Below are 144,179 nucleotides of genomic sequence, written 5' to 3'. Positions count from 1 at the left end.
TTAAATAATTTCTTATTTAATTAATTAACTTGAGACCATTTTTAGGTGTATACATTTTGTCCCTCTTTTAAGCGAGGTGTGATGACACGTTGATTAAAAGAATAATCTCATTTTGATGATGATATTGGTTCGATAGGATGCAAGTATTGATTGATAAATTCTGATATGATGATGCCCCCTCAGGAGATCAATTGAGATAATTGATCTTTGGAGTGTTTGGATCTTTTGCGAAATTGATATCCCGATTAGAAATGATTTGATGTCTGCAACTGTGGTTGATGAAAATGTGAGTTCTGTAATACCCTGAAAATGGTCATCTAAACCATGGGCCCCTAATCTCGACAACATCACCAAGGTCCTAACCAAAGGCAATTAAATAAATCTTGAGCACACAATTAATTCTTTAATCATCAAATGTCACATGGCAAATTAATAACTCAATATTAATTAAATATTTATTTAATTAATTAAATCATTCCAAGTAAATCATTTTAAACAATTATCTTATTTATTTTAATTAAATATCTTTTGCATATTTAATTAAATAAATCAATTTGCCACTAAATCATCAAAAAGAGGAATTAATTTAATTAAATAAATCAATTTTCCACAAGTCTTCAAAAAAGGAAACAAATCAAGAAAGAGGAATTGGAAATTATGAGCAGAAATCTTCAAAAAAGGAAATAAAACAAAAAAGGAATTAATTGACAAAAAAGAATTAAAAATTGAGAAAAGAAATCAATTGGAGATAATCTTGAAAAAAACAAATTAAAAATTGATAGGTAATCTCAAAGAAAGCAATTAAAACAATTAAATCTTAAAATTGAATGAAATAGAGAATAAATCAGTTTTTCTTGATTTTATCTTCATTTTAGTTCAATTTCCTTTAAAACTGAGAAAAGCATCCAATCACATCAATTCACTTGAATTGTGTTTCCTCTTGGAAAATCTTGACCGCTCATCATCATTTGATCTCAGCCTTTGGTTTCTTTATGAATTTTCTATAAATTCAAGCTCTCATCTCTCAATAAAAAATGCTGGAGAATATATTGTTATTATGATGTTTTTGCTCTAGGTTCATTGAGAATATTGCATATTAATTATTTCATATTGATTAAATCATTTAGCTTAATATTGCTTAAATCTTGTTAGATTAATCTTGCATCCATCTAGCTTAATATCATGCTCATATAGATTAAATCCTTCATCTTGGTGTTGTCTAGTCACTGGATTGCTTATGCAAATTTGAGAGCAATCTTATACTCACATCTTTTAGAAGGCAATGGGTTGATTTGTTATGGTTTTCATATTCATGCTTATATCTATCTAACCATACATGTAATGACTTAATTGAAGTGTTGTGTATTCCAGATACAAATACAGGTCCACTTTACACAAACACATTTTTGGCACCCACCGTGGGGCAGAAAACTACTTTTTCGGCCTCAGAATCATTCTTTTTATCCTATAGGTTTCATCCGTACAGTCTCTGCAAAATATCATACGAGCAGTTTCACTGCATCGTATGACATTATATTGAAGCCTGTAGTTTATTGTATGACACAATATTATATCCTGTAAATTGTCATACAAATCATAATATGGACTCGTATGACATACTACTTCTGTTATCTTCTGTTGTTCTTTATTGATTTCTGACTCGTACGATAAAAGTTTTCTATCATTCCATTTTATGAGAATTGTCATACCATTCTGTTCTCTGTCAGATTAAAAGAAAGTTTCACTTTTCAGGGTTTTTTCTTGAATTAAATTTTGATTATGCTGACACTAAACCCTAAATTGTCTTTTGTCTATCTGGTATTTTCACAGCCTGACCAATTTCTTGCAGGACACTTGTCAAAGAATTTATCAATCAAATATACACCTATCAAAGAATAAAAACAACATGACTACTGATGCGTTGTTTTTGTAGGTTGCCTAAAGAGAAATCAATCAAACATCGTGTATTCTTTAAATTTTTTAAGGCACCTAACTTGCTATCTGGGTAATGAACAAATCTGTCTTTTGTGTTTTTTTGGAAAATTCTGAGAGGTAGGAGAGTATGCTCTTGTCTTTCTAAGACAATTAGAAATCTAGACCCTTGAGGCTTTTTCTTTGTTTGAGATTTTTACATCTTTAGCAGGCCTGCCCTCTTGAGGGGTTGAAAAACTCTTAAAGTCGTTACGGCCGGTGTGAGGGGAATGACCTAAGTGGGAACGACTAAACACCAAGTACTCCAACCCACTATAAAATAAACATGATTTGATGAAAATCAAGTTAACGGTAGTGCTCAGGAATAGCTCTCCTCAGTACCTTTGGGTATATTAAACCTTGGTTTTCAAGGCTGGGAAACCTCTTAATTGAGTTTATACCTCAACACGCTGAATGGAACCCTTACTAGATCCAATTAAAATTAGAAGCTACCCAATTCACCTCTGAAAGGTTGATAATCTTTGTGCAAGAGAGATAGTAACTCTCTCAAGACACTTGCCATATCATGCCCCTATTAGCGTTTGGAGTCGGCTAATACGGCATTGAGAATCCATTGTGTGAGACTCAGCGGCTGTATTCTGATTAGCTATTGGGTGTGTACCTAAGTCATCAAGCAAAGGTTTTCTTCTCTAATCCACCTTCCATAGAGTTTGCATGCTGTGATTGGAGTTACTATTCATACTACGTGTTTTCTGTGTTTTCATCCCTCAAACTAAAATTGGAATACTAATACTGGAGAAAACGAATCAACAAATCAGTGATAAACTCTGTCCGCATCACAAACTGGTCTATCTTGGTCAAAAATTAGTTCATTTTAGAACTGGTCATACTCAGTTGTCATACCCAGCCATTGAAAAACTCAGAATTTTTGTCTTTGTCCTTTTAACAGTCGTACAAGCCTGATCATTTGTCGTCTTGCACCATATTTTGTGTCGTACAAGTCTGCTAATTTGTTGCATGAAGCTAATCCTATATCATATGAGATCTAAAATTCTGTCGTTCTAAGTTAAATCCTATGTCGTATGAGACAGAACTGCAAAGAATCATTTGTTGTTCGGGACCTACCCATTTGTCATACGGTACTAGGCAGCAACTCGTATGAAACAGAACTGTTGTCGTCCTAAAGTTGTTATACTGTTGTACGGTCTCAGAAATTCTGTCATACAAGTCTCTGATTTCACCAGTCCAAAATAGTCAAACCTATCCAAAACAGTCTACAGCAAGCCTAAAACTAGTTATCACCCTCCTGAGCATAAACAACCTTGATAGTGTACCTCTGTTGTTGTGTTGCACAATTTTGTCGATCATCTTTAAGATAGTTCAAAAAAATATCTTATCAAACCTAAGTTAACTTAGATAATGTCTTACACAGGATAGATCATTCCTAAAACCAGACTAGATCTTAGTTACTTCTCTTAATCACTATGTTAAATGAACTACTAGCTACAATTTGATCTTGACTTCTACAAAACATTTGGCTCTCAGTCCTATCGGTTACAAATGCCTGTTCAAACCAGAAATTCGCGCAGCAAAAGAGACAAAGAAAAAGAAATGCCCTTTTTGTCAAAAGACAATCCATTCTTTGTGGAAAACCCCTTTTACAATAAACCGTCCTCGTCACAGATACTAGTTTATGACATACCAATCTTTGGTCAGCCCCTATCTCCCACCATGTCTGAGGAAAGACAAGAAAGAGAAGCTAATAAATGAGACACTCACAACGACTTTAGCAATCATGCCACTGATAGTGATTCCTCATCAACTGAATCTAAGCTTCCTGAACCTCCTGAAGCTGAAGTACATAGATGTCAGAATGAAACAATTTCAAAAAATGATGGTGGTCATCATGGCTAGGGAAAAAGAAGACTATTTCCTAGAATTAGCAAAGCAAGGTGCCAAACTCCCTATTGGTTATAATGTGGAGGCCCTCGTTGCTAAAGAGGAAGAGACACCATGGGGAAAAATAAGAAAACAAATCCAAGCATTACAAACTATGGTCACAAGACTAGAAGACAAAGATAAAACGCCAAAACAATATTCTCTGGACACAATATGCCCATTCCCATTTGACAAAAACCTTTACATGTCTCCATTTCCTTCACGAGTTGAGATCCCAAAATTTGAAAAATATGATGGTACCTCAGATCCTCAAGATCATGTTAGAGAGTTTTGTGCCACTTGTATGGAGTTCATGCACGATCAAACGTACCTCATACGCCTTTTCCCAAGGAGTTTAGGGGGTCAAGCAATGGAATGGTTTGCAAGCCTACCCAAAGGGATAAAAACGTTTGAAGAACTAATCCAACTATTTTTACAAAAATACTCTTACAACATTCGTCACCCAATCACTATGATAGAGCTTTGCAATACCAAACAAAAGACAGGAGAACCCTTTCTCACCTTCCTCCAACGATGGAGAAAGATGTTCTCTAGATATTCATGGACTATCCCAGATCTTGAGAAAATGGATATCTTTGTCAACAACTTAGTCCCTGAATTGAAGTATAGTGTCCAGATGCAAGTACACCCTTCATTCAACAAAATGGTAGATAACGCCCTTAGAATGGAAGACGTGCTTATCAAAAAGGGAGATATATCACTTTGGAAAGAAACATCGCAAGGTTCTAGCTCTAAAGAAAAGAGTAAATACTAGAAATATGGCAAAGATAGCAATAAGAACATCATTAATGATGGAGTGGTAGATACTGTCCAAGCAAAAATAAAATCCACAATATTTAACTTGGCCAGTGGCACGCAAGCACTCAAGGCAGCTGAAACTATAACAGAGAATCCCCCAAAGAAAACAAGAGAATGGTTTAAAGAAAAACCTTGGCTTTCAAAGCCTAAGCATGATTTTACTCCTCTAGATGAATCATATGAATCAGCTTTTAAAACTTTATTGGCAAATAATCTGATAACATTGCCAAACAATTCTAGACCATATGACCCAGAAATTAGACCCAAATGGTGGAGAGAAAACAAATACTGTGACTACCATCGGAACAAGGGACATAACATAAACAACTGCATGAAACTCCGACATGAAATCCAAGATCTCATTGACGCAGGCAAGATTGTTGTTGGAAATCACATGACTAGTGCTGATCATAAGGCCTTTAAAGATCCCTTACCCACTTATGAACAAGGAGATTCCTCAAAATCCAAGGGAGGAGCTAGAGTCAATTATACTTACACTAACAATGATAATGTGATCAACATGATTGAATATGCTCAAACTGAATATTGCAATGTGATCATAGTCCCAGATCACCAAAATCAAACACAAACTGCTAATGTCATGACTCGTGCTCAAAGGAAGATTACTCTCCCAGGAGCTAGTTCCTCAACTTTCTATCAAACAACATCAAATCTACCAAATAGACAAATAGACACAATCATGGATAAATCAAAACAACTGGCTTCATCGTCTTCTCCTGGTTATAGTATTGTCGAACAATTGAAGAGAACCAATGCTTAAATCTCCATTTTGGAACTGCTTAAGATCTCTTCTGCTCATAGAGAGGTCCTAGACAAGGCTCTACTTACCACCAGTGTCCGTAAAGATTTAGACGTAGATCGGTTTCAATCTATGGTGGGTCACCTGACCTCACCTCATTACCTCACTTTCTCTAAAGAAGATGATAACTCACTAAGTCACCCACATAACCAACCATTACACATTGAAGCCATGATCCATAAACACCGCGTTAAACATGTTTTGATAGAGGCACTGGGTTGAATATTTGTACCTACAATCTACTGACACAGCTGGGATTTTCTGAAAATGTTATTGATCCAACAAAGAAGATAACAATTAAGGCTTATGATGAAGAAGAAAGAACTTCTAAGGGTCTGGTACTATTACCAATCAGAGTAGGACCTGTGGAAAGAGATGTCATTTTTCAAGTCCTGGATCTTCATCTTTCATACATCATCTTACTGGGTAGGCCATGGATTCATGAAATGAAAGTAGTACCATCTACGTATCATCAATGCTTGAAATTTCCTTATAATGGAGTTGAAGTCAGTATTCCTGATGATACAAGTTATACCTACAATGCATTAACACAAAGTGTTGATGCTTTTGTTCCTCATAATAGAGAAACCTCCACAGCTGAAAGTTCAAAATCTTTGCTGAAAGATTTACAAAAGAAATTGAAAATCACAAACACTAGCATAGATGGCTATAAGATAGAGCCTATACTCTCACTGATGTCTCTTCCTCCATCACCAAGATAGTCAGGAAAACCATCAAAGGTTATGAAGCCACAAGCTTCAACTCCAAAATTCATGTATGATGGTCTCTTTATACAGTCCTCTACTTCTCTTGCAGGTGAAATAGAAGAGGATGATGTTCTCAAATCACTTTTCAAAGAAGACAGTGCAAACAAAGAAATATGACATTGTGATATTTCACTGACACAATATGGTCCAGGCTATAAGATGCTTCAACGCATGGGATATTCAGATACTGGTCCTTCAGGCAAACATAAAAAAGGTATAGTTGAACCTATTCAGTTATAAACTACGTCTGTCAATGATAAAGCTCAACTGGGATATGATCCAAGAAAGCAATCAGATCAGAAGCACACGTCCCACCATCAACGTAAGTGGAAGAAAAAGGTACTACCTTTAACAACACAAGAAATTAATACTCAACAAACTCAAGAAGAGTGTGACGATGAACAAAAAGAATTGCCCACCCAGAGAGAGGAAATAGATGGTAATCAAGTTCCAGTTATATCAGTTATAATACCATAGGAAGTAGAAGTCCCAAAGGATATGAGAGATGAAGTATATAGAATCAGATAATTGTTTGCACTGCTAAACATTCCAGTCACATATACTGGCAAACAACAAGTAGATGATTCAGAAACTGATTCAAATGAGTATGAATGGGGTCCAGACCACATCTCAGATACATCTACTATAAAAACCCTTGAAGAATCCAGTGATATCACAGATGATGTACAAGAGTTGATACACCTAAAAATGCAAAAGGAAATAGAAGAAATTAGACTAAAAAGACAAGAAGACTATGAGCAACAGCTGGAGGAAGAAAGGACACAAGTAATTTCTTCACCTACTAACTCCCCCTCTAATGAGGTAGGACAAATTAGGTATGGAACTATAAAGGAAGAATTAGAATCTACAGAAATGGAACCAGTCATCAGTCTAGAGGAAGCTGAATGGAAGAGACAACAGGGATTAACAAAACCATCAAAGTCATGTCCACAAGTGTGTCAAATACAAGCAATCAATGAACCAAATCATGAAGGAACTTGCAGCATCAAAGATGTGGGTGCTGATACTATATATACCTTTACTAAGCCACTTGAAGATGAGTCAGCCACTGCATCCTATGACTATGATGACTCAGACAGAAACTCTATTTATAACAACTATTCAATAATGCATTATGAATACTCTGTCATGAATGATGAGATACTGTCTACTATCACACCACAGTATGTAGTCCAGTCTGAAGTAGGTGACGATGCTAGAAGTAGGTCGGTTGGGTTAGGTCCAATAAATACTAACATGAATTTTGATAATCATGTCGTAACTCTTCCTGGTCTCGAGACACATACGCAAGGTAGTCTTTTGGAACTCGACTAGTTAGTCCGAAGCCATGATGATAGTACCATGAACTCCCTTGAGCCTGTTCCAACCTTATACTTAATGCATCTGGAACTGATTGATTGTACTCTTTATAACCAACCCTTGAATGTGCCTACTTTTGCCAATGACTATACATTATCCTATTATCTCAATGTAATTGAACCCATGTACTCTTCCACCTGCGAACAAAATGAAAACATGACTGAAGCGGATATCAAGTATCTTAGTCGAAAAACAAGAAAAATAAAAATAAAAGATCTGATGGCGAAAACCACATTGTGGCGGTGTCAGAATCTAAAAAAGAGAAAATACAAGGACATACCTAAAGGTGAAAACCTCTCTGAGGTGCTTGAAGGTGAGATACTTGATATACTGCCAAGTCACTTCCAGGAGAGATCTTCCATATTGATCGAGCCAACTCAACCAATGAACATTGGGAGTCAAGAGACACCACACATCATTCATTTAGCTCAATCACTATCAGTAGAAGAGTTAAAAGATTTCAACAACCTTTTTTTAGAAAAGAAGATCAACTTTGCATGGACATACTCAAATATGCCAGGATGAGATCCTGATCTCATCATGCATCATCTCTCTATTACACCAGGAGTTAAACCAGTTAAGCAAAAACTCCATAAGATGCATCCTCATGTGGCACTACTAGTCAAGGCTAAACTAGAGAAGTTGCTAAACATTGTATTTATCAGAGCTATAGACTACGCAGAATGGATATCAAATATAGTACCTGTATCAAAAGCAGACAAATCTATTAGAGTTTGCACAGACTTCAGGGATCTCAATAAGGAATGTCCAAAAGATGATTTTCCATTGCCCAACATTGACATGATAGTAGATATTACTACTGGATATGAGATGTATTCATTAATGGATGGATTCTCTGGTTACAATCAGATCAAGATAGCACCTGAAGATCAAAAAAAGATAGCTTTCACATGTGCATGGGGAACCTTCTACTGGAATGTTATGTCATTTGGTCTAAAGAACACGGGAGCAACTTACCAAAGAGCAGTAACCACTATCTTCCATGATATGATGCATAAAAACATGGAAGATTATGTTGATGACACCCTAGTAAAGACTATGAAGAGATCTACGCATATTCAAGAGCTAGGCCTCATACTAGATAGAATGGAAAGATTCAAGATCCCATTAAATCCTAAAAAGTGTGCATTCGGAGTAACATCAGGAAAATTGCTTGGTTACATAATTTCAAAAAAAGGAATTGAGGTTGACCATGAAAAGGTCCAAACTATAATGAAAATTCCTCCACCCAAGAATATCAGTCAAATGAGAAGTTTACAGGGCCATCTTCAGTCAATAAGGTGTTTTATATCTCACCTAGCTGACAAAGCTCAACCCTTTATGAAGGTATTAAGGAAAGGGATTCAATACAACTAAGATAAAGATTGTGAACAACATTTACAACAAATCAAATAATATCTTTCTAATCCACCCATATTAATGCCATTGATTCAAGGTAAGCCATTGATCTTGTACATATTAGCTACAGATACTTCACTAGGGGCACTTCTGGCACAACAAGATGACAATAAAAAGGAACAAGCTATCTATTACATCAGCAGAACATTGGTGTCATATGAAATGAACTACACTATAATAGAGAAAGCATGCTTAGCATTGGTCTTTGCATCACAAAAAATTAAGGTACTATATGTTGGCACACTATATTAAGCTAGTAGCTAAGATTGATCCACCCAAATATCTTCTCAGTAAAGCAACGCTTACAGGGAGATTGGCCAAATGGGTCATGGTTCTTATGGAATTTGATATTGAATATGTGGATCGTAAAGCCATCAAAGGGTAGGTTATTGCAGACCAACTTGTTGATGCTCCACTTGAAGACAGTCAACCTCTACATATAGAATTCCCAGATGATTCAATCTTGTGTTGGCATTTGGCATTATAATAGACAAGGAGAGATTGTTGGAATTTCAATTAGGATATTGAGAAGGTTGTTGATGATTATGGATATAACTGATTAAGGATGTTTTATTGTCTTAATATTATTATTTTGTCATTGATGTCAAGAAATTGATTTTCTAATTCAATATGATATTGCCATATCTTTAGAAGTATGATTTGATGAGTATAAAGATGTCGGTAAAAGACATAGAAAGAATATGATGAATAAGGGGAGGAATAAGTTATTCAATGGGCAACTATTACCAAGTTAGACAATGATGAGATCATGATGTTTAGATTGTTTTGATATCATACATATGTTATTGATTGTAAGGTTAGTACTAGACTATGTTACCGAGCAAAGAACCTAATCGGTAAACCCTAAGGAACCTAGTCGGTAAACCCTAAGGTTATCGCTATTGGTTAATGAGGGCAGAATGTCTACCGAGTGAAGTTTAGTATTTACCGAGTTGCAACCAAGTAATAATAGAATGCATTAAATGATTACATGCATTATTTAATGAAGGAAGATGATGAGTTGGCTATGATTAAATGATTGGTATGCCGTGAATGAAGTTTGTTAAAGAATCTATGGCAAAGGAAAATCGGTAGGAAGATCTACAACTCAGATTGAACCGCAATACCCTAGCACAAGTTCCAAGAAATGTATGCAAGTTCCAAGGCGGGGTAAAACATTTTCAGATCGAAGGATACATTGAACCTGGTCAAATTTTGAAGATCTGATGGCTATGATTGATCATGGGAAATGTGATCAAGGAGATTAAGCAGTTAGCTATTGTTTATAAATAAGAAACTGTTGATAAACAATGTATGCAGGCAAGTGTATGTATAGGGATGCTACATAGTGATTACCGAGCATAAAAGCTTGAAGACCTATTTTGAATAACAGAGTATAGAGCCTAGTAGATGGACAAGATTAGTTCTATGTCTATATTGTATTGAGCAAATAAGAATCTGCTTTAGCATTTTAGATGTGAAGTTGCAGATAGATTTTTATTACTGTTATTTTGTGAAGTGACAGAAAATCTCTTAACCAAGTGGACTTAACAGTCTTATTTGTAAAACCCTCTAGCAAGGTGACATTCTGATTGAGTGTTTGAAATCCTTTAACAAGGTCACTTCTAACAAGGTGAAGATCCTAACAGATCTAAGGGAAATCCCTTAACCGGGTCACATCTAGAAATGTGTTTGTAATCTTTAACAAGATTTGGTTTTAACCGAGCATACTCTAGAAGAGTATATTTCTTAGTGGGTCTGAAATCCCACAGTGGTTTCTCCCTATTTGGGTTTCCACATTAAATCTGGTGTTATGAGTATTATGATGTTTATATGCTTTTGAGTTTGCATGTTTAGCACTTTTGGTTACATTACTGAAGCATATGTTACTGAGGTTGAATCTAATGTTTTTATGGAAGATTAAGATTGTATGATTAACCCCCCCCTCTCATCTTATTAGCTTGGCATCTATACTTATCTTTAAGTATCAAAACTATCAATTGGTATCAGAGCTTTGGACTTTGAAAGAAAAAGTTTAAAGGTACTTGAGGAACAGATCCAAAGATGTATAAGAGGGATGCACCAAAGCTGAACAAGTCAAGTTTCTCTACATGGCAGAAAAGGATGAAGGTGCACCTATCAGGAGTTGGAGAATATGTTGTATATTCTCTGGAGAATGATTTCATCACATCGAGCACCTATCCATTGACAATGGAAGAGATAAAGGTAAATCAAGAACATATCCAATCAATGATTGAAATAACATCTGCATTGACCGATTCAGAATTTAATGATCTAGAAGGCTGCAATGATGCAAAGGCAATGTGGGACAAGCTCATATCTATGTATGGTGGAGATGAACATGTTCAAAGAGAAAAAGTGGATAGTCTAAGAGGACAACTTGAATCTATGAGGATGAATGAAGGTGAGAACATAACCTAGTATAGTACAAGACTAAAGGAGATTGTCAATCAAATCAAAGGAGCAGGTGGAACTATTGAAGAAAATGATATAACAAGTAAGTTGTTAAGAACCCTTCTACCAGCTTATGCAATCTGAGTCTTTGCAATCAATGAGTTGAGGTCTGTACCTAATATGCCAGTTTCTTTAGATGCTACTATTGGTAAGCTACATGCATTTGAGTTAAGTAATTTTGATAACAGTGGGTCATCGGTAAATAAAGTTGAATCTGCATTTAGTTCTTTTCATCTTGATGAATCCAATGATTACAATAAAAGAAAGTATAAGTACTCTGAAGGAGATCACAATGGAGCAAGTGAAAGATTTCGCAAGAACATGGAGGAAGTACACAAACTATATGAGGAAATCAGAAAGCAAGAAGAGTTTGAAGCACTATTAGCCAGAAGGTTACCGAGAGGCAAAGGTAAGTATAAAGAAAAACTACCTTTGAAATGTTTCAATTGTGATAAGATAGGACATATGGCTTCTAACTATCCTGACAAAGATTCTGCTGAAAAGAGAGATTACCGAGATGATAGATAGAAAGATAATCATTACAGAGGACACCGAGACTTCAGAAGAAGAGATAGAAAGACATGCTTAATAGCCGATGAGGAATCCAATGATGATAAATCAGATAAAACTGATACAGAGGAAGTAGTTTATGTGGCCATAAAAAATGGATCAGATGAAGAAAGGTATGAAGAAAAAGCCCTAATATCTCACATAAATACTAATGATTCTTGGATCATAGATAGTGGATGTTCACATCACATGACAAGTGATAAACACAAGTTTGTTATTTTAGAAGACTATGATGGAGGCTATGTAAGATTTGGTAATGATGCACCATATCCAGTAAAAGGTAAAGGATCTATAACACTTCTTGATAATGCAAGATGCAATGATGTTCATTGGGTTGAAGGATTGAAATACAATTTGTTGAGTGTAGCACAACTAAACAATATAGGATACCAAATAGAATTTCAGAAAGGAATTGTCAAAGTTCATGACAAGCATGGAAAGTTAGCTGCTACTAGAACACAAACAAAAGGTAACACATTTCACCTTGACTCAACTCGGAATAAATGTTTGTATGCAAAGATAGATGATACCTGGTTTATGGCATAAAAGGTTTTGTCATGTAAATTTTGATAATCTGATCAAAATAAGCAAGAAGCACCGAGTAAGAGGTCTACCAAGTGTTGAAAAACCTGATAATTCTATGTGTTGAGGATGCCAGATGGGAAAAATGACAAGATCAAGCTTTACAAATAAGTCTTACACTTCTAAGGGAATTTTAGATCTTGTGCACGCTGATATTTGTGGTCCTATGAAAGTTCAAAGTTATTATGGTGATAAATATTTCATATTATTTATGGATGATTACTCAAGGATGATATCAGCAATGTTTTTAAAAGAAAAATCAGAAGCTTTTCAAATGTTTAAATGGTACAAGGCAAGAGTTGAAAATGAAACAGGAAGACAACTGAAATGTCTTAGAACAAATAGAGGAGGAGAGTTCACATCTGATGAGTTCAACTTATTCTGCATTGATCATGGTATAAAAAGACAAGTCTCTGCACTGAGAACTCCATAGCAAAATGGAATAGCTAAGAGAAGAAATAGATCTATTGTGGATTGTGCCAGAACCCTGATGATTGAAAAGAAAGTGCCACAAACATTTTGGAGAGAAGCAATAAGCACAATAGTTTACACCCTGAACCAAGTACAACTGAAGAAAGGAACTTTGAAGACACCTTATGAAATCTAGTATGACAAGAAACCTAATGTGAGTTATTTTAAAATCTTTGGAAGTAGATGCTATGTACACAAGGACAATAGAAATGGAAAGTTTGATCAAAAAAGTGAAGAAGGAACATTTCTTGGTTATTCTTCTAGAAGTAAAGCATTTAAATGTCTGATCAAATCATCTAACAAAATAGTAGAAAGTGCAAATATGAAAATTGATGAATTTTTAGAAAGAAATGATGAAGGAAATTCTAAAGAACCAAAAGATTATGATGAATTTGTCTATGTTCAACTGACAAGTCCTACTGAGAAAACTGCAGAAGCAAATGAAGAAAATATTCAGTTACTAAGTGATGAAGAGGATCATACAGAGCCTACCGAGCCTGTATTAGCCAACTATGTCAGAAGACATCATGCACCAAGTCAGATTATAGGAGATAAGGATGATCTAGTGATGACAAGGAACAAACTGAGACATAACACATGTCTGATATCTGAATTTGAACCGAGAATAGTGAAAGAGGCATTTAACAGTGAAGATTGGATAAATGCTATGACAAAAGAGATTGATCAAATCAAGAAGAATGACACATGGACACTAATCCCAAGATCGAAGGGCAAAAATGTAATCGATACAAAGTGGATTTTCAGAAACAAGCTGAATGAAAAAGGATAGGTCATTCAAAATAAAGCAAGACTAGTTTGCAGAAGTTATGCCCAAGAAGAAGGAATCGATTATGGTGAGACTTTTGCACCTATGGCTAGACTAGAAGGAGTAAGAACATTGTTGGCATATGTTGCTTACAAGAATTTCAAGGTATATCAAATGGATGTCAAATCTGCATTTCTGAATGGTATATTAGAAGAAGAAGTTTTTATTGAACAACCTGAAGGATTTGTTGAAGACAAGAATAAAGATTAGGTATGTAAATTGAACAAAGCTTTATATGGTCTGAAACAAGCACCTAGAGCATGGTATGAAAGATTGCACTCTTATTTAATCAAGATTGGTTTTATAAGAACAAGTGAAAACAACAATATGTACATGAAGAATGATGAAAATGGAATACTGATCTTAGCCATATTTGTTGATGACATTATATTTTGTGGAAATGACTCTTTATGTAAGAACTTTGGAAATGAAATGAGCAAAGAATTTGAGATGTCATTAATCAATGAGATAAAGTATTTTATAGGTTTACAGATACTACAAATGAAAGATAAGATTTTCATTACTCAATCTAAGTACATAAAGGAAATCTTGAAGAAATTTGGAATGGAGGATTCAAAACCAATAAGTACTCCTATGACAACCAACTGTAAACTATCAAAGAATGATGAATCTGCATCTATTGATGAGACACTTTACCGATCCATGATTGGAAAGTTCCAATATGTTGTTCACAGCAGGCCAGACATAGCACATGCAATAGGTATAGTTGCAAGATTCTCTGCAGATCCTAGGGAAACACACATGACAGAAATCAAGAGAATTTTCAGATACTTGAAAGGCACTAAAGATTATGGCTTAGTATATCAGAAAAGAAATGATTTTGATTTAAAAGTTTATACTGATGCTGATTGGGTAGGCAACATTGATGACAGAAAAAGCACAAGTGGAGGAGCTTTCTTTTTAGGAGAAAGACTAGTGAGTTGGCTTAGCAAGAAACAAGGATCTGTTTCACAGTCAACAGCAGAAGCTGAATACGTTGCTGCAGCATTGAATTGTACCAACATAGCATGGATCAAACAACTATTGGAAGGTATAAATGAGAAAGTTACCGAGCCAGTAACTATATTCTGTGACAATACTAGTGCCATTAACATTTCAAATAATCTTGTTATGCACTCTAAGACAAAGCACATCTCTATCAAATATCATTATCTTAGAGAAGAAGCTCAAGAGAAGGAAGTGGTCTTGGAGTATGTTAGCACAAAGGAACAAATAGTAGATATCTTCACCAAGCCACTGCCAAGGACACTTCTGAGTATCTCAGAAGTAAGTTAGGGGTCCTACCCTTATCTTCTACTCACTGACTGGGTTCAGTGAAGGCATCAATTCGATGACTCTACAGAATATCTTTTAGGAGTTGATGCTGATTTACACACTTTAGGATGTTTTATAAAGGTGTGCAGGAAACAATACAGGGAAAAGGAATTAAAGACATAAATGCTTTGACTGAGACCAAGTTGATACATAACAACAGGAAATCACTTCATACAGGAAGAAATTATGTTTTAGTTCTTTACTTTTTGGCATTGTTGTCAAAGGGGGAGAAGATTGAAGAAAAAGCAAGACTGAAGAGAAAAGAAGAGAAGACTAATGTATGGGGGAGAATTCTGATGACAGAAGGAGAGCATTTTAGCATTTCAGAATCTCATAGCAATCCAAATCAATTAGGTCAAATCAATTGGTTTTTCCATCAATGCGAAAGGGGGAGATTGTTGACATTTGGCATTATAACAGACAAGGAGAGATTATTGGAATTTCAATAAGGATATTGAGAAGGTTGTTGATGATTATGGATATAACTAATTAAGGATGTTTTACTGTCTTAATATTATTATTTTGTCATTGATGTCAAGAAATTGATTTTCTAATTCAGTATGATGTTGCCATATTTTGAGAAGTATGATTTGATGAGTATAAAGATGTCGGTAAAAGACATAGAAAGAATATGATGAATAAGGGGAGGAATAAGTTATTCAATGGGCAACTATTACCGAGTTAGACAATGATGAGATCATGATGTTTAGATTGTTTTGATATCATACATATGTTATTGATTGTAAGGTTAGTACTATACAATGTGTAGCGTCCTAGAATTGCGACACTTGCAATTTCGACTGCATTTGGGTCTTCACGATGGTGATGCAACACGGAACCTGAATGGAGACCCCGAAACTTGTTCATGACATCAAAAACTGCATTTCTCAGCACCCTGGCCTGATCCTCCTTGCACCCTGCTGCCCCTGGAGGTGGGACCATGGCGCCCAGCGCCTTGGTCCTCCAGGACTAGGGCGCCCAGTGCCCTGGTCCCCCAAGACCATGGCGCTTAGCGCCCTGGTCCCTGGCCCTATTTTGGGCCCGGTTTCTTTTGGGCATCGGGTCTTTAAAGTTTGCAAATTGGAAAATAATGTTTCCTAGTCGGCCTAAGGTCGGGAAAATCAGTCTATCAGCCCTAATTGACAAGTATATAAACTACATTTCCTCTCTCAAAAAGAGAGGAGGACATAGATGGAAAAAAGGTGAAAGCGATATTCAAACATTCAAACATTCAAGCATTCAAGCATTCCTTCAAGCAATTGAGCATTCTAAGTCTCCATTCAAGGCTAAGTGTTGCATTCAAGACAAGGATTCAACCATTGAAGGGGAGATCACATACAACACATTACATGCTACATACATTACACCTTCGCATGTAAGAATACAAACATTCTTACAATAAGGTTGCAGGTACGTGGCTGTAATTGAAGATCTGGAATCCTTGTGCAGAGACGAACAGATCCACCTTCGTTTCACGGATTTTTCGGAGGACCGTGTGCACGCCGGGCGCCATCGTCCCGTCAACTTTCGCTCAAATTTGCAGAAAAGCACCGTCTTGACATTTTACTGCTAATTCCAGGTCCGCAACTTCATCCCATATCCCTATCTCTGTTTATAAGAGAATATTTCCCACTTTACATGCATTCCTAGTTCAATCTTTCTATCTACATTTCTTTACAAAAGAGGGTATCCTTGATGTCTTAACCCTTGAAACTCATCTAGAATCCAATCTTGCATTGTGTGGGATTGGATCTTGTGGGTTTCAACCCCTCTTTTGAATGTAAAGTCTCTTCCAAGTGAAAACCATCAACCCTAGTGACTCTCCCTTCTCTCTCCTTGGAGTTGGGGAGGGGAGAACGACTAGGGTTCAATTTTTTTCCGCTTTACATTTTGGTGAACCCGACGTGAACATCCTCATTCTGATTATTCATGGTTAGATCTGAAAATTTTGCTTTCCTAATTATATTTCCATGTTTGATCTTTTGCAAAGTTTAGAGGTTGATTGCATAAAAACCCTAAAATTTTCTTTTTAAGTAATTAAACTTGTGAAATGTTTAAATTGTTAATGCTTGTTTCAGATCTACCCTTCTAGTGCAAATTGTCAATTCATATTTGTGCTTTAATTCTAAAAATTAAGTGGCTAAGTGTCAAAACCCTAATTTTTAAAACCTTCTTGATTCAACCTTTGACTGATAATTTCACTAATCAAAACACTTCCAAATCGGCTGTAACTTTGGATTCCGCAATAAAATCACAATATCTTTCATCCCTGAAAATTTGGAAAAAAGTTGCGAGGACCGTGTGCACCCCAAGCGCCATCATCCCCGACATTTTTTCCGAAATTTCGGGAGCTAGATCTTACTGTATTTTTCTGCTAAAATCCAGAATTTTGGCTGATTTTATCAATTTTAACACCTTCAAAATTAAAGTCAAAGTTGGTCTAGAGATTGCTCAGATAAAGGCTTATAATCATTCAAAAATTGTTGAAATTGAAATTCATATCAAAATTGTGTTTCTTGCAGTCCTAAATCTGAAAAGTGTGTTAGCATTCATTCGAAATTTCAGTGTTTTATTCAAATTTTTGCAGTTTGTGACTTTTGAAATTAAGTGTTTAATTGCAACAACTTTGATTTCCACTTCAAATTTGAATTTTGCATGAAATCGAGTCAACTTTTAAATTTCAAAACTTGCATTGCTTTCAGCATTCCCTCTAAAATCATAAAATTCAAAATTTCAGTTTCCCTCTCTTTTTCAAAATTCAAATTTTACATTTTTCAACAATCTTGGTAGGGTTCAATTTTGAGATTACAACTTTATTTTGGCCTACCTACAGATCGTAAAATCACTCGATTTTTTCAGATTAGCTTTAAAATCATCATAACTTTCATCCCTGAAAATTTCAAAAAAAGTTGCAAGGACCGTGTGCACTCCGAGCGCCACGGTCCCGGACATTTTTTTTGAAATTTCGGGAGATTGTCCTGATTGTATTTAATAGCTTAAATCTAGGAGATTGGCTGATTTTATTGAAATTTGCTACCTCTAAAATTCAAAATCTTCTCTCTCTCTTTAGTGCATGAGTTTTAAAACAATAAGCCCTACTTACACTATTCCCGTTAGACGAAGCCTTAGAATTAAGTCTTTCCAAGGTTTAATTACTGAGGAGATGGAACCTAATTTGAATGGCCTTTTTAATGAGGACATGGGTAATTCCTCTAATCCTCTTAATGATGAAGAAGCTCTCCATGAGGTTTCTGTAGAACAACTTTCAAAATTGGATAACCAATTTGATGATTTTCGACAATGGATGTGTCAAGAATACCCCGATAGTGAAGCTCTTTCATTAATTGAGGGTCTAAAACGTATGGTTCAAAGTGATAAGAATGGAATTGATATTTTGCGTGGTATTGCACACATTGTGGATTCGAATGTGATGCCTATGAAAAGTTGTGCCAAAACTTTAGGTTATACACAACCTCCTACACAAGTTAATCATTCTATTCCTTTGACAACTCCTATTGCTAGTATACCTACTTTTACATCAAACATAATGACTACTTCAACACAAGACATTCCTCCTATGATCACCAGTCATGGGGGCAATCCCTCTTCTTCAATCAACCCTCTTCCTTCATTCAATCCAACTTCTTCATTCATTCCTTCAATAAGTGTTCCTATTATATCTCTGCAAATGAACATGACACAAGGGGGCAATTCATTCAACCATTCCATTCCTCCTTGTAGTGTTCCTCCTTTCCAATCATCTCCTATGACTAACTATCATAGTGTCCCACCACCTTACTCTCAATCAATACCTTCTTTCAATAACATAATACCTCCATCACAATCTAACACATCTAATATGAACTCTTCGACTGAAGCGACCATTAACAATCTTGCACAAACTGTCTCTTCTTTGCAGCAACAAATTGCCTCTATGAATCAATCTAAGTTTAGTGTGCCCCCATTTGATGTCGCGAGCCCACTTTCTCTTGACATTGTTCGAGCTATTCCCCCTAAACATGTTGAAATCCCGCATTTGGAGCTTTATAATGGTAAGGGTGATCCTCTAACACATGTTAAGACCTTTCAAACAATATGTACTGATTTTGCTTATGACCAAAGGTTGCTTGCAAAACTATTTACTAGAACATTAAGAGATAAAGCCCTACAATGGTATTTCTCGTTGCCTTCCTATTCTATTACTTCTTTTGATCAACTTGCCAATGCTTTTATTCAACAATTTCAAAACAATATAAGTGCTAAAGTTACTTTGATTGATTTAATGCACTGTAAACAAGGTGTTAAAGAAAAAGTGACTGATTTCAATGGTAGATATAAGCATTTGTATGCTCAAATTTCCTTTCCAGTGCCTAACAATGATATTCAAGGAATCTTTATTTCTAATTTACAAAAAGATATTAGAGAAAAACTCCTGTTTTCTGAGTTTACTTCTTTCCAACAGTTGTGCGCAACTCTTCACAATTATCAACTGACTGTGAGTCAAATGGAACAAGCAAATCCTATGGCTCTGAGTGATAAGGGTGATAGTAGTCAACAACCATTTGGGAAGTTTAAACCGAATAGAGAGTCCATTAAATTCAATGAAAACATCATCAACAACAATGTGAATGCAGCATCAGGTGTGCCTCCTATTTCTAAGTTTTTCAAGAAAGAAAGAAAGTTTACTCCTTTGAGTGAATCATTGCATAGTATTATGAATAAGTTATTGGAACAAAATGTGCTTACCCTTCCTCCTATAAGGTAAATAGATCCTGCAAAGATTAATTCACCCTATTTTGATAACAAATCTTTTTGTCAATTTCATCGTCATCCTGGGCATGATACTAAAAAATGTTTTGCTTTAAAGGGGAAAATTCAAGATTTGATTGATAATAATACTATCTTTGTTTCTGGTGTGAATGATAAAGGCAACACATCTGTAGCTCCTCCTAACCAAAATCTTCAGATTTTTACTGATCCATTGCCTTCTCATACCTCTAATGCGATTGATACTACTGATTCCTCTGTCTCACCTGATGATCTTGTGTCTATGACTCCTAATGTGATTAACTTTGTGGAGCAGCAGAAAATCCCTAAAGAACCTTCCATCACCTTTGATTCTAGTGAAACTATCAGGGCACCTAATGGTCCTTTATATATAGTTGCAAAAGTCAAGAACACACCTTGCCGTGGAGTGCTTGTTGATCCTTCTTGTATGGTTAATGTCATTACTGAAGAATTCCTTTTTACTTTGCAATTGAATCAAGTGATCTATGACGAAACAAATGTGGTTGTGAAATTATTTGATGCATTTTCTTCTCCTGCAATTGGTTCTATTACATTACCTATTGAGGTCCATAACAAATCCCTTGATGCGGACTTTTCTATTATTCCATCATCTGAACAATTTCGTGTGAAGCTAGGCTATCCTTGGCTATCTTCCATGAAAGCTATTGCTTCTCCTATTCACAAGTGCTTGAATTTACCCATAATGGTGAAGTTGTCACTGTCAATCATAGTCTCTTTAAACCAGCTGAAATAACTTCTAGCGTTCCTCTTGATTACTTTTGGCCTAAACAATTCCAATCTCTTCCTCCGCGAAGTGATCATCTTTTTAAATCTTATCAAAAGTGGAAGAAAGATATGATCCTATCTCTAAGTGAACCTAGAACACCCAAACTTGACATTCCTATCATTCTTGAGAAGGAAGTTCTTCCTTTGAAAGACAAAACCAATGTCTTTCCCCAAGAAGATTCCCAACCCATCCCTATGGATGTGACTATGCCTATATCTAATAAACTTCCTAAAAGTAGACCTATACCTCCTCATCATGATGGGCTTGGTCTCCTTCCTAAACCAAATATTCCTCCCTTATATGGAGCAGTTCCTCCTCCTTCCTCTTATGGAGAGAAGAGACCTTCCTCTTCTCCTATTGCTCAACCTAAGCACCCAAGTGATAAGGATGAGAACATTCCTCCTCCTCAATCTTCTCAACTCCCTACTAAGACTAGATGAAATCGTTCTACACGTGAACGCCGATGAAAGCATCATCTTAGAGCTCAGGCAGCTGCTTCTCAAACTTTGCAATCCCCAAAAACACCTTCAGCTAGTATTATTCCATTTTCTCCTCAGCCGACGATTGAGCCGAAATCTCCTAAACATAAGATGCATGATGGTCTTGATCCTGTGCGAGTTAAAGATCCTATTTTTATAAATCTTGATGATGATATAGATGAAAATGTTATTCATGATGAAAATGTTACTCCTATTCATTCTAATAGTGAATATGAATATGTTGATGTTGATAACCATTTATCTAACGCATTTTCTAAAGCACTTATCCTAGCTCCTAGACAAGAACACCGCGGCTTGGGATATGAACATAGCCCTTGTTTGGATCTTGTGATAGCTTCATCTGCTATGTTGGATGTTCCTCCTCTAGCGTGTTTCCTACCTTCCCGAAATATTTATCAGCAAGATCGGGGGGTAGATGACGTGCTAGACTAGTTTCATTAGCATAGCAGATTCTCCCCTCCTCTCTTTCGTTACTTCTTCTATGTGTTATTCTCATTCTTCTATTTGTTGTCCTTAGTGTTGTCTACTTGAGGACGATGCAAAGCATTGAGATCTCTTGGTCTCTCTCATGTTGACTCAAAAGACACATGTGTTCCCTTCTTCTAGGTGACCTTCCTTGATTGGGGAATGAAAAACAATTATGCATACATACATATGATATACATGAATTATCATACAGCATACTGACCCCGAGGAAAGCAAAGTCACCTTGTGCTATGTGTTTTGTGTCTATTAACCTTGGGCTTATCTCATACTTGGGGGCTAAATCCTTGTGATAACGTGCTCCTCTCCTTTCTCATTTCTTATATGTATCACTACCTTAAAGCAATCACCCCCGGTGAGGCATGTGAGATCGCTTTAACATAGGGGGGCATACATCCCGTCTATATCTTTTCAAGATACTTGAAAATTTCTTGACAAACTTAGCTTTGCCTCAAAAATTTTTGATATCTTTCTTGCATGACTCATAGTGAGGGAACCTTACTACTGACAGTCATGGTTCTCCCTCGTGATCTTCCCTTTTACTTTGTCAATCGAAGTCGTAAGATCCTTAGTCCACTGGGGGCTTGGTGTATCTTGCCTCCTTGACGTGGTGAAAATCTTTCAATGTTGTTTCCTTGTACTTTTCCGGAAGTATTGGCATACGCTTATACTCCCGCTAAAGTGGGGGCTAAATGTAGCATCCTAAAATTGTGACACTTGCAATTTCGACTGCATTTGGGTCTTCATGATGGCGATGCAACACGGAACCTGAATGGAGACCCCAAAACTTGTTCATGACATCAAAAACTGCATTTCTCAGCACCCTGGCCTGATCCTCCTTGCACCCTGCTACCCTTGGAGGTGGGACCATGGCGCCCAGCGCCCTGGTCCTGCAGGACTAGGGCGCCCAATGCCTTGGTCCCCCAAGACCATGGCGCTCAGCGCCCTGGTCCCTGGCCCTATTTTGGGCCCGGTCTCTTTTGGGCATCAGGTCTTTAAAGTTTGCAAATTGGAAAATAATGTTTCCTGGTCGGCCTAAGGTCGGGAAAATTAGTCTATCAGCCCTAATTGACAAGTATATAAACTACATTTCCTCTCTCAAAAAGAGAGGAGGACATAGATGGAAAAAAGGTGAAAGCGATATTCAAACATTCAAACATTCAAGCATTCAAGCATTCCTTCAAGCAATTGAGCATTCTAAGTCTCCATTCAAGGCTAAGTGTTGCATTCAAGACAAGGATTCAACCATTGAAGGGGAGATCACATACAACACATTACATGCTACATACATTACACCTTCGCATGTAAGAATACAAACATTCTTACAACAAGGTTGCAGGTACGCGGCTGTAATTGAAGATCTGGAATCCTTGTGCAGAGACGAACAGATCCACCTTCATTTCGCAGATTTTTCGGAGGACCGTGTGCACGCCGGGCCCCATCGTCTCGTCAACTTTCGCTCAAATTTGTAGAAAAGCACCATCTCGACATTTTACTGCTAATTCCAGGTCCGCAGCTTCATCCCATATCCCTATCTCTGTTTATAAGCAAATATTTCCCACTTTACATGCATTCCTAGTTCAATCTTTCTATCTACATTTCTTTACAAAAGAGGGTATCCTTGATGTCTTAACCCTTGAAACTCATCTAGAATCCAATCTTGCATTGTGTGGGATTGGATCTTGTGGGTTTCAACCCCTCTTTTGAATGTAAAGTCTCTCCCAAGTGAAAACCATCAACCCTAGTGACTCTCCCTTCTCTCTCCTTGGAGTTGGGGAGGGGAGAACGACTAGGGTTCGATTTTTTTCCGCTTTACACTATGTTACCGAGCAAAGAACCTAGTCGGTAAACCCTAAGGAACCTAGTCTGTAAACCCTAAGGTTATCACTATCGGTTAATGAAGGCAGAATGTCTACCGAGTGAAGTTTAGTATTTATCGAGTTGCAATCGAGTAATAACAGAATGCATTAAATGATTACATGCATTATTTATTGAAGGAAGCTGATGAGCTGACTATGATTAAATGATTGGTATGCCATGAATGAAGTTTTTTAAAGAATCTATGGCAAAGGAAAATCGGCAGGAAGATCTACAACTCAGAATGAACCGCAATACCCTAGCACAAGTTCCAAGAAATGTATGCAAGTTCCAAGATGGGGTAAAACATTTTCAGATCGAAGGATACATTGAACCTGGTCAAAGTTTGAAGATCTAATGGCTATGATTGATCATGGGAAATATGATCAAGGAGATTAAGCAGTTAGTTATTGTTTATAAATAAAGAATTGTTGATAAACAATGTATGCAGGCAAGTGTATGCATAGGGATGCTACATAGTGATTACCGAGCACATAAGCTTGAAGACCTATTTTGAATAACAGAGTATAGAGCCCAGTAGATGGACAAGATTAGTTTTATGTCTATATTGTATTGAGCAAATAAGAATCTGCTTTAGCATTTTAGATGTGAAGTTGTAGATAGATTTTTATTACTGTTATTTTGTGAAGTGACAGAAAATCTCTTAATCGAGTGGACTTAACAATCTTATTTGTAAAACCCTCTAGCAAGGTGACATTCTGATTGAGTGTTTGAAATCCTTTAACAAGGTCACTTCTAACAAGGTGAAGATCCTAACAGATCTGAGGGAAATCCCTTAACTGGGTCACATCTAGCAATGTGTTTGTAATATTTAACAGGATTTACTTTTAATCGAGCATACTCTAGAGAGTATATTTCTTAGTGGGTTTGAAATCCCACAGTGGTTTTTCCCTATCTGGATTTCCACGTTAAATATGGTGTTATGAGTATTATGATGTTTATATGCTTTTGAGTTTGCATGTTTAGCAGTTTTGGTTATATTACTAAAGCATATGTTACTGAGGTTGAATCTGATGTTTTTATGGAAGATTAAGATTGTATGATTCACCCCCCCCCTCTCATCTTATTAGGTTGGCATCTGTACTTATCTTTATGTATCAGAACTATCATCATGCACCTTACTGAAAAATCATGGAAGATGTTCTTTGATGGGTCTTTCACTCAACATGGTTCTAGTGCTGGAATACTTTTTATTACTCCTCAGAAATATTCAATTCCAAAAGCTTACAAGATTATCTTCCCTTGTACAAACAACATTGCAGAATATGAAGCTTTGGTAAATGGGATCAAGCTGGCATCGAGTGGAAGATAGTTGAATTATACATCTATGGAGATTCTCAACTCATTATCAACCAAATCAATGATCTATATCAGACAAGAGATGAGAAATTGATGCCTTATAAGAGAATGGTGGATGATCTCAAGAAATACTTTACCTTCGTATCATTTCAGCAGATCCCCAGACAGCAAATAGAGCAGCGGATGCAATTGCCACTTTGGCATCTATACCACAGCTACAGGAGTCTAATTTTCACTTTGAATTCCTGGTGGAAGAGTTACATTACCTTGCCTATGATTCTCCCGAGTCCCAGGTAGTCTGTTCTATTATTGGACATGAGTCATCTTGTTATAGCCACATTTACTCTTACTTGCGTGACCAAGTTGTCCCTGTTAATCTTTCCTGAAATGAAAAAATGAACCTAATCCAAAATACGTCACTGTACGTCATCATTGCTAACGACCTATTAAGGTGAGGTTTAGATAATACTTTGCTTAGATGTCTACAAACTGAAGAGTCCCAATGCACATTATACGAGGTTCATGAAGGTGTTTGTGGATCCCATTTGAACGGTCTAACTTTAGCACAAAAACTACTAAGGGTTGGCTACTATTGGCCAGACATGGAGAAAGAAGCTATAAAATTTGCTAAAACCTATGAAAAGTGCCAACTACATGGGCACCTTATCCATGCTCTAGCAAGGGATCTCATACCCTTTGTGACACACTGGCCCTTCCAATAGTGGGCATTTGATCTGATTGGCCAAATATATCCTACATCATCTAATGGACACAAATTTATTATCACTACCACTGAGTACTTCACTAAGTGGGTAGAAGCGGTTCCGCTCATCAAGGCAACTAACAAACAAGTAGCTCTCTTTATTCTTAATTATATCATCTACAGGTATGGTATACCTTCATCCATTATAACTGACAATGGAGGACAATTCAAGAACAAAGATCTAGACGAACTCTGTGAGAAATTCAAAATAAAACAACACTGGTCATCAGTATATTACCCTCAAGGTAATGGACAAGCAGAGACATCTAACAAAAACCTATTGACTATCTTGCATAGAACAATGAACAAATCTAGGAAGGATTGGCATCTACAGCTCAATCCTAGACTATGGGCTTATAGAACAAGTTTCAAAACACCTATTGGAGATACACCTTTCTCTTTGGTGTATGGGTCCGAAGCAATATTACCTATTGAAGTAGAAATACCATCTCTAAGAGTTTCCTTACAAGGCCTTGTTATTGATGAAGACTATAGAATATCTAGATTGCAAGAGCTCAAATTACTGGATGAGCATCGACAAGTGGCATTTGATCATCTCAGAGTGTATCAAAAGAGAATGTCTAGAGGATATAACAAAAAAGTTCAACACCGAGAATTGCAGGTTGGTGACTTAGTTCTAAGAGAAAATCCTAAAAATCAACAGTTTTGAAACAACAAAGGGAAGTTTGAACCCAACTGGTTGGGTCCCTATATCGTTACCACAGCTTTTGGCTCTAGTGCTTATCAACTCTCAACATCGGAAGGAGAACAACTCCGTGAACCGATCAACACTATCCATTTGAAGAAATTCTTCACTTGAATATTCTCTACTCCAGCAACTTATGTAGCTAAAAAGTCTTGAAGAAATCATAAAAATTAGAAAAAGTCCTGAAAAAATCCTAAAAATCAAAAAAAGTCCTGAAAAAAATCCTAAAAATAAGAAAAAGTCCCGAAGAAATCATAAAAATAAGAAAAAGTCTTGAAGAAATTCAAAAAAAGAAAAAGAAAAACAGAAGAAAAAAAAGGAAAAAAGAGAAAAAATGCCTTGGTGAAAACCTAGTAAACAGGCACCTTGGTAAAAACATATATGCATCTTTGCCAAGCAGGTGAAAACTTGGCAAATAGGCACCTCTTGTACTCAAGCGCTCCATCTATCAACGCAACATTAGCATTCCCACTTTCATGCATCTTTGCTTTCATGTGTACATAACTTTCAGTCACTTTTGTGGCATCCTGGTTCGTTGGAACCCTCATGGCTTGAAACTGATCAATGTCCTAGTCTTAGGTAATCGACAAAAGCACATTACATGTCCTGAGCAATGTCAACCAAGTCATATTTCCATCACTGAAACCTGGACGTCCACTCCGAGTTAGTTACCTATCTCCTGACTACTGAAGAGTTTTATCACTGAGTTAACAAACAAAACAACATATCAAAAAAAAATCACTAAATAGTTTGAGCTATGCAGGAAAATTTTCTTTGTGTGTTGTCTTTTATTGGTTTTCGATTATTATCCCTTTGAGTAACTCGAGGAAGTCTATCTTGACTAAGAGGAGCAAGGATTGGGGGCATAATATTTTCTTGTTTTTTGCTTGTAGGAATGATCCCAATGATCTAGAAACATCTAAATTAGCTGGGTGTCTGTGATAAGAGCCTTCACATCAAGGTGGAATCACCTCACATACCTCAACTCCGCTTATTTGAATGCTACAGGGAGGTCCATATTATTTCTTTGTCTGGTTTGAGGGAATTTCTTTATTGTGTAGTCCGGGTCCATGTGTAATCTGTCCAAGGATATGAACGAAAAAAAAAAGGTCATTGCGGATGTGTGAGCTTGAATTTCATCCTTAGAATATTACTTGTAATAAGTTAGTTTCACAAAATACAATGGAAATGCCTACAGGAAATCCAAAATCCACCAATGAAACTACATGAAATACATACTAAAATAAAACATTATTTTACCTTCATGGCTTATGTCTCATTGTGTCCTAACTCCATTGTTCATGGTTGCAGATGGTGTGCTCTTAGACAATACACTGTTGGCTTCCAAGATGGCATATGAAGAATGGACTGATAACATGTAGTTAACTGATAGTATGATATGCAAAGCTACATGATTATGCTAAAATGATTATGCTATATGATTATATTGCTAAAATGATATTTGCTATTTGCTTCAAAAACTCACGGATGCATATGATTAGCTTGCAAAATGCACTTGAAGTCTAACTCTCTCTCAACTAAAGCTCTTGATTTTATAGACTTTGAGAGGATAAGATGATGTGGCTCAGATCAACGGTCTTGATCAGATCTACAGATTTGAATGGTTGTGAGCAGAGGTGAAGGTTGAGAGAAAGGGGGAAGGAGAAGACAAGTGTCACTCATCTCACCTTGACTAGGTTGCTGACTGAGAGAATCTAGGGATGGTTGGAGGAAATTTAGGCATGGTAGGACAAGTGGACTCAAGTCTTTCCTAAGATGTAGGAGGTGGTGGAGAGAATATAGGAAATGGTTATGAAATATGTGTACGTACACAATTTTCATTAAGTTTGGAAGTTGGAGATAAATCATGAATTAATATTTAAGAAATATTAATTTCCTTAGCCACATGATGGATGAGTAGGAAAAGGGAAGATGAAGTGGAGATGGAGGGTGAGTTGGAAAAGGGATTAAATAATCTAGGAAATCATTTAATAGTTGAGACTATAGGATAGGAGAATAATATTACATATTGGATATTTAATTGATTGGAGAAGATAATTAAATATTAGATATTTACTTAACTTGAGGAATAGGATAATTAAATATTAGATATTTAATTAATTAGAGGAATAAGATAGATGAGTTAATTAATAAAATGTTAATTAATAGAAAGACATGAAAATGAATTAAATACATTAATCTTTTCGAATTAACTATTTAATAGAAGAATAATTATTAAATAAATATAAAATATTTATTTAATTTCTCATAGCCAATTTTTAGGTGTATACATTTTGCCCCTCTTTGAAATGATGTCGAGACAACATTGTTCCAAAGATTAAATCAAGTCTCGATAATGCCTGATAGAGATTGAAAATCTAGATTGTGTGCCCCCTCAGGAGATTGATCATGAAATTGTTGAAAATTTAAGTTTGAAAGATTAATCTCATGATAATGTGATAAAAATTCAGTCAATTAAATTCATTTGAAAAAAAAAAAAAAAATTAAATTGCCCCATTTTTTAAATTAATTACTCTTCAAATAGTAAATATAAAATTAACCAAGGCTAATTTTAACTTCATTGCTATCCTTGTCAACTTTTGGAGAGAATATTCTTGCCGAGGTGGCCAAAATGGTGATTCCAGTGGAGTGTCATTGATTCGAGCGAGTTCGGCGATATCAACGGCTAGCCGAGTATGGTTATCCAGTATTTAGCTTATTCCGAGCTTTGTTTTCAAGTTTTCATTCTAAATTTCATGTTTTAGGCGCTCTTTTTTGAATTTTTGAAATTTTCAATTTTTTCGATTTTAGATTAGTGCATTTGCAATTTAGTTTAGCGCATATGCAATTTTGGTTAGCGCAAATGAATGTTTTAGCACATTTGCTCTATATTTTAGCGCATTTGCATAGAATGTTAGTGCTTTTGCTCAAAGTTGCGCATATGTGTCATTTGTTAGCGCTTATGTTCAATAGGATAGCGCAAATGCACAAAGCAGCGCATATGCATGGTCGATTAACGCATATGCTCAAAAAGATAGTGCTTTTGTTTGAAGTAGCGCATATGCATCATTGATTAGCACATATGCTAAAAAAGATAGCGCTTTTGTTTAAATTTGAGATTGTTGATAGGTACAAAAGCTAAAAATCACTTTGATGTTTAGTTTTAACATGTTTGATACACATGTATGATGAAATAGAGTCGTGATTGAGTTATTGCATGATTGATAGATCAATAGATAGCTTTGATTACTGGATTAAGTAGCTCTAATTAGCTTGATTGATAAATTTAATGATTGAGTAGCTCTGATTAGCTTGATTGATAGATTTGATGATTAAGTAGCTCTGATTAGCTTGATTGATAGATTTGATAATTAAGTAGCTTTGATTAGCTTGATTGATAGATTTGATGATTAAGTAGCTCTAAGAAACCGATCTAGTTTTTGATTCAAGAGTTGAGGAGAGTTTTTGATTAAACTCAGTGATTGATAGTAAACCATGATTGATAGGTTTAAAATGATTTGATAGCTTAAGTTGCTTCAATTTGATTTGATTGATTGATTTGATTGATCGATTAATTTGATTGATTGATAATTGATGATTGATTCAGTTTGATTTGATTGATTGATTTCTCTTGAAAAATAGGAGAAACTTGATGTTCTCCAGTGTCGAGAGAAATTATCGGCCATACGTCATTTAGTTCCAGAGTTGTCTCAGGCTGAGATTAGACATATAGATGCCTGTGGTTTATGCCATTTATTATTTATGCCTGAGATTACACATAATAGAGGATTGTTGACTGCCTTAGCCGAGAGATGGCACAGTGAGCATAACACTTTCCACCTGCCAACGGGTGAGATTAGTGTTACTCTTGACGATGTTTATAGGATTCTCCACATCCCAGTGACTGGTGAGCTATTGCAGTATGATTATCAGGATCAAGTTGGGATGAAGGCTTGCAAAGTCATGTTTGCTGATGAGAGCAGTGGTAGAGGAGAGATCCAATGGGTAGATATGGTGATGTACTACGAGACTCTTCCTGTTATTTTGGCTAGTTTGATTGGAGGATTCATATGTCCTGATAGGTGATCGTGAGGTTTTTCTATTGGATGGGGTGAGGTTCTTCTCGGCATGATGCAACATCAGACTCGATATTCTTGGGGTGTTTGCATGTTGGCACATTTATATCATGATCCTCACCAGGTTGTGTATGATGAGAGTTCTAGTTTATCGACAGGATGTACTTTATTATAGATCTGGTGCTGGGAGCACATTGCTATTACATGGCCTATCTATCATAGAGTTTGTGGAGAGAGGCAGCCATATGTTTATTTTTATGCAGGTATCCTTACTCAGCATAAGCTAGGTAAGATGGAGTATTGGCATTGGGTGCTTGATTCTTTAGATACTATTACTTGGAGACCATATGTTGATTGTGAGCCATGGATGGATGATGCTCAGACTTTACCACTTATTATGCAGAGTAGATATATTATTGGTCGGACACCTTTCATTGTTGAGCGATAGTTGATTGGTTAGATTTTGAGACATTTTGGTATCATTCAGCCTATGCCTACTAGTGTGATGATATATGCACGACGATACAAAGATAGGCAAGATTAGGGACTGTCTTTATCATTTGAGATTGCTCATGCAGAGTTTATTACTACTCCAAGAGTGGCATATGATATGAGATTACACATTTTGGATCCTAGGGTTACTGCAGAGTATGCTCAGTATATATTAGCACATCCATTTCCTTAGATTACGGATCTAGCAGATCCTCCTCCTAGCTCTGGAGATGATGATGATGATTCTAATGATCCTGTTATCAGGAGATGGAGATGTAGACGAGAGCTTAGAGCTACACATGAGGCTGGGAGAGGTGGAGATGATGGTGGGGATGGAGGTGGTGGTGGTGGACCTAGATGGAGAGGACATCGATTGAGAGTCCATGGAGGACCATTTGGACCAGCTGGCAAGATTGATAGACCTCGTCCTATGGGTGGGAGAGATGGTGGAAGGATTGGGAGGGATATTGGCAAGATAGGGATGAGATCACCTAGAGGATTACCATTGACAGGAGGGAGGGTGAGTGGACTGGATGGGGGTTGCGGGAGAGGTATTGATTTTGGACAAATTCAGCCAGATCCTAGAGTTATTGCAGCTCATGGTGGTGATGATGAGGATCCTGAGGATCATGTTCCCCTAATTAGATGACGGGTTCGGAGAGTTACTCGGACTGAGATTCCATGTTGGACAGGTTGGTGGGGAGGGGATTGGGTTTCATGCACCATAGTAGGATTTACTAGAGTAGGTTGCACCAGTATAGGATATGCTAGATGTGGTTATACCAGAGCATGATGTGCCAGGGCATGATACTATTGACAGTCTGAGAGCACAGATTGATCAGCTTCGAGCACAGATACAGACTCTTATGATCGAGAGAGACACAACTGTTAGGAGACAATAAGATACTAAGGGTCTTCTAGATCGTATTCAGAAGGTTGGATCAGGTACTCTCTCAGTTGATACTATTAGAGCATTATTTTGGGCCAGGAAGGAGACTTCCTACTAGCGATGATGATATGAGGAGGCAGTTGTAGAGAGCTAGAGAGCAGGTAGTTATCAGACCACCATGTTGATGGATACTAGCAGTGGTGGGGTCATGGGACCTCCTTAGAGGAGTGGTAAGCATGGTAGACAAGCATCTGGAGGATCTTCTCACCCATAGCCACAAAGATGGATAGAGTTAGGTGGTAGTTGTACAGGATAGCCATGACTTGATTTGGAGCATTTGTATTGTTTATTTGATATCATTGTATACTTGGACTTCTATTGTTTTATGATGATCTATATGCAGACATGGATTTTATATGATGATGCTTTTATTTATGCATGTTACTTGTAATGCCCCGCCAGGAAACCCTTAAGGGTTTAAGTTAAAAACACTCAAATAGAGTGTAAATATTATTTTTTTTAATAATAGTTAAGAGTATTACTGACTAGTTACAACATTAAGATAATTTGGAGTTATCTAAGAACTTTTATAACACAACGGAAGGCTAAACGATCCTAAGGAGTTTCCCAATGCAATTACGTAACCTTACACCTAACTCAACTCACGTCAATTGATCCAATAAGCCGGATATCTTAATTGCGAGATAATGCATAAGACATGATTATATATATGTTCAATGATATGACATCTTAGAATTTTTAGGAAGCGTTCATTTATTTCGAGTGGATAGGAGGCCATCGTGAGGTTATTTACTCAATGCACATTAACACCTAATTAATTTAAGAGGCCTCCCTTAAGGTTCAATGTGATTAATATATCGAAGTTCATTCATTGGTTTTAAGATAACCACCCACAACTGATATCTTTCTTTAGTATTAAAAGTATGGCTGATAAGATGAGATTCGTTCATTAAGGATTAAACTTCCATTAGTAGAGTGAGGTTCCTTCATTTGATTTTAAGCATAACCAACTAATGAGTCGTAGTTCTTTTATGAAGGATAAAATGTAAGTAACCATAGAATTCATTCATTAAAGTCTTAATAATGCTAATAGATGGACTAAATTCATTAAGGTGCAAAAGTATTAGGAACACATGAGTTCATCCTTTAAATTAAAATATAGTTAGCAAGATGAAATTCATCATTACAGGATTAAAATATAAGTTCATAGTGACGTTCTTACATTAGGATTAAAATATAATTATCTTATTGCATGTCACTCCTTTTAGTAAATAAAGTTAATACGAAAAGATACACTTACTAAGATTAAGATATAAACAACTATATGAATACTTCCCTTTTCAGTTCAATTTTAGTAAACATAAAGAGATTCTTTTATTAGGGTTATAATTATGGATAAATAGTTGAGTTCACCCAATTATGAATTTAATTTGATAGGGATTATTTGTTAAGATTAAAACATAAATAACTAAGTAAATTCATCCGATAAGCGAAATGTAACTAACATGGCGATACTCATTTACTAAGATAAGAAGGTAAATACCTATATGAGGTTCATCCTTTAGTTTTCAACTTAGAAATTATAACACTAATTCTAACTTTGTTTCCCAATCACATTCGTTCGTTTTACATGCTTAATAACAAGCTAAAACAATGAAGGTATCCTAATGAGATTCTTTCCACCATTATTTCCTTTAATTAACATAAACCAAATTCTTTTCCATAGTCATACTTACAATGTTTTATGAACCTGATTACTGCATTTATCAAGATAAATAATTTTATGCACTTTGATTTAAATTCATTAAATTTCCACCATACACTCATACAAGATAACAACCATACATGATAACTTAAAGCATGAAACAAGGGAGACAAGGCATCGCATAACACGGGTATGATCTCGGAGTTCACCCCTAAAGGGCTACATATCCGGGTTTGCTCAACTGCAAGACCCCTCTGGCATTTAATATAGTTGAGAATACATAAGTAATATGTCTTTTACATCTTTGCCACGTAGGCGAACACAACCAGTATACAAATGACCACTTTGGTCCATAAATCCTAAATGATGTCCACATAGAGGCAGATCCAACTGAGCATGCTAAGAGAAAGTACAAGGTCCATTGTCCATCAATATTCTATTTAGAGACCTAAGACTTAAACAGGTGCCCCAATTTGAACAACGACAGGGTCCAAAACAAATGCATCATGGTTTGCCACCACTTTAAACAAGGCAAATACGGGACTTAAACTTACAGCAATTTTTTTTTTTTTTATCGATACGATATCAAATTTACATTCATTCTACTAGCATATCGTTGAAGTAACAACAAAATATACGAAGATAAATTTAGATTCATATTCCATAAAAACTTCTCATTAAAATGTAATACCAAACGTTAACAAAAGTATATTATTTCAAAAATCTTCCAATAAAGACAATATTAAATCTCTGTTCCAAAGATTACTTCCCTATTAGAATTGGTTCCAAAATTAAATGTTAACTAATATAGATTTAACAATCCATGATAAATGAATTTTTTTTTTTTTTTATAAATCAACAAATTTAGATATACGCAAACTCCGTATTTAAAATATATATATATATATATATATATATATATATATTACTAATATTTAGCAATAAAAATCTAATTTCAATTAAAATAGATCTTTCTACAAATATATTACAACTTCTTTACACACACCCCATGGCATTTTTCTTTCATTATATAAATGTCAATATTATATATATATATATATATATATTTTAAATATATATATAAAAAATAAAATAAAACAAACTTTATTTTATTGAAAACCCTAGCCTATGACACAGGTCCCTGCGGCCCACAGTGTGGACGCAGCACCTGCGAAACCACATTGTGGTCGCAGGTTTCCTGCAGCCCACAGTGTGGACGCAGGCCCTGCGAAACCACACTATGGTCGTAGGTTTCCTATGGCCCACAGTGTGGACGTAGGCCCTGCGAGCCGCATTGTGGTCCCAGGTCTCCCTGCGGCCCACATTGTGGACGTAGGTCCCTGCGGCCCACATTGTGGACGCAGGTCCCTGCGGACCACAATGTGGTCGCAGGAAGATCTGCGAGCCCGCGGGGTGGGGGGGCGGAGAGAGAGAGAGGGAGAGGGGGTGGGGGAAAAAACGGCAACGCGAGTTTGAGCCTCGGCTCCTCTACCTGCCAAACCCTAACGCCCCATTTAATTATATATTTTTTTTTTTAAACAAAAAAGAAAAATAAACATGGCCAAGGTAGCAATGAAAACAATAGTTTTGATACCATTTTCTGTTTTCTTTTATTTTATTTTTTTTAACAGTCAAACAAACAGGGATCTTTAACAGTTTCTCCCTTTTTTTTTTCTATTGGTTTCCTCTCTTCAAATTGTTCATAGAAACCATAATAACCCTTGAATCCAAGACAACCAAGCTCTCAAAAGAAACTGAAACTAAATCTTTAAAACATACATGGGTATTATCATTTTTTATTTTTTTTCCAGCATTTCATGGAGAACATTCAATCACCAAATTTTTTGATTCAACAATAAACAAAAGGGTAGATTGGAATCCTACCTCATAACGCATTCCGGGCATGACTTGAAGGAGAGCTCCCACCTGCAACTCAAGCAAAAACTCCATTTTCTCCCCATCTCCATTTTCCCCCAAAACAAAATCCCAAAAGAGAAGAACCCCCAAAATATTTCCAAAAACTAGGTTAAATGAGAAACCTCTCTTTTTTTTTGACCTAATTTTCAATTTCGAATTTAGGCATTTATTTATTTATTTTAAATAAAAGAGAATCAGAATGGAAATCATTCCTTTCCACTATTCAATACATCTTATTTGCTTTTCTAATTAAAATTAAAATGCCTCTATTTCTTATTTAATTCTAATTTTAATTTCTCCATATTACTTTAGCCAACATTTATATTTTGAACTATTAACAAGGGTAAGGTATTTAAATTAATTTAAATTTCCAAAAATCAATCCTTTATACTATATCAACTTTACAAGTAAAAAGAATAATAATTTCTTTTAAATAATAGAATTTACCCTTTTCTTTTCCAAAATGCGAAAATGATTAATTTATTTCTATTTTCCAAATGACTTTAAATCCTTCCTTTCTAAAACGCATAACTCATTGAATTCGTTATTTTAAAATTAACTATTAAATTAACTCGCTATAACATAATAAAGCAACCTTTTTAATAAATGACTAATCTCATGAAAGAAATCTATTTATTCTAATTTTCTCAACTACTAATGCATAAATGAACACATTATTTCAATTTAAATGCTTTAAGCTTGCTACAATTATAATTAAAGCGATCTCTTTAAATTAACGATTAATCATATAAAAGAAACTACCTATTTAAATTTCTAATTTACTAATGCGTACATCTACTCATTAAATTGAATTAAATACTTAGGATAACAAACTCCACTTACCCCACGCAAGGCACACAAACTGAGGAAGTCCACCAAATCACATGACATGCAACCCAATGAAAAGAAAGCCCCACGAACCACACATGACGCTCACCTGACCATGGCTAAGGCGAGACGAGAGTTTTATGACCCCCAAATCCAAACTCTGAGGATGGAGGAGGTTTACTCAAACCCGCGAATCCCGAAGGAGATGAACCTCGCCCTAGGCGGTGTTGTACCTGAAATCTCCTGCACCCATGAATCATGCAAGCATACATATACATATACATATTCAATGAAGGCGTTAGCTCGAGATTTAGCACAAGGGTTAGGAAACAATTACATTTACACAAGAATCGATGCAAGAGCACAATAATAGGTATGCACAATCATTTATATTATCTAAACTACACATTGCATCCCGGTCATCCTACCATTCAAGAATGCCACATAGGAAGTCAACCAAGGTCAAACGGGTTTTACAAGTCTGACTAGGGTAGGGGCATTACATTACTCTATTTGATGATGTTCTATATGCTTATATGCTTTGATTTTATGGATGCAAATGAGTAGATGAATAATGATATGATGATAATAACTTATATGATGCAAATGATAAATGTTTTTTATTTTTTGATTTTACTTATCCTAGATGTAAATGAAAATTTCACTTAAATGATGTAAATGCAAATGAATGATTGCTTAATGCTTACGATGATGTACATACAAATGGAATGTTTTTGGACTTTTATGCATGCAACTAAATGATAAAATGGAATAATGATGATTTACTATATGATGTATAAAAATGCACTCTTTTGAATGCAAACTAATGCAATGATTTATACGGATTTGCACATGAATGATTGATTTGTTTTTGATTTATATGTTATGCTTATAATGATTATGAATCTAAGTGAAAAAGATGCAACTAAATGATCTTTATGAAATGATAATGTATATAATAATGATGATACTTTACATGGTTAATGAAATGCACTTAATTGAATGCAATTAATTGAATGATATAATGTAGCTAAAATGAAATGGATAAAATGAATGCACCTACAATGATTAAATGCAAATTGTTTTTGTTTGTCCAAGTATACTCAATCTTTATTTATGACCGTTGACCTGCTAATGAAATGATATGCTTATAATGCAACTGACAAATGAATGCTTATAATGTAAACAAATAATGAGCTAATGAAATGATCTAACTAAAAATTGTACTGCCATTCTTCATATGCTATCGGGTAATAGTGCTTGATTTCATCATTGAGTTTTAAAATGTTGTATGAAAATACAAACAACTTGACATAATGATTCAAGATGACCTGAGTATTGCTTACATGGATTTTGATATAGCAAGTTTAATACAAGCAACTTGATATAATGGATCAAGTTGACCTGAGTATTGCTTGTAGAACATACAAGGATTATCTCTTTTCATGCATGACTTGGAATGTCCTCCTTGATCTTTTACTGATCATATCCTGAGACAAGTTCATACCGTAGTAAGAGATAAACCACAGACAACAATCAAAGAAAATAATCATGCCCCATCATAGCTCCTCTAGTCATGGACATCCTTGAGTTGCATAGAGTACATGATTAGCAATAAAATCAAGAGATAAACACTGAATCTTGTATGTCATTTACATGTTCTTATGGTCATTAACTGATATAATCATCTTGATGAATGATCTTTGATAATCCTTTATAGCTTGTTGATTGATTCTTCGGTTTATGAGTTTCACAATTCAGTTGTTGATGAGATGCCTTGATTTTCATTGCTTTGTTGCTTGTTATCTATTTCAAAACCCTAGATGTTTTTGGTTTTTCTAAGTTTTTCAAATGTTTTGGGATTTTTTAAAGATGCAAAAGATCACCTTAGCAAAAGGAATTTGGAATTTTTCCCCCAGCGGAAACAAAAATTATTATGAATATATGAATTGATCAAGATCCAAACCATGGTGGAATAGAAATGCAGATTGATAGATGCTGATAAAATCTAAAACAATGACTATGACAAGTATGTCAAAAGGTTATAACTGTTGGTAAGCTGCATATTTTTTTTTGCTAATGGTTCAGAGCAATGGATGCGAAAGATGGAATGGATAAGTGAAGATAGATGGAAGTGATAAGTGCAAGAGGATGGAGTGGATAGGTGCACAAAGTGATCTCATAGATGGAGGAACTCACTTTTTAGATAGTGTCTGTTTACCAGGTTTTCACCATCTAAATTTATTGCATTTTTGTTGTATTTTATATATGCTTTTTATTGATTTTTTCAGGACTTTATATCTTAAGCATATAATTTCTTGAGATGGATAGAATTGATAGGTTCATCAAACCAATCACCTTTTGGGGTAGATAATTTGTATGCTCCTAATCCATATGTTGCTACTATGACAAAAGGTCCTAGCCAATTTGGTTCAAATTTGCCCTTCTTTTCCCGATCTTGCTGATTTCTTGGATTTTCCCTTAGAACTATGTCTCCAATCTGGAAAATGCGTGGCTTGACTCTATGGTTATAGCTTCTTGCCATTCTTTGTTGATATAATTTTAAATGATCTGTTGCATTTTGGCGATGCTCCTAAATCAGTTCTAGTTCCTGGAGTTGAGAGACTCTTTGTTCTTCTTCTAGTATAAGACCATACAAGGATACTTGTAGAGAAGGTATCTCTACTTCTATAGGTAATATAGCTTCTGACCCATAGACCAAATAATATGGAGTTGCCCCTGTTGGAGTGTGGACACTAGTTCGATATGCCCAAAGAGCAGGATTTAGCTGAATGTGCCAGTCTTTTCCAGCTTCATTGATTGTTTTCTTCAAGATTTTTAAAATAATTTTGTTTGATGCCTCAACTTGACCATTACCTTGTGGATAATATGGAGTAGATAACCTATGTTGGATATGAAATTTTTCACATAGCTCTTTTACATCTTGATTTTTGAATGGTTTTCCATTATTAGTGATAATGGTCATAGGAACTCCATAGCGATAGATTATATAATTTAAAATAAATGATGATATTTGTTTTCCTGTCACTGTTGTTAAAGGAACTACTTCAATCCACTTAGTAAAATATTTAGTAGCAATCAAAATGAATTTATATCCATTAGAAGATGAGGGATTGATCTTTCCTACCAAATCTAGGCCCCATTGTGAAAATGGCCATGATCCTGACATAGGATATAACTCTTGTGCTGGTGCATGAATTAGATTTCCATGAATCTGACATTGTTTACACTTTCTAGCATAGGTGAATGAATCTCTTTCCATAGTAGGCCAAAAGTAACCCATATGAATAAGTTTCTTAGCCAATGTTAAACCACTTGAGTGTGTACCACAAATACCTGCATGAATGTCATTAAGAACTCTCTCAGATTCATCTTTTTCAAGACATCTCAATAATGTACCATCTAGACCACGCCTATATAGGATATCAGCAATAATGGTATAGCAAGAGGACTGGCAGATAAAGTTTCTTTATTGATTACGAGATAATTCCAAAGGAAGGATATGATCTTTCAAATATTGGTAGGTTTGACCATATAAGGATTGACTAGTTCCTGATATATTGCAAATTCGATAGGTATGTTGGGATTGAATGGTAGGGGTTAAGATATCTTCCACAAGAAATTCATAACATTGTTGATTCTCTTTATTTTGCAAGAGAGATGCTATTGTAGCCATTGCATCTACTGCTTTATTCTCATTTCTGGGAATCTGGGTGAATGTGATTTCTTTAAAATGTCCTTTAAATTCCTCCACTAGCTGTTTGTATGGCATAAGATTATCATCCTTTTTTTGATATTCATCATTTATTTGATTAATGACAAGTTGTGAATCACCATAGACATGTAGTTCTTTGACATTCCATTCAATGGCCACTTTAAGCCCTATAGCCAATGCTTCATACTCTGCAGTAATATTGGTGCATGGAAATCGTAGTCTATACGATTTCAGAATTGTATGTCCTTGAGGTGTGATAAAAAAGATTCTTGCACCTGATCCATATTGAGTATAAGAACCATCAAAGGAAAATTCCCAAAAGTTTGTACTTACTATCAAGATATCTACATCAGGAAATTCAATGTGCAAAGGCATGTCATTTTGTAAAGGTGCATCAGCCAATTGATCAGCAATGACTTGTCCCTTGATGGCTTTCCGGTCAACATATTCTATATCAAATTCACTCAGTATCATAACCCATTTAGCTAGTCTCCCCATTAATGTTGACTTGCTCAATAAATATTTGAGAGGATCTATCTTTGCTATTAGTTTTATAGAGTGAATCAACATATAATGGCGTAGCTTCTAAGTTGCAAATACAACTGCTAGACATATCTTTTCAATTGATGAATAATTTAATTCATATCCAAAAAGTGTTTTGCTGATATAATAAACTGCTCTTTCCTTTCCTTCATCATCATGCTGAGCTAGGAGAGCACCTAATGATACACTTGTTGCTGAAACATAGAGTAACAAGGGTTTCCCTTTGGTTGGTGATATCAATATTGGGGGACTCATAATATATTCTTTTATTTGCAAGAAAGCTTCTTCACATGTTAGATCCCATTTGAATGGAACATTTTTATGTAGAAGATGGGTAAAGGGAAGACATCTATCAGCCAATTGGGACACAAATCTCCTAATTGATTGCAACCTTCCTTGTAAAGATCGCAATTGACTTATGTTCTTAGGTGATTCCATCTCCATGATAGCTTTAACTTTTCCAGGATTGACTTCAATGCCACGAGCTGATATAATGTACCCAAGGAGCTTTCCAGAGGTTACCTCGAATGCACATTTCTTTGGATTTAATCTCAATTGATATCTTTCCAGCCTGTCAAAAATCTTGCTTAGAATGTTCAAATGTTCTTTTCTTATGTGAGATTTTGCAAGTATGTCATCGACATAATCTTCCATGAATGTATGCATCATGTCATGAAAAATTGTTGTCATAGCCCTTTGATATGTCGCTCCTACATTCTTAAGCCCAAATGGCATAACATTCCAACAGTATGTTCCCCATGCAGAGGTGAAAGTTGTCTTCTCTTGATCTTCAGGTGTGATTCTTATTTGATTATATCTTGAGAAGCCATCTATTAATGAAAACATCTCATGTCCTGCTGATAAGTCTACTATGATATCGATTTTTGGTAGGGGGAAATCATCTTTTGGACATTCTTTATTCAGATCTCTGAAATTTGTACAAATTCTTATGCTTTTATCTAGTTTTGATACTGGTACAATACTTGAAACCCATTTTGGATAAGCCACTGGTCTTATGAAACCCACTTTCAATAGTTTCTTGAGCTCAATTTTTACAAGGAGAGCAATATGTGGGTGCATCTTTCTTAACTTTTGTTTAACAGGTTTTGCTTTTAAATCCACATTAAGATGATGCATGATAAGATCTAGGTTAAGTCCTAGCATATCTGCATAAGACCAAGCAAAATTTATTTGTCTTTGCTTAAAGAATTCCATGTATTCTTTCCTCTCTCTTTCTGATAATGAGGCAAAAAAATGAAGTATTTTAGGATCTTTTGATGTACCAATGTTTACTGTTTCTATCGGTTCTATCAGGATAGCAGATCTCTCTTGAAAATATGCAGGAAAAATATCGAACTTTCCATCTTCTGGCACCTCAGGAAGGTTTTCACCATTAGATACGCCCTTTATTTTCTCTTTTGATTAATCTAATGTTGCCATAAAATGGTTTTCAACAATAGGTCTCTTTCCTTGTTTTATTTCACTTTTGCGACTGAAAAATTTGGCATTTTCCTGACTATGAGAAACATCACTTGATTCTGTAGTGGAAGATATCTTAGGTGGGATGGGTTCAATAGCATTAAGGTACACAGCTAAGTCATGATCATTGGAAAAGACATTTAGTTCAGGTTTATCTAAATTATCCCAATCAATTAGTTCAGGATGAAGAAGGGGTAAATCATAATCACTGTCATCATTAGGTGTTTCAATGTTCATGACATAATGATCACAATTTAGCATAGAATAGGTATTGTCATAGATTGAATGTTTTTGAGAATTGTCTTTCTCAAGATTTTCCGAATTAGTCTTAACAAGATTAATATTAGCATTATGTAGTTCACACTCAAGTGGTTCTTCAATTGACGTTTGTCCCTTAAATGAATGGATTATATCAACACACATGTCTTTGGTATTGCAAATTTCTTCTTGATTGACTTCATTTCCAGTTTGGAGTTGATAGACTTGTGTACATGATAAAGAGGATTCTTTTAATAGATTTTGTCTTCTTTCAAAATCACCTTCTTCTAGACTAATAGTTAATCCAACTTGACTATCTCTTATTTCTTCTATGGTTCTTGCATATCTGATCCTTGTTTGTGCTTCTTGTGGCATTGTGTCACTATTTTTTTCATTCTTTTTTCTTTTTGCATACGCCTCTTTTCTCTAAATTCTGAGTTTCTCTTGTCTTCTTTCTAATCTTATCTTTTGTTCTGTAATAGACAAGTCTTCTTTTGTAATAGTTGCTTGATCTTCATTGTGTTATTTACTTGATGTAGTAGATAAGGCATTTGGACCCCATTCATACTCATTGGAATCTGTTTCCGAATCCTGATCTAAGATTACTCCACTATACCATACTGGAATGTCATATGGTGCAAAAAGTTCTCTGATTTCTGTCATCTCTATTTTTACTACTTCGGGAATATCTTGTTCAGATTTTTCTTTTGTTTGTATTTCTAGGAATTTCTGACAAGATTTTTCTTCCTCTTTGATGGTAGTTCCCTCTTCTTTCTTTTCATGTTCTTCTTGCTTCTTTTGTTTACTAGTTACTATTTCGGCCGCTTGATGTAGCTTTTCTTGCCAATTGTCTCCTTTAGAGACTGATTTCTTTCTCCATTTTTGTTGTTGAGTATTGTGTTGCTTTTGATTAGACTTTAGGTATCCCAAACTAGATTTATCTTCTGTGGATTGTGAGTGCGAACAAATAGGTTTTGAAATACCTTGATGTTGCTTGCCAATTGGTCCTTTTCCTTCATATCCCATCTTTTGCATGATTTCATATCCTTTGCCATATTGTTTTATGGGAATATTGACTTCTGCTGTTGTTGCTATAGTTTTATCTTCATCTTTGTATAACCAACCAAGAATGTCTTTGTCTTCATTTTCCTCTTTAAGGGTTCCAGCACTAATAAATGTTCCTTTAAACATATGTTTTGATTTTCTTGATGTCTGTGATTGAATATCTGTAGGTTTTCCATATGACTTAGGGGAGAGTGGAAAATTATTCAAAGAATACTTTCCCATTCCTTCATCATTTAACTTGAGATTTTCTTCAAAAGTTTCCCATAACTTTGCTTGAACTTCTTTAGTAGGATATACTAATTCTTTGTTATGTGGAACTCTTGTATCTTGTGTTGGCTTCAAATTATTGCAATATTGACTAGAGTCTACAATTATAGTGATCTCTTGCCCTTCGTGAGGAAATTTCACACATTGATGATATGTAGAAGGAACTGCTTGTATCTTGTGAATCCAAGGTCTTCCCAGAAGAATGATGTAGGAGAGATTCAAGTCTAAAACTTGACACAATGTATCCTTTTCCACGGGTCCTATCTTTATTGGTAGCACAACAGTTCCTTTAGAAGAACGTTTTGCTTCATCGTAAGCCTTGATGGTTATTTTCTTTTTTGGGTCCACTGCATTCTCTGAATATCCCAAAGCTTTTATCAAACTTTGCACAAATATTTAAGCCAACTCCTCCATCTATGAGTACACGTTTGACATGAGTTTTATTAATGGATACTTCAACATATAAAGGAGCATTATGAGGATGTTGTAAGGATGTGTCATCATTTTCAGAAAATGATAAGCAATGAGGAGCTATAAGATGTCCTACCATGTTTTGGAATTGATCTATATCCAAATCTTTTGAAACCATTGTTTCCACTAAAGCTTTCTCCAAAATTTCCTTATGTATAGGTGAAATCTTGAGAAGTTCCAGAATTGATATTTGAGCTGGTATTCGTTGTAATTGCTCTACTAAATTGTATTGTTGTGATGTGGATGTTGAGTCTTTTGATATACCCGAAAAGGTAACCTTTGCTTTGCTTCTTGTGATAACGTTGATTGGTTCTAAAGATTGATTTTCTTTAACAATGATCACATTTACTACATCATCATATGTACAAGTGTAATTTACTTTGGTTTTTCCTTTATCATTTTCCAGTTGGGATGATTCAACTTTATCATAGTTTGGAAGAGGAGTTTTAATAGCCAAGTGTGATTCATTCATCTTATGGCTATCCACCGTGATGGTTCCATTATCAATTAGATCTTGGATAATGTGTTTCAATCTTTGACAATCATTTGTTAGGTGCCCTTTATTCCGATGATAATTGCAAAAATGTTTGTCATTCCACCAATTTGCCTTGACTGGTGGTTCATAAATTCTTGATTCGGGTAAAACAATCAATTTGTTAGCAAGCAAAGTTTTTAGAGCTGATTCTAAAGATTCTCCAATATTTGTAAATTTTCTCTGAGGATTAGAGAAAAAGGACTTGGCTTTATTGTTTTCTAGATTGTTGTTTCTTGGGATTTGACTTGATAGTTTGAAAATTGGTTGTTGTTGTTTCGCAGTATTGTTATCATCATTTCCTTCATTGTTGACATTCCCATTCTTTGACCAGAACTTGGGTTTGTCATTATTGTTGTTGTTGTTTCTATTGTATGAATTATTGTAAAGTTTTAGTTCTCCTCTCTTTACCATTGCATTCTCTATTTTCAAACCATTTTCGATCATTTTGGCAAAAGAGGGAGGACATTTCATCCTTAGTCGATAACTCATTTCATTGATAAGATTATCAATGAATATGTCCATTTTTTCTTGATCAGGTACATCTCGGGGATACCTATTAAACATGCGTTTCCATCATTGTAAAAAGATCATAAAGGATTCACCATTCTTTTGTTTAACATTGCAAAGATCTAGCATTTTTATTTCATTCCTTATATTGTAGGAATATTGTGAAATAAATCTATTTACAAGTTCTTCAAAGGATTTGATTCTAGATGGCAATCTTGAAAACCACTCCATTGATTGTCCATTTAAACTCCTAGGAAAAAGATGCATAAGGTAAGTTTCATCGTGAGAAAATTCCATGTTCGTGGTACAAAACTCCCTAATGTGATCTTGAGGATCAAATTTTCCATCGTATTTGTCATATTTAGGAATCTCGCAATGTTGCGGAAATGGTATCATATTTAGCTTTTTATCAAAGGGATATGGGCATATGTCTTCTAATGAATACTTCTTGGAACTTGTCCCATTTTGCATGTCTTGTATCTTCTGTTGTAGAGTTTGTTTTTGTTGAGTAAGGTTTTATAATAGATTATCCACATTGTTTCTTTTATCGTTACGTTCTTTTCTTTTTTCATCCCTTTCTTTCCTTGTTTCTCTGTTACTTTCTTTGTTCATATCTTCATTATTTTGCTCATCCATGTTTTGGGTGTTACTTGTTTCTGCATCTTGTTTTAAGCTTTCTATGTTAATGTCTTGTGGTAGTTTAGCTCCAGATTTTGCCAACATTAAGAGATATTTCTGTTTTTGTTTTGCCAACAATTTTTCCATTAACCTATCAAATTTGAAGTCTTGTTCAAGGTCTCTAATGGTGCTATTGACTGCTTCTTCGTCAACAATGGTAAATCCAAAAGTGTGGAATACAGGAGTATCTTCTTCCTCCATTTGTTGTTGTTTTCTAAGTTGTTCGTGTTGGGCTCTAGTCCAAACTGGCATGTGTTTATTTCAAAGTTGTTTGAAATTTTCAATGGACAAAGTCAATAAGTGATTATTGGTTTAGGAAGATATGCTTTATTGATCTTACCACTATTGTTTGTTCATTGGGATAAAGCATCTCTTTGTTGAAAAGCACATCTTTGTAGAGTTTCACCGTCAAATTCTATACCGCAGCCATGTAAGTAGTGATGAAAACGGTGTAGGAAAGTCCTATGTTTCAGCAAGATCTTGCGATTGATATACAAGAATCTTATTCTCTTTTGAGTAGCTTTGTAACTGGGTTTTCTTTTCTTAAGGTGATACTTAAAAGTCATATAAGCATTTGACATTTTACAAGTTTGATTCCAATGCTGGTGCAATTTTGGTTTTGATGTAACCTAAGTTCAAAATAGGAAAGATATATCCAGGATTAGGAACTTAGTATAGATTGATCAAGCTTCTTGATAGAGGATTTGATTATCCTGATGAGAGACTTGACAAGGAGGTTGATTTCTGCACTTAAGATGTTTGAATCAATAGCTTGTTGAATGTTGATGTTTATAGAACCTTTTGGGAATAACCTATAGGATTAGCAACCTAGTTGTTTGAGCTAGTTTGAAAATACGTGATGGTTTAGAGACAAAACCTACCTCAAGAATTATTTTGATATTTTGATGTTTTGATACTTTGATTTTGAGTTGGTGTTTCAAGTGTTGGAATGCTTTTTGTTTTATCCTTTTTTATCACTTTTTTAGAAATTTATTGATTTTGATCTCTTGTAGATGATAATTTTCTTCAATTTTTGACCATTTAGAACATGTTACAGACATAGAAAACACAATTTTTAATAAATGAAAAGCACAAGCAAGTACAAATCCCTATGGCAGGTTGAGACAATAGTTGTTGAATCTCACATGGAGTTTCCCCCGAGGCTACGCTATTCAAAGCGGATATTTAGATGCTTGACCCCACTGGCTCCACCCTTAGCACTCACTTCTTCAGGGCAGCCAAGCACCAGTTTCCATGAAATCTCCTCATGGCAAAATTTATATCTCTACTAGGAACCGTATGTGTGTGAGCCGCTTTAGAGGTCTAACCTCTTGCACCAACAACTAGAAGGCTTTTGGCAACTAGTACAAGTGGTTTTTAGTAAAGGCTTCTGGTCATGTGGCCATACATGCAGCACTTTCAGCTCTGTAAATACAAAAGGTTCCCAGCCTATAGAGGTTACGCTCCATAGGGTTTATGGGGAAACATAGTTTCGGTATGAACTTATCAGCACATGTTTTTTGGGACTTTCGTCACAAACACGATTTATTTATAGTGGATTGGAAGGACTCAGTATTAGCCCGTTTCCACTTTAGGTCATTCCCCTCTCACTGGCCCCCTCAAGGCAACTCGGGAAGGCAGGCCCTCTAAAGGATTTAATTGCTTGAAATTAAAGAAAACATAAAAGAGTGGGTTTGGCTTTTTGATCACCCAATTAAGGGGAGAGCATATACCTACCACTTAAGACAAAGCAATCAAAGTTCTTTTTAACCTTTTCAAAGCAATTGTTGGCTAAGTCCTAGTTGGATATGTTGCTCCAACAAGCATGGTGTTTATTTTAGCCCCACATAGCAAATGATTTTCTAATCTAGGAATTGGAAATCCTGGTCAACAAAATGAAAATCATTGCAAAAAGTAACTTTCTTTGTAAGAATGGACAAGTTGATTGTTCTTTTTAACTTGCAAAAAATAAGATTTATTGTGCTTTTTACCTTTGCAAGAAAATGAAAGATTGTTGTTCTTTTTAGAGCCCAAAATTTGAGGTGTGAATCCCAACTTTGCAAGAAAGTAAATGTTTGATTTGTTGTTCTTTTTACCTTGCAAATGTGATTATTTTTAGAGCCCAAAAACAAGTGAGGTACTTTTTAGAACACCAAATTGAAAAATGAGGTTATTTTTTACCCAAAAGAAAATATGAGTTCTTTTTAACCAACTTTTGAAAAAGCTAGAAAAGAAATCACTAAATCCTAACTTAACTCCTCCAAATCTGCAAGAAGTTGTTAGAAACCTGCAATAAAAAGAAGTTAGTGAAAATCCAAAATCTTACGTGGGCTTCCATAAGCCTAATTTGAAATCACAGTTATAAATTTTTCATTGCGCAAAATTATCTGTCAAATGCACTAATTCTTATTACAAAAGTGCTAACCTGTGTCATAAAAGCACTAACCTAAGATGTAAAAGTGCTGATTTTCAGACAAAAGCACTAACCTACATAACATATGCGATAACCTATGATGTAAAAGTGCTGATTTACAGACAAAAGCGCTAACCTACATGACATATGCGCTAACCTATGATGCAAAAGCACTGATTTACAGACAAAAGCGCTAACCTACATGACATATGCGCTAACCTGTGATGCAAATGCACTAACCTATCGAACAAAAGCATTGTTAAAATTCACACATGTGTGAATCTGTATTACAAATACATTAATTTTATTTTTGTGACATTTTTAAAGGTATATGTGAGGTCCAGCCCCATGGTGGGCACCAAAATGTGTGAGCTTGAATTTCATCCTTAGAATATTACCTGTAATAAGTTAGTTTCACAAAATACAATGAAAATGCCTACAGGAAATCTAAAATCCACCAATGAAACTACATGAAATACATACTAAAATAAAACATTATTTTACCTTCATGGCTTATGTCTCATTGTGTCCTAACTCCACTATTCCTAGTTGCAGATGGTGTGCTCTCAGACAATGCATTGTTGGCTTCCAAGATGGCATATGAAGAATGGACTGATAACATGTAGTTAACTGAAAGTATGATATGCAAAGCTACATGATTATGCTAAAATAATTATGCTATATGATTATATTGCTAAAATGATATTCGCTATTTGCTTCAAAAACTTACAAATGCATATGACTAGCTTGAAAAATGCACTTGAAGTCTCTTGAAGTCTAACTCTCTCTCAACTGAAGCTCTTGATTTTATAGACTTTGAGACGATAAGATGATGCAGCTCAGATCAACGGTCTTGATTAGATCTACAGATTTGAATGGTTGTGAGCAAAGGTGAAGGTTGAGAGAAAGGGGGGAGGAGAATACAAGTGTCACTCATCTCACCTTGACTAGGTTGCTGACTGAGAGAATCTAGGGATGGTTGGAGGAAATTTAGGCATGGTAGGACAAGTGGACTCAAGTCTTTCCTAAGATGTAGGGGGCGTTGGAGAGAATATAGGAAATGGTTATGAAATATGTGTACGTACACAATTTTCATTAAGTTTGGAAGTTGGAGATAAATCATGAATTAATATTTAAGAAATATTAATTTCCTTAGCCACATGATGGATGAGTTGGAAAAGGGAAGATGAAGTGGAGACAGAGGGTGAGTTGGAAAAGGGATTAAATAATTTAGGAAATCATTTAATTTTTGAGACTATAGGATAGGAGAATAATATTAAATATTGGATATTTAATTGATTGGAGAAGATAATTAAATATTAGATATTTAATTAACTTGAGGAATAAGATAATTAAATATTAGATATTTAATTAACTTGAGGAATAAGATAATTAAATATTAGATATTTAATTAATTAGAGGAATAAGATAGATGAATTAATTAATAAAATATTAATTAATAGAAAGACATGAAAATGAATTAAATACATTAATCTTTTTGAATTAACTATTTAATAGAAGAATAATTATTAAATAAATATAAAATATTTATTTAATTGCTCATAGCCAATTTTTTAGGTGTATACAGTGGACAAGATAATTAATATTGCACATGAAAAGAAAGGAACTCTAATCTGCCTACTGTGTTTGTAAAACGCTCAATGATGAAAATTAAGCATTTCAAATCTAGTGACTAGGTTTAGGTTGCATCAAGTTTTGCATCTCATTTGGCATTTCATTCTGCATCTTGTGAATTTAGCGTGATTTCGGTATGGTAACACTAATCTTTGTATCTTCTAAATGAGAGTTGGAAGCATCATCATTTCTTCACTAAGTGGTCTCTTTTTCATCATCGTTTCTTCGATCGAGTACTTGTGTATTGAGATGTTAGCTGCATACATGAGCATCTTATATAGATCCACACATTTCATTATTACTTTTGCATTCATCTCATTGCATAGAAAAATGAAAAAAAAACAATTTTTTTGCATTATTCATTATTTATTCTCCTCATTTATTTGCATAAAAAGAAACAAAAATAAACACCCATATTCCATTTGCATTCATTCATCTATACTGAAAAGAAATGCATACATATAGAATAAAGCATATAGAACAACATCTCATAATCCATCAACACAAGTACGGTGAAATCAAATCACGAGCTTGTAAATCGGCTATCTTGAGTCCATTTTTGGGATTGAAATCGAAATCTGATGTCAACTCTTTCATCAAAATTTCACAAAATTTGGACCACTTAGCACTTTTCATCAAATGCTCTTTCTTTAACTTTGCGCTCAATTTCAACGCTAAATCTCAATTTAATTTCTACAAATCAACTTTGCGCTCAATTTCAACGCAAAATTTTTTAAAATTCCTCTGAATCAATTTATGCTCAAACAACTTATCATCACTAAAGAAATTGCCTATCATCATGTACCTTCACAATCTTTTGATTTCGCTCGCAAGGGGGCATACTTGTGACCTTATGACCTCACATCTTCAAATGTCGAGAAAATTTTCAAATCTTTATTGAAAGTCGAGCAAAAAATTATTTTTCAACTAAAGAAAATCAATCAAATAAGACCTCATCGCTAGGGGCATCTCAACTTCATCGCTTTATATCAAGTTGAGATTTCTCAATCATCTGAATCGAATCAATCGCTAGGGGAATATCAGTTTCATCGCTTCAAATCAAGCTGATATTTGTCTTCATCTGAATCAATCTCTTAATGTTAATCAGTTTCATCGCTTTTCATCAAGCTGATTATTTGTTTAAACTCAATCAAGGGTTTAAAGAGTTTCTTTGATCACACTCAATCTAAGTAGGTGTTCAGTATTCGTTGCTTTGGATCAAGCTGGACAGTTTATCTTTACTCATCGTATCTTGATCAATCAAGTTCAAGATCGATTTTTATCATCACTCACTGTATCTAAGTTCAATCAAGTTCTAGATCAGTAAGATCCACTTCTTGATCAATCAAGTTCAAGTCCGGTATCTTTGTTTTCTATCATTCATAGTTCAATCAAGTTCGGGATTGGTATCGCTTTAATTAGACTTCATTCAGCTTCGTTGCTTAGAATCAAGCTAAACACCTCGCTTTTAATCTAGTTCGTGATCAATCAAGTTCAGAACTGGTATCTCCTAGACATCAAATTTTCTTTGAACCAACGCGTTGCTCGCACATTAATTCAAAGAGGGGCAAATGTAATACCCTAAAAATGGTCATCTAAACCATGGGCCCCTAATCTTGACAACATCACCAAGGTCCTAACCAAAGGCAATTAAATAAATCTTGAGCACACAATTAATTCTTTAATCATCAAATGTCACATGGAAAATTAATAACTCAATATTAATTAAATATTTATATAATTAATTAAACCATTCCAAGTAAATCATTTTAAACAATTATCTTATTTATTTTAATTAAATATCTTTTGCATATTTAATTAAATAAATCAATTTGCCATTAAATCATCAAAAAGAAGAATTAATTTAATTAAATAAATCAATTTGCGACAAGTCTTCAAAAAAGGAAACAAATCAAGAAAGAGGAATTGGAAATTATGAGCACAAATCTTCAAAAAAGGAAATAAAACAAAAAAGGAATTAATTGACAAAAAGGAATTAAAAATTGAGAAAAGAAATCAATTGGAGATAATCTTGAAAAAAAAAATTAAAAATTGATAGATAATCTCAAAGAAAGCAATTAAAACAATTAATTCTTAAAATTGAATGAAATAGAGAATAAATCAGTTTTTTCTTGATTTTATCTTCATTTTAGTTCAATTTCCTTTAAAACTGAGAAAAGCATCCAATCACATCAATTCACTTGGATTGTGCTTCCTCTTGGAAAATCTTGACCGCTCATCATCATTTGATCTCAGCCTTTGGTTTCTTTCTGAATTTTCTATAAATTCAGGCTCTCATCTCTCATTCAAAAATGCTGGAGAATATATTGTTATTATGCTATTTTTGCTCTAGGTTCATTGAGAATATTGCAAATTAATTATTTCATATTGATTAAATCCTTTAGCTTAATATTGCTTAAATCTTGTTAGATTAATCTTGCATCCATCTAGCTTAATATCATGCTCATATAGATTAAATCCTTTGTCTTGGTGTTGTCTAGTCACTGGATTGCTTATGCAAATCTCAGAGAAATCTTATACTCGCATCTTTTAGAAGGCAATGGGTCGATTTGTTATGGTTTTCATATTCATGCTTATATCTGTCTAACCATACATGTAATGACTTAATTGAAGTGTTGTATATTCCAGATACAAATACAGGTCCACTTTACACACACACAAGTTCTATGATCACGGTGATGTGGTTCTTGATTATTGATAAATCTTGATTGATTAGATTGATAAGATCGAGATTCAGTCTGGTTTTAGGAATGATGCCTCTTGTATAAGATAAAGATGATCAAAGAGTCTGATTTTAGGAATGATATATCTTGTATAAGACATGATTAGAATGTCTGGTTTCAGGAAAGATACATCATGTATAAGACAAAGATGAAATATATGAGATGTGATCGATTGATAGAATTGATAATGTTGATTGGATAAAGAACTGACAGTTTTTTGATATCTGGCCCTGGATATCAATCTCCCACAACTATCTCCTCCCTCCCACCCCCCTCTACTATTTGAAGGGGCCTGCTAGAGTAACGGGCACTGTTTACTACTATGCTGGATAATCTGAAACCCCTGGAACTATAATGGTGAGGTTTCGCAACCCTTTCCAACAACAATGGTGGAATAAAGGAAGGGCTTCCCACCCTGTTGCAGGAAAATTTAGATAAGTTGATGTTGGTTTTGTTGAGGGTAGAGTAATATAAGATTTTCATTGAGTTGATAATATCTGGATAGAGACGAGTCATCATTTTGATTATGTATACACTTATGATGATTCCTACGATAGATTTAACCTTGGATAAAATGAGCCTGCGGGATCCCATGCAAGAATGAAATGCAAGCTAAATGCAAATTCCAATGCAAATGAAGTGCAACGCGGCAACCGGATCAGTCACTGGGTTATTGAGTTTTGTCATCATTGAAATTTTTAAATGTGGGAAGTAAGTGAAAACATCGATGGTATAATTAAACCATGATGACCTGAGCATGACTTTCTTGGATTTTGATATGGCAAGTTAGCACAAGCTTCGAGGTATAATTGAACCGAGATGACCTGAGTGTTGCTTGCGTAAAATAGGCAGTATTAATCATTTCAATATGCAAATCGAAAATATCTTCGATGATACTCCGATGATCATGTCTCGAGACAAATTTGCATATATTAATGATTAATTTACAAACAACAGACAAGAAAAATATCATGTTCCTTCCTTGTTTCTCTAGTCAAAGACATCCTGGAGTCACTCAGAAATCATGATAGCAAAAATCAAGATAGAAAAGTTGAACAATCATGTTAAAATCATTATCCAAAAGATATCATCCATGTGCTTAGACTGACTTTGTGATAATTTGATGGTTGACAATTTGATCTCGTGTTCAATGTTGGATATGTCTCAATTTTTGCTTGATAAGAGTTGTCTAATTGTTGTTCTACCTGTTTGATTAAGCTCAAAATGATAAAAAAATTTGCCCCTAGCTAGGTGCAGGATTTTGCCCCAAGCCTAGAAACAAATCATTATGATATACCCAATCATCCAAACCATGGTGAGAAGCCACCTGGGCTGCCTGCGTATGTACAAGGCTTTATTATGCATATGAACAATGCTAATGGAAAAGAATGCAAGTGGAAGGATGCATGAACTAATAGATGGAAGAGCTAGCTGACGGATAACACCTATTTGCCAAGTTTTCACCATCTCTTTTTATTGCACTTTTTCTCATATTTGATTTTTTTTTAATTGTTTTTCACTGTTTTTTTATTTTTTGCTTTTTCACTGTTTTTGGATTTTTTTGCTTTTTCAGACATAAAACTTCTTCAGATGCATGCTATTGATGGGTTCCTCAACTTGATCCTTGTCTTGTGTTGATAGCTTATATGCTCCTAACCCAAATACTATTGTGACCACAAACAGACCTAACCAGTTTGGTTCAAACTTTCCTTTCTTTTCTCAATCTGCCTAGTTTCATGGATTTTCCTTTAGTACTAGTTCCCCAACTTGAAAGACTCGTGGTTTGACCCTGTGATTATAACTTCAACACATTATTTTCTGATATACCTTTAAATGATCAAAGGCATTTTGTCTTTGTTCATGGATCAATTCTAACTACTGCAATCTAGATACTCATTGTTCTTCATCTAAAATAGGACCTTTTAATGATACTCGTTAAGAAGGTATCTCTACTTCTATTGGCAGTATTGCTTCTGATCCATAAATAAGAGAGAAAGGTGTGGCACCTATTGGTGTGCAGATACTAGTACGGTAGGCCCATAGAGCGGGGTTCAATTGAATATGCCAATCTCTTCCAGCATCATTCACTATCTTTTTGAGGATTTTCAAAATAGTTTTGTTTGATGCTTTTGCTTGCCCATTCCCTTGTGGATAGTAGGGTGTGGAAAATCTGTGTTGGATCTTGAATTTCTCACATAGCTCTTGTACATCCCGATTCTTGAAAGGTCACCCATTATCAGTGATAATGGTCATGGGTATTCCATAGCGACAGATGATGTAGTTCAAGATAAATGCAACAATTTGTTTTCCTGTGATATTTGTGAGAGGTACTTCCTCAATCCATTTTCTGAAATATTATGTAGCTACAAGGATGAATTTGTGACCATTGGATGAAGAAGGATTTATCTTTCCTACTAGATCAAGACCCCATTGGTAGAAAGACCAAGATGTTGCCAAAGAATGAAGTTCTTATGCTGGTGCATAATCAAATTCCCATGGATCTAACATTGTTTGCATGTTCTAGCTATCTGAAAAGAATTTCGTTCCATATTTGGCCAATAATAGCCCAAGCGTATGAGTTTTTTTGAAAGGGTAAGACCACTTGAATGAGTGCCACAAATTCCATTATGGACTTCATGTAAGGCCTTCTTAGATTCTTCTTGTTCGAGACATCTTAAAAGAGTACCATCTAGACCTCATTTAAATAGGGTATCCATGATGAGAGTATAATGGGAGGATTGGCAAATAAAGTTTCTCTTTTGATTTATTTATAAGTCAAGAGGGAGGATATTATCTTTTAGGTATGTGTAAGTTTGACCATAACAGGAGGAATCATGCCCAACAAGGTGACAGATAGTTTGGGAATCATGACAATTATGAGCAGGGTAAAACAACTCTTCTACCAGGAATTCATAATGTTGATTTTCCTGTGTCTGAAGGAGAGAAGCAAGTGTAGCCATGGCATCTGCTACTTTGTTGTCATTCCTTTGAATCTGCTAAATAGTTATTTCTACAAAGTATTTCTTGATATCATCAACCATCTTTTTATAAGGCATCAACTTTTTGTACTTTGTTTGATAAATCATCATTGATTTGATTGATGATGAGCTAAGAGTCTCCAAAGACTTGAAGTTGTGTAATGTTCCATTCTATAGCCATTTTGATACCTGTAACCAAAGCTTCATATTCTGTTGTATTGTTGGTGCATGGAAAGCTTAATTTGTATGCTTTTGGGATTGTATGACCTTGTGGTGTGATAGATAAAATACCTGCTCCTGATCCATGCTATGTATATGAACCATCCAAGTATAATTTCCAAGTTTTTGTTGTGATTTTTAGGATATCAACATCAGGAAACTCAATCTGTAAAGGATGATTATCTTGAAGTGGTGCCTTGGCTAGTTGATCTGTAATGACTTGTCCTTTTATAGCTTTTCTGTCAACATACTCAATATCAAACTCACTCAAGATCATGATCCATTTTGCTAATCATCCTGTTAATGTTGCCTTGCTGAGTAAATACTTTAATGGATCGATTTTAGCTATTAACTTGATGGAGTGAGATAGTAGATAGTGTCTTAATTTTTGAGAAGCAAAAACTACCACCAAGCATGCTTTTTTTATTGGAGAATAGTTGATCTCGTATCCTACTAATGTTCTACTGATGTAGTAGATGGCTCATTCTTTTTCTTCATTATCTTATTGTGCAAGAAGAACTCCTAATGATGCTTCGATGGTCGATACATAGAGTAATAACAACGTTCCTGGAATTAGTGACATTAGGACGGGTGGTTGCATGAGATATGCCTTGATCTTGTTGAATGCATCCTCACATTGATGGTCCCACTTGAAATGAATATTTTTATGCAATAGATGAGTAAATAGTTGACATTTATCTGCTAGTTGAGCAACAAATCTTCTGATTAACTGTAGTATTCCTTGGAGTGATCTCAGTTGACTTATATTCTTGGGAGATTCCATCTCCATGATTGCTTTTACCTTAGCTAGATCTACTTCGATACCTCTAGCTGAAACAATGTATCCCAATATCTTTCCTGAAGTGACACCAAAGGAACATTTCTTAGGATTGAGTCATATCTTGTATTGATCTAACCTGTCAAAGATCTTTTCTAGTATTCCTATATGGTCTTCTCTGCTATATGATTTTGCCAAGATGTCATCCACATAGTCTTCCATGAATGTATGCATCATGTCATGGAATATTGTTGTCATAGCTCTCTGATATGTAGCACCTATGTTCTTTAGTCCAAAAGGCATGACGTTCCAGCAAAAAAGTCCCATGGACATGTGAAAGTTGTCTTTTCTTGATATTTGAGTGCTATTTTAATCTGATTGTATCCGGAGAAACCATCCATTAGAGAAAACATGGAGTGTCTAGTAGTTAAATCTATTGGTATTTTGGTATGGTTTTGTCATTGATGTCAACACCTACTAATACACCTACTTTGGAGATCCAGCAACATTTACCGACAAGCAAGTAAACTATGCAAGGTATATGGTTCACTGGCAGGATACTTTGTTCACCGATACCTAGAATGATATGAAAGACACTTGGTAATGTCAAAGACATCATATGGACACTTTGTTTTGAAGAAATAATCATTGGTACATTCATATTTGCATATTTGCTTTTACCGACAAATAGGTCCAGGTTATCTAGGGTTACACCGGCAGGTTTATCTTTTCCAGATCAACATGGCACACTATGGAGATGATTTATTATTGTTGTAAATGTATTAAGTTGACATGTTCAATTGGTTATTGCATCAGATATTCTATTGTTTGTAAAATGTTTTTATTGTAATATCTTGTAGAGTCGACCTACTAAAATTGGTCTTAGGGTATGGTATAAATGTAAGATCTTATTTGTAAGATCAAGTGTGGAATGCGAAAAAGAATTAAGTGAAGGTATATGCAAGATGAAGCAGGGATATACACGAAGACATCATTTGAAGGTGAAGTTAGGTTTTTGTAGAAGCATATCAGCATTACACCGGTACTGAATCTAGCATATGAAGATGCTATTTTGAGCAGTACATTCTTATTGGATTTAACCATCCAACTGTAGTCAGTGTGACTCCCATTTTGTGATTGAGCAGTGAGCTCTAGGCTGTTGGCCTTTCTGCATGTGCAGACCCCATTTATGTACACTTACTATCTGCAGTAGTATCATCTGATTGTGGGTAAGGTTTCCCACCGTGGTTTTTCCCCTTATTGGGTTTCCATGTACAAATATTGGTGTCATGTGTTGTGGATGACTTTATGTTTATGTTTCATGCATTAATCCTTACCGGTATAGCAATTTACTGTTAACACTGTCTACCGGCATACTTAACTGGTTTACCGACATTAAGCATTAAGTTGGTTAATAAGTTTTTGGTTTGAATTTATTTGACAATTGATTCACCCCCCCTCTCAGTTGTCTCTGGGACCTAACAATTGGTATCAAAGCTTAGTCCTCTTTTGCAGAAGTTTAAACAACTTGAGGAGATCCAATGTCTACTAATTATTTCAGGAAGGACAGTCCTAAACTTGATGGAACCAACTATGGGATATGGAAGATTAGAATGGAGACACATCTGAATTACATTGGTAAAGGCATTTGGGAAGTTACTAAGAATGGTTATACTACTGTTGTAGCTGGTCAGACTGCTCCAACTACCTTAGCTAAAGATGAAGAAAATGATTGCAAAACAAGAGAAGCACTTTTGAGCGCATTATCATATCAACAAATCATGGGATTATCAGATAGGTCTACTGCTAAAGCTATTTGGGATCATTTGGAAACATTGAATGAAGGAGATTCCACAGTCAAGATTGCAAATCTTAAAAGATTCTGAGTCAGGTATGAACATTTGAAAATGGAAGAAGATGAAAGGATTTCTGCTTTTATGGAAAGAGTAAATGAAATTGTTTTGGGTATTAAATGTTGTGGAGGAACTCTGAGTGAGGATGAAATTGTTTCAAAAATCTTAAGAGGTTTGCCACCGGCATATAAAATCAAGGTTACTGCTATAAATGAATTGAGAACAATGCCTAATACATCAGTAACTAGGGATACATTGATTGGAAAACTTTTAGCCTTTGAAATTGAGGAATTTGGTCATGTTGCTATAAAGACTGATTTTGCCTTTAAAGCATCAACATCATCTGCTCCATCATTTCACAAATCAAACTGGAGAGCCTTTTATGCAAGAGAACTTGAAGAAACCAGAAAGGAGAATGAAGAGCTTGAAGAACTTGAAGCACTATTTGCAAGGAAAATGCCAAAAGGTCCAATTGGAAGTAAGTATGAAGGTAAAGCACCCTTTAAATGTTTTAACTGCAATAAGATTGGTCATATGGCTTCAAGATGCCTTGATAGACATGCTAGACTAAGAGAAGAAGCTAGAAGAACATACAAGCCTAATCTTGAATATCAAAGATACAGATTTAAAAAGAACAAAGACAAATCTTGTTACATTGTTGATGAAGGTGTGACTAATGATTCTGATGAGGATCCAATAGACAATGGATGGGTTTTTGTTGCTTTAACAGAAGATCAACTGGCACCTATTGCTCAACCAGTAGAACAAGCCCTAGCAGATAAAGTTGAAGCAAAGGATGAATGGATTATTGAATCGGGATGCTCACATCATATTACTGGAGACAAAGGTAAATTCTTGAACTTTCAAGAATACAATGGAGGTTTAGTAAGATTTGGAGATGACAAAGCCTGTTCAATCAAAGGTAAGGGTTCAATATCTCTTGATGGTAAACATAACACTGACAATGTCTACTATGTTGAAGGATTAAAGCATAATCTTTTAAGTGTTGGTCAATTAGTTGAGAAGGGATTTCAGTTACAATTTAAAAATGGAAAATGCAAAAATCATGAATAGAACTAGTTTGGAAATTGCAACTAGTAATCAGACTAGAGGCAATATATTTCATTTGAATAATAGTGAAAAGGCATGCTTAATTGCACACATAGATGAAAGTTGGTTATGGCATAAGAGACTATGTCATGTAAACTTTGATTGCATGGTAAAAATCAGTACTTCTAAGACAGTTAGAGATCTACCTAAAATTATGAAACCTCATAATACAATTGTTAAGGAATGTCAATTTGGAAAACAAGTTAGAGCTAGTTTCAAAAGTATTCCAGAAAAATCCAATAATGCTCTTGACTTAATTCACACTGATTTATGTGGTCCAGCTAGAACTAGAAGCTTACAAGGTGATAGATATTTCATGCTAATTATTGATGATTATTCTAGAATGTGTTGGGTTACTTTTCTCATAGAGAAATCAGAAGCACTTGGAAAGTTCAAACTATTCAAAGCAATGGTTGAAAATGAAACCGATAAGAAAATCAAATGTTTAAGATCAGATCAAGGAGGAGAATTCACATTTAAGGACTTTAATACATTCTGTGAAGTGAATGGAATCAGAAGACAGTTATCAACACCTCGGACACCACATCAGAATGGAGTTGTTGAAAGGAAAAACAAAACTATCTTGGATGCAGCTAGAAGTATGTTATTAGAAGAAAATCTACCACATGTGTATTGGAGAGAGGTAGTTAGCACTGTTGTCTATACATTCAACAAAGTTCACATCAAAGGTGAAACCGGTAAGACCCCTCATGAACTATGGTTTGGTAATACTCCTACTCTTAAGTATTTCAGAATTTTTGGAAGTAAATGTTATATTAGAAGAGATGAGTATATTGGAAAATTTGATCCTAGAAGTGATGAAGAAATATTTCTTGGTTATTCATCTAAGAGCAAGGCATATAGATGTTTTAATAAAAGATTGCAGAAAATTGTTGAGAGTACAAATGTAAAGATTGATGAACAATTCAGAGGAACTTCAAGGTATATAGACTCTGAACTAGCAATAGAAATTGTGACAAATGAACCTATACTGAATCCACCGGTATAAAATGAAGATCCAGTTACCTCGGTATCATCAGAAGATTCCACAATAATTGAAGAACAACATCAAACTAAGACACCTCGGTATGTAAGATTGAATCAATCTGAAGATCAGATAATTGGAAACAAATTTAAAGGAGTTATGACAAGAGGAAGATTGGCAAATGAAGAGGTATGTCTTATTTCTCAAATTGAACCATCATCTATCAATGAGGCATGTGAAGATAAATTTTGGATTAAAGCTATGGAAGAAGAATTAGGACAAATTGAGAAAAATAATACTTGGACATTAGTTCCTCGGCCTAAAGATAAAAATGTAATTAGAATTAAATGGGTATTTAGAAACAAACTTAATGGAGATGGTAAGGTTTTCAGAAACAAAGAAAGACTAGTGTGTAAGGGATATTCTCATAAAGAAGGAGTTGATTACAATGAAACCTTTGCACCGGTAGCCAGAATTGAGGTAGTTAGATTATTCTTGGCTTTTGCAGCTCACAAGGATTACAAAGTTTATCAAATGGATATTAAATGTGCATTTTTTAATGGAGATCTTGAAGAAGAAGTATATATTGAAAAACCTGATGGATTTTCTTTGACAGATGACAATGATATGGTTTGCAGGTTAAGAAAAGCTCTGTATGGATTGAAACAAGCCCCAAGAGCTTGGTATGCAAGGTTGGATAAGTATCTTTTGAAGATTGGTTTTACTAAAGGAAATGCAGATAGCAATTTATACAACAAAGTAACTAATGATGACATCTTGATTATTGAAGTATTTGTTGATGATATAATCTTTGGAGGAGAAGATGGATTATGTAAGGAATTTTCTCTTGAAATGCAGCAAGAATTTGAAATGTCTATGATTGGAGAAATAAAATTCTTTTTAGGTTTGCGAATTTCTCAGACGGATAAAGGTATATTTTTGAGTCAATCCAGGTACTTGAAAGAATTACTAAAGAAATTTGGGATGGATAACTCTAAACCGGTAAGCACACCCATGACTCCAAATGACAAATTATCTCAAAGGGATGAATCTACACCTATTAATCCAACTAGATACAAATCTATGATAGGAGGTTTACTGTATCTGACACAAACTAAGCCTGATATTATGAATGCAGTATGTATTGTTTCTAGATTTTAGAGTAATCCTAGGGAAAATCATGAATTAGCAGTAAAAAGGATTTTTTGATTCTTACAAGGCATAGCAAATCTTGGATTATGGTATCCTAAAGATGAAAATTTTGATCTATGTGCAGACACAAATGCAAATTGGGCAGGAGATGTAGATGATAGAAAGAGAACCACTAGAGGAGCATTCTTTCTTGGAAAGAGATTAATCTCTTGGTTGAGTAAGAAACAGAGTTGTACATCTTTATCAACAGCAGAATCAAAATATGTTGCAGCAGCAACTAACTGTACACAGGTATTATGGCTTAAGCAAATGTTGAAGGACATAAAGGTAAAATGCAAGGAACCTATTACTATATACTGTGATAACACTGCAACAATTGATATATCTAAGAATCTGGTATTACATTCTAAAACAAAACATGTTTCTATCAAACTAAATTTTCTAAGGGAAAAAGTTGAAGAAAAGGAGATAAAACTGGTTTATGTGAATACTAAAGAACAGCTTGCAGATATTTTCACAAAACCTTTGCCTAAGGAGACTTTTGAGTATCTCAGAGATCAGCTTGGAGTCATAGCTCCACTGGTAGAGACTTAGGCAGTTGATGATTGTTATCAACTGACAAAATTAAAAAGACAAATCTTTTATTCTGGTATTTGATGAGGAAGCTACTTCTCAGGGGGAGTACTTGGCATATTGAATTGGTTGGTATTTTGTATAAACTTGACTTTTTGTGACTTTGGTATTTGATGTCAAAGGGGGAGAGATATATATGGAAAAACACATTATCTTTTTTTTGGGAGATATTTTAGGGGAGAGATTGGTATTGTTACTCCCAGGAGGAGAAATAAAGATTGTTGGTTTTTGTATTTGGCATTTCTGTTTTGACACTTTGATGGTTTTTCCATCTTGTGTTGCCATCAATGCCAAAGGGGGAGATTGTTGGTATTTTGGTATGGTTTTTTCATAGATGTCAACACCTACTAATACACCTACTTTGGAGATCCATCAACAGTCACTGCCAAGCAAGTAAACTGTGCAACAGTTACTAGTATATGGTTCACCGACAGGATACATTGTTCATCGGTACCTGGAATGATATGGAAGACACTTGGTAATGTCGAAGAAATCATATTGACACTTTGTTTTGAAGAAATAATCATTGGTACATTCATATTTGCATATTTCCTTTTATCGACAAATAGGTACAGGTTATCTAGGGTTACACCGATAGGTTTATCTTTTCCAAATCAGCATGGCATGCTATGGAGATGATTTATTATTGTTGTAAATACATTAAGCTGACATGTTCAATCAGTTATTCCATTGGATATTATATTGTTTGTAAAATGTTTTTATTGTAATATCTTGTAGAGCTGACCTACTAAAATTGGTCTTAGGGTATGGTATAAATGTAAGATCTTATTTGTAAGATCAAGTGTGGAATGCGAAAAAGAATTAAGTGAAGGTATATGTGAGATCAAGAAAGGATATACATGAAGACATCATTTGAAGGTGAAGTTAGGTTTTTGTAGAAGAATATCAACATTACACCGGTACTGAATCTAGCATATGAAGATGCTATTTTGAGCAATACATTCTTATTGGATTTAACCATCCAATTGTAGTCAGTGTGACTCCCATTTTGTGATTGAGCAGTGAGCTCTAGGCTGTTGGCCTTTCTGCATGTGCAGACCCCATTTATGTACACTTACTATCTGTAGTAATATCTTCTGATTGTGGGTAAGGTTTCCCACCGTGGTTTTTCCCCTTACAGGGTTTCCATGTACAAATATTGGTGTCATGTGTTGTGGATGACTTTATGTTTATGTTTCATGCATTAATCCTTACTGGTATAGCAATTTACTATTAATACTGTTTACCGGCATACTTAACTGGTTTACCAGTATTAAGCATTAAGTTGGTTAATAAGTTTTTGGTTTGAATTTATTTGACAACTGATTCACCCCCCCCCTCTCAGTTGTCTCCGGGACCTAACAAAATCTACTGTGATGTCAATGTTAGGCAAAGGAAAGTCATCCTTTGGACATGGGTTATTAAGATCTCTGAAGTCTATGCATACTGATGCTTTTATCTGGTTTTGAAATAGGAATGATGGGTGCCAAAATGTCATCTCTGTGAAGTGTGATACCTGCAGCTGCAACACAAAACACTCAATAGATCATCGCAAGAATGATTAGCAAATAATAAGAGAACAAAGATGACCCATGACAAAGTGACCTATATTCTCGTAAGAGACGTGAGTATGGATTTTCTCTCAGATTTGGATAAGCAAGCCCAATGACTTGACTACACCTAGATGGAGGATTTGAAATGATAATGATATGAAAAGATGAGATTGATTATGCTAGATTGATCCAAGAGACTAATTAAGCTAATGATATGCATGATTAAGCTATGATGATGCAATTGCCTATAATACCAATGCTCAAATGATATGCTAGAATGGATATGCCTATAGTAACAATGCATAAGATGAAAATGAGATGGGATCCTTATTTCTCCAAAATGGGGGATATTTATAGGATTTCCAAGCCCAGAGGTGAAGTGGTAGGAATCAACGGTCAAGATTGAGTCTAAAGATATCAAGGGTGAAATTGGAGGAGGTTGAAGAAGAGGTTGGAGGAAGAGACACTTGTCATCTCTATGGTAACAAGTGTCAAGGAGCTTTTCTCATAAAAGGGCAAGTGTCCAAGAGAGGAGACATGTGGCCAAAGTGCCATGTGTCTCAAGAAGAAAATATTCACACCATAGGAGGTTATAATGTGCAAGATAGGATAGGGTTAGCTAAACCCAAGGTTAGATGGAATGAGTTAGGTTAGAGGGATGGTTAGGTTAGGTGGTTAGAAGTTAGGAGGCATGTGGGTAATTTGAATTTAAAAATTCAAATAATAGGAAAAGACTAATTAATTCTCAACATCTCATAAATTGACTTGTTTTAATTAATTAGAGGATTAGAATAATTGATTTAAAGTGGGGGGAGGATTAATTAATTTGAATTAATTAATCAAAGGGGACTATGAAAATGAACCTATTAAATAAATCCTTAGATTTATTAATAAGTAGTTGAAAGGGGGAATTTAATCAAATTGCTTAATGAACTCAATTAAATTAGGAAGCAAGATTAATTAAATAATTGCTTATTTAATTAATTATCTTCAGACCATTTTTAGGTGTATACAATAACAACAATAACATCAGCAATACCATTCACTGATTCAATTGACATCAATGACAACATATCATTAATGCAATCTATATGCAAAATGCCAACAATCTCCCCCTTTGGCATTGATGGCAATACAAATATCAACGCCTCTAATTACTATTGTGGATTGGTGAATAGGAATCCTAGTTTACATTACCAAGTATTCACCATGCTCTATATGTCATCATCCTACTGTTGTTTCATCTAATCAGTACAACTCTTCTTCTTACTACTCCATGAAACTAGCATTCCTCCTAGAAAGAATGCTCCACCGGTAGTACTCTTCTGGTCACCAACATTTCCTGCCCAATCAGCATTTGTGTATGCCTTCAAATCAAAGTTTCCTCCATATGGATACCATAACCCATAGTCAACTATACCTTTCAGATATCTAAAAATTCTCTTGGTTGCTATCAGATGTGCTTCCTTTGGAATTTTCAGAAATCTAGCAACTATACCAACTACATGGGCAATATTCAGTCGACTGTGAACAACAGTGTAATTTTCCAATCATTGATCTGTATTCCTTTTTATCTATAGACTTAGATGCATCTTCCTTGGAAAATTTACAACCTGTAACCATTGGAGTTCCAACTAGTTTACAGTCACTCATGCCAAAAGTCTTCAAAACCTCTTTCACATACTTATATTGAGTAATGAAAATACCATTCTTCATCTATTGTATCTGCAAGCCTATGAAAAAATTTGATTCTCCTACTAATGACATCTCAAACTCATTCTTCATTTCATCTGCAAAATTGTTGCTCATGACATCATTACCTCCAAATATAATATCATCAACAAATACTTCATTGACCAGTATTTCATCTCCTTCAGACTTGAGATAAATATTACTATCATCACTGGTTCTTGCAAAGCTTATCTTCATCATATGTGTATGAAGTTGTTCATACCATGCTCAAGGTGCCTTCTTTAATCCATATAAAGCTTTATGCAATCTGCATACCATGTCTTTCTCATCTATTAGTACATAACCATCAGGTTGCTCTATGTATACCTCTTCTTCCAATATCCCATTAAAAAATGCAGACTTAACATCCATCTGGTATACCTTGAACTTCTTATGGGCTGCAAATCCAAGTAATGTTCTAACTTAGTCTTGCTACTGGTGCAAAATTTTCACCATAATCTTCTCCTTCTTCTTGTGCATAACCCTTGCAAACTAATCTTGCCTTGCTGCGAACTACAACACCATCTTCATTTAACTTGTTTCTGAACACCCATTTAGTACCTATGACATTCTTGTTTACCGGTTAGGGTACCAGGGTCCAAGTGTTGTTCTTCTCAATTTGATCCAATTCCTCTTCCATTTCTTTCACCCAATGATCATCACCAAATTCCTCCTTACCACTTCTTGGTTCAATGGTGGAGATCATGCAAGAGTTCTCTCTAAGTGTCCTTCCAGTTAGTACTCCAGCATCCTTATCCCCGATAATCTGCTTAGGACTGTGATTCAGTCTCACATATCTAGGAATAACATGATCACTCTCTTCAGGTTCAACTTCTTCATTGTCTTCTTCCTCTAAATTTGTTTGTTCTGGTTGAACAAGTGCATCAGGATTTGCTTTACCGGTTTCTAATTTAACAGTTTTAGGTTCCAAAAGAAAAATGCAAGGATCTTCATCATTTTTCTCTGAACCAGTTCCTTCTGAAATTTCAAGACATTCATCTACATGAACATCAGCACTCTCAACAATTCTCTGTGTTTGGTTGTTGAAGCATTTATAGGCCTTACTCTTGGTGGAATAGCCAAGAAATATGCCTTCATCACTCTTAGCTTCAAAATTGCTTATGTAATCACCTCTTTTTATAAAACATTTACTACCAAAGATCTTAAAATAGCTAACATCAGGTGATCTTCCATACCAGTACTCATAAGGTGTCTTTTCCTTACCTCTTTTCACCAAAACTCGGTTCATTGTGTAGATCGTTGTACTTATAGCTTGTCTCCAAAATGTTTTTGCCACACCTTCTTCTATCAACATAGTTCTAGCTGCTTCCACCACTGACCAGTTGTTCCTCTCTGCTATACCATTCTGCTATGGTGTCCTTGGTGCATAAAGCTGCTGCTTGATACCATTCTCATCACAATACTTAGTGAATTTCTCAGAAGTGAATTCACTGCCTTGATCTGTTATCAGACATTTTATCTTTTTGCCACTCTCTTTCTCAGCTGAGGCTCTAAATGCCTTGAATTTACCAAAAGATTCATTATTATCCTTCAAGAATGTGACCCACATAATCCTTGAACAATCATCAGTGAAGATCATGAAATATCTATCACCTAAAATGCTTCTAGTTCTTATTGGTCCGCATAGATTTGTATGAACCAAATCTAACAAGTGCTCTGCTGAGAAGGACTTGCTCTTGAAAGTTGAAGAAGTCATCTTTCCTAACTGACATTCTTTACAAAGAGCATTAACCGGTTTTTCTATCTGAGGTAGACCTCTTACTGTCTTAGACTTGCTCACTTTAAAGATGTTATCAAATTTTATATGACAAAATCTCCTATGCCAAAGCCAATTATCATCTATCTTTGCAGTCAAACAGTTGCTAACTTTAGGAGTAAGATGAAATAGATTACCTCTGGTCTATTTTCCAATTGGAATCAATTCACCTTTGTTGTCAAAGATTTTACACATACCATTTCTAAACTCCAGTGGGTATCCTCTATCATTAAATTGTGCCACACTCAGAAGATCGTGCTTTAGGCCTTCAACCCAATAGACATCATCAACACTGCTCTTCCCATTAAGAGAAATAACTCTCATACCTTTAACCATACAGGGTGATTCATTGCCAAATCTGACAACACCACCATCAAATTCCTTCGAGGAAAGAAATTTGCTCCGATCACCAGTCATGTGATGCGAACAACCACTATCAATGATCCAATCATCAGAATTATCCATCCTGGACACTAGTGCTTTCTGATCTGATATCTCTTCCTTAATAGCTACAAACACAATATCTTCACTAGCATCATCATCAGATTCATCATCAGTAATACCATTGTCAATAGAAATAAGACAATCTTTCTTTCCTTTGCCCTTATATTCATTTTCACCGTTAGGATAGTTAGTTGCTATATGACCAATCTTGTTGCATGCAAAACATTTTAAAGATAGTTTACCTCTATATTTCCCAATACCTCTAGGCAGTCATTTTGCCAATAATGTTTCAAGTTCCACTAAGTTGTCTTCATCATCAGCATCTCTGTTGGATCTAGATTCATAACTATGGCTTGTATCTCTACTTTTTCTCATAGATGGGTTAGAGATAGAAGCTCTAAATGTAGATTCTGATTTTTGTACACTACCATCATAGCCATTTAATTCAAAAGCAATAAGTTTGCCAATGACAGAGTCAAGAGCTACCTTTGTTTTGTCAATGGATTTCAGCTCTTGAATAGCTGCAACTCAGATAGCATAGACCGGTAACACGGTTCTCAGTACCTTATTGATCATTGTGGCATCTTCCACTTTCCCTCCTGCACTCTTTATTTCACCAACTATCTCTTTTATCCTTTGTGTTGGAAAATGCACACTCTAATGAGAAATTGTAGGTGATTGAAGGTATTGTCATTAATGGCAACCTTACAACCCTATGGCATCGACAAAAACCAACACAGGCATAGACACTCACACTGGGAAAGATGTTTACCGACACCCTAGCTAACAGGATTTTGTTTATTGTATTTTTTATTTAATTGTAACATCTATTTGTAAGCCGACAGGGAGAATTGTAATAGGACTCATATATAAGTATGAGATCTTGTAAATCATTTGTAACAAGCAAAAAACATGGAAGGAATGGAATAGGCAGATGCGAATATTAAGGTAGAATTTGGAATAGGGTTTTGGAAGCCATATGAGCTTAAACTGGTATTGAACCTGGCATAGCAGATGCTGAACTAAAGCAGTACATGTCATTGGATTTACATAATCCACTTTTTTAAGTTAGTGAGACTTCCCTTTTTGTATTTAATCGGTGAGCTTTAGGCAGTTGGCCTTCCTGCATGTGCAAGCCCCTATTGTATCAGTAATATTCACTTATTAGCCAGTGAGCAAATATTGTGGGTCATAAATCCCACCGAGGTTTTTCCCACACCGGGTTTCCTCGTTAAAAATATTGTGTTATGGTGTGCTTTCTATGTTGTGTTTACTGATCATAATTACTGCATTATTTATGGTTTACCGGTACACTATTTTGGCATGCAATTCATTTAATAAGTTTAGAAAATCCATTAACCAGTTAGATATTGATTCACCCCCCCTCTCAGTATCTTTGGGAATCCTAACAATTGGTATCAAATCTTGGTCCTCTATTCTCAAAATCCTAACAACTTGAGGAAGATTCTGACACTCGTACATGTGGAAAACTTGAGAAAGCAATTGGAAACAACTCTTATAGATTATGATGCAGAAAAATTAAAGAATATGAAACTTGAAGATGATCTGAAGGCTGCACAGGAAATTATTCAAGGACTTCAAGCAAATCTCACTATTTCTAGGAACAAAAGAAGAGAACTTCATGAGAAGATGCAGAGTGATGATGATGAAAAAGAAACTCTTAAAGATCTTGCAAGCAAGATGAAGTAGGATAACATGGCCTTGAAGAATGAGATGCAAGATATGACTATGAGATTTTGTAAAGACATTGAAGACCAAAAGAAGAATGAAGATGACTTGGCTAGGAGAATCAATGATGCTGGAAATGAAAATCTAAGATTCAGTCATGAAAATGATATGTCGAAGACAAATATAATTCACTTGAAGCATGATAAAACTGAACTCATGAAACAAAAAGATTTCTCAGAAAATGAGTTGGCTACTACAAATCAACACAAAGAGAAATTCAAGAAAAGTTCAGAGGAACTTGATGACATGCTGAAAAATCAGAAACCTAATGGAGATACTAATGGCCTTGGCTTTGAAGTTGGTGAAAGCTCCAGTACTGCAAACAATCATGATCATAGTAAACCAGTAAGACAACCTAATGCCTACAAATTTAATGGGAAATGCTTTAACTGTAACAAGTATGGTCATAGAGAAAATCAGTGTAGATCTAGAAACTATCAGAACACCAATGCACCCACCGGTCAATGTTCTAAATGCAACAAAGTTGGTCATAATTCAGAAAATTGCATAATGAATGTAAAATGTTATGTTTGTGGAAGATTTGGACACTTATCTAATCAATGTAGAACACATACCAACATAGGATATGGAAAATCTATTCAGAAAAACAATGTGACTTGTTATACTTGTAACAAGATTGGACATATTGCAAAATTTTGTAGAAGTAAGGCATCACCAGCAAATAACAAAGGACCCAATTTGAAAGGTAAAGAGAAGGTTGAAGAAGTAAAGCAAGAATTTTCAAAACAATGGATCAGGAAGTCAGATATGAATGTTAATGAAGCTATTCATTCACCAGTAGAACAAAGTATCACTCCATCGATAGGAGAATCTTCATCTAATTGAAAAGAAACCTTTTGGGGGTATGGCTACGAATTGAAAAACATGCTAGTTTACCCTCGGTTGATGGTGAGAAGTTGAAATACTTCTTTACCCCGCAGATGTGTCAAGTTTCACTTAATCGACAGGAATTTAATGTGGTAGTTGAAGGAAATGACATTATAAAGCAAGTGTTTTGGCTCTCTTTTTCATTCATCGAGCATTCAAATTTCCTTAGAGTGCAAAAATCCTGAGCGAAGGCATCCATAGCGAGAAGTGAAGAAAATCATTCAAGCACTTATACCTAAAGGCAGATTAAGGTATTTATACAGTGGCTTCCTCCTCTACACCTGAAATCATTAAAAACCCTACTATAATTGAAGTTATTAAGCACCCTAGGCCCGTATTTAAAATTATTCCCGAAATTGCGAAGAAAGATGATACCCTAGGAGCTTTTTCAAAAATACCGAAAGGAGTTGCTTATGCTGAGGATCCTAGAATTTACATACATTGTTATATTGAAGAACTAGGAGTTGAAGAGATAATGAACATGTATAGAACAATAATTTGTGATGTTAATGGAAATGTGAAACTAGAACATAAGATAGTTGAAACCCTAGGTTTTGTGGAGATTCTTAGTATCCCTGATTTTCCAAAGGATGTTATAAGGATTGTGTTAAGTAGAGTACATGGGGAGTTCTTTTTGTTAGATTCCATTCAGAAGAAAAGAAAAGAAGCAGTTAGGGTAGTGACAAGCTTACCTTCCACTGGTAGTAGACCTGATAAGACTAAAAAGGTTCCAAATGACACTGTAATGACCCTAACTAGTGCAACCTTTGACAAGAGATCCTTGAGAGTAAATGATGTAAAGGATATCAATGTAAAATTCATCAGCATGATTCTTGGATACAAAGTTACACATGCCAACAGATTAAACTTTGTTTCTATTTTATGTATCAAGAGTGCCTATGAATTAGTAAACAATAATGCAAAGATTGACATATGCGAATGGTTGAAGGATGAATTGATAGACAATTTGAAGAAACTTAAGGGTGACAAGAAAGGCACATTCAGATTTGGCAACTTACTTGTATGCTTACTGCTATATATCACCAAGGAAGTTCCCGATATTGGTAGAAAGGATTTTGGTTTTGACATACCAGTAGGAAAACAACTTCTGGACATGCTAAACAATGACAGAGAAAAGAACATAAATGAACACTTTCAAACATTGAAGGCTAGAATGAAAATTAGAGAAAGGCTATCTCAATATATAGTAGATAAATATCAAAAGGAGATATGCTTTGTGATAAAGAAAGATGAAATCTGGATGGAGGCAGTGGTCCCAAGGACTATTTGGGTTACAGAGATGGGATATGAGGCTGATGAGAACATAATATGGACTTATGCAAAAACACTTCTAGAAGCCCCTAGAGAACCAACTGAAGAAATATTTGGTAGTGCTGAAACAATTGAAAGCAAAATTCAATCATAGAAAAGAATAAAGAAAACTGACAAACAGTTAGAAAAGGAACAAGGCAGGCTAAAGCAATCAAGGAAGATATATTGAATAGGACTGGTATTAAGGAGAGTGACTTGGAAGGATTACAACTGGAAACACATATTTCACCGGTTGCTACCTCCTCTGACAGTGAAATACTGGTAGAATTTAAAAGGGTAGTAAGGAAAAGGAAACCTTCACTAGTACCCGCTCCTATACCTAAGAGAACAAGATAGAAACAACAAGCAGTTAGGCTGCCAGCAAAGAAGTTAACACCAAAGAAAAGGAAACAAAAACAAGTTGTTCCTCCACTTGACAACCTTTTGAATGAGATAACTGAAAATGGTAACTTATCAAACATTAGCAAGTTATATGATACTTTTAACAGTGATGAAAAGGAAAGTATTGAAAATAGTGTTATCCTACACTTGGATATCTACAAGAATTTTTTGATTGAGGTTGTAGATGATTTACCCAGTGACTTGTGCAGAAGGTTAGATGCTAAAAGGTTAGCAATCATTGAACTAGACAAGAAGATAAAAATAGAGAAACTACTTGTAGTTCACCTAGTAAACTAAACAGAAGAGATTGATGAATTGATAAGTGAAGCAAACAGAACTGTATTTTCAACTGGTCACTGGCATGTAGCATTAATGGCTGACAGAGTTAATGAGATCACAGAAGAGACAACAAATAAATGGTATATATTCTTTGTAGAGAAAAAAAAACAAGAAGAGCTCAAACAACCAAAGACTTTTAAAGTCTACCAAAAGGAAAAGGATAAAGGTAAAGGTAAGGTAGGTGGACCTCCGAGCATAAAGATAACAGATAAGTTGTGTTGGCAATATAACAAGGATATTGAGAAGGTTGTTGATGATTATGGACATAACTAATTAAAGATGTTTTACTATCTTGATATTATTATTTTGTCATTGATGTCAAGAAATTGATTTTCTATTTCAGTATGATGTTGCCATATCTTAAGAAATATGATATGAAGATTATAAAGAAGTCGGTAACAACACATGAAAGAATATGATGAATAAAGGGATAAGTTATTCAATGGGCAACTCTACCGAGTCAGATAATGATGAGATCTTGATGTTTTAGATTGTTTTAACATCATACATATGTTGTAAAATGTAAAGGTTAATACTACACTATGTTATCAAGGAAAGAACCTAGTCGGTAAACCCTAAGGAACCTAGTCAGTAAACCCTAAGGTTATCACAGTTGGTTAATGAAGACAGAATGTCTACCGAGTAAAGTTTAGTATTCACCAAGTTGTAACCAAGCTATAATAGAATGCATTAAATGTGTACATGTGATATTTAATGAAAGAAGCTGATGAGCTAGAGTGGATCAATGATTAGCAAGCCGTGGAAGAAGTTTGTTAATAAATCTAAGGCAATGGAAAGTCGGCAAGAAGATCTACAGCTTAGATTGAACCGCATTACCCTAACACAAGTTCCAAGATGATTGTGCAAGTTCCAAGGCAGGGTAAAACACTTTTTAGATCGTAAGATACAATGAACCTAGACAAGATTGAAGATCTGATGGCTATGATTGATCATGGGAAATGTGATCAAGGAGATTAAGCAATTAGATGATTGTTTATAAATAAGGAACTGTTGAAAAATAGTGGATGTGGGCAAGTGTATGCATAGGGATGCTACATAGTGATCACCGAGCATAGAAGCTTGAAGACCTGTTGGAATAATAGAGTACTGATGCCCAACAGATAGACAAGAATAGTTCTATGTCTAGATTGTGTTGAACAAATAGGAATCTGCTTTAGCATTTTAGATGTGAAGTTGCAGATAGATTGTATTACTATTAGCTTGTGAAAGTAATAAGAAATCTCTTAACCGAGTGGACTTAACAGTCTTATAAGTAAATCCTCTAACAAGATGACATTCAAAATGAGTGTTTGAAATCCTTTGACAAGGTCACTTCTAACAAAGTGAAGATCCTAATAGATCTGAGGGAAATCCCTTAACCGGGTCACATCTAGCAATGTGTTTTGTAATCTTTAACAGGATTGGCTTTTAATCGAGCATACTCTAGAAGAGTATATTTCTTAGTGGGTCCGAAATCCCATAGTGGTTTTTCCGTATTTGGGTTTCCACATTAAATCTGGTGTTATGAGGTTTATATTGTTCATATGCTTTTGAGTTTACATGTTTGACAGTTTTTATTCTATGACTGATATATGTTACCGAGGTTGAATCTGATGTTTTCATTGATGATTAAGTTTGTATGATTCACCCCCCCCTCTCATCTTGTTGGCTATCAGATTTGTACTTATATTAAGTATCAGAACTATCAATTGGTATCAGAGCCTTGGACTCTGAAAGGAAAGTTTAAAGGCACTTGAGTTAAAGATCCAAAGATGTATAAGAGGGATGCACCTAAGCTGAATAAGTCAAGTTTCTCTACATGGCAAAAAAGGATGAAGCTACATCTATCAGGAGTTGGAGAATATGCTATATACTATCTGGAGAATGATTTTGTTACACCGAGCACTTATCCATTGACTATGGAAGAGATAAAGGCAAAGCAAGAACACATTCAAGCAATGATTGAAATAACATCTGCATTGACCAATTCTGAGTTTAATGATCTAGAAGGCTGCAATGATGCGAAGGCTATGTGGACTAAGCTTATATCTGTATATGGAGGAGATGAACATGTTCAAAGAGAAAAAGTTGATAGTCTAAGAGGATAACTTGAATCTATGAGGATGAATGAAGGTGAGAACATAACCCAGTACAGTACAAGACTAAAGGAGATTGTAAATCAAATCAAGGGAGCAGGAGGAACTATTGAAGAAAAGGATGTGACAAGTAAGTTGTTAAGAACCCTTCTACCTGCCTATGCAATCCGAGTCTCTACAATCAATGAATTGAGGTCTATACCTAATATGACAGTTTCCTTGGATGCTACTATTTGTAAGCTACATGCATTTGAGTTAAGTAATTTTGATAACACTAGGTCATCGGTAAATAACGTTGAATCTGCATTTAGTTCTTTTCATCTAAATGAATCTAATGATTACAATGAAAGAAAGTATAAGTACTCTAGAGGAGATCATAGTGGAGCAAGTGAAAGATTTCAGAAGAACATGGAGGAGGTACACAAACTGTATGAAGAAATCAGAAAGCAAGAAGAGTTTGAAGCACTATTGGCCAAAAGGTTACCAAGAGGCAAAGGTAAGTATAAGGGAAAACTACACTTGAAATGTTTCAATTGTGATAAGATTGGACATATGGCTTCTAACTATCTTGACAAAGATTTCACTGAAAAGAGAGATTATCGAGATGACAGACAGAAAGATAATCATTATAGAGGTCACCGAGACTTCAGAAGAAGAGATAGAAAGACTTGCTTAATTGCTGATGAGGAATCTGAAGATGATAAATCAGATGAGACTGATACAGAGGAAGTTGTTTATGTGGCTATCAAGGATGGATCAGATGAAGAAAGGTATGAAGAAAAAGCCCTAATATCTCACATAAACACTAATGATTCTTGGATTATAGATAGTGGATGCTCACATCATATGATAGGAGATAAACACAAGTTTGTTATGTTAGAAGATTATGATGGAGGCTATGTTAGATTTGGTAATGATGCACCATGTCTGGTAAGAGGTAAAGGATCCATAACACTTCTTGATAAAGCAAGATGCAATGATGTTTATTGGGTTGAAGGTTTGAAATATAATTTGTTGAGTGTAGCACAGCTAAACAACACAGGTTATGGAATAGAATTTCAGAAAGGAATTGTCAAAGTTCATGACAAAAATGGAAAGTTAGCTACTACCGGGACACAAACAAAAGGTAATACATTTCACCTTGACTCTACTCACAACAAGTGCTTGCATGCAAAGATTGATAACACCTGGTTATGGCATAAAAGGTTTTGTCATGTTAATTTTGATAATCTGATCAAGATAAGTAAGAAGCACAGAGTAAGAGGTCTACCGAGTCTTGAAAAAACTAAGAATGCTATGTGCCAAGGATGCCAAATGGGCAAGATGACAAGATCCATCTTTACAAGTAAGTCCTACACTTCTAAGGGAATTTTAGATCTTGTACACACTGATCTTTGTGGTCCTATGAATGTTCAAAGTTATTATGGTGATAAGTATTTCATATTATTTGTGGATGATTATTCAAGAATGATGTCAGTAATGTTTTTAAAAGAAAAAATCAGAAGCTTTTCAAATGTTTAAGTGGTAAGGCTAGAGTTGAAAATGAAACAGGAAGACAACTGAAATGTCTTAGATTAGATAGAGGAGGAGAGTTCACATCTGATGAGTTCAACCTATTTTGCAATGATCATGGTATTAAAAGACAAGTCTCTGCACCGAGGAGTCCACAACAGAATGGAATAGCTGAAAGAAGAAACAGATATATTGTGGATTGTGCTAGAACACTGATGATTGAGAAGAAGGTTCCACAAACATTTTGGAGAGAAGCAATAAGCATAGTTGTTTACACCTTGAACCGAGTTCAATTGAAGAAAGGTACTTTGAAGACACCTTGTGAAATATGGTATGGCAAGAAACCTAACGTAAGTTATTTTAAGATCTTTGGAAGCAAATGCTATGTTCATAAAGATGATAGAAATGGCAAGTTTGATTAGAAAAGTGAAGAAGGAACATTTCTAGGATATTCTTCTAGAAGCAAAGCATTTAAATGTCTTATCAAATCATCTAACAAAATAGTAGAAAGTGCAAATGTGAAAATTGATGAATTTGAAGAAAGAACTAATGACAGGAACTCCAAAGAACCAGAAGACTATGATGAATTTGTCTATGTGCAACTGAAAATTCCTACCGAGATAACTGTTGAAGGAAATGAGGAAGATATCCAGTTACCGAGTGATGAAGAGGATCATACAGAGCCTACCGAGCCTATATTAGCCAAATATGTCAGAAGACATCATGCACCAAGTCAGATTATAGGAGATAAGGATGATCCAGTGATGACAAGGAACAAACTGAGATAGAACACATGTTTGATATCTGAATTTGAACCAAGAATAGTAAAAGAGGCATTCAACAGTGAAGATTGGACAAATTCTATGACTGAAGAGATTAATCAAATCGAGAAGAATGACACATGGACACTAGTCCCAAGACCTAAGGACAAAAATGTAATCGGTACAAAGTGGATCTTTAGAAACAAGCTAAGTGAGAAAGGAGAGGTCATTCAGAACAAAGCAAGATTGGTTTGCAAAGGTTATGCCCAAGAAGAAGGAATTGATTATGGTGAGACTTTTGCACCTGTTGCCAGACTTGAAGGAGTTAGAACATTGCTGGCATATGTCGCTTTCAAAAAATTCAAAGTATATCAAATTGATGTCAAATTTGTATTTCTGAATGGAATATTAGAAGAAGAAGTTTTCATTGAACAACCTAAAGGATTTTTTGAAGACAATAATAAAGATCAGGTATGTAAATTGAACAAAGCTTTATATGGTCTGAAACAAGCACCTAGAGAATGGTATGAAAGACTACACTCTTATTTGATTAAGATTGGTTTTATAAGGACAAGTGAGAACAGCAACATGTACATGAAGAATGATGACAATGGAATACTAATCTCAGCCATATCGGTTGATGATATTATATTTTGTGGAAATGACTCTTTATGCAAGAACTTTGGTAATGAAATGAGCAAAGAATTTGAGATGTCATTAATCGGTGAGATAAAGTATTTTATAGGCTTACAGATACTGCAAATGAAAAAATAAATTTTCATTACTCAATCCAAATACATAAAGGAAATCTTGAAGAAATTTGGAATGGAGGATTCAAATCCAGTAAGTACTCCTATGACTACAAACTGCAAACTATCAAAGAATGATGAATCTGCATCTATTGATGAGACACTCTACCGATCCATGATTGGAAAACTACAATATGTTGTTCACAGTAGACCTGATATAGCACATGCAGTAGGTATTGTTGCAAGATTCTTTGCAGATCCTAAGGAAATACACATGACAGCAATCAAAAGAATTTTCAAATACTTGAAAGGCACTGAAGATTATGGCTTAGTATATCAGAAAGGAAATGATTTTGTTTTGAACGTCTATACTGATGTTGATTGGGCAGGCAACATTGATGATAGGAAAAGCACAAGTGGAGGAGTTTTCTTCTTATGAGAAAGACTAGTGAGTTGGCTTAGCAAGAAACAAGGATGTGTTTCTCAGTTAACAGTCGAAGCTGAATATGTTGCTGCAGCACTGAATTGTACCAACATTGCATGGATCAAACAATTGTTGGAAGGTATAAATGAGAAAGTTACCAAGCCAGTAACTATATTCTGTGACAATACTAGTGCCATTAATATTTCAAAGAACCTTGTTATGCACTCTAAGACAAAGCACATATCTATCAAATATCATTATCTTAGAGAAGAAGCTCATGAAAAGAAAGTGGTGTTGGAATATGTTAACACAAAGGAACAAATAGCTGATATCTTCACCAAGCCACTACCAAAGGACACTTTTGAATATCTCAGAAGTAAGTTAGGGGTCCTACCCCTATTTCTTACTCACTGATGAAGTTCGGTGAAAGCATCACTTCGATGAATCTATTCCATATCTTTTAGGGAGCTGATGCAAGAGTGATACACTTTAAGAATGCTTTTTTGAAAGTGCACTAGAACAATATTGGGATAATACAAAAAATGATACAGGGAATAGGAATTGTAAACAAATGCTCTGACCGAGACTTAGTTGATACACATCAGCAGGAAATAACTTCTTACAAAAATAACTTATATTTTAGTTCTTTTCTTTTTGGCATTGTTGTCAAAGGGGGAGAAGACTACTAGGGGGAGAAGACCTACCCAAGGAGGAGAAGACTACCAGGAGGAGAAGACCTGAGAAGATTGAGAGAAAACTAGAAGAGAAGTCCGATGTATGGTTAAGAGCATTTCAGCATTTCAGAATCACAGCAATCCAAATTCTTAATGGTCAAATCAATTGGTTTTGCCATCAATGCCAAAGGGGGAGATTGTTGGCAATATAACAAGGATATTGAGAAGGTTGTTGATGATTATGGACATAACTGATTAAAGATGTTTTACTGTCTTGATATTATTATTTTGTCATTGATGTCAAGAAATTGATTTTCTAATTCAGTATGATGTTGCCATATCTTAAGAAATATGATATGAAGATTATAAAGAAGTCGGTAAAGACACAGGAAAGAATATGATGAATAAAGGGATAAGTTATTCAATGGGCAACTCTACCGAGTCAGACAATGATGAGATCTTGATGTTTTAGATTGTTTTAACATCATACATATGTTGTAAAATGTAAAGGTTAACACTACACTATGTTATTAGGCAAAGAACCTAATCGGTAAACCCTAAGGAACCTAGTTGGTAAACTCTGAGGTTATCACAGTCAGTTAATGAAGATATAATGTCTACCGAGTAAAGTTTAGTATTCACCAAGTTGTAACCAAGCTATAATAGAATGCATTAAATGTTTACATGTGATATTTAATGAAAGAAGCTGATGAGCTGGAGCGGATCAATGATTGGCAAGCCGTGGAAGAAGTTTGTTAACAAATCTAAGGCAATGGAAAGTCGGCAAGAAGATCTATAGCTTAGATTGAACCACATTACCCTAACACAAGTTCCAAGATGATTGTGCAAGTTCTAAGGCAGGGTAAACCATTTTTCAGATCGTAAGATACAATGAACCTGGACAAGATTGAAGATCTGATGGCTATGATTGATCATGGGAAATGTGATCAAGGATATTAAGCGGTTAGATGATTGTTTATAAATAAGGAACTGTTGATAAACAGTGGATGCGGGCAAGTGTATGCACAGGGATGCTACATAGTGATCACTGAGCACAGAAACTTGAAGACTAGTTGGAATAACAGAGTATTGATGCCTAGCAGATAGACAAGAATAGTTCTATGTCTAGATTATGTTGAACAAATAAGAATCTGCTTTAGCATTTTAGATGTGAAGTTGCAGATAGATTGTATTACTGTTAGCTTGTGAAAGTAACAGGAAATCTCTTAACCGAGTGGACTTAAAAGTCTTATAAGTAAATCCTCTAACAAGGTGACATTCTAAATGAGTGTTTGAAATCCTTTGACAAGGTCACTTCTAACAAAGTGAAGATCCTAACAGATCTGAGGGAAATCCCTTAACCGGGTCACATCTAGCAATGTGTTTCGTAATCTTTAATAGGATTGGCTTTTAACCGAGCATACTCTAGAAGAGTATATTTCTTAGTGGGTCCGAAATCCCACAATGGTTTTTCCCTATTTGGGTTTCCATGTTAAATCTGGTGTTATGAGGTTTATATTGTTCATATGCTTTTGAGTTTACATGTTTGACAGTTTTTATTCTATGATTGATATATGTTACCGAGGTTGAATCTAATGTTTTCATTGATGATTAAGTTTGTATGATTCACCCTCCCCTCTCATCTTGTTGGCTATCAGATCTGTACTTATATTAAGTATCAGAACTATCAAGTTGCCCCCACCTTCTTCTGATACTCCATCAGCACAAACTGTTGATACACCACCACTAACAGATAATGTTGAGAGTATGGAGACAACACATGAGGACACGAATCCTGATTCTGAGGTGTTGTTTACAATGAATATTGACACACAGGAAGTTAACATTGTGGTGGATAAGGAATCAAGTGAGAAGAGAGATGCGGCAACTGAGCCATCGATAGAAGACGTTATAGTTGAGACAAATATTGAGGATACAGTTGGAAACATTGAAATTGGGATTAAACAACAAACTGAACAAGCAATCAATTCCCCAGATACAGGAAAGGAAGATACCACTGGTGTACATACTAATGTATCTACTAAGAAACTGACAACTGATAGTACTGACAAATCTATTGAGATACCAGTTGTAGACAATTCAGAGGTAAACACAAAGAAACAGGTAGAAAACACAGAGCAACCAGCAGTCAAAAGTTATGAGAAACAGACTGAGGTACATACTCAGAAATCAAAAGAGAAGAAGGATCAGCTAAAGGTTTAGACAGAGACTGTTCCACCGACATCAACTGAGAAACCTAAACCCTTTCTTGTAGAAATGCAGACTCAAACTGATCTACCAGAGGTCACCATAAGAAAAGAGGTTCCTCACACTGGCAGATTATAGATTGTTAAGACAGGGTGTCAATCATGTGATTCTTCACTAACAAAATTCTGACCAATCAATGTAACAAAGGTATTGCTTGATTAAATTAAGAAAATAATTGACTGCAATGCACTTGCATATAAGGAAATTGATGACACCATACCAATTTTGAAGATGATTGCACCCAAGTGTAACATAGAAAACAAAGATTCTTTAAGTCAATTAAACACATTGTCTAAATACATAACCGACAATCTTCTAACAATTGAACAGATCAATGAGGAGACTTTCAGAGAGAAAATGAATAAAGAGAAGGAAAAATTCTTTGAGGAGACAATAAAGAAGAGTAAAGAACATATTGATACATTATTACCGGCACTAGGAAAGACAATTTTGGACTTCAAGAAATTGTATAGAGACACATGTAAGACAAACATTTTGATAGAGGATATAGATAAAGAGATCAGTAGAGCTCAAAAGGAAATCAATGACATTGCTGATAATTTAATAGGTTCATCGGAATCCATGTTGGTAGTAGAACACAAAATTACCGGCATTGAAGAGAAAATTGAAAAACTTGAAAAAGATAAAGAGAGATTAAAGTTTAAGGCAAAGGAACTAAAATGTTGACTAGGTCCTAAATTAGATATCCTCATCTCTTTGAGAAAGAGATTTCTAAGGCTCTTGTTCTAGGACTTAAGACACCGGAAGAGAAAATGCACACACTCACTGGTACAATCCAGAGAATAGAAGCAACACTAAAGGACAGTGAGAGATTCTATAACAACCTAAATTTTTCATTAGTGGAGTTATATTAGATTGTAACCAATCGGTTACAGGGATCAAGACAGGAACTACACTCAATTGACATTGAATGACAACCTTTGTCATTAATGCCAAAGGGGGAGTAGTAGAGGATGAGAAAAAGGAGTAATACAAAAGAGATCATCTGCTTAGGGAGAGCACACAATTTTGGTAACACAGTTTTGACAATTTTGGTAAGACTTTTGATCAACACCTTTTGGATATAATTTTGACTTTTTCTCATGAGTTTTGCCATCAATGCCAAAGGGGGAGATTGTTGGAAAATGCACACTCCAATGAGAAATTGTATGTCATTGAAGCTATTATCATTAATGGAAACCTTACAATCCTATGACACTGACAGACACCAGCACAAGCACAGACACCGGCAGCGGCAGTGACAAAGATGTTTACCGGCACCCTGGCCAACAGGATTTTGTTTATTGTATTTTGTATTTAATTATAAAATCTTTTTGTAAGCCGACAAGGCGAATTGTAACAGGACTCATATAGAAGTATGAGATCTTGTAAATCATTTGTAACAAGAAAAAAGCATGGAAGGAATGTAATAGGCAGATGCAAATATTAAGGAAGACTTTGGAATAGGGTTTTGGAAGCTGTATGAGCTTAAATTGGTACTGAACCTGGCATAGCAGATGCTGAAATGAAGTAGCACATGTCATTGGACTTACATAATCCACTTTTGTAAGTCAGTGAGACTTCCCTTTTTGTATTTAAGCAGTGAGCTTTAGGCAGTTGGCCTTCTTGCATGTGTAGGCCCCTATTGTATCAGTAATATTCACTTATTGGCGAGTGAGCAAATATTGTGGGTCACAAATCCCACCAAGGTTTTTCCCACATCGGGTTTCCTCATTAAAAATATTATGTTATGGTGTGCTTTCTATGTTGTGTTTACTGATCTTAATTACTACATTATTTCTGGTTTATTGGTACACTGTTTTGGCATGCAATTCATTTAATAAGTTTAGAAAATCCATTAACCGATTAGATACTGATTCACCCCCCCCCTCTTAGTATCTTTGGGAATCCTAACACTTTGACCATATTGCTGGATACTCTCACCTTCAGACATTCTCATGTCATCAAACTTTCCTCTTAAACTCTCCTCTTTAGCAATATTAACATGTTCATCACCGCTATAAATCTCTTCAAGTTTCTTCCATACTTCATATGCAGTTTCAAGACCATGAACATCTACATATTCAACATCAGATAGGGAACTGATAATAGCCTCCAATGCTTGATGATTCTCTTGATGTTCTTTCTTCTGATCATCAGTCAGAGTTCCAGTAGGTGCAATATACTTAGTTTCTACAAGATCCCAATACTGACTTCCTAGAATCTTAATATAAATCTTCATTCTATCACTCCATATCCTATAGTTATTTTTGTTGAACTTCGGACCTTCTTTCTTCATCATGATCTACAAGATCTTTTCCTCAATTTGTTAGGTTTTTAGGTTAAAGAGGACCTGAGATGCTCTGATACCAATTGATGGTATGATGAAAGAATAAGTATCTGATAGATTACTAAGAGGGGGGGTGAATCAGTAAACTGAAAAACTGATACAAACTCCCAAACTCAAAATAAACTTATCAACAAATAACTCTATCAAGATAATATCTCAAAGATTACCAACATCAACCAACATCAACCGGTTTGACTGTTATGACAACTTAACAATAAACAACTTCAATCTTGTAAACCTAAAAAAATGCTTAATCATATGTCAACATATTCATCTCTCAATGCTTCCAGTTATCATGCCTTATCAGAATAGTTAAGTAGTTAATCAAATCAACAAATAAGATCATAACCACAAAAGCATTCACCACTTGACACAAATATTTATATGTGGAAAACCCAAATAGGTAAAAACCATGGTGAGATGAGACTCACAATGATAGCTATCTGAAATATTCTGAATTTTACCCTCTTAGGAGCCAAGCATGTTAAAGCTTTTACAATAAGTCCTGTTAAGAACTGATTCTATTAGGAATCACTCGGTTAAGGGATTTACAAATATGCCTTGATGAAAAGCACAATACCCTGTTAGGAGTAACCTCACTAGAGGATTTTAGAATTAATGGAACACCTTGTTAGAGGATTTAGAAAGTAACCAAGCTTGTTAGAGCTTACCTGGTTAGGGGATTTCAATTTCTGCTGTAATTGTTAGAAAACAATAGGTTTTATTGATCTGTCTGAATAGCACTACATTTGCTTGATCAGATCCTTCTTAAGCTTCAATTTGCCTTTACTCAAACTGTAGATCCATCCATCAGTTAGGCAACCACATACTCAGTTGGTTTCTGCCAATCTTGCCAACTTTGCCAACACTTAACAAAACAATATCATCAACCTTAAATACAAATCAACTAGGTCGGTAACACAACAAAAACCTAATTCTCATCATCATGATTACAAACAAGTTGGTACAATATTGACCATTAGAAATCATAACAATCTCTTCACATTAATCAAGAAAATTCCAACTGCTCTATGATCACTGCTTTATCAAACTTGTAACTCATCACATGCTATGCATTAGATGCAATCCACTTTGATCCTTTCCAAGAAAACAAATGCACCAAAACAATATGAACTTATCCTCATACAATGATCACATGTGTCTCCATAATTACCACTCATCATTAGATCTTAAACCAACAAACTTGATCAATTAGGGTTTAACAAAAACAACTAGTAGGGTTTACCGGTTACATAACATAGAAAGGTTTAGCCGTTTACACCAGTTCAACTTACAAACTACCATATACTGTGTTATCACTATTTTGAGCTTGGGTGATTTCATTCCATAGTTGGCTAAGGTCTGCAAAGTTGTGCTTAGCATTTCATGTTGCTTCTGAGTTTTTGGGTCAAATAGCGTTTAGGGTTTTTGAAATTTAACCCTTCCTATGTTCTGAAAGCCCTTGCATTCTATTTTTGTGTTACCTTTTTCCACTTAACTCGAAGGGTAGGTCCATCATGAAGCCCCCCCCCCTTTACAACTTTCCTTAGGCAGGTCTCTGTTAATTTTTAATTATTTGTTCCCTTTTCCTAAGTTTTGAGTTCTTTGACGGGCCCCATAAAAACCATGCAAGTTCGAAGCCGATCCGGTGGTGCGCGTGGATTCGCAGCCTAAAGTAGCCTGAGGTTTACCTTTCACAAAGTAGCGAAAAGGTGGTGGGCCTGGGTAATGTGGTCACAAAGGAGCTAACAGACGATCACCTTTTGGAGGATCTAAGGATTCACGTTGGTTTGCGAAGAAAAGCTGTCGGGGTTTTATGCTTCGCGAAATGGCAAAAAGCTGGCGGGCCCCAGAAGGTAAGCAGACCCTGCAGTTAAAGATCGATCAAATCAAGGAAAGATGTATGAGGTTTACCTTTCATGAAGTGGCTAAAAGATAATGGGCCTGGCTTAAGGGTGACATGGCAAGTAAAGAGGTTGCATCTCAAAGTAGATCTGATGGTCCGTTGTGTTTCACTGGGCAAAGTAACATGAAGTTTAGCTTTCGCAAAATATTGAAATGAGTTGGCGGGTACATGGCCAGTGATGTGGCAACATAGTTGGACGTTCAGATATGGAAAAAGAGAGACTCATCAGCTAAACACGTGGCTCCTAAGGATGGTGTAGGGCCCTCTTTGATTGAGCAGCGATGGTGTTGAAACCCATGGTAAAATAGAACACGTGGCAGTCCAGATGTGGAGCTTGATGGAATTCTTGAGCAAATAAAGGATTGACACGTAAGAATTATCTACCCGCGCTAAATAAGGCAGATGGATTCCATGCAGAGGGCTCACTTCAAAGGAACAAAGGTGTTAAAGGTTGCACATCTTGAGAGGGATCCAACGGTGGCCATTGTTTTGCAGCCCGAAGATGTAGGGTCTTTAAACTTCATGAAGTAGCGAAAACCATTAGCGATAATAACTTCCATGCAGTTAGTGAAAAGGTAAGCAGTCACCATGTAGATTAAAGGTCGAGCATATGGTGGAAGATCTAACGACAGGTGCTATTTTGCATGGAAGAGATACGTAAGGTTTATGCTCCACAAAACAACGAAAGGAAGGTAGGGCCCGATTCTGAGCAAAATGACTAGGTAAAGTAAAAGACGTGCAAGTCTTTCAGGATTTGATGAATGTCATTGCTTTGCAATGAAAAGATGTGAGGATTTTAAGCTTTGTGAAGCAACGAAAGGTGAAACACTTAGAGAATGTTATGATCCGTTGGAGCCATTTTCAAATTCGGCTGCGAATTGAATTCTAAGTTGATTGCCAAAGCATGCGGTTTTAAATGCTTCAATTCATTGCTCTATTGCCGTATTAAGCTTCACATCAATTGGGCATTGGTATCATTTCAAAGAGTTCTGCAAAGGAATCAGTGCATAGAGAAAATTTCTTCAAACAACCAATGAGTTTCTGCATGCTTCTTGACTATTACTACTTGAATTGGGATCATTGCATGTTCATTTTCTCAGAGGTTAGTCAAAATTTTAATTAATATAATTGTGATTCCGGGATGGCACCAAGAAGGGATTTCAGAGGGAAGGTGAATTATCTAGATAGAAACATATGTGATGATTTCTTGGAACCACTGACCATGTCCACAAATGTCATGGCCAAAATTAAAGAATTGGTACCTAAAGCCCCACGTCTAAGAATTAGAGACGATTTGTATGACAAAGGCAACTGGTTGAGGGATCCACATATAGGGATATTAGGACTAGCACTTTTTAAGAGTCAAAGATATGCTTCCTCTTCAATGAACAGTGTATGTGAATTAGACATGGGAAAGCTCATAGTCCTTGGGGTTTTCATGGATGTAGACTTGTTAACCTAGATTGCACACATTTATCACCTTGTGGCTAAGTGTATCAAGAATTTGAATGGAAGAGCCTTAACTGAAATCAATGATGATGAATTTAGGAAGGTTTTTAAGCTCAGTGAGGTATCAAATTAATTAGAGACTATCAATTTTGAAACATTTGCCCAAGTCTACAATGTGCAGAGAGATCACCTTAGGAGTGGTCCTTTGAAGGAGTTTTTTGTCAAAATAGGAGGAATAACTGTTGTAGGCCCTAGTACCATGGAACCCTTCTCTCTAAATTTGTTTACCCTAAGGGCTAAAGGGATGTATTGGTCACTCTGTCAGATTTGTGGGGAAGATGCTGAAACCACTATGCCAACCCATTAAATGCTATTGATAGCACAGATTGTGAACCCCTCTCTGGCAGTAACATTTGATTATGCACCTTATCTCACTAATGCAATCCATGCAGGACTGATAGGGATAAAAAATGGTAAGGTAGACAAACCTTTTGGATGGTACTCCCTTCTCATGCATATGTTTTTATTTAAAGGTGCTGATTACTTTGCTAGTGAAATGGATCTAGTTAAGGAAAAGGATGGTGAAGAGATGCCTGTACAATTGTGGAGCACCATTTTGTCTTGGGATAGAGAGGATGCCAACTACCTAAATTTTGATAGATGATTTGCATCTAATATTAGGATTCTCTTATGCTCAGAGAACCCTAGGATTCCCAAAGATCTTTTAGAATTCCTTAGGCCTAAGGAATTTGCTGAAGGTATCAAGATTGTGCACAATTGGGGTGACATATACTTATACCCTATCTCTACAGTTTTAAGAGTTTAGGGTTTTAGAGGCACTCCATATTTATTGCCCTATCAAGTCCCATTGAAGATAGGAATTTCAGAGGTCCTAAGGCAAATTGGGGGTGTGCAAGAGGCAGAGCTAACAAATAGGGGAAAAGGGACCATTTTCCCAATTGTCACCGTGGCTCATCAATTTGTAATCACTAAGGGTGGTTGGAAATACTTTGATGACTTCTTTCAACCATATAGGCTATCTATTGTAGTATCTAGGTTTGTTGACCCTGAGGATTTTTTCAATGGCATGTTCAGGAAGACAACAATATGTAAAGGTAGGCCACACCAATTCCATTTCCCTGAGGATCTGATTAGAAATGAATTCAATTTGGATGAGAAGGAATTGAGGAAAGAAAAGAGGGTGGCATACAAAAAGGCTCTTGATTTTATTCAACAATTTGATAGTAGTTATGACCCTCTTTCTAGCTTTAATCCCTTTGAGGAAAAGATTAAATTCTTAATTTTTAATTTTGAAGACCTAATGCAAACTTTGAAGGAAAATAGGGAAGCTATAATAAGAGATAATCCTGACAAGGCTAGGTTGGTGCTAAGTAAGCTTGCCTTTGCTAAGGCCATCCCTCTAGGTAATTATGTAATGCATAAGAAGCCAAATATAGTGTGTTGATGCCAGTAACAGGTGAGCCCTCTACTTCAAGAGGGAAGAGAGCAATAGAAGATGTAATTGACATCCAAGACTCCCCTAAGAGGCAAAGGGTGGGGAATGAAATGCAAATAGGTGAACCTTTGTATTCTCCATCCCAATCCCCTATCCATATCGGAGATGAACAGGGAATGGCCAAAAAAATTTTGTAGTTAGCGAGTCTCGGGGAGATTGCCTACACCTATGAGAGCCACCGAGTGCTGAGATGAACTTAACTATAGATGATTTCAAAGGCAAAAAGTTAGACCTTTCTATCAAGCAAGCTAGTGAGGAGTTCCTACCTAATAGTAATTTTGTCACAACAGGGGCCTTCATGCAATTTGTTTGGAAGAAAAACATAGAGCAATTCAAGGCAAGGTGTGAAAAGAGGAAGAGTGAGCAGCCTCACAAAGATGCAACTTCAGTAGAGGAGGAGGTGAAACAAGAAATGATGGTAGAATTTAAAGCCATCACTCCTGAAGCAGGAAGGGAAATGGTGTCAAAGGCTAGTGTTCTAATCCTCCCTGAATGAGATATAGTAGATGCTTTGGTACTTGAGGCAGTCAGAAAAGAAACCAAGCCTATGGAAGGAGTGACATTCAACAAAGATAGTGCTGCTTTGGTCATGTGGTCCTTAAAGAGGGATGAGAGTAGAAGAAGGAACAACACCTTAGAATCCAATTTCTTCGGAGGTATGATAGTGAAGAGAGTCCAGGATATAGGGGTGGTGGAAGTTGCTAGCACAGTTCTAGAAACTGCAAAGTTCAGTGTGGCAGTGGCTGAGAAAGAAGCAAAGGAGAGAGTTGATCTCCAAGTGAAACTAGAAACAATTCTAAAGGCTTATAGTGAAGCCAAAAAGGAGGTAGCCAACAGGGATGGTATTATTGCTAGACTACAGAGTCAATTGGCGGGACAACACCAAGGAGGTGAATCCTCTACTTTGATGATTGCATCTTCTCTAGCAAGACCTCCACCCACCAGTCCTATTGTTGAATTTCCCCATTCTCCCCTGATCTCTGGTTTTCAACCAACTGAGACTATTCAACATGAATTAGAAAAGTTAAAACAGGCTCAAGCCTTGTTTGCAAATAAATATGAAGAAAAGGTAAAGGCCACAATTTTGAGTTTTGTTGATACAATAGAAGTCCCCATTGTGCACACTAACATGAAGATAATTTTATATATTTTGAGTGAGTTGAATGAAGACAAGGCTACTTTGGAGCCAATTTTAGAGAAGTGGATGCCTAAGGAAACGGATTTAGAACTTATGTGTGTATCTTACGATGAGGCAAGATCTGATGCCACTATTAAATCCACAAGTGAGCTAGAAAAAAGAATGACCAGGATATCTGAAGGAAGAGTTGGTGTAGAGAGAAAAGAAAATTTGTACAGGAAGGAATATACTAAGCATAAGTTTGAATTGTTTCCTAGGGGTTTTGTTAGTCTAGATCAGTTGAAGGACAAAAAAGTATTCTTGATGAGTTAGGAGCTAACTTGTCTCTAAGGGTGAATAAAATCATCAATACAGATGACACATCTTTGTTTGTCAAGATGAGGAAATAGAAAAGATAAAACCACACTACAGTTTCTTGGAATCAGAGGTTAAGAAAGTGAGAAATTCTTGGAAAAGTTTTACTTAAGTTGAAAGAAAAGACTATTAGCTTCTCATGGCCTTTTGATGACATGTTCCAAGAGTGGACCAAAAATCATGTGGTCCAAGAAGAGGAAGTCCCAGAACAGTTAGACGATATTGCATTGGACCAACAAATTGAAAAGGTCATTTGGATTGAAAGTGATGTGTAGCTTCTTGTTAAAAGAAATTGCGGTTGTAACAAACTACTTTTAGGAATGTCCGAAGCTTGTATGCATCCATATTGTTATAAATGGATACTAGGACTTAAGAAAAGGGGATCACAATAATTTGTAAAGAAACTCTGTTGAAATATATCTAGGTTTTTTCTAGTTCTCTTAGAGATTACTGTGAATTATGTAACATTTTTAAGAATGAATATGAATATACAGATCGAAGTTTCAGGCCTAAATCTTCTTTGTCTTCTGGTGTGCATTCATTAGTTTTTTGGTTTCATTTGGATAATTTAGGGTTGTTCAAATGAGCATGGATTGTAAGGCAATATTATAGACATATTTTGGGCTTTTCTCTTCAGGAGAGGGATTATATGTGCATGAAATATTTCTATCAGTAGATCAACTATTTGCTGCTTTGAATCTGATGAACTGTTTTAGTTAAATGGGACAGGACCTATGTATATGTTAGGCATGTATGGGGTTCATGAAAGCCAAGATGATGAAATGTATGAGAATGTTCAATTTTGAAAACTTTTGCTTGATTTAGGTGACTCTGTGGCTTGGATAAGGCACCAATACTTGTTATGGAATTATTTCTATTTTTCTTGAGGATCAATACTAAAAATGAACACAAGTTTTTCTTTTAATGTTTCAGTTCCATTGAGGTGATGAAATCCATAGGTTTTTAGCATTGGTTTACTGTGGATCTCAATTTAAAAGTGTGAAAGTTTTCATAAGGGGTATACCCACCTGAGCTTTGGATAAGTTTGAAGTGTAGGATATTTTGTTGAGAACCTTGTTATATATTATTCTAGAATTCTATTTTCTTGGTACCCTCTTTATATGCAAACAGATTTATCAAATATTCTTACAGGGAGGAAAGGAGAGAATCATAATTTGAGACTAACAAAAGTGGCGACTCTGCTGGGGAGAGTCATAGTGTGTATCTATGTTATAGATTGGTGCTTGTATTAACTCAAAAGTTTGTTTGAATCTCTGTGTGTTTGTGGAAGATTGCATTATCTTTCATTTGTGCAATCTCTCTCTCTCTGCGAATCTTCCTGTTATCTAAATCTGTGCAAGTTATTTGTCAAAACTTGTTTTCTTATTTTCCCATATTTCTTGTGGGTGGTGACTCTAACAAGTATCACTAGTGTTGTTGAATAAGTATAATTATTTTAAGAGAAACAAGTATAATGCAGAGAGGAAGAAACACCAAGTCATTTATGAGGAAGCATCCTCGAGAGACATTGCAAGAGGGATTACTTGAACAGACATAGAGAGGCCAGAAAAGATTAGTTTCACATGAGCCATCTAGTGCAGCATGGGTACAAAATAGAATTTATACAGGTAAGTTATCTGATAGACCCATATATGCAAATTCAAATTCTTCTTCCAGTGAATCTGAGCAGGACATTTTGGGTTTCCATTTTGGTTTGTTTGGTAATATTGAGGATGTCCTAGTTTTGAACCAAAAGATTTCTCACACTAGTATCTCAGGGAAGGATAGGAATAGCTCTAATATCAAGATGGATTCTGTACCTAGAAAAATAGATGGAAATATTAGTTTAATTGATATCGACCAAGTCAATGTGTCAAATTTTGAAGAAATGTTCCCTGATGAAGATAAGGTGTCCCAAGAAATTGAAGCCCTCAATAGAAGAGTCCATCACTTAATCTCCCTAAGGGCATAAAAGGAAGAAAATAAAGAAAAGGAAGTGAAAGCTAAGTTGATTGAGAGGGATAGGATTTTAAGACAGATTGTTGATCTTGAATTATTCACCCAAGAAGAAGCTAAGAGTGAGGATGAAGGACCAGTCATTAGAGAAAATATAGCTGCCAAAATTAACCCTGCATATAAATCTGTTGTACAACCAAGTAGGGAGGTCCTTAGTGACCCACAACCTATTAAGAATGTTGTTGAAAAAGGAAAAACAAAATGTATGGAAGATGGTTCTGGGTCTAAGACTACAGTAGAAGTTTCTCACATGTTGTGTGCACATGAGAAAGAAATAGAAAGAATGAGAAAGGAAAAAGAAGACTTGCAAAGAGAATTAAAGAAAGCTGAATTAGAAGCATCCAATCAAGAGGTTAAATGTAAAATTAATTAGCTAAAGGCTCCTCCTATAATGTTTCCTTCAACAGACTTAAGTAAACCTCTACCTCAGCCTGTTTCACTCCCTCCAGTAAAGATTCAGTCAACTTTACATGTAAGCATTCCTCCAGCTAATCAAGTCCCTATTACTAATCAAGGAAGCCAAATCCCTTTGACTCATTGTTCTAATGTGAGAATGAATATGGGTAACAACTCTAATGCTAATCAGTTCCAGAGAAGACCCATTAACTTGGAATTATATAGACAACTCTTTTTTGATGGAATCCTAGGGTATCCTAACCATTTTCCTACTGAATTAAGAGATAGGCTTCATAAATTTGCTGGTAATAATGCAATCAGTGCAGAAGAGCATCTAAAATCATTTGGTGACCTGATAAATGATTATGAAATTATAGATGAAGATGTCATCATGAAACTATTTGTATAATCTTTGGTAGATGATGCAAGGGATTGGTATAGAGGTCTACCTATGAATAGCATTGGTTCTTGGGAGGATTTTAAGAATTGCTTCCAGGAACAATATGGTGAAAACAAATGTGATCTTCATGCTCAATGAGTTCAATAATATTAGAAAGTCCGATAATGAGATTGTCATAGATTTCAATGCTAGATTTCAGAAAGCAATGCATGCGGTTTACCAAGTAATGAGGCTAAATGATAATATGTGTCTGAACACTTATTATAATTCTTTTCATTCAAAAATGGCTTACATCTTGAGGGATAAAAACCCACACAATCTGAGAGATGCTTTTAGGATTGCCATTAATGTGGAGAGTAATAGGAAAGAATCTGGAAAAGTTAGGAGGAGAACTGATGGAAGGTTGTGGGAAGAATCAAAACAGCTGCCAAATAAAGTTGCCAAGGAGGATGACAAAATAGAGAAGTTAATGACTGCCATGAAAGATCTTACTGCTAAGGTAAGTAAAAATGAAAAACCTCATTATAATTGACAAGATAGACCTCCTAGATTGCATGACATGCCTTACAACACTACTTGGAAGAATGGCAAACCTCAAAATGATAAGCCAAAAAACACTCAAAGCCAAGATACCCCAGATCCTTTGAAAGGAGGAAATGTTCATAGCATGGAAAATACTCCCTGGTGCACAGCTTGTGATGGTCCACATTCTCCTCATCAGTGTGCTATAGCTCAAGCCCTTGAAGAATCTATGAGAAAAGAGGGTGAGATTGATATTAACATGTTTGAAACGGTTATTGAAAGTGATGATGAGTCCTTACAAAGTGAATCTAGTGAGTGTGATGTGCTAAATAATAATAATTGTTACCAAGGATAGTTGACACTTGATTGGCATCCTACTTTGAATGTGGTAACCATTGAAGATGAAGAAGTTCATCTACAAAGACCTAGTGATGAAGAGGTAAGAAATCTTACTAAGGCTGCCATAGCCAAAGCCAAGCATAATTACAACTTGAGAAGTAGTAAAAAGGATGGAGATTAGGGTGAACCTGGTTCAATGTTCATAAAAGAAATACCTCAAAAGAAGACAACTGTTGGCATATGCACACTCCAATGAGACATTGTAGGTGATTGAAGGTTTTGTCATTGATGGCAACCTTAAAATCCTATGGCACCAGCAAGGCATTACACCAACAAGATAGTTCACTGGCATCAATAGATCACACTCTACACCGACACTCAGACCACTGGCATCGGCATAGAGAAAGGAAGCATATCGGCACAGAGGCCGACAGGATTTTTGTTATCTTATATTTTGTTTATTATTGTAAAAACTTTGTAAGCTGACTTGGCAAGTTGTAAAATGACTCTTATATATAAGAGAGATCATTTTAGATGTTTTGTAAGTGAAGGAAGTGAAAAGAAAGATATTAGGCAGACCTATTATGCGAAATATAGGTTAAAGGTTTTATGTAAAGAACAGAGTAGAAACCGGTACAGGATCAGGCATTATAGATGCTATTGTAAAGCAGTACAAGATATTGGATTTGTATAATCCACATTGTAAGTCAGTGAGACTTCTCATTGAGCAGTGAGCTCTAGGTAATTGGCCTTCCTGCATGTGTAGGCCCCTCTTGTAAGTAATATTATCTTATTGGCCAGTAAGTGAATATTGTGGGTCACAAACCCCACCGAGGTTTTTCCCACACTGGGTTTCGTCATTAAATCCTTGTGTCATGGTGTGCTTTTCATGTGGATGATTTTAATTCTATTTATTACATTATTTCTTGCATACCAGTACACTATTATAATATGTTCTACATGTTTTAAGTCGAGAAATTCTAATTACCGATTAGATACTAATTCAACCCCCCCTCCCCTCTCAATATCTGTGGGAATCCTAAAAATTGGTATCAGAGCATGGTCCTCTATTTTTAGAAGCCTAACAGCTTGAGGAAGATCTTGACACCAGTAAAGATGGAAAATCTGATGAAGCAACTTGAAGCAGCTCTCTCAGACTATGATACAGAGAAATTGAAAAATATCAAACTAGAAGATGATCTAAAAGCAGCTCAAAATATCATTCAAGCACTTCAAGAGAATCTTACTATTGCAAGAAATAAGAGAAGAGAACTTTGTGAAAAGATGCAAAATGAGAATGATGAAAAGGAATCACCTAATGATATGATAAGCAAGCTGAAACTAGAGAACATAACAATAAAGAATGAGATGTAGGATATGACTCTGAGATTTTGTGAAGAAATTGAAGATAGGAAGAATAATGAAAAAGAATTGACTAGAAGACTAAGTGATGCAGCAAATGAGAACACAAGACTTAGCTATGAAAATGATTTATTGAAGACAGATCTGATGCACACTCAGAATGACTCCAATGAACTAATGAGGTAGAAAGAAGTCTTAGAAAGAGAACTAGAAACTGCAAATCAACATAAAGAAAAATTCAAGAAAATCTCAGAGGAACTTGGTAACTTGTTGAAGAATCAAAAACCTAAAGGTGACACTTCTGGAATTGGCTTTGAAGTTGGTGAAAGCTCTAGTACTACAAACACACAGGATCACAACAAACCGGTAAGGCAACCTAATGCTTATAAATTCAATGGAAAATTCTTTAACTATAATAAGTATGGTCATAGAGCAAATGAATGTAGATCTAGAAATTATCTGAATATCAACACACCCACCGGTCAATGTTCAAAATGCAACAAAGTTGGTCACAACTCTGAAAATTGCAGAATCAATGTGAGATGGTATGTTTGTGGAAGATTTGGACATTTATCTAATCAATGCAGAACACAAACCAACATAGGTTATGGGAAAGCTATTCAGAAGAATAATGTGACTTGTTATGCATGTAACAAGATTGGGCATACTGCAAAATTCTGTAGAAGTAAAGGATCATCGGCAAACAACAAAAGTTCTAGCTTGAAAGGTAAAGAAAAAGTTGAAGAGGTTAAGAAAGAATTCTCAAAACAATGGATTAGAAAAGTTGATCTAAATGTTGGGAATACTCCTCCACCGGTAGAACCAATCAATGCTTCACCGGCAGGACAGAGTGATGCTTCACTAGAAGAACAGAGTGATGCTCCACTGGCAGGAAGTTCTTCATCAAATTGAAGAAATTTTCCTTGAGGGTTTGGCAATCTAATGACACATGTGCTATTATTCCCTTGGTTAGCGATGAGAAGTTGGAAATTACTTCATTACCGATAGACAATGTTAAGTGAATACTTAACCGACATGCATTAAATGTGGTAGATGACAAATAAACACTATAAATTTGTGGTTTTGGCTCCATTTCATTTCACCATGATTTCAAACATTCGTAGAGCGTGAAATTTGCAGAGCTAAGGAATTCCAAGCAAGGAGGTGAAGCACTTCAAGAAATCAATCCATCCAAGACAGAAAAAGGTATTTATCATCATGGCATCCACCTCTACACTTGAATATATAGCAAACCCTACTGTAGTCGAGGTTATAAAATGCCCTAGGCCCATATTTCAACTAGTTCCCAAGGTAGCAAAGAAAGATGACGATGTAGGTGCTTTCTCTCAAATACCAAAAGGAGTTGTTTATGCTGAAGACCCTAGAATTTACATTCACTGTAACATAGAGGAATTGGGAGATGAAGAGATCAAAACTATGTATAAATTTGTCATATGTGATAATTCTGAAAATGTGAAACTGGAACATAAAATCATTGAAACCCTAAGATTTACTGAAATCCTCTGCATTCCTGAATTTCCCAAGGATGTGATTAGGATAGTCTTAAGTAGGGTACATAGTGAATTTTTCTGGTTAGATGCAATTCACAAAATCACCAAGGAAGTTGTGAAAGCTATCACAGGGTTATCGTCCACTGGTAAAAGGCCAGACAAAACCAAGAAGGTCTCAAATGACCTAGTTACTAAGCTAACTGGTGCTACATCTGATAAAAGGTCCTTAAGAGTCAATGATGTAACTGACACCAATGTAAGGTTTATCAACATGATATTAGGGTATAAGGCAACTCATGCAAATAGACTCAATTCAGTTTCAAGTTTATGCATTAAGAGTACTTATGACATGATCACAGATAATGTAAAGATTGATATATGTGAGTGGTTGAAGGATGAGTTAATTGACAACCTAGGCAAGATTAAGAAAGATAAGAAAGGAACTTTTAGGTTTGGAAATCTGCTAGTATGTTTGATGCTACATATAACCAAAAAGGTTCCTGGTATAGGCTACAAAGAACTTGGATTTGATATACCGGTAGGAAAATAATTGATAGAACTATTCAACAATATGGGAGAAGATAAGGAAAACAATATCCATGATTACTTTCAAGCACTTAAGGCCAAAATGAAGAAGAGAATCAGATTATCACAAAATATTGTTGACAAATACAAGGATGATATATGTTTTGTAATAAAAAAGGATGAGATCTGGATGGAAGCAGTCATCCCAAGAACAATCTGGGTAACAGAGATGGGCTATGAGACAAATGATCATATAATTGAGACTTATGCTAAAGCACTTATGGAAGCTCCAAATGAACCAAAGGAAGAAGTATTTGGTAGTGTTGAGACCATAGAAAAACATATACAATCTAAGAAGAGAGTGAAAAAGGTTGAGGCAGTTGTGAGAAGAGGCTCTAGATAGGCAAAATCTATTAAAGAAGATGTGTTAAAGCAAACTGGTATCACTAAGGATGAGCTAGGAACTCTACATCCTGAGACTCATCTATCACCAGTAGGCACTTCTTCAAAGAGTGACATGCTTGCAGCTTTCAAAAGAGTTGTAAGGAAAAGAGATCCCTCATCAGCAACCACACCCTCACCTAGGAGGACAAGATAGAAACAACAAGCAGTGAGATCTCCGGTTAAAAAGACTACACCAAAGAAGAAACTAACACCCAAGAAGAAGAAGAGAACAAAACAAAACTTGGCTCCTCTTAACATACTGTTGAATGAAATTACAGAGGAAGGGAAACTGAAGAATATAGAGAAATTGTATGACACGTTGACTGTAGATGAAAAAGAACAAGTAAAAAATAGTGTTATATTGCATATGAACATGTATAAGAAATTTTTGATGGAAGTTGTAGATGAAGTACCAGATGAACTATTCAAAAGACTGGAAGCAAGGAGACAAGCAGTAGTAGAACTTGACAAGAAAATCAAGATAGAAAAGCTACTTGTTGTTTACCTAGTGAACTCACCTAAAGAAATTGATGATTTAATTGTTGAAGCCAACCGGTCAGTATTCTCTACTGCACACCGACACATTGCATTAATGGTTGGAAGAGTCAATGAGGTGACTGAAGAAACAAAAAATGGATGGGATATATTCCTAGTTGAGAAAGAAAAATAGGAAGAATACAGGAACCCCAAACCAATAAAGGTATATCAGAAGGAGAGAGACAAAGGAAAAGGAAAGGTTGGTGGACCTCCGAGTATCAAAGTAAAAGACAACTTACCCCCACCTCCTTTTACATCACCGGTAACAACAACTACAGAAGATCAACTGGCAGTTGAAAGTATGGATGTAGAGGATGTCAATCCTAATCCTGAAGTCTTATACATAGTAGATGTTGATACACAAAAGATCAATATTGTGGTAGACAAAGATACAACTGGTAAGACTGAAATGGCTAGTGAGCCACCGGTAGCTGAGCAAACTGATAACACACAAGAGAAACTGACAGATGAGAAAGAGCAATAGGCAGAAACTCAGACTGAGATAGTGCAACAAATAGAGCAACAAGAAGAGCAATAGGCACATGAACAGGTTCAGGAGGAAACAGTACAACCGACAACTAAAGAAGTACACAAACCATTGCTTAAAGAAATGCAAACACAAATAGACCTACCAGAGGTCACAACAAGCTTGGTTACTTCCTCCACCAGCAGAATTCAGAATGTTGGTTCCTCCTCAGCAGGCCACAAATCAACAAATGTAACTGAAGTACTTTTGGATTCAATCAAAAGGATAACAGATTGTAGTTCACAGGCTTATAAAGCTATAGACGATACAATCCCAATTTTGAAGGTAATTGCTCCTAACTGTAATATAGACAATAAAGATTCTTTAGGACAACTTGATACTTTGTGTAAATACATCACTGAGAACATAGTGACTATTGAGAAAATAGAGGAAGAGACCTTGAAGAACAAGGTAGAAATTGAAAAGCAGAATTTTTTTGAAGATTAGATAAAGAAGTGTACTAGGGAATTTGACACACTTCTACCGAAACTGTGTAACTTATTAAAGGAATACAAAACTCTATACAAAGACACCTACAAGACAAACTTTTTGACAGTAGACATAGATAAGAAAATAAGCAAGGTACAGGATGAAATCAATAAACTTGCTGATAATTTTGTTAACTCACCTGATACATTATTAGTTTTTGAGCAAAGGATAACAAATTTTGAGGAAGAGTTACTTAAGTTAGAAAGAGAAAAGGAGAGAATAGTGAATAAGGGAAAGCATCTGAGACTAAAACGGAGTCCAAGATTGGACTATCTAGCATCATTGCGGAATGAAATATCTGAGGCACTGATACAGGGACCAAAAACACCAACAGAGCATATGCAGCACCTCACCGGTACAATTAAAAGAATAGAGACAAAAATAAGAGATAGTAAAAAGTTTATGGAGAGTATAAACTTGATTTTGGCAAATCTATTTCAAATTGTAACTACCCAGTTACAAGGTTGAAACTACAAACTCTACTGACATCTTGACAACCTTTGTCATTGATGCCAAAGGGGGAGTAGTGGTATGAGAAAATTCAATATCACAGGAATCATATGCTCAGGGGGAGCACATATTTTTGGTAACATTTTTTTGACTTCACATTTTTGGATACACTTTTGAAATTTCTCCTAAGTGTTGCCATCAATGTCAAAGGGGGAGATTGTTGGCATATGCACACTCCAATGAGACATTGTAGGTGATTGAAGGTTTTGTCATTGATGGCAACCTTACAATCCTATGGCACCGGCAAGGCATTACACCAGCAAGATAGTTCACCGGCATCAACAGATCACACTCTACACCGGCACTCAGACCATCGACACTGGCATAGAGAAAGGAAGCATACCGGCACAGAGGCCGACAAGATTTTTGTTATATTATATTTTGTTTATTATTGTAAAAACTTTGTAAGCCGACTTGGCAAGTTGTAAAATGACTCTTATATATAAGAGAGATCATTGTAGACATTTTGTAAGTGAAGGAAGTGAAAAGGAAGATATTAGGCAGACCTATTATGTGAAATATAGGTTAAAGGTTTTATGTAAAGAACAGAGCAGACACTGGTACTAGATCAGGAATTATAGATGCTATTGTAAAGCAGTACAAGATATTGGATTTGTATAATCTACATTGTAAGTTAGTGAGACTTCCCATCGAGCAGTGAGCTCTAGGCAATTGGCCTTCCTGCATGTGCAGGCCCCTCTTGTAAGTAATATTCTCTTATTGGCCAGTAAGTGAATATTGTGGGTCACAAAACCCACCAAGTTTTTTCCCACACCGGGTTTCCTCGTTAAATCCTTGTGTCATGGTGTGCTTTTCATGTGGATGCTTTTAATTATGTTTATTGCATTATTTCTTGCATACTGGTACACTATTATAATATGTTTTGGATGTTTTAAGTTGAGAAATTCTAATTACTGATTAGATACTGATTCACCCCCCCTCCCCCTCTCAGTATCTATGGGAATCCTAAAAACAACAAGTAATGGCACCTTGCCTCAAGACGGTCAAGCCAAGAATGACTAATCTAAAGATGTAGCCAAGTGTGTGGATAATAATGCTACTGGTGATATACAAGGGACTGCTACAGTGAAGAAGGCAAGTCAGCCTAAGGTAGAGAAAGCTAAAATTAATACTGAGTTAATTAATAATTCCACTTTTGATATGACTCAGGCTCTGACACAGATGAAGGTTACAATTCCATTAGTAGATTACTAAAAATAAATGAACATAGAGAAGCTGCTCTATCTTTATTTTCTAAAATATCTGACAGTAGTACAGCTTTGCCTTTAGGTGCAATGAAAGGTGAAAAGGATCATGAGTTGCAAACTCCAGAAGTATATGTGGGAACAACTATTACATAAGAGCCTTCACAGGCTAAACCTTTCTATGTAACTTTGTTGGTGAATAATAGACTGATTAAGAATTGCATGATAGGTTCTAGTGCTACTGCAAATGTGATGCCATATGGTGTCATGAAGGAATTCGGACTATCAGCAAGTACCATGTATGGAAAGTGTTATGCTATGGTTAACAGAGAAGTGCCTGTAATAGGTACAATGAAATATGTGGAGGTAAAAATAGCAGCGTTTCCTGAAGCAACATATAAGATGGATGTCATAGTAACTGATATAAAACCTCATTATGACATGCTACTATCTAGACAATGGGTTGTAGTAGTAGGTGGAAATATTTAGTTGGATCTGTCATATGCTACAATACAAATCAATGGAAGGCAGGTTAAATTGTATAGAGAACCACGTTCCCCTAGGGTAATTGAGAAAATAGACCCTAGTATGTTAAAATGCATGATTGATGTAGATCTTGATAATTTTAGAATGCAACCAATTTTACCTCAATTAAAAAATACTGATTCTATTGTGACTGAATTATAATCTCAACAACAAGGTTTATGACACATGTACTTTGATGGAGCTTGTTCTAAAGAAGGATCTGGAGCAGGAGTTCTTTTTGTGTCTCCATCAGGTATAACTTTCAAATACTCTTTTTTGCTAGCCTTCCAGTGTAAAAATGACACTATTGAATATGAAGCCTTGTTATTGGGGCTTGAAATTTCTAAAAGGCATGGAATTTAGTTGTTAAGAGTGTTTGGGGATTTAGAGTTGGTTGTCTCTCAGGTAAGGTCTAAGTATGCATCTAATAATGATCATCTGAAAAGGTATAAACATGTTGTTTGGGATGTGATTGAACATTTTTTGTGCTTTCTCTATTAACTAGATAGAAAGATCAAAGAACATCATGGCTGATTTCTTAGCAAATGTTGCATTAAAGAATGATGATGTAACACTAACCGGTGTATCCATAGTTGAGATAAAAGCTAGGTCTGCTATTCCTGATTATGTATACAATTGGCAAGTGTTTGCGGATGATGAAGACATTCTCAGATTCATACAATGCATTGATGACTATGATGGATAGAAAATTGATTACAATGAATTGGTAGAAGAGGTGGAAGATAGAGAAACAATGTTTGGAAATGACATGGTTCAGTTGGAAACTAATGAAATACCCAAAGGATTAGTAGAATTGGAAGGTATGTTCAGTCACAGTGACAGTCATTTGCATCAGCAGTCCACCCCTGAATTAGATGAATTGGAGGAAGTGAACTTGGGGACAAAATCATCTCCTAAGTTGGTCTACATTGGAAAGAAATTGTATCCTCACATCAGAATTAACCTTATTAATTTATTGAAGAAATATAAGAATATTTTGCTTGGTCTTATGAGGACTTGAAGGCGTACAGGCAAGATCTTTTTCAACATGAAGTCCCTTTTCTTTCAAATGCTAAGCATTTTCGATAGAAACAAAGACCTAGTAACCCCCTTTTGGAAATTAAAATGCAACAAGAGTTAACCAAGTTGAGGGAAGGGGGGATCTTTAAGCCTATAAGACATTCATCATGGGTGTCTAATTTGGTCCCAATTAGAAAGAAGAATGGGGACATAAGGCTCTGTGTTGATATTAGGAACTTAAATGTTGCTTCTTTAAAAGATAATTATTCTTCTCCTAATATGGAAGCAATGTTGCAGAGAGTAACTGGTTGTGACCTGTTGTCTATGATGGATGGGTTCTCAGGATATAACCAGGTGTTAGTGAAGGAATTTGAATAGTTCAAGACTACTTTTACCACCCCTTGGGGAACATTTGTATATGTAAGAATGCCTTTTGGTTTTAAAAATGCTAGAGCTACTTTCCAGAGAGCAATGGATGTAGCTTTCAAGGAATTAATTAACATTATCATGGTTGTGTACCAAGATGACTTAACATGTTTCTCCAAAAGGGCAGATGACCACTATGGGAACTTAGAAAAAGTTTTCAATAAAGCTCTGGAATTTGGTGTCTCCTTAAATCCAAAAAAGTGTCATTTTGTTGTCACGGAAGGAAAGCTTCTTGGGCATATTGTCTCCAAGGAAGGGGTTAGAATAGACCCTAAAAGAATTGAAGCTATAAACAATGTACCTAAGCCAAAAAGTGTCAAAGGTATCAAGTCTTACTTGAGCAAGGTAAATTTTGTTAAAAGGTTCATTGCCAATTTTACAGAGATAGTTAAGCCCATTGTTAGATTGCTTAAGAAAGATACAAAGTTCTACTGGGATGAAGAAGCTTCAAAGGCTTTTGGTGAAATTAAAAGGGCTATCCAGGAGGCACCAGTGTTGAAGTCCCCTGATTACAGTAAGCCCTTTTCTCTGTTTTATTTTGCTTCTTATCATATAGTGGATGCAGTTCTTCGACAAAAGGATAATGAAGGACACAAACACCCTATAGCCTTTTATAGTAAATCTCTACAATCTATAGAGCTAAAATATGAAATCATGGAGAAAAAAGTGTATGCTTTGGTTAAGGCTATAAAAGCTTTTAGGCCATATCTTGTGAGTGCACAAGTAATTACTTATGTCCCACATGTGGCTATCAAGGACATTCTATCTCAGTGCGAGGTCACTAGTAAAAGGTGCAGATGGATAACCAGAATTCAAGAGTTTGATTTAGAGATTAAAATCACTAAATTGGTAAGAGGTTTAGGTCTTGCTAAGCTGATGGCTGAATCAAACCTTCTTGATGTTGAGGTGAATAATGTTGAAATTAAGAATATCCTGGTCACAAGTATTGAGACACGGCCCTGGTACTCAGAGATAGTACATTTTTTAAGGGATGCAACATATTCAGAAGGAATGACTCACAACTAGAGAAGGACATTGAGACTAAAATCTCAAAAGTATGTCCTTATTCAGGGTGACCTATACTAGTGAAATAGAGATGGGGAATTGTTGATGTGTTTAGACAAATCCCAAGCTAAAAGGATGTTAACTAAAATGCATGATGGAGTGTGTGGAGGTCACTACTCTGCCAAGACTACAATTGGTAAGATATTCTGGGCTGGATACTATTGGCCTACTTTGTTCAAAGATGCCCATGAACATGTTTGAAGATGTGACCCATGCCAAAAAATTTCTTCCAAATTGAAATATGAGGGAGCCTTGCCCCTCAACCCGGTTACAATGGAAGCCCCTTTTTTCCAATGGGGTATTGACTTTATTGGGGAAATAGTTGAGAAATTAGGAAGAGGTCACAGGTGGATCATGGTGGCCACTGATTACTTCACTAAGTGGATTGAGGCTATACCTACTAGAAGAGCCACTAGTAAAGTTGTTATTGATTTCCTAATGGATAATGTTATAACTAGATTTGGTGTTCCTGTGAAACTGGTAATGGATAATGCCATGAGCTTCGGATCAGAGGAGTTCACAGAATTTTGCACCAGTCATGGAATAATTATGTCTTATTCTTCACCATATCATCCTCAGGGTAATGGGCAAGCTGAATCCAACAATAAGAGCCTTCTGAATATTATCAAGAAAATCCTTGAGGAGAACAAAAGGTCTTGGGACCAGAAATTGAAATTGGCCCTATGGGCAGACAAGGTTACTATCAAGAAAGCAATTGGTATGTCACCTTTTGAATTGGTTTACGACATGCAATCTAGGGTGCCAATCAACAATATTCTTCCTATGTACAAGTTCCTACAAGCTAAGGATATGGAGTTATCTGAACCTATGGAAGATAGAATGATTCAAATGGTGGAAATGGAGGAAATCAGGACTCTGGCCCATAAAAGGAATGTGAAGATCTAGTTGCAATCTAAGTATTTGTTTGATAAAAGAACCACACTGAAGAAGATTCAAATCGGTGACATGGTTCTTCAATGGAATGCAAGAGGGCAAGATAAAGGAAAACATAAGAAATTTGAGTTATTATGGATAGGCCCTTCTGTTGTTTGTGATATGAATGGAAAAGATTCATATTTTTTGTAGACAATGAATGGCGAGGTACAGGAATTTCTAGTGCATGGACAATTCTTGAAGCATTACTTCTCTTAAGTACATGCACAGTAGGTTTTAGTCTGTATAAAATTAGGTTTGCTTCTGTTGGTTGCTTTTAGGCTTGTTTTTTGTCTGTTCTCCAAAGTTTTCTGTATTCTTGTGTTGATCTTGCAATCAACCATCCCCAATCAGAGTCGTTGTTATCAATGTTTTGAGCTTGGGTGATTTTGTTCCATAGTTGACTAAGGTCTGCAAACTTGTGCTTAGCATTTCATGTTGCTTCTGAGTTTTTGGGTCAAAAAGGGTTTGGGTTTTTGAAATTTAACCCTTCCTATGTTCTGGAAGCCCTTGTGTTCTACTTTTGTGTTACCTTTTTCCACTTAATCGAAAGGGTAGGTCCATCGTGAAGGCCCCCCCCTTAACAACTTTCCTTAGGCAAGTCTCTATTAATTTTTAATTATTTGCGCCCTTTTCCTAAATTTTGAGTCATTTGACGGGCTCCATAAAAACCATGCAATTTTGAAGCCAATCCAGTGGTGCACATGCATTCGCAGCCTAAAGTAGCCCGAGGTTTACCTTTCGCGAAGTAGTGAAAAGGTGGCGGGCCCGGGTAATGTGGTCACAAAGGAGCTAACAGATGATCACCTTTTAGAGGATCTAACAGTTCACGTTGATTCATGAAGAAAAGTTGTCAGGGCTTTATGCTTCACGAAATGATGAAAAGATGGTGTGCCCCAGAAGGTAAGAAGACCCTATGATTAAAGAACAATCAACTCAAGGTTGATCGGGTGGTTTGCTTGAGTTCACGAAGGAAACATGTGTGAGGTTTACCTTTTGCGAAGTGGTGAAAAGGTAATGGGCCCGGCTTAAGGGTGACATGGCAAGTAAAGAGGGTGCATCTCAAAGTAGATCTGACAGTTCGCATTGTTTCGCTGGGTGAACTAACAAGAAGTTTAGCTTTCACGAAACAATGAAATGAGTTGGTAGGTACATGGCAAGTGATGTGGCAACATAGTTGGATGTTTAGCTAGGGAAAAATAGAGACTCATCAGCTAAACATGTGGCTCCTAAGGATGGTGTAGGGCCCTCTTTGATTGAGCAACGATGGTGTTGAAACCCATGGTAAAATAGAACACGTGGCAGTCCAGATGTGGAGCCCGATGGAATTCTTGAGCAGATAAAAGATTGACACATAAAAATTATCTACCCGTGCTAAATAAGGCAGACAGACTCCGTGTGAAGGGCCCACTTCAAAGGAACAAAGGTGTTAAAGGTTGCACATCTTAAGAGGGATCCAACGATGGGCATTGTTTTGCAGCCCGAAGATGTAGGGTCTTTAAACTTCACAAAGAAGCGAAAACCATTAGAGGTAATAACTTCCATGCGGTTAGTGAAAAGGTAAGTGGTCACCGTGTAGAGTAAAGTTCGAGCAGATGGTGGAAGATCTAACATCAAATGTTGTTTTGCGTGGAAGAGATACGTAAGGTTTATGCTCCGCGAAATAATGAAAGGAAGGTAGGACCCATTTCTGAGAAAAATGACCGAGTAAAGTAAAAGACATGCAAGTCTTTCGGGATCTGATGAATGTCGTTGCTTTGCAATGAAAAGATGCAAGGATTTTAAGCTTCGTGAAGCAACGAAAGGAGAAACACTTAGAGAATGTTAGGATCCGTTGGAGCCATTTTTTGAATTCAGCTGCGATTTTAAATGCTTCAATTCATTGCTATGTCCTTGTATTAAGCTTCACACCAATTGGACATTGGTATCATTTTGAAGAGTTCTGCAGAGGATTCAGTGCACAGAGTGAATTTATTCAAACAACTAGTGAGTTTCTGCATGTTGCTTGACTGTTACTACTTGAATTGGGATCATTGCATGTTTGTTTTCTTAGAGGTTAGTCAAAATTTTAATTAATATAATTGTGATTTCGGGATGGCACCAAGAAGGGATTTCACAAGGAAGGTGAATTATCAGGATAGAAACATATGTGATGATTTCTTGGAACAACTGACCATGTCCACAAATGTCGCAGCCAAAATTAAAGAATTGGTACCTAAAGCCCCCCGTCTAAGAATTGGAGACAGTTTGTATGACAAAAGCAACTAGTTGAGGGATCCACATATAGGGATATCAGGTCTAGAAATTTTTAAGGTGGGTTTTAGTCAAAGATATGCCTCTACTCTGATGAACAGTGTATGAGATTTAGATGTGGGAAAGCTCATAGTCCCTGGGGTTTTCATGGATGTAGACTTGTTAACCCAGATTGCACACAATTATGACCCTGTGGCTAAGTGTATCAGGAATTTGAATGGAAGAACCTTAATTGAAATCAATGATGATGAATTTAGGAAGGTGTTTAAGCTCAGTGAGGTATCAAATTACTTATAGCCTATCAATTTTGAAACATTGACCCAAGTCTACAATGTGTAGAGAGATCACCTTAGGAGTGGTCCTTTGAAGGAGTTCTTTGTCAAAATAGGAGGACTAACTGTTGTAGGCCCTAGTACCATGGAACCCTTCTCTCTGAATTTGTTTACCCTAAGGGCTAAAGGGATGTATTGGTCACTCTGTTAGATGTTTGGGGAAGATGCTGAAACTACTATGCCAACCCATTATATGCTAATGATAGCATAGATTCTGAACCCCTCTCTGGTAGTAACATTTGATTATGCACCTTATCTCACTAATGCAATCCATGCAGGACTTATAAGGATAAAACTGGTAAGGTAGACAGACCTTTTGGATGGTATTCCCTTCTCATGCATATGTTTTTATTTAAGGGTGTTGATTACTTTGCTAGTGAAATGGATCTAGTTAAGGAAAAGGATAGTGAAGAGATGCATGTACAATTGTGGAGCACCATTTTTTCCTAGGATAGAGAGGATGCCAACTACCTAAAGTTTGACAGATGCTTTACATCTAAGATTAAGATTCTCTTATGCTCAGAGAACCCTAGGATCCCCAAAGATCTTTTAGAATTTTTTAGGCCTAAGGAATTTGCTGAAGGTATCAAGATTGTGCACAATTGGGGTGACATATACTTATACCATGTCTCTACAGTTTTAAGAGTTTATGGTTTTAGAGGCACTCCATATTTTTTTCCCTATCAAGTCCCATTGAAGATAGGTATTTTTAGAGGTCCTAAGGAAAATTGGGGGTGTGCAAGAGGCAGAGCTAACAAATAGGGGAAAAGGGACCATTTTCCCAATTGTCACCGTGGCTCATCAATTTGTAATCACCAAGGGTGGTTGGAAATACTTTGATGACTTCTTTCAACCATATAGGTTGTCTACTGCAGTATTCAGGTTTGCTGACCTTGAGGTTTTTTTCAATGGCATGTTTAGGAAGAGAGCAGTATGTAAAGGTAGGCCACACCAATTCCATTTCCCTGAGGATCTAATTAGAAATGAATTCAATTTGGATGAGCAGGAATTGAGGAAAGAAAAGTGGGTGGCATACAAAAAGGCTCTTGATTTCATTCATCAATTTGATAGTAGTTATGACGCTCTTTCTAGCTTTAATCCCTTTGAGGAAAAGATTAAATTCTTAATTCTTAATTTTGAAGACCTAATGCAAACTTTGAATTAAAAGAGGGAAGCTATAATAAGAGATAATCCTGATAAGGCTAGGTTGGCGCTAAGTAAGTTTGCCTTTGCTAAGGCCATCCCTCCAGGTAATTATGTAATGCATAAGAAGCCAAAATATAGTGTGTTGATGCTAGTAACAGGTAAGCCCTCTACTTCAAGAGAGAAGAGAGCAATAGAAGATGTCATTGACATCCAAGACTCCCCTAAGAGACAAAGGGTGGGGAAAGAAATGCAAATAGGTGAACATTTGTATTCTCCATCCCAATCCCCTATCCATATAGGAGATGAACAGGCAATGGCCAAATAATTGTTGCAGTTAGGGAGTCTCGAGGAGATTGCCTACACCTATGAGGAAACACAAGAAGGGATGCCAGAAGACCCACTGAGTGCTAAGATGAACTTAACTATAGATGAGTTCAAAGGTATAGAGTTAGACATTGCTGTCAAGCACGCCAGTGAGGAGTTCCTGGCTGATAGTAATTTTGTCACAAGAGGGGCCTTCATGCAATTTGTTTGGAAGAAAAACATAGAGAAGTACAAGGCAAGGAGTGAAAAGAGGAAGAGTGAGCAGCCTCACAAAGATGAAACTTTAGTAGAGGAGAAGGTGAAACAAGAAATGATGGTTGAATTTAAAGCCATCACTCCTGAAGGAGGAAGGGAAATGGTGTGAAAGGCTGGTGTTCTAATCCTCCTTGAATGGGATATAGCAGATGCTTTGGTACTTGAAGCAGTCAGAAAAGAAATTAAGCCTATGGAAGGAGTGACATTCAACAAATATAGTGCTGCTTTGGTCATGTGGTCCTTAAAGAGGGATGAGAGTAGAAGAAGGAAGGACACCTCAGAATCCAGTTTCCTAAGAAGTGTGATAGTGAAGAGAGTCCAGGATACAGGGGTGGTCGAAGCTACTAGCACAGTTCTAGAAACTACAAAGTTCAGTGAGGTAGTGGCTAAGAAAGAAGTAGAGGAGAGAGGTGATCTCCAAGTGAAACTAGAAACAATTCTAAAGGCTTATAATGAAGCCAAAAAGGTGGTAGCCAACAGGGATAGTATTATTGCTAGACTATAGATTCAGTTGGCAAGACAACACCAAGGAGGTGAATCCTCTACTCTGATGATTGCATCTTCTCTAGCAAGACCTCCACCCACTAGTCCTATTGTTGAATTTCCCTCTTCTCCCATGACCTCTGGTTTTCAACTAGCTGAGACTATTCAACATGAATTGGAAAAGTTAAAATAGGCTCAAGCCCTATTTGCAAATAAATATGAAGAGAAGGTAAAGGCCACAATTTTGAGTTTTGTTGATACAGTAGAAGCCCACATTGTGCACACTAACATGAAGAGAATTTTGGATATTTTGAGTGAGTTGAATGAAGACAAGGTGACTTTGGAGCCAATTTTAGAGAAGCGGATGCCTAGGGAAGTGGATTTAGAACTTATGTGTGCATCTTATGATGAGGCAAGATCTAATGCCACTATTAAATCCACAAGTGAGCTATCAAAAAGAATGACCAAGATATCAGAAGGAAGAGCTGGTGTAGAGAGAAAAGCCAATTTGTATAGGAAGGAATATACTGAGCATAAATTTGAATTGATTCCTAGGGGTTTTATTAGTCCAGATCAGTTGAAGGACAAACAAGTATGTCTTGATGAGTTAGGAGTTAACTTGTCTCTAAGGGTAATAAAATCATCAATACAAATGACACATCTTTATTTGTCAAGATAGTTGAGTAAATAGAAAAGATAAAATCACACTACAGTTTCTTGGAATCAGAGGTTAAGAAAGTGAGATATTCTTGGAAAAGGTTAGTTAAGTTTAAAGAAAAGATTGTTAGCTTCTCATGGCCTGTTGATGACGTGTTCCAAGAGTGGACCAAAAAGTATGTAGTGGAAGAAGAGGAAGTCCCTGAACAATTAGAAGATGCTGCATTGGAGCAACAAACTGAAAAGGTCGTTGGGATTGAAAGTGGCGTGTAGCTTCTTGTTGAAAGAAATTGCGGTTGTAACAAAATATTTTTAGGAACGTCTGAAGCTTTTATGCATCCAAATTGTTATAAATGGATACCAGGACTTAAGAAAAGGGGATCACAAGAATTTGTAAAGAAACTTTGTTGAAATATATCTATTCTAGTTCTCTCAGAGATTACTGTGAATTATGTAACATTTTTAAGAATGAATATGAATATATAGATCGAAGTTTCAAGCCTAAATCTTCTTTGTCTTCTGGTGTGCATTCATTATTTATCTGGTTTCATTTGGATAATTTAGGGTTGTTCAAATGAGTATGGATTGTAAGGCAATCTTATAGACATATTTTGGGCTTTTCTCTTTAGGAGAGGGATTAAATGTACATGAAATATTTATATCAGTAGATCAACTATTTTCTGCTTTGAATTTGATGAACTATTTTAGTTAAATGGCATAGGACCTATGCATATGTTAGGCATGTATAGGGTTCATGAAAGCCAAGATGATGAAATGTATGAGAATGTTCAGTTTTGAAAACTTTTGCTTGATTTAGGTGACTTTGTGGCCTGGATAAGGCACTGATACTTGCTATGGAATTCTTTCTATTTTTCTTGAGGATCAATACTAAAAATGAACACAAGTTTTTCTTTTAATATTTTAGTTCCATTGAGGTGATGAAATCCATAGGTTTTTAGCATTGGTCTACTATGGATCTCAATTTAAAAGTGTGAAAGTTTTCACAAGGGGTATACCCACCTAAGCTTTGGATAAGTTCGAAGTGTAGAAGGTTTTGTTGAGAACCTTGTTATATGTTATTATGGAATTCTATTTTTTTTGTGCCCTCTTCATATGCAAATAGAGTTATCAAATATTCTTACAGGGAGGAAAGGAGAGAATCATAATTTGAGACTAACATACTGGTTCAATTGACATCAATGACAACATATCATTAATGCAATCTATATGCAAAAATGCCAACATATGTTTTCTCCTAAAATGTTGTACCAAATTCTTGGAAATGTTTATTGCACTAGTGTTATCACACAAAATTGAGATGGGTTCATTTAATGTGATGCCAATATCCTTTAATGTCTACTTCATCCATAGATTCTATGTGCAACATGGAGATGTTGCAATAGATTCTACTTCATCTATAGATAAAGAGACAAAATGTTGCTTCTTACTTGAACAAGCAACCAATCGGAAGCTAAGAAAGAATGCTCCACCACTTATACTTTTCCTGTCATCAACACTTTTGGCCCAATCTGCATCAGTATAAGTTGTCGGAGTGAATTTGAATTCCTAGGATACCACAAACCAAATTCTTTTGTTCCTTTTAGATATCTATAAATTATTTTTACTACCACAATGTGTGATTTTTTTGGTTCTTGCTGAAATCTAGCTGCCAAACAAACTACATACATGATATCCTGTCTAGTAGAAATTAAATATAACAGTATTCTAATCATTGATCTATACTAACTTGCATCTTCTTTAGAGGACTTATCATATTTTGTCAACTTGCATCTGGTGGTCATAGGTGTACACACCGGTTTGGAGTTCTCAAACACAAACTTCTTCAATAATTCATTAATATATTTAGACTGAGAAATGAAAATTCCTTTGTCATTTTGATTTACTTGCAAACCAAGAAAGAAATTGAACTCACCAATTATGGACATCTCAAATTCCTTTTGCATCTCATTAGAAAATTTTCTGCACATACCTTCATTACCTCCAATTATTATGCCATCAACATAAACTACAACAATTAAGGTTTTGCCTGAATCAATTTTGAAATATAAATTATTGTCAATCGATTGCTTCTGAAAACCTTGGTCAATCAAATACTTATGTAGCCTTCCATTACAAGCTCTAGGATCTTGTTTCAATCCATACAGAGCCTTCTTCAATCTGCAAACAATGTTCAAATCATCTTTCATCTTAAATCCTTTTGGTTGTTCAATGTAAATGTCTTTCATATCTCCATTCAAAAATGTTGATTTCACATCCATCTAATAAACCTTGAAATCCTTAAAAGTTGAAAAAGCAAGAAACATCTTGATTACCTCCATTCAAGGAACCGGGACATATGTCTCCTTAAAGTCAATTGCTTCAAACTGTGTATAATATTTGCAAACTAACGTTGCTTTATTTCGCACAACTTTTCCATCTTCATCCAGCTTGTTCCAGAATACCCATTTTCTTCCAATTACATTTTTATCTGTCAATTTGTGAACTAATTCCCATGTCTGATTCTTCTCAATCTGATCCAACTCTTCTTTCATTGCCTTCATCCAATTTGGATCATTGCATGCTTCTTCTACTATTTTTAGTTTTTTTTTTTATAGTAAACATAACAAAACTTGTTCTTGAGCTGCTTCGCTTCTTGTGATAATTTCTCTGTTATTTTCTCTAATAATCCAATTTATGGAATGATTCTTTTGAATATATCTTAGGGTCTTATATGTAGATGTCGAAGCTTCTCGAGATTCCTTTGATTCTTCATTCATTTTCTCTTCCCTTTTTCTGTCAGCCGGTTCATCAAACTCATATCCTTCCAATTTGTCAAACTCTTTAGAAATGTCTTCATCAACCTTCACATTTGCACTTTCAATAATCTTGTTAAGCCTTTTATTGTAACACTTTGGTAAACTTATAAGGCACTGAAAGGGGGGGGTGAATCAGTGCAAGCAAAAAACAATATGAATCTAATCACCAACTTAAATAACTTAAAAATTAACAAGCATAAGAGGAATATCACCATATAAGCTAATGCCCAATAAAAAAAAATTACACATAACAAAAGAGATGTATACATGGAAACCAAAAAGAGAAAAATGACGATGGGAGTTAATACCCACAAGATTCACTATCTATAGAATAGAAACCTCTAATCGGTTAAGGTCTTACAAATATGCCCGATTAGGAGCAGACCCTATTAGGAGTCTCCCATTTAAGGGATTTAATATGATGAGCCTTGTTAGGAGATTTGACCTGTTAGGATCAACCTCACAAGAGGATTTAAGAATCTGATATAGAGCTACCTTGTTAGGGGATTTACAAATTAAGGCATGTTAGGACCTACCTGATTAGGGGATTTTACTGCTACAAACTGTTAGGAAAACAACACTCAAATGATCTTTATGTAAGACCTCTGTGTCTAATAAGATCCGCTTCAAATCCTCAAAACTTCAACAACACATCAATATAGAGCTTCACTAATAACCACACAATCAAATTTGCATCCTTCGTTAATGATCTCACACTCTTCATACACACATCGACTTGATACCTCATCACACTTTTTTTAAACATCTCTTAGTCAGCTACAACCTTGGAACAATTTCCTAGGTTCAATGAATCTAGACATTCTTACATTACACTCCTTACTTATGTCGGCCACCAACATAATAAATAAAAAACAAGATAAAACATGTTCTGTTTTACCGATCATAGTGACTTTATCACTACCAGTTAAGTGTTCTTCCAGATAGCCTGCTCTGTACATCAAATCTCGATCATCTTGTTGAATCTGATAATGCGGTCATGAATATAACACCAAATACCTGTCTCCATCACTCCTTTAAAACCACATCATCTAAATCTTCATCAATTGCCTATATCGGTTGCATGAATTCAACTATGATCTTGTTTACTGGTTGAGGACCTATATGTCAGTTCACTAGTAAACTGTCTTTTCTATCAGTTATGCTCTATCGGTTGGCCTAATAGACTTAGATGATTATCAAAACATAGTTTGAAACAATGACAACATAAAACAAGTCATCAATCAACTCTTTGCATCAAGATATCATCATCAAGCCAACAATCTCCCCCTTTGGCATTGATGACAACACTTAGGAAAAAATTTGTCAACTAACTGTGCAATACAAAAATTGACTCTGCACATACTCCCCCTTAGAAATTGCATGCTCTTACAAAAATTTAAACCATTACAAGACTCATACTTCTACTCCCCATTATGATTACAACAAAATTTGACTCTCTTTTCAACAACTACTCCCCCTTTGACAACATTGACAAAGGAAAGTAAATACATGGAAAGATAAATACATTGACATAGAAATTACATCAAAATTGCATAACATATATAGATATAGGAGCTCAAAAATGTTTTTACAATGCAATTTTAGAAAATTCATCACTAAAATAAGACTTTAATTGTTTCAAATCATTATGCCATGTCTCCAAAATAGTTTTGGTTATCTCCACATGTGTCTTTATATGTCCAGCAAGCTCCTCCATGGCATCTATGGTACTCATCTCCGGGGTAGCAAGAATAACTTCTGACTCTTTATACCCTCTCTATAAGATCTTAAATTTTAGTATCAGTTGTGTCTGCAATTCCTACAGTGATCTGATCCTCTTAACCTATTCATTTTCATAAGCTTTCAGCTTATGCTGAAGTTCAACAACTAGTCTTCCAAAATTGATAGTAGAGTCATTAAGGGTCTTGAATGACTCACTAAGAACTTCAGGTTCTTTCTCAACTTCCTCCTTCTTCTTCAAATCAGCACAAAACAATGAAAATTTAGAAACAATTGAGAGGATTTTACCTCTGGTTTCAAGTGCCACTTTTAAATAGTCCTTATTGGCAGTAAGAGCAACCTTCCCTTTATCAATTTCAATCATTAAGTACTTTGTTCTCTTCTTCTTGTAATATTTCTCAACACTGACATAAGCTGCATCTTCAAATGATTTCATTTGCTCCCTGACATCAGAAACATGTTGTCCAATCTTGTCAATAGGAGTGGCAAAGTTATCAGTATCAGTCTCTGGTAGGAGACTTGACAAAATCTCAACAACATTCTTTATTGTTGATGCCTCCTTCTGATGCTCTTTCATCCTCTTCTTCTTGGCCTGAGATTGCATGGCAGTTGCAATCTCCATCAACTCAGTTGAGCTCAAATTGTCCATTTCTAGTGGTCCTTTGATCCTTATAGAATCAACATCATCTTCATCTACAGTTTTCTTACAAGTAAATGATAGAGGTGTCAGTTTAGGTTATGTTTTCTTTGTTTCCTTCTCTTCTTCCTCTTTCTTCTCTTTAAATGTATCCTCTATCATTTCTTCTTCCTTATTCATTTCACTATCATTTACCGATGGCAGATGAGTATCAATAGTCTGTGTATGTACCAGTGGCTCTTCAGAGCTCTTGTTTTCTTTATCTTTATTCTCTTCCTGATCCTTTTGTTGTTTAGAAATGTGTACATCATCAACCTGCACTGTTACATTATCAGTTGCATCAACATTATTAGTATCGGTGTCATCATCAGTAATGACAACTATCTATGTCTGTGTGTTGACCGATTGATCATCTACTGGTAGGTCTCCCATTACAATTTCATCAGGTTGAAAGTCACTGATATCAACATTGTCTGTAATATCTTTTGTCTTAAACTTCTTTGGTTGCTCTTCCTTAGAAATCAAACCCAGTAGCTTCTCCAATATCAGCTAAGTTTTCATGTGAATTGATTGGGTCTCACCAATTAACAGTCTTGTCAACCTTTTCTTGGATCTAAAAGATGATTTATCCTTTACCAAAATTTCATCTATCTGCTCACTTGTAGCTTCAGGTTGTAGATTTTTAAGAATGTAAATAAATTCTCTATCATGTTTTATGGCTGCCTACCATCTAGCCTCAAGCTTTTCATACAAAGAATTTGGAATCTTCCCTTGCAATTCAATTAGGGCTTTACTATATTTATTCATCATAAAAACAATTGCATCTTCTATCTAACTTTGTTCATCCTCACTAAATTTATCATACAGTTTATCCAAGCCCTTAAGAATTCCATATTCCTTAATATGCATAAACATCTTTTCAAAAACTGTAATCTTAGTTGCTGATTACTTTACCATCTTAACAGTGGAAGTTCCAACATCATTTGATCTCTTACCACTATCTCTTAAGGCTTTCTTCTCACCTTCTAATTTGCTTTCTTCTTCATCAGCAGCTACCGGTTTCTTTGCTTGTTCCTTTTTCCTTTTCTTGTAAACTTCTTTCACCTTGGGTGCTTAAGGTACAGGGGGCTCAATGATTTTTCCTTTCCTCTTGAATTGAATCTTGGAAAGTTTCTCCTTCTTTGCCTCTAAAGGTGTCTCCTTCACCACTGTACTCCTTGTTTGTCTACCAATGTTGGTACTAGTTGGGGCACTAGATTCTCTTGCTTCTTCAATGACCTCCTTAATAAATCCTTGTTGTTCAAAAAATGCCTCTTCTTTTCTTACTTTCTTAGCAATTACCGGTCTATTAAGTTCAAAATGCACTTGAAGGGATTTCTCCTTGTAAGTGCCAAAATGTTATGTTGTTGTATCTACCATTTGGGAAAGAAAATGATCAACATATGTAATCAAAAGATCCTAGTCCACTTCATATCCCATGGGCATAACCCATGTAGTCTGGGGCTCAGCTGCGTCCATCATGCAAGTATCTGTATCAACCATAAAGCAAATTATGTTTTTATACCAGTTGACCTTTGTTGGTATCCTTTCCCTTGCATGCATTTTCTTCTGAAAATCTTAAAAATATCCCCATTCAATCTTGTCAAAACCATTACCCAACATTCTAATGTTGTTCTTCATCTGTAGTAGTTTCAGTGTGTCCTCAAACCACTAAACATCACCAATACCAAGAAAACAATTTTGAAAGTAAAAAAATAAACCAATGATCAACTATCCAAATTTAAACTTCAATCTCTTATCCTTCTTGATGGACTCAAGATTCAGCATCAATTGACTTCACAATGCCTCTAACAAATCATAATCAACATCTTCCTTTATCATCTGGTATGCGCCATGAATGGCTGCAACAAGGATTTTGTTCATTTGGCTAGAATGATATATCTGGTAACCAATAACCATTGAAGCATATTTAACTATCAGATCGCTAATATTATTCACTGTCATTTCTCTTCCATCCCATCTTGAATTAGTCAGCCTTTCAACATCATTCTTAGGAACAGATCTCAATACTAGAACCTCACCGGTGGCACATAGTCTGGTGACTGCATGAATAACTTCTTTTGTAATTTTATGTGGTCTGTCAAGCCACACAAATTGGTTGTGAATCCTTCTAAGAACATATCTGACATGTTCACCATCAAAATCATTAATGGAATTTAGTGCATGGTGAAAACCTTTCTCGGTAACCTTCTTAAATTGTTCCTTTATCACTCCGTTCTTATCACATAGCAATCTAAATTGGTCAAAGATCGCAATAACACCAAGATCCTCCAATTTGCAATGATAAAAAGATCTAACATCTTCCACATGAAACACTCCATAGTGAAATTTGGATAGGGCTCTGACAAGATCAGTTTCAACAGACTTAAATGGGTGCCTTTTAAATTTAGGACAAGGTCTATCTATAACATCTACTAGATGTGGGGTATCCATTCTCAATTATTCAGACTTTAGATACAAAAAATAGGATTTTCCAGATAAATACCTTTTTTCACTTTCACAACTAGGGTTTCGACACCGACAAAGTTCTCTCACCGATTGTTGATCGTGGATCACCTTAAATCTCCTCAAATCTCTATCAATGCTGGAAACACACACTTTTATCTACTCTTCTTTCTGTCCAAGTGCTCTCAGGAATCCAAAGTGACAAATGATATTCAAAAAAGTCTTTTTCCCTATTATTTACTGCATTAAATGTTATTACTGGTAAAACCCAAAAGTATCTTTTAACACACTACTGGTTCTCAGAACACATCAAACCTACCGATTTGATCATAAAATCACTTCTTAATATCATAAGACATCAAAGTATTCAGATTTAACATACCTTATGGTCCTTCAGGGGATTTTGAAATAGATCTAACCTTAAGCTCCCCCTAAGCTTTTTAATAGCTTAGTTTTATGGTGAAGGGTTCTCCACACTAGGTGAAGAATTAGGATCTTTCAATGGTTTGTCCTCAATTTTCTCATCATCCTTCTTTTTCCAGATTCTATTCATTTCATCTCTGGTATCCTCCTCATCAACATTCATCTTCCCTTTTCAGTCATCAGATTGATTTATTAGTTGGTTCACCTTAGCTTTGTAAAACTTTGCAATATGTCCTGATTGATGACAATGATAACAAGTCATACCAGATGCTCTCCAATGTCCAACATTTCATCTACCAGTCATTCTTTTGTAGTTCATAGCTACATGATAGTAGTTATGACAGATTGTGCAAACCACATTCATCCTCTTTTCCATCTCATAAGGGCTAGATCAGTTAGCATATGGTCTCTATCAATTAGGACTTCTTTGGTCAATAAAGGTTTTTTGCCAGCCACCAAAAGACCTCTGGCTTATGTGAGGTGTCAGATTATTTTCTCCATACCTACACTTAACATCTCTATGCCTATGTATGTTGCAAGTGCAACAATATCCATTAAAAGTTCTAGGCTTATATCCTTGATATGTATTAGGTCTATAACCATTAGCAACATTAGATCTGCTTTTACAAACATTAGCAGTATGTCCTGGCTTATGACAATTGAAACATACAAGTTTATAAGGTTTCTTATCAGTGGGTTTCTGAATTTTAGTTATAGATTTACCTTCTTCCATGTTTTCCTTTGTCTTGAAAGACTGATCTTTCTCTAATATAGTATAACCCAATCCAGTTGTGTCATTGTTCATCCTTTTTTATTGAATCTGTTCATCAAGCATGGTAGAAATTTTGTTAAACTTGGCAAGTTTTTTCATTAGCATCAACAAATTCCTTTGTTAGATCTCCATTCCTGTCCATAAGAGTCTCTCTAAGAGACATTTCTATATCCAATTCTGCCTTTATTTCTTCTTTTTCTTCTTTTTCCTCATGTCAATGAGCATACAAGGTACCGACTTCATGATTCAACTTGAAAATCTCATGTTCTTTCTCTTTGATCTTGTCTTTTGCTAACCTCATTGCTTCAAGTTCTTGACTCATTCTGATGGTTAGGGCTTCTAGCTCTCTCCTCAAGTTAGCCTTCTCATGATTTAGTTTCTCCACTTCATCAACTAATGCATCTATGTTTGCTTCATCAGAAGAGCTACTCTCAGAAACCTCCAATAGTTGTTCAGTTAGCTCTTTTCTCTTGGCAAGAGAAGCTTTATACTTGCCTCTTAATGTTTCTAGGGCTTCCTCAATTTATGCAAGTCTATTAGACATATCTCTATAACTCATATCTGTTAGGATTCCCAAAGATACTAAGAGGGGGGGAGTGAATCAGTACCTAACCGGTAAATGGATTTTCTAAACTTATTAAGTAAATTGCATTCCAAAACAATGTACCAGTAAACCAGAATTAATGCAGTAAATAAGAACAATAAGCCCAACATAGAAAGCACACCATAACACAATATTTTTAACAAGGAAACTTGGTGTGGGAAAAACCTTGGTGGGATTTGTGACCCACAATATTCACTCATTGGCCAATAAATGAATATTACTTACAATAGGGGCCTGCACATGCAAGAAGGCCAACTGCCTAAAGCTCACTGCTTAATTACAACAGGAAGTCTCACTGACTTACAAAATGGATTATGCAAATCCAATACAATGTACTACTTTTGTTCAGCATCTGCTATGCCAGGTTCAGTACTGGTTTAAGCTCATACAATAACCATAAACCTTACTCCAAAATCTACCTTAATATTCACATGTTCGCATCTACCTCTTACATAAATGATCTACAAGATCTCATACTTATATATGAGTCCTATTACAATTTGCCTTGTCGGCTTACAAAAAGATATTACAATTAAATACAAAATGTAATAAACAAAATCATGTCGGCTAGGGTGTCGGTAATCATCTTTGCCATTGCCGGTAAACTATCTGGCGGTGTAGAGTCTGTTGGTTCTGGTGCTAAAGGATTGCAAGGTTGCCATCAATGACAATGCCTTCAATCACCTACAATTTCTCATTGGAGTGTGCATTTTCCAACAATCTCCTCCTTTGGCATTAATGGCAACACCCATGAGAAAAATTTAAAAATGTATCCAAAATTTGAAGTCCAAAAAATGTACCAAAAACTGTGTGCTCCCCCTGAGCAGATGATCTCTTCTGTCCATTATTTTTTTCATTCGTACTACTCCCCCTTTGACATCAATGACAAAGGTTGTCAAAAATGTCAACCGAGTGTAGTTCTCAACTGGATCCTTGTAACCGGTTGGTTACAATCTGAAATAGATTTGCGAGTACAAAATTTAAGCCGTTAGTGAACCTTTCACTATCCTTTAATGTTGCTTCTATCCTTTGGATGGTACCGGTGAGTATGTGCATTTTCTCTTCTGGTGTCTTAAGCCCTAGAACAAGTGCCTCTGAAATCTCTTTCCTCAAAGAGATGAGGATGTCAAGTTTTAGACCAAGTCTACATTTCAGTTCCTTAGCCTTGTATTGTATTCTTTCCGTTTTATTTTCCAATTTTTCAAGTTTTTCCTCAAAACCTGCTATCTGCAGCTCTATAACTGATATGGGTTCTGATGAACCGATGAGATTGTCAGCTATATCATTTATTTCTATCTGTATCGTGTTGATCTCCTTGTCTATATCCAATGTCAAAATATTTGTCTTACATGTGTCTTTGTACAACTCCTTAAATTTCGTTAATGTTTTGTTTAGTGCCGGTAGGAGGGTGTCAATGTGTTATGTGCACTTCTTTATTGTCTCATCAAAGAATTTTTCTTTTTCCTTATTCATTTTCTCACTGAATGTCTCCTCATTAATCTGATCAACTGTCAATAGGTTGTCGGTGATATACTTAGACAATGTGTCTAGTTGACTCAAAGAATCTTTATTTTCCACATTGCACTTGGGTGCAATTAATTTCAAAATAGGGATGGTATCATCAATAGCCTTATATGCAAGTGCATTGCAATATGTGATTTTCTTGGTGGAATCCAATAATACCTCTGTTGCATTTGTCGGTTTGAATTTTGTCATGGAAGAACTAGAAGATTGTCCAACTACCTTAACAATCTGCATTCCACCAATGTGAGTAACCTCTTTTCTTATGTTGACCTCTGGTAGGTCAATTTGAGTCTGCATCTCAACTAGAAAAGGTTTGGGTTTCTCAGCTATTGTTGGTGGCACTGTCTCTATCTCAACCTTTTTCTCTTCGTGTTTCTTAGAATGTACCTCAATATGTTTCACTGTTCTTACTTCTATCGGTTTCTCTGATGAAGTCTTAGTGTTTTCTATCAGTTTCTCTATGTGTACCTCATAAATTTCCATTGTTGATATCTCAATAGATTTCTCTATGTTATCAGCCAGTTTCTCTAACTCAGTAGGTTTCTCAGTGTGTGCACCAGTGGTATCTATCACTATTCTAGTTCCAGAAGCTAGGGGATCAATTGATTGTTCAACATGTGTTTCAGCCTTAATCTCAACATTTCCAATTGTATCATCAGCATGTGTTTCTACAACAATATTCTCAGTTGGTGGCTCAGTTGCAACATCTTTCTTCTCAGTGGTTTCCTTATCAACCACAATGTTAATCTCTTGTGTGTCAATATTCATAGTATATAACATCTCTGAATCAGGATTGGTGTCTTCATGTGTTGTCTCCATGCTCTCAATATTATCAATTACCAATGGTGTATCAATAGTTTCAACTAGTGGAGTATCAGAAGGAGGTGGGGGCAAGTTATCTATTAGTTTTATGCTCGGAGGACCACCTACCTTGCCTTTACCTTTATCCTTATCCTTTTGATAGACTCTGGAGGTTTTGGGCCTTTTAAGTTCTTCTTGATTTTCCTTCTCCACAAAGAAGATATCCCATTTATCCATTGTCTCTTTAGTGATCTCATTCACTCTGCCAACCATTAAAGCTACATGTTGGTGACCAGTGGAAAATACAGCCCTATTTGCCTCACTTATCAATTCATCAATTTCTTCTGCTGATTTCACTGGGTGAACTACAAGTAATTTTTCTACCTTTATCTTCTTATCTAATTCCATAATTGCTAATCTTTTTGCATATAGTCTTCTATACAAATCACTTGGTAGATCATCTACAACTTCTATTAAAAATTTATTATATATGTCTAAGTGTAAAATAACACTATTTTCTATGCTTTCCTTTTCTTCATTAGTGAAAGTATTATACAACTTGCTGACATTTGACAAGTTTCCATCTTCAGTAATTTCATTTAGAAGATTGTCAAGTGGAGGGATAACTTGTTTTTCCTTCTTCTTCCTTGGTGTTATTTTCTTTGCCGGGGGCCTTATTGCTTGTTATTTCCTTCTTGTTCTCTTTGGTGTAGGAGCGGGTACTAGTGAAGGTTTCCTTTTTCTTTCTACTCTCTGAAACTCTGCCAGTATTTCACTGTCATTGGAGGTACCAACCGATGAAATATGTGCTTCCGATTGTAACCCTTTCAGGTCACTTTCCTTGATGCTAGTCTTTTTCAACAAGTCTTCCTTAATTTCGTTTGCCTATTTAGTTACTTTTCTGATTGTTTGTTCTCTTCTCTTCCTTTGTTTCATGGTTTGTACTTTACTTTCAATGGTTTCTGCATTTCCGAATACTTCTTCTTCAGGTTCTCTAGGGGCTTCGAGGAGGGCTTTAGCATATGTTTCTATTATGTTTTCATCTTCCTCATAACCCATTTCAGTTACCCAAATAGTTCTAGGAACCATTGCTTCCATCCAGATTTCATCTTTCTTTATAATAAAGCATATCTCCTTTTGGTTTTTGTCAACTATGGATTGAGATAATCTTTCCCTTGTCTTCATTCTAGCCTTAAATGCCTGAAAGTATTCAATTATGTTCTTTTCCCTGTCATCTCCCATGTTGTTAAAGATATCCAAAAGTTGTTTTCCTACCGGTATGTCAAAACCAAATTCTTTTCTACCTATACCGGGAACTTCCTTAGTGATGTATAGCAATAGACATACAAGTAAGTTACCAAATCTGAATTTGCCTTTCTTTTCTCCTTTGATTTTCTTCAGATTATCAATCAATTCATCTTTTAACCATTCACATATGTCAATCTTAGTGTTACTATTCACCATGTCATAAGCACTCTTGATACAAAAACTAGAAACAAAGTTTAATCCTAGAATGTGTATTCTTGTATCCTAGAATCATTCTAATTAATCATTCTAATTCTTATAACTTCCTTGGGAATATTAGGAATGCTAAGTATCTCCACAAAACTAGGGTTTCAATTATCTTGTGTTTCGGTTTCATCACAAATTACCGTCCTATACATGTTCATTATCTCATCAGCACCAAGTTCCTCAATATGACAATGTATGTATATCCTAGGTTCTTCAGCATAAGCAACTCCCTGGGGAATTTTAGAAAATGCTCCTAGGGAATCATCCTGCTTTACAACTTCGGGTATTATCTTAAATACGGGCCTATGACATTTAATCACTTCAATTACAGTGGGGTTTACAACGAATTCAGGTGCAGAGGAGGAAGCCATTAGATAAATACATTAATCAAGAGAATTTTTAGATACCTAAGAGGCACTGAAGATTATGGTTTACTATATGAAAAGAGGAATGATTTTGAATTAAAAGTTTATACTGATGCTGATTGGGCAGGGAACATTGATGACCGGAAAAGCACAAGTGGTGGAGCTTTCTTCTTACAAAATAGACTAGTAAGTTGGCTTAGCAAGAAACATGGATGCATTTCACAGTCAACAACTAAAGCTGAATATGTCACTGCAGCATTGAATTGTACCAACATAGCATGGATCAAACAACTGTTGGAAGGTAGAAATGAAAAGGTTACCGAGCCAATAACTATATTTTGTGATAACACTAGTGCCATTAACATTTCAAAGAATCTGGTAATGCACTCTAAGACAAAGCATATCTCTATAAAGTATCATTATCTCAGAGAAGAAGTTCAAGTGAAGAATGTTGTGCTGGAATATATCAGTTCAAAGGAGCAAATTGTAGACATCTTCACCAAGCCACTACCAAAAGACACTTTTGAGTATCTCAGAAGCAAGTTAGGGGTCCTACCCCAATCTTCTACTCACTTACAAAGTTCGGTGAAAGCATCAATTAACTGATTTCATAGAATATTATTTGTGGATTAATGCTAATTTACGCACTTTAGGAGATTTTCTAAATGTGTGCAGGGAATTATGAATAGAGACAAGTTGCTCTGACCGAGTCCGAGATGATACATGTGTAACACAGTGAGGCAATCACTTCACAGGTGAAGGAACCCTGAATTAGTTTTCTTTTTGGCATTGTTGTCAAAGGGGGAGAAGAATAAATGGAGTAAATGGAGAATATAACAGAAGATAATAGAAGACTAATGACTGGGGGAGAAGACTTCAGACACAGCTGAAGAAGTTGATACAACAATCTAAATCTGAATCAATTAAATCAAATCAAGATAGTTTTGCCATCAATGCCAAAGGGGGAGATTGTTGGCATTTCAGTAGAAAGAAAGATTGTTAGCATTTCGATAAGGATATTGAGAAGGTCGTTGAAGATTATTGATATAATTGAAGAAGGATGATTACTATCTTAATAATATCATTTTGTCATTGATCTCAAGAAATTGATTTTCTAATTCAGTATGATGTTGCCATATCTTAAGAAGTATGTTTTGATGAAAATTAAGAAGTCGGTAAAGTGACACAGAAAGAATGTGATAATAAAGGGGAGAAATGAATTACTCAATGGGCAACTATTACTGAGTTAGAAAATGATGAGATCATGTTGTTTTGATTGTTTTGATATCCTAAATATGATGTTTAATACTGTACTATGTCACCGAGGAAAGAACCTAGTCGGTAAACCCTAAGGTTATCAATATTGGTTAAAGAAGGCTGAATGTCTACCGAGTGAAGTTAAGTGTTAACCGAGTAACAACCAAGTTATAATAGATCACATTGGATGAATACAAACATTATTCAATGAAGGACAATGATGAGCTGGAGTTGATTAAATGATTGGTATGTCATTCATGAAGTTTGTTAAGGATCTAATGGCAATGGAAGATCGACAGGAAGATCTACAGCTCAGATTGAGCTGCAATAAACTTGTGCAAGTTCCAAGAAAGGAATGCAAGTCCCAAGGCAAGTTAAAACATTTTTAGATTGAAGGATGCATTGAACCTGGTCAAGTTTGAAGATCTGATGGCTAAGATTGATCATGGGAAATGTGATCAAGGAGATTAAGCAGTTAGAATTGTTTATAAATAAGGAATTGTTGATGAACAATGAATGCAGGCAAATGTAAGCACATTGATGGTACAGTAATGTTTACCGAGCACAGAAGCTTGGAGATCTGATTGAAGAACAGATTGAGGAGCCCAGCAAGTCCTACAAGGGACAAGATAAGTCTTATGACAAGATTGTTTTGAGCAAATAGGATTTGCTTTAGCATTTCAGATGTGAAGTTGCAGATATATTTTATTAATGTTGTTTATTTTGTAAGTGATAGAAAATCTCTTAACCGAGTGGACTTAACAGTCTTATTTGTAAATCCTCTAGCAAGGTAACATTCTAAATGAGTGTTTGAAATCCTTTAACAAGGTCACTTCTAACAAAGTGCAAGATCCTAACAGATCTAAGGGAAATCCCTTAACCAGGTCACATCTAGCAATGTGTTTGTAATCTTTAACAGGATTTGCTTTTAATCAAGCATACTCTGGAAGAGTATATTTCTTAGTGGGTCCAAAATCCCATAGCAGTTTTTCCCTATTTGGGTTTCCACGTTAATTCTGGTGTTATATGTGTTATGATGTTATATGTTCATGAGTTTAAATGTTTTACAGTTTTCTGTAGTATATGCTACCGAGGTTGAATCTATTGAATATATTGAAGATTAAGTTTGTATGATTCACCCCCCCCCCCTCTCATCTTATTATCTATTGACTTAGAGCTTTACAATTGGCATTTGCACTTAACAATTAGTATCAGAGCTTTGGACTCCAGAAGAAAAGTTTAAAGGAACTTGAGGCAAAGATCTGAAGATGTATAAAAGGGATGCACCAAAGTTGAACAAGTCAAGTTTCTCCACATGGCAGAAAAGGATGAAGTTGCACTTATCAGGAATTGGAGAATATGCAACATATTATCTAGAGAATGATTACATTACACTGAGCACCTACCCAATGACAATGGAGGAGATAAAAGCAAAGCAAGAATATACTCAAGCTATGATTGAAATAACATGAGCATTGACCGACTCAGAGTTTAATGATCTAGAAGGCTATAATGATGCAAAAGCAATGTGGACCAAGCTCATATGGCAGTGATGAACATGTTCAAAGAGAATAGGTAGATAGTCTAAGAGGACAACTTGAATCCATGAGAATGAATGAAGGAGAAAACATAACACAGTACAGTACAAGGTTAAAAGATATTGTCAATCAAATTAAAAGAGAAAGTGGAACTATTGAAGAAAAGGATGTAACAAGTAAGTTATTGAGAACCCTTCTACCAGCTTATGCTATTCGAGTCTCTGCAATCAATGAATTAAGGTCTGTACCAAACATGCCAGACTCTTTGGATGCTACTATCGGTAAGCTACATGCATTTGAGTTAAGTAATTTTGATAACAATGGGTCTTCAGTAAATAAAGTTGAATCTGCATTCAGTTCTTTTCATCTTGGTGAATCTAATGATTATAATGATAGAACGAATAAGTATTCTGAAGGAAATCATAGTGGAGCAAGTGAAAGATTTCATAAAAACATGGAAGAAGTACACAAACTATATGAGGAAATCAGAAAGCAAGAAGAGTTTGAAGCACTATTGGCCAGGAGGTTGCCGAGAGGCAAAGGTAAGTATAAAGGAAAGCTACCTTTGAAATGTTTCAATTGTGATAAAATAGGACATATGGCTTATAACTATCCTACCAAAGAATCTAGTGAAAAGAGAGAATACCGAGAAGACAGACAGAAAGACAATCACTGTAGAGGACACCGAGACTTCAGAAGGAGAGATAGAAAGACATGCTTAGTAGCTGATGAGGAATCCAATGATGATAAATCTGATGAAACTAAAATAGAGGAAGTTGTTTATGTGGCTATTAAATATGGATAAGATGAAGAAAGGTATGAAGAAAAATCCCTAGTATCTCACATAAATAATAATGATGCTTGGATCATAGTCAGTGGATGCTCTCATCACATGACAGGTGATAAACACAAGTTTGTTAAACTAGAAGATTATGATGGAGGTTATGTAAGATTTGGTAATGATGCCCCATGTCTGGTTAAAGGTAAAGGTTCTATCACACTTCTTGACAATGCTAAATGTAATAATGTATACTGGGTTGAAGGTTTGAAATACAATTTGTTGAGTGTAGCATAGCTAAACAATATAGGACACCGAATAGAATTTCAGAAGGGAATTGTCAAAGTTCATGACAAACATGGAAAGCTAGCTACTACCAGGACTCAAACAAGAGGTAATACATTTCATCTTGACTCAACTCGGAACAAATGTCTATATACTAAAATAGAAGAAACCTGGTTATGGCATAAAAGGTTTTGTCATGTAAATTTTGATAATCTGATCAAAATAAGTAAGAAGCATCGTGTAAGAGGTCTACCGAACTTGGAAAAACCTGAGAATGCTATGTGTTGAGGATGCCAGATAGGTAAGATGACAAGATCAATCTTTACAGGTAAGTCCTACACAGCTAAAGGAATTTTAGATCTTGTACACACTGATTTTTGTGGTCCCATGAAAGTTCAAAGTTATTATGGTGATAAATATTTCATATTATTTGTGGATGATTACTCAAGGATGATGTCAGTAATGTTTTAAAAAGAAAAATTAGAAGCTTTTCAAATGTTTAAATGGTACAAGGTAAGTGTTGAAAATGAAACAGGAAGACGATTGAAATGTCTCAGATCTGATAGAGGAGGAGAGTTTACTTTTGATGAATTTAACTTATATTGCAATGATCATGGTATAAAAAGGAAAGTATATGCACCGAGAAATCCATAGCAAAATGGGATAGCTGAGAGAAGAAATAGATCTATTGTAGATTGTGTCAGAACCCTGATGATTGAAAAAAAGGTACCCCAAACATTCTGGAGAGAAGCAATATGCACTACAGTCTACACCCTAAACCGAGTACAACTGAAGAAAGGAACTATGATGACACCATATGAAATATGGAATGACAAGAAACCTAATGTAAGTTACTTTAAAATCTTTGGAAGTAGATGCTATGTTCACAAAGATGACAGAAATGGGAAATTTGATCAGAAAAGTGAGGAAGGAACATTTGCTTGGCTACTCTTCTAGAAGTAAAGCATTTAAATGTCTGATCAAATCATCTAACAAAATAGTGGAAAGTGCAAATGTGAAAATTGATGAATTTGCTGAAAGAAATGATGAAGGAAATTCCAAAGAACCAGAGAATTATGAAGAATTTGTGTATGTTCAACCAAGAAGTCCTATCGAGAAAGCTGTTGAAGAACCTAAAGATTGTATTCAGTTATCGAGTGATGAAGAAGATCATATAGAGCCTACCGAGCCTATATTAGCCAAATATGTCAAAAGAAATCATGCATCAAGTCAAATTATAGGAGATAAGGATGATCCAGTAATGACAAAGAACAAACTGAGATAGAACACATGTCTGATATCTGAATTTGAACTGAGAATAGTAAAAGAGGCATTTAACAATGAAGATTGGGTAAATGCTATGACAAAAGAGATTGATCAAATCAAGAAGAATGAAACATGGACATTGGTTCCAAGACCAAAGGACAAAAATATAATCGGTACAAAATGGATTTTTAGAAACAAGCTAAATAAAAAAGGTGAGGTCATCCGGAACAAAGCAAGACTAGTTTGCAAAAGTTATGCTCAAGAAGAAGGAATAGATTATGGTGAGACTTTTGCACCTGTGGCTAGACTTGAGGGAGTAAGAACATTGTTGGCATATGCTGCTTTCAAAAATTTCAAAGTATATCAGATGGATGTTAAATCTGCATTTTTGAATGGTATATTAGAAGAAGAAGTTTACATTGAACAACCTGAAGGATTTGTTGAAGACAAGAATAAAGATCAGGTATGTAAATTGAACAAAGCTTTATATGGTCTAAAGAAAGCACCCATAGCACGGTATGAAAGACTGCACTCTTACTTAATCAAGATTGGTTTTATAAGGACAAGTGAAAACAACAACATGTATATGAGGAATGATGAAAACAATGGTATACTACTTTCAACCATATTTGTTGATGATATTATTTTTTGTGGAAATGATTCTCAATGCAAGAAATTTGGAAATGAAATGTGCAAAGAATTTGAGATGTCATTAATTGGTGAGATAAAGTATTTCATAGGTTTACAAATACTGTAGATGAAAAATGAGATTTTCATCACTCAATCCAAGTATATAAAGGAAATCCTGAAGAAATTTGGAATGGAGGATTCTAAACCGGTAAGTACTCCTATGACTACCAACTGTAAACTATCAAAGAATGATGAATCTGCATCTGTTGATGAGACACATTATCGATCTATGATTGGAAAGTTGCAATATGTTATTCATAGCAGACCGGATATAGCACATGCAGTAGGTATAGTTGCGAGATTTTCTGCAGATCCCAAAGAAACCCATATGACAACAATCAAGAGAATTCTTAGATACCTGAGAGGTACTGAAGATTATGGTTTAGTATATGAAAAGACGAATGATTTAGATTTAAAAGTTTATACTGATGCTGATTGGGTAGGGAACATTGATGACCAGAAAAGCACAAGTGGTGGAGCTTTTTTCTTAGGAAACAGACTAGTAAGTTGGCTTAGCAAGAAACAAGGATGCATTTCACAGTCAACAGCTGAAGCTGAATATGTCGCTACAACATTGAATTGTACCAACATAGCATGGATCAAACAACTATTAGAAGGTATAAATGAAAATATTACCGAGCCAGTAACTATATTTTGTGATAACACTAGTGCCATTAACATTTCAAAGAATCCAGTAATGCACTCTAAGACAAAGCATATCTCTATAAATTATCATTATCTCAGAGAAGAAGTTCAAGTGAAGAATGTTGTGCTGCAATATATCAGTTCAAAGGAGCAAATTGCAGACATCTTCACCAAGCCACTACTAAAAGACACTTTTGAGTATCTCAGAAGCAAGTTAGGGGTCATACCCCTATCTTCTACTCACTGACAGAGTTCGGTGAAAGCATCAATTAACTGATTTCATAGAATATTATTTGTGGATTGATGTTGATTTACGCACTTTAGGAGATTTTCTAAAGGTGTGCAAGGAATTATGAATAGAGACAAGTTGCTCTGACTGAGTCTGAGATGATACATGTCTAACACAGTGAGGCAATCACTTCACAGGTGAAGGAACCCTGAATTAGTTTTCTTTTTGGCATTGTTGCCAAAGGGGGAGAAGACTAAATGGAGTAAATGGAGAAGATAATAGAAGATAATAGAAGACTAATGACTGGGGGAGAAGACTTCAGAGAAGACTTCAGACACAACTGAAGAAGTTGATACAACAATCTGAATCTGAATCAATTAAATCAAATCAAGATGATTTTTCCATCAATGCCAAAGGGGGAGATTGTTGGCATTTTAGTAGAAAGAAAGATTGTTAGCATTTCAATAATGATATGGAGAAGGTTGTTGAAGATTATTGATATAACTGAAGAAGGATGATTACTATCTTAATAATATTATTTTGTCATTGATGTCAAGAAATTGATTTTCTGATTCAGTATGATGTTGCCATATCTTAAGAAGTATGTTTTGATGAAAATTAAGATGTTGATAAAGTGACATAGAAAGAATGTGATAATAAAGGGGAGAAATGAGTTATTCAATGGGAAACAATTACCAAGTTAGACAATGATCAGATCATGTTGTTTTGATTGTTTTGATATCCTAAATATGATGTTTAATACTGTACTATGTCGCCGAGCAAAGAACCTAGTCGATAAACCCTAAGGTTATCGATATCGGTTAAAGAAGGCAGAATGTCTACTGAGTGAAGTTCAGTGTTAACCGAGTAACAACTGAGTTATAATAGATCGCATTGGATGAATACAAGCATTATTTAATGAAGGAAAATGATGAGCTAGAGTTGATTAAATGATTGGTATGTCATGCATGAAGTTTGTTAAGGATCTAATGGTAATGGAAGATTGGCAAGAAGATCTACAGCTCAGATTGAACTACAATAACCTTGTGCAAGTTCCAAGAAAGGAATGCAAGTCCCAAGGAAAGGTAAAATGTTTTTAGATTGAAAGGATGCATTGAACCTGGTCAAGTTTGAAGATTTGATGGCTAAGATTGATCATGGGAAATGTGATCAAGGAGATTAAGCGGTTAGAATTGTTTATAAATAAGGGATTGTTGATGAACAATGAATGTAGGAAAATGTAAGCACATTGATGCTATAGTAATGTTTACCGAGCATAGAAGCTTGGAGATCTAATTGAAGAACAAATTGAGGAGCCCAGAAAGCCCTACAAGGGACAAGATAAGTCTTATGACAAGATTGTTTTGAGAAAATAGGATCTGCTTTAGCGTTTCAAATGTGAAGTTGCAGATATATTTTATTACTCTTGTTTATGTTGTAAGTGACAGAAAATCTCTTAACCGAGTGGACTTAACAGTCTTATTTGTAAATCCTCTAGCAAGGTAACATTCTAAATGAGTGTTTGAAATCCTTTGACAAGGTCACTTCTAACAAAGTGCAAGATCCTAACAGATCTAAGGGAAATCCCTTAATCGGGTCACATCTAGCAATGTGTTTGTAATCTTTAACAGGATTTTCTTTTAACCGAGCATACTCTAGAAGAGTATATTTCTTAGTGGGTCCGAAATCCCACAGTGGTTTTTCCCTATTTGGGTTTCCACATTAAATCTGGTGTTATATATGTTGTGATGTTATATGTTCATGAGTTTAAATTTTTTACAGTTTTCTGTAGTATATGCTACCAAGGTTGAATCTGTTGAATACATTGAAGATTAAGTTTGTATGATTCACCCCCCCCCCCCCCTCTCATCTTATTCTCTTTTGACTTAGAGCTTTACAATTGGCATCTGTACTTAACACAACCTTCTCTTTGCCTTTCAAATTGGGTCCTTGGTTATTTTCCGGTGATGCCTTCTTCAAAATTTTGCAATATGTCTAATCTTGTTACAAGCATAACAAGTCACATTTATTTTTTGAAAATCTTTTCCATATCCTATGTCGGTATGTGTTCTGCATTGATTAGATAAGTGTCCTAATCTTCCACAAACATAACATCTTACATTCATTCTACAATTTTTTGAATTATGACCAATTTTGTTGCATTTAGAACATAAACGGGTGGGTGCATTAGTGTTCTGATAGTTTCTAGATCTACACTGATTTTCTCTATGACCATACTTGTTATAGTTAAATAATTTCCCATTAAATTTGTATGCATTAGGTTCTCTTACCGGTTTATTGTGATCATGATTGTTTGCAGTACCAGATCTTTCACCAACTTGAAAGCCAAGTCCATTAGTGTTTCCATTAGGTTTCTGATTTTTCAGCATATCATCAAGTTCTTCTGAACTTTTCTTGAATTTCTCCTTATGTTGATCTGCAGTAGCCAACTCATTTTCCAAGAAATCTTTCTGTCTCATGAGTTCAGTTTTATCATGTTCCAAGTGAATCAGATTTGTCTTCAACATATTGCTTTCATGACTGAGTCTTAGATTTTCATTTCCAACATAATTGATTATCCTAGCCAAGTCATCTTCATTCTTCTTTCTGTCTTCAATGTCTTTACAAAATCTCATAGTCATATCTTGCATCTCGTTCCTCAAGGTCATGTTTTCTTGCTTCAACTTGCTTACAAGATCATTAAGAGTTTTTTTTTCATCATCATCATTTTGTATCTTCTCATGAAGTTCTCTTCTTTTGCTTCTAGCAATAGTAAGATTTCCTTGAAGTCCTTGAATGATTTCCTGTACAGCCTTTAGATCATCTTCAAACTTTGATATTCTTCAAATTTTCTGCATCATAATCTGCAAGAGTTGTTTCCAATTGCTTTCTCAAGTTTTCCATCTGTACCGGTGTCAGAATCTCCCTCAAGATGTTAGGCTTTTGAAAGTAGAGGACCTTTCTCTAATACCAATTGTTAGGATTCCCAGAGATATTGAGACGGGGGGGGGGGGGGAATTAGTATCTAACCGGTAAATGGATTTTATGAACTTATTAAGTAAATTGCATTCCAAAACAGTGTACCGGTAAACCAGGGTTAATGCAGTAAATAAGAACAATAAGCACAACATAGAAATCACACCATAACACAATATTTCTAATGAGGAAACCCGATGTGGGAAAAACCTCAGTGGGATTTGTGACCCACAATATTCACTCACTGGCCAATAAATGAATATTACTTACAATAGGGGCTTGCACATGCGAGAAGGCCAATTGCCTAAAGCTCACTTCTTAATTACAAAAGGAAGTCTCACTGACTTACAAAATGGATTATGCAAATCCAATATAATCTACTTCTTCAGTTCAGCATCTGCTATGCCATGTTCAGTACCGGTTTAAGCTCATACAATAGCCATAAACCTTACTCCAAAATCTGCCTTAATATTCGTATGTTTGCATCTACCTCTTACATAAATGATCTACAAGATCTCATACTTATATATGAGTCCTATTACAATCCGCCTTGTCATCTTACAAAAAGATATTACAATTAAATACAAAATGTAATAAACAAAATCCTGTTGGCTGGGGTACTGGTAATCATCTTTGCCGTTGTTGGTAAACTATCTACCGGTGCATAGGATTGCAAGGTTGCCATCAATGGAAATACCTTCAATCACCTACAATTTCCCATTTGAGTGTGCATTTTCCAACAATATCCCCCATGATAGACTTAGGGATCTTTCCCAAGAAGTTAAACCTTAAGGGAACCTATCTCTGATACCAATTGATAAACTTATAAGGCACTGAGAGGGGAGGGTGAATCAGTGCAAGAAAAAACAATATGAATCTGATCACCAACTTAAACAACTTAACAAGCATAAGAGGAATATCACCACATAAGCTAATGCCCAATAAAAAAAATTCCACATAACACAAAAGATTTATATGTGGAAACCCAAAAGGGAAAAACCACGGTGGGAGTTAATACCCATAAGATTAACTATCTACATAATAGAAACCTTTGATTGGTTAAGGTCTTACAAATATGCGCAGTTAGGAGCATACCCTATTAGGAGTCACCCGGTTAAGGGATTTAATATGATGAGCCCTGTTAGGAGCTTTGACCTATTAGGATCAACCTTGCAAGAGGATTTAAGACTCTGATACAAAACTACCCTGTTAGGGTATTTACAAATTAAGGCCTATCAGGACCTAGCCAGTTAGGGGATTTTACTACTACAAACTATTAGGAAAACAACAATCAAATGATCTTCATGTAACACCTCTGTGTCTAATAAGATCTGCTTCAGATCCTCAAAACTTGAACAACACATCAATACAGAGATTCACTAATTACCACACAATCAAATTTGCATCCTTTGCTAATGATATCACACTCTTCATATACACACTGACTTGATACCTCATCACACTTTTTAGAAACATCTCTTAGTTGGCTACAACCTTGGAACAATTTCCTAGGTTTAATGAATCTAGACATTCTTACATTACATGCCTTACTTATGTCAGCCACCGACATAAGAAATAAAAAACAAGACAAAACGTGTATCGTTTTACCGATCATAGTGACTTTAACACTACTGGTTAAGTGTTCTTCTAGATAGCCTGCTCAGTACATCAAATCTCGATCATCCTATTGAATTTTCTAATGCGGTCATGAATATAACACCAAATACCTATCTCCATCAATCTTGTAAAACTGCATCATCCAACTCTTCATCAATTGCTTCTACCGATTGCATGAATGCAACTCTATTCCTATTTACCGGTTGAGGACCTATATGTCAGTTCACTGGCAAACTGTCTTTTCTACCGTTTATGCTTTACCGATTGTCCTAATAGACTTAGATGACTATGAAAACATAGTTGTCATCAATTTAACATAAAACAATTTATCAGTCAATTCTTTACATCAAGACATCATCCTCAAGCCAACACACTTGTATGCCTTGCTCCCTATAGAATATCCTAGGAATATGCCTTCATATTCTCTGTTGTCAAATTTTCTAAGATTGTCTTCATCTCTCTAGATATAGCACTTGCTTCCAAATACCTTGAAATATTTCACAATCAGATTTATACCATGTCATAGTTAATATGATGTCTTTCCATGTCTTTTCTAGTACAAAATTTTGTTAAGAGTGTAGACTGCAGTGTGAATTGTTTTTCTCCAATAGATTTCTAGGTGTTTTTCTCATTTGATCATTGTTCTGGTTGCCTCTTTGTCATGCCCAAATGTCATGCCCAACTTTTGGGCACAAAAAATGGAACAACAAAAATTTTTGACGTCATGAACTCGCAACATATCCTACAATATAATAACTTTATTGGAGGTTTGTCTTATCTAGGCTGTAAATAAATTTACTTACAAAGGTTGGGTTAATTAACCAACTCAATCGAGCGACTTAATGGGTGGAGATTACTTAGTATCACGGGTTAGTTAGCTAGCTCAATTACCTAAATCAAGTTGTCGCTAATTGAAACAAGGGTTAATTGGTTATCTTGATGTATTAAATCATCCCCAACACATGTAATGATAATACTATTAATTAATTGATGCACATGTAAATCTATTATTTAAATCCAACTGATGAGGGTTCAAATTTCTATAATGTTATTTGCTCACTAAAACCGACAATAAGCTAAAGCCAATTCTAATCTTCCCTAAACCCTTAGTTTTGACGATTTAGTTTCGATTCGGCCAAAATCGGACTCAAGGGCTTAAGGTTCATTAATTTACAAATTCCTCCTTTTAAATTTTCCTAACGTCCAAATATATAGGGGAAAGTCCATTGATTAATTAAATATATTAATGGATTTAACGTATAGTTTATCCAACGATATTAATCCTTTCTTTTTAAACCCCTTGAATTAACTATATTAAAATTTAAATTTTCTAAAGAATAAAAAAAACATATAATAATTCCATCATAAAAATAACCCTATTTATTAAAAAAAAAAATTTTTTTTTTTAAACACCCATTTAAATCTCCCATCTCAAATTTTAAATTCCCTAACATAAAGACATCCTTAATTTTTAAAATGCTATCCCTAATTAAAACTACATTTTAATGCTCCCATATATATATATATATATATATATATATCTCCCTAAAATGCTAACCCTAACCCGAAATTGGGTTAGGGTTGCATTTCTATATACTCCCATTTTATTTTATTTTCTTACAAATGTTATACCCTAACCCAAAATGGGTTAGGGTTTATTATACCATTTTTTTTGTATTGTTTAGTGTGATTGCAGGTACGGCGGATAGGGCACGGCGGCCATGGGCAAGGCGGAGCTTTTTTTTTGCAGAGCGTGAAGAGTGGAGGAGGTGGCACGGGGCTCTCCCGGACGCCACTGTACTTATACACAGTGACGGCGGTGCCGTCCACTGTGGGTAAGCACAGTGGCATGGCCCGAGCGCCGTCCACTATTTTTACACATAGTGGCTCGACATTTCTCGTGCCGTCCACTGTGGGTAAACATAGTGGCGCGGCCCGAGAGCCGTCCACTGTATTTACACATAGTGGCTCGGCCAGTGCTACAATCTCCCTTTTTTTTGTATGATATTTCTTTTTTCTTTTAAATTTTATACTTTAGGTAAATATAAATATATATATATATATATATATATATATATAAATATATAAATATACATATTTTTATATATGTATTTATATATCTCCATTGTCATGTTTCAAGTCTATACATATTTTTTTTTTTGTGACTCCCTGGGGTATGTTTTTAAATGCAGGGATATATATATATATAGGAATAGGATTAGGAAGTTTATTATGAAATATTTTTAGCACAGCAGCATGCAATCTTTTGTATATTTTCATTGTACAGGAATTACACAAGGACAAAACAAGTTTCCTTCTCCTTTTGTTGCAGGGATAAACACCTAAATGAATTTATATATATATATCTATATATATATATAAGTGTATATATATTTTTCAATATATATATATATACCTATATATTTACAATTATATTCAACTAAATGTTAAGACAATAGGGTTGGAAACCCTTATAATGTTTCGAGATTCTAACATCTTACATTCTGATCTTAGTCTCTTAACAGCCTACGAATGAGTCTTATTTTTCTTCTCTCTCTTTTTTTTTACAGTCTTACAACATGTTTTCTACAGCGATGTAAAAATACTGGTTCTCTTAATTTCAGCTGTGCCTAAATAGAGTAAAAAGTAACAGAATAACAGTAAATGAACTTTGCAAGAATTTACTCAACATAATGCATTCCCCTTTTTTTTTCTTAACTTATATTTGCAAAAATAAACATGACAACAGAATCCTTTTTTTTTTGAGACAGAATTTGATACAATTTATAGCAATCTAATAAACGTTCAAAATTTAAATAAAATGTATTTTGCATATAGAATATTTGAATACTAGGGTACACATTTACAATGGGTGAAAGTAACCCCAACTAGTCTCTCATTCTTAATGATGAGGACTTGAATAATAAAAAAAAAATACATTTCTTTAAATAGAAACAAAAGAATCAACTTAAGCCCTTTATTTACATTGTATTCCTTTGTTTTGCAACAATTCATAAATTAAATTTTTGCTTTCCTGCATCTAAATAGAGATCTGAATCTGAATAAAGATCTGCAACCAAACAAATCTGCAACTCCTAGATCTTTTTCCCAGCAACCTGCATATAAAAATTTAGGACTGTGACCATGGGATGCTCACCTCCCAGCCTAGGCTTACCAGAAGCCACCCCTAAGCTAGGAGAATCAAGACCTAGACGGGGTTACAACCAAGCAATACAACAAGCAAAAGGGAAAGAAAATAACACAACATAGACACTCTTTCCCAAGCTGAAACTCCATCACAAAATGTGATGCCTTATTAGGGTGGAAGTGGACCAAGTACCCTGGGGAGAAATCTGCTAAATAAAACTTACAGCCAACTCATGGCACCCATGAATGCATAACCAGAATTCATCCTTAATCCCTACACCCTTATGACCTCCAAAAAGGCAACCATGCCATATTTGCACCCCTTATGACCCCCAAGTAGAAATAACACAAAAGAAAGCAGCAAGGGTCTCATGGACAGACCCTTGAGATCACTCTCAAAATGAGAGCCTCTCACCCTAAGGGCTGTCAAGCTCCTTCCACCCCCAAGACCAATCTTTCCTCCCAAGGAAAGGATGGTCTTGAAACACTCCCCAAACACCACATTATATAAAATAGATATAAACAAGAAACACATAAATTTTACAAATACAACACAATAAACAGTTACAGCAATTTGCATTCAAACATTCTATAACATTTCTACATTTACTTAAGAGGGGAAAGGATAACACCAACCTTGATCTGCCAAGGGAAATCTATGGGAAGGCTTGATGAAGAGATGCCCAATCCTCAATCTTTTTCTGCAATTCCTTAGCCCCCAAATCAACTATCCTAAAACTGATTTTCTTTTCAAAATTTTCCAAAAATCTCCCAGGATGGAGAGTGGGTGATTAGCTCACTAAGCTTCCATTCTTAGCCTAAGAAGGCCTCTCTCACTCCTTCCAACCTCTTGGATAGAGTGAGGGGTCCCCCATTGGGTTGGTCTTCCCTAGGTCTTACACACTCCCTAACCTAGGTGTCTAGAGAAGGGAAATGGAATGGGGAAGAGGGATTACTCCCTTCAAGAAGGTTCTCCTACCAAGGAGGGCACTCCTATAGATGGAATTCATCCATCTTGGGAAATCCACTTTTTTGGGTGGTTAAACAAGTCCTAAAGGAAAGACACATGGCCAATTTTGGCCTTCACCCATAGGTACCCCATGAGGCCTAACATAAATGCTCTAAAATTGACTCTAGGAGTTGATTTGACCTTCAGAAAGTCCCCCTGAAGTTAACCTACGAGTCAACTCTGAGTTGACCTTCCTTGTGGCTCACTAACCTAGATTTCTTGGTTCCTTCAAGGATAATTAGGAGATATAACAATTAACAAAAATAAAACTTTCCAAAAAGGTGACAAGACAATTTGCCAACACAACATACTACATAGGTGTCAAGTGACACTTCAACATAATTCCACATCACAATTACATACATGGCAATTGTCCCTAAAACAATTTAAACAATTCAATAAATACAATTTACACTCATGCAACATTTTACATTTATGAATAAAATACAATACATATGGGGTGTTGTCTCTCCAAATAGACAACCCTTGGTTTTACTAACGCACATTAGCCTAGGCTTGATTCTCCATAATATTTCCATGGTCACATGGATAATTTCCTGCACATCTCAATTTAAACATTAGTACTTCCCAAATAGCCTCATATAATATATAACACATAATCAGAATACAATACATTCATTCTGCAAAGACTTGTCATTATAAAATACGATTTGTCACAATCAAAGCAATTCATCACAATCCTCAAAATTTGATCCTTCTACAAGATATACAAACATAATGCTAACATTATAACAAATCCTGAAATTCAGATAATAACATACATCATCACAATATTACCCTAATCTGGAATCATATAATATTCTATAATCCACAAGGCATAGAAATGGAGCATCAAATATATATCAATATTACCAAAAATCGTGGAATCATAAAAAGTTCTATATCCATGGTGTGTCAAAACTAGCATCCAAAATAGTTCCAAAATGAAAATAACTGAAGAGATAGGATGGGTCGGGGTAGGGCCTCACACCCTCCCCCCCTAGGCATGAACGTCCTCCTGGAGTTCATCAAAAAGATGAGGGTACTGTGATCTCATACGTGCTGCATCCTCCCATGAAGCTGTAACCTCATCATAGCAATCCCACTGGACCCTAACCTGGTCCAGCTCTCGACCTTAACCTGGTCCAGCTCTCGACCTCGAAGGGCCAATGTCCAGTGAGCCAAAATGCGAATGGGCTCCAAAGCTAGCTGCCCGTCCGACTCCACCTGCAAGGCATCCCAATCTAAAATATGAGACTCATCATAGATATATTTCCTCAAAACTGACACATGAAACACATCGTGGATGCGTGACAGGCTAGGTGGCAAAGCTAGGCGATAAGCAACTGGTCCTATCCTCTCAAGGATCTCAAAAGGTCCGACAAAGAGAGGTGTGAGCTTAGAACCCTTTCCATAGTGTATTGGACTCTTATGCGGTCGCACTCTCAGAAAAACTCTGTCCCCAACCATGTAACTCCAGTCTATCCTCTTTGCATCTGCATATTTCTTCTGCCTATCCTGTGCCTCTTTAAGGTGATGTCTAATCAAAATTACCTGCTGCTCCATATCGCGGACCATCTCAGGGCCTATGGCCACTCTATCCTCAATACGGTCCCAACTCAAAGGTGTCCTGCATGGTTTGTCGTACAAAGCCTGAAAAGGTGGCATCCCCAAGGAAGTGTGATGCCCATTATTATAGGCAAATTCTACTAAATGCAGGTACTCCTCCCATGGGGTCTGATGATCCATGACATACATGCGGAGCATATCCTCTAACACCTGGTTAACCTGCTCTATCTGTCCATCTGTCTTTGGATGATAGGCTGTGCTGAAGTTGAGCTTGGTGCCCAATGCTGCCTGTAATGCCTTCCAAAAGGAAGAAGTAAGGAGAGAATCCCTATCAGAAATAATCTTGCGTGGAACACCATGAAGCCTAACAATGTCTCGCAAGAACACTTGTGCCACTGATGGAGCTGTGAAGGTAGTCCGGACTGGTGAGAAGTGGGCTACTTTGGTCAATTTGTCAACTGTCACCAAGATAGCATCATGGCGACGAGATGACATAGGAAGACCAATGATGAAGTCCATGGATATAGTATCCCACTTCCACTCTGGTATAGCATGGGACTAGAGTAACCCACCTGGATGGGGGTGCTCCGCCTTGACTCTCTGACACTCAAGGCATTGGGCTACAATCTCAGCTATAAGCTGCCGCATTCCTGGCCAATGATATAACTCCCTCAAGTCAGCATGCATCTTCTTAACCCCGGGATGCACTACATAAGGAGCTCTATGGGCCTCCATGATAATGAAATCTCACAATCCCCCAGGAGAGGGTACATATATGCACCCTCTATGGCGTAATAAACCATCGGACTCTAAAGAGTAGTCCACAAACTTCCCCTCCAGGGCCTCCTGATTACGGATCCTCTGACAAACCTCTAGATACCAATCATCCTCCCGCAATCGCTACAAAATACGGTCTCTCAAATCTGTGCTCATGGATATGGTGTAAACCTCATGCCATCTCCTACTTAGGGCATCTACAACCACATTCTCCTTTCCTTTGATGTAATGAACATCAAAATCATACTCACAAAGGAACTCCATCCATCTCCTCTGACGTGCATTAAGGTTAGGCTGGGTGAAGATGTATTGCAAGCTTTGATGGTCTGAATGAAGCTCGAAGTGATGACCTAAAAGGAAGTGTCTCCACCTCACAAGTGCATGTACAACCGCTGCAAGCTCTAGGTCGTGCGTAGGGTAGTTAAGCTCATGAGTCTTAAGTTTCCTAGACTTGTATGCTATAACCCTACCTTCCTGCATAAGAACTGCTCCCAATCCATCTAAGGAAGCATCTGTGCATACCATGAAGTCGGCCGTGGGGTCTGGCACAATAAGAATAGGTGCACTAGTAAGTGCCCTTTTTAGATCCTGAAAAGCCCTCTCACACTTCTCTGTCCACTTGAATTTCTTCCCTTTTCACTAGAGGGATGTGATGGGGTGTGCAACTCTGGAAAATCCCTCAACAAAGCATCTGTAGTACCCTACCAAACCCATGAAGCTCCTGACCTCTGTCACACTGGTAGGCGTCGGGCAATCCATGATGGCTCTAATCTTTGATGGGTCAACTGAGATCCCATCACCGGATATAACATGCCCTAGGTACTTGACCTCTGATCTAAAGAAAGCACACTTTGACAAACTGCCGAACAACTGGTTGTCCCTCAAACACTGCAAAACCTGCCTCAAATGCTCCTCATGCTCCTGCTCATTTTGGGAATAGATCAATATGTCATCGAGGAACACTATCACAAATCGGTCGAGGAAGGTGCGGAATACCCCATTCATGAGACTCATGAATACAGCTGGAGCATTCATAAGACCGAATGGGACCATAGTGAACTCATAGTGGCCATATCTGGTGCGAAACGCGGTCTTGTGGATATCACTTTCCACAATCCTCAACTGATGATATCCTGACTTCAGGTCTATTTTGGAAAATACTTTAGCACCCTGAAGCTGATCAAACAAGTCATTGATCCTTGGCAAGGGATAGCGGTTCTTGATGGTTACTTTATTCAGTTGCCTGTAATCCATGCACAACCGAAGGGATCCGTCCTTCTTCTTCACGAAGATGACTGGTGCGCCCCAAGGGGAGACGCTAGGATGAATGTGACCCTTCTCTAAGAGTTCCTCTAGCTGCATCTTGAGCTCATTAAGCTCATGAGTGGTCATCCTATAAGGTGCTCTCGAAACCGACTCAGCTCCCGGTACCAAATCTATGTGGAAGTCAATCTCTTTGTTGGGCGGCATACCGGGTAGCTCATCAGGAAACACATCTGCAAATGCCTAAAGGATGGGATGATCATCTATGGAAGGCTCCTTCTCATTTTCTTCCTCTCGGTCACTGATTGTGATAGCAAACAACTGGCATCCCTTCCGCATGCTCCGCTTAAGCTGCATAGCGGATATCATACGAAGAGACACGGATCTCTGAATCCCAGTGATTATTATGGGAGCACCATGATCATCCTCACACTCGATCTTTTTCAAGCGACAATCCATCTTGGCTCTATGGGCGTAAAGCCAATCCATGCCAAGTACGATGCCATAAGATCCGAGTGGCATAACTCTAAGGTCTACTAAGGTGGTGGTATTACCAATCTGGAGTGGACATCCCCTAACCTCTGAATCCACTGACACTCTAGCCCCTGAAGCTAACTCCACTTCCCAGCTGACACTTTGCCTTACTGCCACTAGCCCGCAACGCTCCACAACCAATGGAGATATAAAGGAGTCAGTCGCTCCAGAGTCAAATAATATAGAAATACTACTACCTCTGACCTTACCTGCAGCCTTGATGACTGTGGCCTGGTGCTCTACCTGGCGGTTGTCAACCACTGCGAAGACTCTATGGGACTTGCCCATGTCCCCAACTGTAGGCTCTGATATTGCCATCCTCTGATTCCCTGTCATCTGTCCCTGTGGACACTCTCTCGCCATGTGCCCCATGGCTCCACACGTGAAGCAAGCACCACGTGCCTGAAACTGTGCGCCCTGCGGCCTAGAAAAAGGATGCCCACCTATCTGGCTAGAACCACTGTACCCACCCCTGAAGGGCTGCTGAGCCCGTGCTGGGGGTGTGTATGTACCCTGTGCTCTCTGGTCCCACCTAGGACCCTGTGACTGCCACTGCTTAGGCCTGGAGCCCTGCTGTCCCTGAGGGAGCCTCTGTCTCTGACTTTGTTGTGACTGCTGCGGAGGAGGGGGTTTATGGGACCCCGAAACATTTCTGTGGTTGCCTTTCCAATGGGGTTTCTGAAACCCAAAAGATTGGGGGATAGGGTTTCGGTTCTGAAACTGATCTCTTGTGTCTTGTGGCCTAATCTGAATCTCCTCGGCTATAAGGGCCTTCTCTACGGCAACTCGAAGGCTTCCGGGAG

Source organism: Cryptomeria japonica, chromosome 10, assembly GCF_030272615.1.
Source record: "Cryptomeria japonica chromosome 10, Sugi_1.0, whole genome shotgun sequence".
Classification (NCBI taxonomy): Eukaryota; Viridiplantae; Streptophyta; class Pinopsida; order Cupressales; family Cupressaceae; genus Cryptomeria; species Cryptomeria japonica.
The sequence above is the reverse complement of the archived record's forward strand: the minus strand, read 5'-3'. Positions refer to the sequence as shown.